This window comes from Hyperolius riggenbachi, chromosome 10, assembly GCF_040937935.1.
Source record: "Hyperolius riggenbachi isolate aHypRig1 chromosome 10, aHypRig1.pri, whole genome shotgun sequence".
NCBI lineage: Eukaryota > Metazoa > Chordata > Amphibia > Anura > Hyperoliidae > Hyperolius > Hyperolius riggenbachi.
Genome location: NC_090655.1, coordinates 36,233,357 through 36,377,535, shown reverse-complemented (window position 1 = coordinate 36,377,535; position 144,179 = coordinate 36,233,357). Strand labels below are relative to the sequence as shown.

The window sequence follows — 144,179 nt, the reverse complement described above, 5'->3', positions numbered from 1 at the left end:
TTCTTACCCCGCTGCCGGCAGAGATCGCTGAACCCAAACGCAGCTGGCCAGGCGGCGGAAACCCTGCAACATGGCCCGGCACACAGCACAGGAGGAGGAGGAGCCAGAGAGCCCCTCCTCCTGTCACCTCAGCCTGACCCTTAGGGCCCGCCCCCCGCACCAAGCCGCTCTTCTGCGCACTGGGCATGCCTGGAGCTGCGCGCTGTTCCGCTATAGGACGGGATGGACGCGTCGCTCTCCCGGGCAGAGCCAGGCCCCTGATATGCGGTGGGGCCTGGCCGTATAGCGCCCGTACTTCAGTCAACAGGAAGTGTGACCGCCGGGAAGTGTCTGATTACGGAGCTGCGCGCTGCGGGGGATATGTGGGGGCCGGGGATGGGGTTACCTTCGTTTATTAAAGGTGCCCATACATCAAACGATGTATGGGCAGATCGACAAAGAGACGGAACTCTGGTCAAAATCTGATCCGGGAGAGATCTGTTGCCTGCCCATACACCACAGGGTGATTACAGATCAACGGCATGCTGAAATCGGTCCGGACAGTGGCATAGCTATGGAGCTCGGGCCCCGGGGTGAGTTTCACATTGGGCCCCCTCCCAAGAACTCATCAAAACCTGCTGAGGTCATCCACCGTATTAGAGGTGCAAGAAGGGGATGGGGAACCGTTTGTTAATGATTACCACTATTCAAAGCATCTATAAAAGTGATTATTACCAGCACAGGACCAATAGAGAGCTAATATTGTAGTTGAGGGAGGGCCCCAATGTGGTCGCTACCTCTTCAACCCCTATTGCTACGTCCCTGGGCCGGAATAGGCCTTGTGATGCCATATGCGCCTCGAGTCCCGCCCCCCTTCCCAGTGCACTATACATGTGTATGGATGGAGAATGGCACCCAGAACCAGCGACGGATGCGGACAGGTAGTTGGGGGGGGGGGGGGGGGGGGGCGAGTTGCAGTTTGAACATTAGAGGGGCAGCATTGGGGGTTTCGTCGTTCATCCTAATATTGCTCACCATTGCCGCTGTGCACCCAATTGACCATGACGGCCAGACATCTTGCAACATGTCCGATCATCATGATCGGCCTATAAATGGTCACATTGTCGATTGGGCATGCTCTTGGCAGCACCTTTTTTCATCGAATTCGATAATAATTATTGAATCGGATGGTCGGTCGCCACCAAGTCGCTAGATGTATGGGAGTACCTTAAGGCAGGGATCCCCAACCTGTGGTCCGCGGCCCACTGGTGGTCCGCAGGATGTTTCCAGTTGGGCCGCGGGACTGTCCTCTTGTCTGCCCGCCCCGCCCCCTCCGCGGCCGCCGCTCCGTTACCTCTGGCGGCCGCGTGGTCTCTTATATTCTCCCTTCTCTCTCTTCCCAGTGTGTGTCACAACAGCGCGCCCTGCGGCTGCTGTGATAGAGAGGGAGGAAAACAGGAGAGAAAGAGCGGCTTCCTGTAGCGGCGCGCCGTTACTATGGGAACCGCTCTCACCTTCCTGCTTCCTCCCTCTCTATCACAGCAGCCGTAGGGCGCGCTGTTACTCACACTCTGGGAAGAGAGAGAGAGAGGGGAATAAGAGAGACCGCTGGCCAAGGTAACTGCAGCGGCGGCCGCGGGGGGGGGGGGGGGGGGGGGGGGAGGAGGTGTGTGCTGCTATACTGGGGCACTATACTTGCTATACTGGGGCACTATACTTGCTATACTGGGGCACTATACTTGCTATACTGGGGCACTATACTTGCTATACTGGGGCACTATACTAGCTATACTGGGCACTATACTAGCTATACTGGGGCACTATACTAGCTATACTGGGGCACTATACTAGCTATACTGGGGCACTATACTAGCTATACTGGGGCACTATACTAGCTATACTGGGGCACTATACTTGCTATACTGGGCACTATACTAGGCGTAGTGGGCACTATACTGGCTGTACTGGGGCATACTAGCTATACTGAGGCACTATACTTGCTATACTGGGCACTATACTGGCTGTACTGGGGCTTTACTAGCTATACTGGGCACTATACTGGCTGTACTGGGGCTTTACTAGCTATACTGGGGCACTATACTAGCTATACTGGGGCACTATACTAGCTATACTGGGGCTTTACTAGCTATACTGGGGCATACTAGCTATACTGAGGCACTATACTAGCTATACTGGGGCATACTAACTATACTGGGGCATACTAACTATACTGGGGCATACTAGCTATACTGGGGCACTACCTACCCATACTGGGCACTATACTAGCTACACTGGGCACTCTATTAGCTTTACTGGGCACTATACTAGCTTTACTGGGCACTCTACTAGCTATACTGGGGCAACTGTACTAGCCATACTGGGGCAACCAAACTCCCTATACTGAGGCAACTATGCTAGCTATGAGACCCCCCCCCCCCCCCCCCCCCCCCCGGTAACCCGCTGTGCACGACACTGTCCACTAGGACGCTACACCCCCCCTGCGCGGGCCCCGGAGAAAAATTTGGTCAGAAAGTGGTCCCCGGGCCGGAAAAGGTTGGGGACCCCTGCCTTAAGGGACCGTTTCCATTACCCGTACTATAATAACCAATGCACGGCAATGGAACAGTTTCCATTATGTGCTGGTTTTGCAGAGCGATCAGAGAATCTGCAGAATGCTGCAGATACTTGCATGGCCGCATCCATGTCCCATCTCCAATAACTTCTGCACCAGGAGATGCGGAAGTGATGTGGATGGGAGCGGAAGTGATGTGGATGGGAGCGGAAGTGATGCGTAGCTGCATCGGCTCCCATTCGGAAATGGAAACGGTCCCTGAAGCCCCATCTACACCACACAATTTTTTTGTCCGATTCAATACGATTCAACATATCCGATTAGGATTTGATTCGATTCAATTTGCCATTGTTTTGCAATGGCAAATTGAATCGAATCACGATCAGACATGTCGGATTAAATCAAATCATTGAATCGAATCGGACAAAAAATTGAATGGTGTAGATGGAGCTTTAGAGATACAGATTGCCCAGAAAGCTCATGGTGAACCAGAAATCTTAGGACTGTGTAAGAGCTACAAGGGACCTCTTAGGCCTCATTCACACTGAAGAATTTTACTAGTGATTTCAGCTTTTGCAATCACTAGCATTTTGAAAAACGCTACAGTAATGTGTATGGCGGTGTTCAGACTTAGCGATTGCTTGCGATTTGCTGAAAGCACAAAAGTGCTGCATGCAGCATTTTTGGTGATTTTGGAGCGATTGCATTTTAGTGTAAAGTTGCAAAATACAATCACCCAAAATTACTTTCCTCTACAGTGGAAAATGATTTTGCAAAACGCTTATTTGCTAGCGTTTTGCGATTCCCAGTGTGAAGGAGGCCTTCTATGCTATGCAAAACTGAAATTTGACTTCTTTGAAACAGAAGTTATTTGTGATTATTCAGGTTGGAATGAGTATATGAGGCATCCCACATTGCAATACTCGATGCAATACACAATGCAATGGTGTTGTTTATTTAGGAGGGAGATGAGTAGACTCTGGTAGTCTGGAGTCTCACTCTAATATGTACCCCATTATTTAGAGCTAATAATATGCCAGCCCTCTCTCCATCTTCTATAACATATATGTCAAACTATTTGGCCCCAAGTGCTTTCCCCATTTTGCATTACATTTGGCCCTCTCTAGACCACCAGGGAAACAAAGTGAGAGAAAGAGGAGGACAGGGCTAGACACCAGGGAACTATATGGGGAGGGGATTACCAGACACCAAGGAATTGTTTAGGGGTGTGAGAAGGGACCAATAGACATCAGAGAACTGTTTGAGAGTGGCCACTAGACACCAGGGAACTGTATAGGGGAAGGAGAGGCCACTACTAGACACCAGGGAACTAGTCTACTCTAGGAGACCCAGCAGGAAACCACAGGTAAATTAAGCTAACGTGTTTGGGTGGTTGACTCCCTCTCAAACTGCTAGGTTTCCAATAGGTTGTAGTAAACTACGCCCACATTATTTAGCCAATTGTAGCACATTGTGCTGTAGAGGGTGCTGTGATTGGAGAACTATTTCCTATGAGGTTTCCTGCTGGGTCTCCTAAAGTAGAATAGCGCAGGGATCATTATTTGACCCCTAGGGTGACTGCAGTGCTGATGCTGTACACACACTTATTTCAAGATTCTTGGCTGAGGTGGTCTTTATTGTCATCTCTTGCCAAGTTCAAACCATATGTACGTAGCTTTAAATGATACCTTAGTGCTTTGAAAAATGTAAAAACGGGGGGAGCAAGCATGTGTAGGAAGCTCTACTCATGCCTACCGATCCCGTTCTCTGTACTCTTCCGTTACGTTTTAATGGCCTCCTGAAGCTACTTCCGGGTCGGTGAGCAGTGCACAGGCGCCGCCCAGTGGCTGGGAGTGCTCTACGAATGCACATTACATCATAACCTTGTGCACATGCACTTGTGGGCGCACAAGCAAGGACGTGCGTTGCTGGCAGCGCCTGCGCACTGCTCAACAACCCTCCCGATCCTGAAGTAGCCTTGGGGGCCATTAAAACATAACAGAGGAGAATGGGGGGAGCGGTGGGCATGAAGAGAGCTTCCTACACATGCCTGTTCCTCCCGTTTTTACATTTGTCGCAGCGCTAATCAGATTGACTTACCTGGGGCTTCTTCCAGCCCCTAGAATCCTATGTGTCTCTCGCGGCAGCTTCGCTCTCAGCCAGTCTCCTCCGGTCTTCTCAATTCGCGGCTTCAGTGCGGGTTGGGAGTGTTCTGCGCAGGCACAGAAGCTACGGTGGGGACCCCAGGAGACTGCCTGAGAGCAGAGCTGCTTAGAGGGACACGAAGGCTTCTAGGGGCTGGAGGAAGCCCAAGGTAAGTCAATCTGATTTTTTTTTTATTTGCCTGATGTATCCTTTAACCTCCTTGGCGGTTATTCCAAGTCAGGCTCGGGGTGGAAAAGACAAGCCATGAGCGGTTATCCCAAGCCTTACTCATGGTAGCCACTGGGAGGACTGAGCATTGCGTGCAGCAGACGTTTTAAAGAGAAACTCCGACCAAGAATTGAACTTTATCACAATCAGTAGATGATACCCCCTTTTACATGAGAAATCTATTCCTTTTCACAAACAGACCATCAGGGGGCTCTGTATGGCTGATATTGTGGTGAAACCCCTCCCACAAGGACCGTGGTACTCCTGGCAGTTTCCTGTCTGTGAACCTTGTTGCATTGTGGGAAATATCTGTTTCCAACTGCCAAAAAAACATGCAGCAGCTACATCACCTGCCAACAGTAAAAATGTCACCATGTAATGTCATAATGTAAATCAGGGAGAGGAAAGATTTTACAATGGGCAAACACTGACTAAATCATTTATACATAATTATTGTAATAATAAAGCACTTTTTTATTTTACATTATTTTCACTGAAGTTCCTCTTTAACTCACCTCCCCTGGAATCCAGACGCCTGCAGCCATTCTCCTTTCTGTCCTCGGAGGCTCTGCATCCCTCAGGTGAGATCGCGGTTTGTTGTCATGACTACAGGTGGCGATCTCACTACAGGGCTACAGCGCCACCCAGAGGATGGAGGGAGAACTGCAGCGCTAGATCCCAGAGAGGTGAGTAACCTGCAAGGGCTGCTCTCTAGCAGCATGATTTTTCCCCCCTGGTTTTAGGGTCTTAAAGCCTGCAAAACAATTTCACCGCTTTTTGACCCTAAAATCCAGAAAGAATCATACCGCAGGAGGGGGGGGGGGGGTAAATGCATTTTATTGATAAGGTGTGAAAATATAATTTAAGAGAAAACTTAAAGTGAACATCCGGACTAAAAATCGACTCAGCAGCACTGAAAAGGCCTGGTGTTTCTTTAACAGTTTCACAGCATCAGAACTTTGTTTCTCTTATACAAGCCTCATTTTTAGCTGCACAGAAGAAAACTGCCCGGGCATTTTTCCCCTGATGCTGTGCAAAGCATGATGGGATTTCTGATGTTGTTGTTCTCGTTCTGCTGTTTTGGTGCAAATTTTTTTTTTTTACATTTTGAATTTGACATTTGAAGCCTAGTGTGTGCAGCTGGGAGGGGTTATCAGGACACAGGACAGTTGGAACTGTGTCTCCTGCTCCTTGTCACCTCCTTTCAACCAAAAAGATGGCTGCCCCCATGACAAAGTTGGCAGCCCCCATGAATCACAAACATTTGCATTTTCTTTTAAAACAGGGTGGGTAAGAGATTATATTACCTATCTATTCTAATTAACATAACTAATGTGACTTGATGACAGTATGTTTGTTTAGGCTGAAGTTCCCCTTTAAGAAATAAGGGTGAATTGAATAAGGGCTATAGGGTCAGGGCCTGCCAGGTCTTTTCTTCTCAGGCTATTTCCACGCTGAAACATTGGGGTGCATTGCATAACAGAATATCATTGCATAGCAAACATGATGCGATTATATTGTAATGTGCCGTTCACATCAGCATGTGAACAGTGCGGTGTAATTCCTTGTAATAATGCAAGGTATGCTGTGTTGTGCTGGACAATGTGCGTTTAAAAAATGTGTTTTTGCCTGAATCCCAATCGCTGCCCCGTCGTCATTTTTGGTGCTATCGCGCCTTGTTTCCTGACGGGTTCATGCCGCAATCACAGCAAGTGGAAAATATTTTGTGATCGCAAGGCACCACGATTGCATTTGCAATCACACTTCTTAGTGGAAAAGGGCCATTAGGCTTCATATACACTTGCTGTGTTTTGCGCTGCATTGACGTTTTGAAAAACGCATTCACTTGAATGAGAATCATGGCAAAAATTATGCAATTTTGATAAAATTGCTGCAATTGAGTTTGATGTGATTGTTAAAAAAATTGCTGTGTTTTTGTTGCAATTCTCAATCAAGTAATTGAGAATGCGTTGATTGGAATGCGTTTTGCAAAACGCAAACACAGCCAGTGTGTATCAGGCCTTAGTAATCATCCATGCACGATCTCTCCCCAGTCGAACAAGACATGCTGTATAGCATATGACACATCACTCTCAGTGAATTACCGTAAAGAATCTATAATGAAACAAAAGATTAAAAAACTTACATAAGAAGTGGTATGCCAATATGCATAGCATACATTTACGAACGTTTTGTATTTCCTGAAGGATCCCACTCCACAGTATGCAGCAGCGTGATGTCAGTGTCCTGACCAGCATGACCTGTTCTGTGAGTTTAACATCCTCAGGCTCGTGTCATTTTCTGTAACGTAAGGCCCTCGCATCTTCCTGTACTCTACCGGGCGTTATTGAATCTGTAATATGTGAAATCAGTGCTTGGCAACGTGAGGTTGTAGCGCATTCCCGTAAAAGGTCGTCAGCACCTCCGTCTTCACGGTTTGTTTTCTCGTTGCATGTTCCCAAAACGTTTCCAGTTACTCCATCTCTTCAGCAATTGAGGGAACAAGGAAGAGTGCGCTTAGGGAAATAAAGGTGCTGGAACAGGATAGAGGAGAGTGTGTCTGGGCGGTGGGGAGCACTTTGGCATATTTGCCTTGGGTGTTGCAGAGTTTTGTTCTCACTCTGCAGGTAGACAGTTAAACCACCAATTTAGGTGCACAGTGTCATCCCTACAGTCATCATTTCATGTACTCTGTACTGTGCTCCTCTAGCCTGATACAGAGTAGTCTGCAGTGGAAGCGTCAACTTACCTGCTCCGGGAACCTTCACGTAATGAGTGACATCTTTTCTCCTTCACGTCTTCCTCTAGATCGGGTCATTAGTTACATGTGAGTGACAGGCACTAGGGTAGGCCGTGAGGGAGAGAAGAGGATGCTGGCTGCATGGAGGCACTTGGAACAGGTGAGCTGCCGGTTCTGGCTGTGGAGTACTCTGCACTTGGCTGGGGGCGCACAGGAGGGTCAGGGAGACACAATGAGGACAGGTACACAGTGGGGACACAAAAGGTATAAGGGGGACACATTAATTGGGAGGGTTTGGGGGAGAAGATCCACAAGATGCCCCTGCACCATGGACACATCTGGTTTGGTATATTTTTTTGGTCCTCTAAACCTAGATGCATTTTATGCAGGGCTATGTAGTTGGAGGTTTCATAAACTGAGGAGTCAGATTTGAATTCATGGGGGCCCCCAGCGAAACTGATTCCCCCAATGTTCACACCCTTCCCTTGCCTCCCCTTGGTGCCCTTCATGGCCTTGGGGCCCATCTCAAAAGGGTTAGAAGACAATTGTGGTCATCATGATCTCACACCCATAACAAGTGTGTCCACAAAAGCCAATAATTACTCTTACCGGTAATTGGATTTCCACGTAGCCTCCACGACAGGTCCAGCAGGAGATCACCCTGCCTATCCCTGGACAGGAAGAGCAGATCATATTTAAAAGCCACCTCCTACTTCCTACCTTTTAGTGTTTTGAATATCACCTTGCATCAGTAGAAGACTTACGTTTGGTTTTGGGTGGGTTCCATCTACCTGTCGTGAAGGCTACGTGGATATCCAATTACCGGTAAGATTAATTATTGGCTTCCTCTATATCCAGGAGAAATAAAATATTACCTCCCTCAGGGTAGGACCACGGTAGTTTACATCCTAGACCCAAGTTTGATTGGTACTTGGTAGATCCAAGCGATAATACTTTATGAATGTATCATAAGAGGTCCATGAGGCATCCTTGCAGATATGAAGCACGGAGGCAAAGTTCCTTTCTGCCCAGGAAGAGGAGACAGCCCTAGTGGAATGCGCTTTCACACTCAGGAACTGACTTCCCTGCAATTTCATATGCTTTGTTAAAGCATACTTTTAATCAATTAGGCTTTGTTCACATCTAAAATCGAAATCCCTGACAGCAGCAATTTTCAAATTTTTGCGCATTTTTTCTCTCCTCCCGGCGCTTACCGGCGCACTTTGGTTTTCAAAGCTCTTTTGCAAAGCAATTTGTTTCCTCACTTCCTGACGCAAGTTAACTTTCTTCCTCCATGCAGAAGTTATGTTTACATCCAATGAGCTGAATTATTTCCACTTTTATTACAATAACGGGAGCTAGGTCTTTCCCTTCACAACCCAAGCTCCCCTCCCGCCCGTCACCGCATGGGTCAGTGCACATGCATGGCCACGATGCAAGCATGCGCACTGCGACCGCACCCCTGGCCCCATCCTACTACTGTCCCAACGTCCACCTGCGTGTCATGCATGCGCGGTAAGCCAAAAGCACGGACACAAAGACAAAGGAGGACACAGGGATTATTGAGGATTAGAACAGAAGGAACTAATGAAGATTTCCTGCTCCTTGTGGAAATCGGACATGACTTTCTGAGAAAAATTAGGAAATATTCTATCCTCCAGGTTTAATGTTTAAGGACTGTATTTCTCCAATACACCTGGCCACAGTTATCGCCACCACTCTATATTTTAAGGATTAGGTCCTTAATGGAAATTGTATGCAAAGGTTCAAGGAATGAAACTGAATAATTAAGTCTTGAACTAAATTCAGATACCAAGGTGGTACAGTAGGTCTCTGCACCACCAACTTTCTTTTTCAGGTGATCTTACGAATACCGGTATTATAAATATTATTATAAATGTAAATGTTTGGATGTTTGTTACTCAATCACGCAGCAATGGTGTGTGATTGAGTAGTTGATTACTGGGATAAATATTCAGAAAAGTGGGTGGAGGCTACAAAAGCCAATCAAAATTCACCTATTGATTTTCAAGGGGAATATTTCATTGCTGCCATTCTTGCACTGTTAATGGAACAAACCTCAAACCTGGTACAGTTGGTCATTGGGTGACTGGGGTTCAAATTCAAAAAAGGGGGTTGAGCCACAGACAATCAGATTTGTTTCATTTCAATGCAAATTATTGATGCCAAAGACTGCAAAACTCACAAACTTGGTCATTGAGTACTGTATATCGCACATCAGAAAGTCTGCATGTGTAACATTTCTTGAAGGTCTTCTAAGCTGTGGCAATTAAATAGATTGTTTAGAAAGACTATTACACAGATTCAGGGCAAGCCGAGGCAGTTTAAAAAAAAAAATACACATCTAAAGGGAATTTGGGGCTGCCTCTTTTATTGTAACTCTGTCTCTGCACAGAGAGATGTAACAACTCCGCCAGCTTCTCCTGTTACCGCAAGCCTTCGTTTGGGAAAATACCGAACTTCTATCGCAACTGTAAACATTTTTATGAATGAGCACACAGAAGTCTAAAATACCGAATGCTGTATTTTCCCGCCCAGATTTTTTTACCGAACACACTTTTATGAATGATAGCCATACTCTACCAGCGACCACAACAGTTTTAACAATGCATCCGTGACTGTAACAGAAGTCACGGACGCACAAATGTAACCGTATATTTGCAGATAATTCCTAAAGGTGGCCATACATCAGGCGACCTGGGGGCCAATCGACCATCCGATTCAATTATTATAATCGAATCAGATGAAAATCGGTGCCTGCCAAGTGCATGCCTGATCAACGAAGCAACCAATTCGGGGCCAAATTGGCGCATGATTTGGTCAGAAATGCTGCAAGGTGTAGGGCCGGCTTCCTCGATCGGGTGCGCGGCGGTAACATGCAGCGATGAAACCCCCGGAGCTGTTTCCCCAGTGTATAAATGTAAATGTGTGCGTTTATACTTTACCTGTCCTGTGTCTCAGTGCCAGTCCATTGTCCGAATCCGCTGCTTTTCCATTAGACCCATACACTCTGTAGGGCCAACTTGCTCGATCAGGTGCGCAGCAGGAACAGCGAGCGAAATTGGGACAAGTGACAAACACAATGAAAACCCGGCCCTGTTTCCCCAGTGCATGAATGTGTGTGTGCAAATGTCAGGAACCCCTGATATGCCGTATGCTTGTTTAGAGTCTATGGCTAGTATTATTAGAGGCAGAGGATCAGTAGGATAACCAAGAAACTGGTATTGTTTAAAAGGAAATAGGTCAGCCTCCATATTCCTCACTACAGTTGTCCTTTAAGCTGTGCTGGTGGCGATTCTTGCTGTGCTAAACTGGCTGACACAAGCCCAGTCCTAATGTGTGTAATACTCTGTAAGCACAGCACAGCATTCAGAAGCTTGGGCTCTATTCACAAAGCATTACCGCATTCGATAATGCTCAAAACAGCTGATTTTACCAATCACCTTCCCAAGTTACAATTCACTGAACCCATCACCGCACAGAAAATCACCGTTCCCAACTAGTGAGGTAAATTACCTCAGGAAATGTCAATTCACAAAGATTTCCACATCTTATTTACTGGCCAAAAGTGTTTGGTATTTTTCACCAGCTCACAGGCAGCCAATAGGGAGAGCCACACAGCCTGCTTCTCCCTGTGATTGGATGCGACAGGGATGTCGGTGGGTCTTTCAGTGTATCAAAGCATAGACAAGCTACAACTCTGCCAGCATCCCTGCATCCCTTTTAGGCCTCTTTCACAGTGGGACATTGCGTTTGATGTGACAATAAAGTCGCACAACGTGCCCCTAACGCAGCGTATGTAGGTTATGAAATTGGACGTTATTTTGCACTGCGTTGTGTCTTTTGGTGCGCCGTTTTCGCCGCATACTGATGGAACGAAAACGGTGCATGCGTTACATTTAAAAAAAACATTACTGAGCATGTGCAACACACATTATGTTAAAATACTTTAACGCAGAGTAACGCACAGCAATAGTAAGTCTGTGCAAAATTCACGGTGCACACGTTGCGTTAGTGTGTAACGTGTAGCGTTATTAAAAAGTGCTGCATGCTGTGCGTTTAGCAATGTAACGCAGCAGATACATTACCTCAGGAAATGAGATGCACGGTCTGGAAAACCTCTGAGTCACACACACAGCTCCCTGCCTGCCGCCCTGCTAGAAGGCTGGTAAATGAAACTTACCGAGCAGGACTTAGTAAATTGAGGCAGTTTGTTTGGGTAAATTACCAAACTTCTGCCTCATAGGAGAAAACTTCTGTGAATTTGGGAAAAAAAAGTGTAAAATACCGCATGAGGTATTTTACCTCCAAAAATGTTTTACTGAACTGCTTATATTGTGAATAGAGCCCTTTGTCTGTTTAATAAGATTCACTGGAACCCCATATCATCTGTGTTGCTGTGCATAGATCTGCCCTCTTGCAGAACATGGCCCTGGCCTTTTCTATACCAGATTTACAGAATTCTTTATTCGCCAAGTGCGACAGGCGCCGCACCTGGAATTATTTGTGGACACAGGCAATAGGCTAAGATGGCATGGTGCAGATAACAATTAACACATGGTGCAAATAACACAACAACATATAGCAAATTAAAATACAAATATTGTAACAACATGGTGCGAAAAACACAGAAAACAATACATAGTGAGAGTAGCTACATTCTATACAGCCGCATCCTTGCACCGCAACGCTTAGTACTGGTGGCAACTGTCATTGTGCCAAGAATGAGCATATGGGGATCAGTCATTGGGCATGCGCTCGTGCTCTGGGGTTTTAGCCAAAGTAGAGGCCTTTTTCTGCAAGGTGGTGGGGCTACATGTTGAAACCAAGCATATATGGGGCTCTGGTAAATCTTATTATACAGACAACATACTGGGGCATTCACGTTAGCAGGCCATGATGTCTGACCGGGTAAAGTGTCAGCTTCCTGGCCAGGAGCTTTTCGTTCCCAAATGCAAATGCCATCTTAATATAGCTTTTAAAAACAACTCAAGTGAGAAAAATGTGGAGGTTGCCATATTTATTTCCTTTTAAACAAAACCAGTTGCCTGGCAGCCCTGCAGATCTGTTTGGCTGTAGTAGTGTCTGAATCGCACCAGAAACAAGCATGCAGCTAATCTTGTCAGATGTGACAATAATGTCAGAATCACCTGATCTGCATATGCTTATTAAGGGTATTAGATGCAGAGGATTAACAGGATAGCCAGGTAACTGGTATTGTTTAAAAGGGAATAAACATGGCAGCCTATTCCACCAGGCATACCTTTCCCCATTGAGCTTATCCAAAATAAGCCCTATGTCGAACAATGGATGCTTTAAATGTAAATTTGTTAATGCCAACTTTATACACTGTACATGGTCCTGTCCAATGGTCAATCAATACTGGAAGTCAATAATACTTTTTATGAGATACTCCTTAACCACTTAACGACCGCCTAACGCCGATAGGCGTCGGCGGGTCGTTAGTGGTTTCCCATGGAAACGGCCGCTCGATCGAGCGGCCTTTCCATGCTAGTTCACGGAGGCTGTCTCCGTGAACAGCGTGCGAGCCGCCGATCGCGGCTCGCACACGTAATGTAAACACGCGGGGAAGAAATCCACGCTGTTTACATCAATACGGTGACGGAGATCGGCGATCCCCGGCCTCTGATTGGCCGGGGATCGCCGTCATTTGATAGGCTGAAGCCTATCCTATCCGGCGCAGGACGGATATCCGTCCTGCGCCTGACACAGGGGAAGAGAGAGGGAGGTAAGGGGAGGGAGCGCACAATATCGCTGCAGAGGGGGGCTTTGAGGAGCCCCCCCCCCCCCGCAAATCACAGGCAGCCGGCGGCGATCAGACCCCCCCTGCATGACATCCCCCTAGTGGGGAAAAAAGGGGGGGGGGGAAGTCTGATCTCCCTGCCTTTTACCTGATCGGTGCTGCGGGCTGGAGAGCCCGCGCAGCACCAATCATTAAAAATCCACGTGGTCCTTAAGTGGTTAAATTTACCAGTTGCTCTTGTCTTAAAACTATGTTTATTAGGTATTACAGGAGATATTTCCTGTAGCAAACACCAACTGTCCTTAATTCGCATCATACTATACTACGCCAGAAAATTAATCATTCTTAATTGGAAACTCCCCACCACTCCCTCTCTAACCAATTGGAAAAAAAACTGATTAATGATGCCCTACCCTTATATAAACTTACATATCAATCACGAAACCAATTCCAACAATTTGATAAAGTATGGAACAAATGGGTAAAGGCTACAAATACCACTATACTGAATCTTGATATTACTGCCTCAATACAGGACCTTATACAAACATGATCACTATAATACATACTGTATATACTCGCATATAAGCCTAATTTTTCAGCACAAAAAATGAGCTGAATAGTTACCCCCTCAGCTTATATGCGGGTTAGTGGAGCAGAGCAGATAGTGGAGCAGGTGTTGTTACTGGCAGAGGAGTGTAAGGATCGTGCACTAGTGATCCTGCTTTTGTCAGCTGGCTCCCTGTTGTGTCCGTGCCCCCCCCCCCATCCCCTGCAACATGTGTGCAGAATGTGCTGCTCAGGACTACCTGTGTCCCCTGGCTTGTGGAGTGGAACATGCAAGCAACGTGTTATCAGTGCAATGATTGGGGATTCTTCCTTTGTGGCAATCACTGTGTCTCATATCTATGATGCCATCTAGTGGTGTCTTGAGTCACAGCTGTATCATCCTTGGGGTACATCTGTCTATGGGAGAGGGGCTGACTTGCACTGGGGGCATATCAGGTTACTGTGGAGGGGGCTATACTGGGTTGGGGGCTTATACGCGAGTCAATCACTTTTCCTGGTTTCAGTGGGAAAAGGGGGTACCTCGGCTTATATGCGAGTATATACGGTATATTAAGGTTGTATCAAATACTAATCCATGATATATATACCCTTGACCTATGTATAATTCTTGTATTTCACTTCTTTAACTGATTGATGTATCTATACTGATCTGCTTCTGCTCTGAGCCGCGTCACTGTAACAACACTGATTCTTGTAATTCAGCTGAATTGTTGATTATTCTCTTATGTTTTATTATTTGTTGAAAAATTCAATCAAAATTCTCTTTTAAATAAAAAAAAAACATGGCAGTCTCCATATCCCTCTCACTTCAGTTTTCCTTTGAAATTCCAAAGCATTGGCAGTGAGGAGATGCGTTTTATGCCATACATTTTCAATCAACAAGATACTAATATGCAAATTAGAGTCAGTAGAATCCTAAATTGAGGAGTCGGATGACTTTTCTACGGACTCCACAGCCCTGGTATTGCGATGCCCATCCGTCATCCGAATCCGCCTCTTTTCCATTAGCCCCATACACGGCACCGGAGCATGTGTGATGTCACATGAGCTCCATGCCGGCAGCGTGTATGCGGCTAATGGTAGAGCAGCCGATTCGGAAGATGGGTGGGCACCGTGACACAGTGTAATGTATAAACGCACACATCTACATTTATACACTAGGAAACAGAGTCGAGATGGCGCATGCGGAGGATTCCTGAGCAATTTCATGCTGAAATTGATTAGAAATCAGCCTAAGGCGTATGGGCAGCTGACCGATCTCTCTTCCATCAGAGAGATATTGGCTATCATTAATAAAGCATTCCCGCATGCGGAAATGCTGAAAACAGCTGAATTTACCGAGCACTTAGCAAAGTGTCTATTCATAAAAGCTGTTTCCGCATGAAAAGCTACAATTACCGAGCAGTGCGATAAAATACCGCCTTGTGCAGTGATTACGTTAACACATGTCACCATATGTCAATTCATAAAGATTAGAGCAAGCGGAGAATACCACTTCCTTGACAGAGCCGATAAGCATGTGGAGAACAGCTAAGCTAATGGAGACAGACCTCCCTGGCAGCAGCAGCAAGAGAAGAGCAAAAAAAAAGGCATTGTTTTTTTAACCCCTTGGATACCTGTTTTCAGATTTATTTCACATCAGAAAGCCTGCATGTGTAACATTTCTTGAAGTTCTTTTAAGCTGCGGCAATTGAATAGATTGTTTAGAAAGACTAATAGACAGATTCAGGGCAAGGAGAGGCAGTTTAAAAAAGAATGCACATGTAAAGGGAAGGTGGGGATGCCTCTTTTATAGTAACGCTGTCTCTGGAGGAGAAAATGCAACAACTCTGCAGCTTCTAGTGTTTCCTCAAGCCTGCCTAGAGCCAGCCTAGTTCGGGAAATCACTGCACTGCTATCGCAACTGTAAACCTGCCCTGGAGCCGGGTAACGTAAATATTGCAAGTGATCAGTCATCAGATGTCGGCTGTGGTTTCGGGGGGTGAGAGCTGCCACCGGGGGATAGAGGAGAATGGGAAAGCCTTGTTGTGATCCAGAGGCTTCCCCCTTCCGAGGTAAATACCCCTAGGGGACGCTTTTAAGTTTACGGTGTTTCTTTAAAGAGACACTAAAGCGAAAAAAAAATGATGATATTATGATTTGTATGTGTAGTACAGCTAAGAAAAAAAACATTAAGATCAGATACATCAGTCTAATTGTTTCCAGTGCAGGAAGAGTTGAGAAACTCCAGTTGTTATCTCTATGCAAAAAAGCTATTAAGCTCTCCGACCAACTTGGTCGTGGAGAGGGCTGTTATCTGACTTTTATTATCTGAACTGTAATTGAACTGTTTACTTTTCCTCTAGCAGAGAAGAGTTTATTACTTGACAGACTGCTCTGAAAGACTCATTTTGAATGCTGAGTGTTGTGTAATCTGGACATATTATAGAGTGATGCAATGTTAGAAAAAACACTATATACCTGAAAATAAAAATATGAGAATATTTTCTTTGCTGCTAATCTTCTAGTAATTATTCATAGTACACAACCAATTCATTATATCATATATTTTTTTCCCTTCAGTGTCTCTTTAAAGTTTCACCTACCTGGGGCTTCTGCCAGCCAATGTCCACTGCACCTGCGTGGCACTGGCTACGCGCATCCTCATTTGCATTGCTGGGAGCTTCCTGCGCAGGCACAGTATGAGGAAATCTCCCAGAGGCAAAAGCGCAAACAAGGACGTGCACGGCCAGGACTGTGCAGGCACAGTGGGCCGTAACTAACGAAAGTGAAATTGAGCAGTGGGGGCCCGGAGGATTATTCCAGGTATGCACGGGCACAGGATGGCTGCAGAGGGCTGGCAGAAGCCCCAGGTAAGTAAATTTTTTTATAAAGGTATCTTCAGGTCCGCTTTAAGTATACAGAGGGTTGGCAAAACTGTCTGTGTGATCTCCCTGCTGCAGCCTCTCCATTGGCTGCCAGTGAATTGTGAGCTGCAGCAAAGAGACACAGCAGAAGATTTCTCACCCCAGCAGCAGTCAGGAGCGGTGTGCCTGGTAAGGGCATTCACAGCAATGCACAGTAGCTGGGGAAGCCCTGTATAGACAGTGCTCTGTAAGCAGAGCACACCATTCAGAGCATTGTCTATACCAGCGTTTTTCAACCAGTGTGTGCCGCGGAACGTTGCCTGGTGTGCCGTCCTCTTATCCCCCCTCCCGCACGTCCCCGCGGCCGCCGCTGCTATTACCTTAGCAGCGGCCGCTCTCCCCTCTCCAGCGCATGTGTTTATTCTAGCAGCGTATCTCCCGGCTGCTCTGTGTGTGATGCGCAGGAGGCAGGGCTCGGTTTCCATAGTAACGGCGATACATATCGCCGTTACAGGAAGCCGCTGCCCTGCTTCCTTCCGCATCACACACAGAGCAGCCGGAGATACGCTGCTTGAAATATACACGCGCCGGAGAGGGGAGGGGCGGCAGCTGTTAAGGTAATAATAACGGCGGGGACGGGCGGGGGGGAACTATCCTGGGGCACTATACTGGGGCACTATTCTGGCTATACTGGGGCACTATACTAGCTATACTGGGGGGCTATACTGGGGCACAATACTGGCTGTACTGGGGCACTATTCTGGGGCACTATACTGGGGCACTATACTAGCTATACTGGGGCACTATACTGGCTATTCTGGGGCACTATACTAGCTATACTGGGGCACTATTCTGGCTATACTGGGGCACTATACTAGCTATACTGGGGGGCTATACTGGGGCACTATACTGTCTATACTGGGGCACTATACTATCTATACTGGGGCACTATACTAGCTATACTGGGGCACTATACTAGCTATACTGGGGCACTATACTAGCTACAGTGAGGCAACTAAACTCCCTACACTGGGGCAACTATGCTAGCTATGCAGCTGCACCCCAGCCCCCCCCCCCCCCATTTGGTCAGCCAGTGTTCCCTGGGCCGGAAAAGGTTGGGAACCACTGGTCTATACGGGCAACTATCCACACCAGCTACTATACATTGCTGGGAATGCCCTTTCCTTCCCTGTAGTCAGACAGCCACTCACATAAGGATAGTGATGTCTCCACACACACACCTCCTTCCTTCCTTCTCTCTCTTGCTGCTTGCAGGAGATTGCTGAATTGGGGGCAGGGCCTAAATGCAAGGAAAAAGAAACTGGGGACATCATTGGCCAAGGGTTGGGACAGAGGCTGAGGCTGGGATACCGTGACTGGCTGAGATGGGGGAACTCATATTCACAGGCACTGAAGTGATTCACAAGGAAGTCAGTGACACAAAAAATAACACTTTATTTATGGAAAATCTGCAAATGAATGGAGGCTTGGCAAATGTTGTGGGCGGAGCTTAACGCTTTCATCATCAGTGATGCTCAAATCCGGATCCGGGAGACACCCGGAGAGTTGCTATCCAAATATCTCCCAGTAAACCTGGGCAGGGGGGGGGGGGGGGGGTCAATCCCACGATGCGGTCCACGCGCATCACGTGACTACAAACACTTCCATCTTCCGGGTTGAAGGAGGAAGTGTTTGTAGTCACGTGATGCACGTGGACCGCATCGTGGGAGGTGCCAGGGATGGACGAATAAGATGTCAGACAGGTAAGATTGACTCCCCCGCACAGGTTTACTGGGAGATATCTGGATAGCAATTATCCGGGTGTCTCCCGGATCCGGATTTGAGCATCACTATTCATCATCCACTAGCTGAGCCTGCAGTTATCCCTATGGGCTGGAGCTGAGGCTGAGCCTGTCACAACAATCCCCTCCGCCCCCCTGGCCAATCACTGACAGGAGGCGTGAATTTGATGTGAAAAGGTGGGAGGTTGGAAAGGGCTCCATCTCCTGAACTTGTTTCAGCTGTCTGTAGTGTGGAGCCTCACAGCTGACTTCCTCCCCTCTGCCTGTCATCTTATGCTTCCTCCAGCAGGAGAAGCCAGCCTCATGCTCACAGTAAGTAGCTGAGCTCACTCACTAACTGGAAGAGACACAGACTGTGCATACAGCAGCAGCCCATCACACAGGGAGACAGGGAGAGTGCAGCGGAGCAGTGCTTTTCGGCGCTGCTAGATTTGGGCGCTGCTAGATTTGGGCGCAGCCAGCGCCGCCATAGACTATAAGGGGAATTGGTCTATAGCATCGCTTAGTGAGTAACGTTGGCGCCAGCCCCGTTTCTTGCCCCGTGCGGAGCGTGCCGCCGCCCGGGGCGCTGTTGGGAGGGGGCGCTATAATGGAGGGGGGAGCCGGAGCCGCGGGGAGGGCAGCCCGACCTCTCCCTCCCTCTCCTCTCCCGGGCGCCCTCCGTGCTCCCCCCTCAGATGCAGAGTTCGTGAGCAGCAGGGAAGCGCTGTTTACAACTCACCGGCTGCCTGGCTCCAAGCGCTGCTCTCTCGCCGCTGGTCTCCTCTCTCTCTCTGTATACGTACTGATACACACGCTGCTTCCTGTAGCCGGAAGCAGCGTGTATCAGTATGTATACAGAGAGAGGAGACCAGCGGCGAGAGAGCAGCGCTTGGAGCCAGGCAGCCGGTGAGTTGTAAACAGCGCTTCCCTGCTGCTCACGGACTCTGCATCTGAGGGGGGAGCACGGAGGGCGCCCGGGAGAGGAGAGGGAGGGAGAGGTCGGGCTGCCCTCCCTGCGGCTCCCCCCTCCATTATTGGGGGCATCTACCTATCTAACCTATTCTGGGGGCACCTACCTAATCTAACCTACGCTGGGGGGCAGCTGCTAATCTAACCTACGCTGGGGGGCAGCTGCTAATCTAACCTACGCTGGGGGGCACCTACCTATCTAACCTACACTGGGGGGCACCTACCTAATCTAACCTACACTGGGGGGCAGCTACCTATCTAACCTATACTGGGGGCAGCTACCTAATCTAACCTACGCTGGGGGGCAGCTACCTATCTAACCTATACTGGGGGCAGCTACCTAATCTAACCTATGCTGGGGGGCAGCTACCTATCTAACCTACACTGGGGGGCACCTACCTAATCTTACCTACGCTGGGGGGCAGCTACCTATCTAACCTACGCTGGGGGGCAGCTACCTATCTAACCTACACTGGGGGGCAGCTACCTATCTAACCTACACTGGGGGGCAGCTACCTAATATAACCAACACTAGGGGGGCAGCTACCTATCTAACCTACACTGGGGGGCAGCTACCTAATCTAACCTATACTGGGGGGCAGCTACCTATCTAACCTATACTGGGGGGCACCTACCTAACCTATACTGGGGGGCACCTACCTAACCTATACTGGGGGGGCAGCTACCTTATCTAACCTATACTGAGGGGCAGCTACCTAATCTAACCTATTCTGGGGGGCACCTGTCTAACCTAGCCTATACTAGGGGGCACCTACCTAATCTAACCTATACTGAGAGGCACCTACCTATCTAACCTAGGGGGGGGGGGCGCAATTTTTACACCCTCGCCCTGGGTGCATTTTAGCCTAGAAACTGCACTGGTTGGCGCTGTCAGAAGACGGAGCCGAAGTTGCTTAAAGGGACTCCGAGCTCTAAATAAAAACGTAATGGCACTCACCTGGGCCTTTCTGCAGCCCACCGTAGATCGGGAGGTCCCACGGCATCCATCTGTCTCTTTTCCCAGGGCCTGGCCAGAAATGGCTTCCCGGCGACACTGGGCCTGAGTGTCGGGCTCCTTCTTCCTGAGACGACACGTCTGTCGTCACCACTCCGGCCGCCTTGCGTCATCACGGCGGTCGGCATGACAGTACTGCGTATGCGCGGTTTGACGACAGACGTGACGTTTCCAGCAGAAGGAGCCCGACACTCGGGTCCAGTGTCGCCGGGAGACGCCGGGGAGCCATTACTGGCCAGGCCCTGAGAGAAGAGCCAGATGGACGCCGTGGGACCTACCGACCTACGGTGGGCTGCAGAAATCCCCAGGTGAGTGCCAATTTCGTTTTCATTTAGAGCTCGGAGTCCCTTTAAAAAAACACAATAATTCGGCCTCCAGCAATCGCTGGAAGCCGAATTATATCATTCCCTCACTATCCATGGCGGCCTGGAGGGGGAATAGTAATTAACGCGGCCCGGACTTGTGCAGAAGCAGGATCAGCCATATATCAAGCAAAAAACCCCACTATATAGTAGAATTTACATGAGGAAGTATATGTGCCTGAATGATTATAATGCAACTTTCACCACTCTTTTTTTCTAAACAGGTTAATACTGCCACCTAGTGGACTCATGCAATATTATTACTAGGTTATAGTGACATTACTGCAATGTTGAATATATTTGCAGTGGTTACAAGATGACTGCCTATTCGAATGGTTATGGCAATTAATATGACGATTTCAGGTCAATAATGTATATGCGTATCTCTAACTGAATATTATGCAGCTACTTTTATACCCCTGCATTTACAAAATGGGTTTTGGCTGGGGTTTTTTTTTTTTTCTCTGTTATACTCATTACCTAAGTGTTTGGGGAGGCACCTTTTGTTTTTGCTTCTAATATAAACAACTAAATTTCTCTCATGCGTTAAGTACTGCAACTAGGTCGGACATGGTGACCGAAGTTAGTCCCCTTTGTTAGTTAGTTATCAAGTTTTGGGGAGTAAGACTCTGTAAGTTTCTAAACTGGGAGTAGGGTGGGAAAGGCCTGATGGGGTTTCTTAAAGTGGAATATAACCCTGCATTTCAACTTTGCTCTAACACATTATTTACAGCATATTATATGCAACCAGCATTTTTTTTTTACTAGACCAGCATTGGAAGGGTTAAACACAGAGGTTTAAAGTTCGGTGGAGAGATATGCAGAAGTTCAGATAGATACATTTAACTAAATAGAATGTAACAAGTGATAAATGTTACACACTCTTTGGCTGTCCTCCAGCTCCTTCTCAGTCAGAGAGAGTGAGTCTCATTCCACACTTAGATACATTTATGTAAACAAAATGTATCTATGTCAGCTTCGGATGCGTCTGCAGAAATCTCCAGGAACTTTAAAGCTCTGTGTAACCCTTCCAATGCTGGTCTAGTAAAAAAAATATGCTGGTTGCATATAATATACTGTAAATAATGTTTTAGAGCAAAGTTGAAATGCAGGGTTATATTCCTCTTTAAGTTTTATACATGTTGTTGTCGTTGTCTTTTTAATTTTATTTTTCAGCGTACTGTCCGGAAAGATGACCACACCGTTGCAGACCTTGACCAGAGGAATAGTGAGCAGGTCGGGTTATACAGCCGTGTAAAATTAGTCCTAACATGACTATAATTAAACTTTTGTCCTGAAACGTTCGGGGAATGAACAGTGCGATCAAGCGAAAACTAGTGTTTGAATACGTACGTAAGGTTTCACCGCAAATCATATGTCTACAAGAAACGCATCTGCTGGGAGCTAGAGGGCTAACCTTAAAGAAACCCTGGATTGCGAATTATTATCTTGCTCACTATTCCTCGTACTCTAGAGGTACTGCAATCTTAATTGCTAAGTCATTCAAAGGTACAATCACTGATGTCAGGGTAGACAGTAAAGGGAACTATGTTATGATGCGTTGTCAGATGGATGGAAACCCACTAATAGTTGTATCTGTTTATATTCCACCTCCCTTCAACGTAAATATAGTGACAGATCTCATGAAAAAGTTACATCCACTGTTGGATGAACCCCTTATAATAATGGGAGATTTTAATGCCATCCTTGATCCAACAATGGATAGACTTAAAGTGGGAGGGGAAACCTGTCCAACTTTTCTTGGGTGGAAAGATGCATATGCCCTGCATGACATATGGAGATGGAAGTTTCCTACTACAAAAATGTTCTCATGCTTTTCTGATTCCCATAGGACAAGCATGGGCAAACTCGGCCCTCCAGCTGTTACGGAACTACAAGTCCCACAATGCATTTGCCTTTATGAGTCATGACTGTGGCTGTCAGACTCCTGCAATGCATTGTGGGACTTGTAGTTCCTTAACAGCTGGAGGGCCAAGTTTGCCCATGCCTGCGCATAGGACAATGTCCAGAATAGATATGTGTTTTGGGTTTGTTGATTTGCTACCCCAAGTAGAATCCATTGAATATCTCTCACATGGAATTTCTGATCACGCCCCATTGATATGCCAACTACAATTTCGCAGAGTCACTTCATCAATAGTGTATGAATCCATGCTGGCTGGAGGATGAGACGGTTCTAAGGGAATGCCAGAAAGGAGTGGCAGAATATTGGTCAATAAATGAGGGTACTGTGGGGCGACACGTGTGCTGGGATGCAGGTAAGGCAGTCGCAAGGGGCTCTTTTAGGGCAGCTATTTCCATTAGAAGACAAAAGTACCTTGAGAAAGAAACTGCTGAGGCACAAGCTCAATTACTTTTAAACCCCTCTGGCGAGCAATATGCCATTTGGCAAACGGCACGCCGTAAACTAGAGCTTAAAACTCTGGAAAGAATGAAAAGGAAAGATATTATTCAGTCCCAGAGATTTTTTGAATTCGGCAATAAATGCAGTAAACTACTCACCTACCTGCTAAATTCCTCCGATGGCTCCTCTGCTATTTCACGCATTGTGTCGCCTTCTGGTATTGTCTGTCACACCTCGCCTGAAATAGCCTCTGCCTTTACAGAATTCTACACAGAGCTATATACTACTAAAATAGGCCCAGTAGATGATAAAATCATGGATTTCCTCAAGGACCTGGATCTGCCAGTGCTGTCACCAGAGGCAGTCACTGAATAAGACGCTCCTATTAACGCCCTTGAAATAATCAATGCGATAAATACCTAAACGTAACAAAGCCCCGGGCCCTGACGGGATACCCATAGAGTGGTACATAAAAAATAAATCACTAATAGTTCCCCACCTGACTACTCTTTTTAACCATATATTTGAAACAAAAACGCTCCCAGATTCTATGTATGAAGCCCTCGTAACCCTCATATTGAAACCAAATAAAGATCCTTCCTCTTGTGACTCATATCGGCCCATATCTCTCATCAATACAGACGCCAAAATACTTACTAAAATTCTTGCCTCCAGACTTAACGAACATATCACCTCTATAATACATCCTGATCAGACCGGCTTCATTCCTGGACGATCCACCAGGCTTAATGTCAGAAGATTATACCTAAATCTGCAATATTTACATAAAAATGCTGGCTCAAGAATCATATTATCATTAGATGCGAACAAGGCATTTGACTCAATTGAATGGCCTTATGTAGCAACAGTTTTGAAATACTTTGGCTTCGGGGACTCTTTTCAGCGTTGTTTCCAAACTTCCAAACTTAGAATTAATGCCATAATTTCATCAATCTTTACAGTCACAAGGGGAACAGGACAGGGGTGCCCTCTCTCACCCCTGCTGTTCTCCATAGCAATTGAGCCCTTGGCTCAGGCCATCCGATCAGACCCGAATATACAGGGACTTAAAATAAACAACACAGAAGAGCGTATATCATTATACGCAGATGACATGCTGATTTTTCTGGCAGATCCGGGTCCTTCACTAACAAGAGTACTGGAAATCTATGACACCTTTCATAAAATATCGGGACTATCTATAAATTGGACCAAATCGGTCCTCCTCCCATTAGACTCCTTTGATCACCAACTCATAGCGAAACAATCCAAACTGCAAATTGTTGAGAACTTGAAGTATTTGGGAGTAAAGATAACTCAACCCACGACATCCTTCATAGATAGCAATGTTATCCCAACCATTGAAGCAATAGAACTAAAATTAAAGAAATGGATAGCCCTCCCCCTTAATGTTTGCGTCAGAGTATGCATCATAAAAATGATAATTGCTCCCAAGCTGTTATATGTACTGCAGATGTCTCCAGACTGGATTCCTCGCTCCATATTCAGACATATAGACTGAATGCTGATTTCATTCATTTGGTCAGGTTCTGTACCACGCATCGCGCTCTCTACACTTCAACTCCCTACAAGCTTTGGTGGTCTTGCGGTTCCACACTTTTAATAAATACTTTTTGGCGTCACAGCTAATACCCATATGAAGATGGTTGAGTGGGGACAGAGAGGACTCCAGTCTGGCGGCAGAAGCAGATATCGCAGGATCTTATGAATCCCTCTGTGGGGCTATATACAGGTATAGGGTATCTAATGACCCAGCAAACACTAATGTCACTCAAACCACTATTAACATATATAAGAAAACTCGTAAGCTGCTTGGGGAGCCAATACGTTATGTCTCACAGAATTCACCATTATGGGGCAACCCCAATCTCTCAGAGTTACAATCCATCCCAGATAAAAGCTTTTGGCACACTCATGAAGTGAAATACCTCTCCCAACTATTTGTAAATGGCTAATTTAAAGATTTCCAGACAATAAGATCTGAATTTAATCTACCTAGACATGCCCTATTTAGGCATTTCCAACTGAAACATGCCATTAGGGCACAACTAGGGACATCTGATGTCTCACTGGCTCCCTCACAGTTAGAGAAACAATTATTGAGCCAGGACAAATCCAAACAGATAACCACCATGTACACATTCCTTATGACAGAGGGCAACGGCCAAAAAGTACAAAAAATTAGACAAAAATGGCAGCAAATTGACCCGTCTTTAACGCAGGAGAACTGGAATGAAATAGTGGAAATTTTCCCTAGGATTGTAATAGCAGCCAATGACAGGCTTATCATTGTAAAATGGTTCCACCAAGCCTACCTTTCACCGGCTAGATTAGTTAAAATGGGCCCCCGTGCACGACGGGAGATGCTTTAAATGTAAGGCCTTAAACGCAGATTTTATACACTGTGGGTGGATGTGCCCAATGGTATAAAAGTTTTGGAGATCGGTAATACACTTTATCTCTACCAGTTGAATTGGACCTTAAGTTGTGCATGTTGGGGGTAGTGGAAGACTGGGCATGTTCCAGAAACCATTTAATTTTGTTCAGACTATTATTTATTGTTTTATGCCAGAAAAGTGATTGTATTGAGGTGGAAACGACCTTCCCCTTCACTAATTAGGGAATGGAAGCAAATGATTAACCGAGCTCTGCCATTATTCAAACTAACGTGCCAAGTACGAAACCAATTCAAAAAATGTGATAAAATATGGAAAAAATGGGTGGATGCCTCGGACTCCACGGTCCCCAACCTGGACATAAATATATCTGTGCAAGATTATCAATAAACGGAATTGAAATCTCTGAATGATGTATAGAGGGTTCATATGTTATAATACCCTGATCTGCCATCACTACATATGTATTTATCAGTATTTTGCAATGCTCAATGGTCTTTACATTAATCTAATGTCTGTGTATACTGGCTCATGGTTACTAACCGGACGGTCGCTGATGTTTTTGCTTTTGCTTTTATTTCAGTTACATTTTTACTGACATTTTTTTGTTATTCTTTTGCGTAAAACTTGAATAAAAATTCTCTTTAAAAAAAACAAAACAAAAACTAGCTACCTATACTGGGGGCACCTACACCAGGCTAACTATACTAGGCGGCACCTATACCTGGCTACCTATACTGGGAGGCACCAATACCTGGCTACCTACACTGGGGGCACCTATACCAGGTTACCTATACCGGGGGCACATATACTTAGTTACCTATATTGGGGGCACCTATACCTGGCTACCTATACTGGGAGCTATTCAGCCTAAAAACCGCCCTGGAGAAAAATCATGAGTTAAGTCATTTAAGGAGAGATACATTGTGTTAATAAGTAGGATGAGATAATTCCACAAAAAAAGCTTAGTGAATCAGCCCCTATGTCACATCAGGTGAAAATGAAATACACACATTTAAAGTCATACAGAAATTTAATAAGGTCAACAACCAATAGGATGTATCAAATATGAAGGTAAACCATATAAAAAAGGGGGCAATACAAAGTCAAACTTTTTGGCACTTCATCTTATTATGACAGTAGGCATAGTACATGGAAGAAGGCAATACTTGCTAGCACAGGGGTGTATTGTCAACTCTATCACTACTCCAGAAAATGTTGTTGGTATCGGATGCATCATGAGCAGTTTTTCCTAAAGTAGCGACTCATGAACCTGTCTTGTGTCTGCACCCCACACACATCAGTGATGGGCTGGTCCAGGCAACAACGAAAACTTGAATTTCATGTGTGGAAAGGGGAGGAGCTTACCACAAATATTATCTCAGGTCTTGGACCACTGCAAAATAGTCTTCTAAGCTATGTACACATACTAGATGTTTGTTATCTGAAGTGATCAGTAACCTGGTGGCAAACTAGCAAACGTAGCTACACCTCTGGGATCTGCCGAGCCAGATATTAATTTGACCACTATTGTATTTCCTACTTTGATCGACTGCTACTCCACCTGTCAGAATGGGTTGATATGCAGAGCTGCAAATCTGTACACTGATCACACCTGGGTCTTCTTCCAGCCCCCTTCAGCTTGATCGCTCCCCCTCTGCGCTGTCCTCCACCTCATGCATCTTCCGTAAGGGCTTCCGGTAACTTTCACCAGTCAGTGTATGCGCAGTGCAGGCCCGTGCACTGCCCCGACTTGCTCCCACGGCCAGGAGAGTTCTGCGCCTGCGCACTAGTAATGCCCAGATGCAGAAAGCTCCCGGCGGCGGGCCGCGCATGCGCAGCAAGCCCCGACTGACCAAAGTTACTGGGTGCCCTTACAGAAGATCCAGGAAGTGGAGGATGGCGCAGAGGGAGCGATCAAGCCGAAGGAAGATCCAGGTATGTATGAATTTTTTGTTTCGTTTCATCTCAGGTTCCCCTTTAAGTCTGCACCTCCATTTTCCTCCATTGTTGTTGGGCCGGTGCTATGACACTTGTGGGATGGATCTTCAAACTAAATACTTTTCCTTGTATTGTCACTTAGGGCACTTTTCCACTGTCCGCATTTCAATCCATTTTTCGTATCGCAATCGATTTGCCAATCGCATCGTAATAAACAGTTATTGGGGTGCTAATTTTACCCGAAATGCAAACAGATGCATTTTTTTCTGCCTTTGCATTAAAGAGGAATAAAATTGCTTATTTCTTACAATATTCATTTATACATTATAAAAGAAAACATTCTGATCGCATCCACAGTGCGTTTGCAATGTTCATTGTAAAAGGACCCTTAATAGGGCCAACAGTAAGGGAACAGCATTGCTTTTATTTAAGTTTTAAGCATCTAATTCATTAGAAGCCTTTTCCTCTTCCTCCTGACTGTCAAATCGTTTGGCCACAGCAGTGATGAGTGCAGCTCCCTTCCCACTCCCGTCCTCAGACAGCAGGAATGTCACATCACAGTTTGGGGACAGTTTCTTCACAGTGTCCTCCAAGATCCTGGAGAAACTAAATGGAGACAAGAACTGGTTACACATTTGGAAGCATTTACTTGCTTGCTATAACTGTAGCATAACTTACTAAATCTACTTACTGCATAGCTCCCAACTGTTCCTCTATTGGAGGGACAGTCCCTCTTTGGGAACCCTGTCCCTCTGTCCTCCTCATTTGTCCCTCTTTCAGAACGGATGTATAGATCTAGGTAAATATATCTATTTTTCTACTGAAACCGGTGTTTAATTGACTCTAAGTGTTATCCTCATCCTTTAAATTGATATATTTCTTATTTTCAAATGTTAATATGAAGGCTAATGAACCAGGATAGAAAGGACCGGTGTGGTTTAAATTATAAAATGGAATATTTTTTGTATGAAAAATTTATGGTATGTGTGACTAGGGGTGTGTCTGGGGCGTGGTTAGGGGTGTGGCAGAGGCATTGCTTAACCGTCACTCTTTTTTATCTTAAAAAGTTGGGAGGTATGCTTACTGTATATGATCGAGCCTCCTTTTTACTCTATAGAAAAGCCAAAAATGGTTGAGTCGGCTATGAGACAAAAGAGACTTTGCTCCCATTGTCACTCAACCAACTATCGTGTTTCTCCATCTGTGCATTGCCAGAGTAATCCCTGTCACTAGTTTCTCTGTCATTAGTGCCGCTGCAGAGTGCACAGCTAATTAGTCACCTCCCTTCCTTTACGGTTTGTCATTTGAGCTCTGTGCTAGGTAATATGCCGCAGTTGCAGCACCCAGTGTTTAATTTGGGCACCAGACATAGCTAAAGCCCGATCTTCTCTGGTCTGTCCCGTTGTCTCAGGCAACTTCGGCAACTCCAAACCTGTACTGGGTAGGGGGGCATAATCAAATACTCACTGTGCCTCCAATTCCCCTCCGTCCCCCGTTGCTCTTCTCTGGTCCGTTCCATTGTCCTGGGCGACTTCAGCGACTCCAAGCCCGGACATACTGCGCCGTGCATGCGGAGTATGTCCATTCTGCTCTCCTGTGGCTGCGCTGAGTGACGTCACAGGACAGTAGTGTGCTCGCTCCCCTCGCATCTCCAATCAGCTCTCACGCCCGGTCACAGGAACAAGCACGCTCCTGTCCTGTGATGTCACTATGCGGACACAGGGGAGCGGAACAGACATACTGCGCATGCGCAGCGTAGTATTCCGAGTTTGGAGTCGCTGAAGTCGCCCAGGACAACAGAACGGACCAGAGAAGAGCGGTGGGGGATGGAGGGGACTGGGAGGCATGGTGAGTATTTGATTATGCCCCCCTACCCAGTACAGGTTTAGTTTTTACCAGATGCTTTTGCATCTGGTATTCTTTAAGAATTTACAGCAAGAAGGGATGGGCAGTGTTAGGCGTGGGGTTTACAGTAGGGCTTGATTTAGGAAGTTACGACAAGAAAGGAAGAATATCATTAGACGTAGTGCTTACAGTAGGGCTTGATTTAGGAAGTTACGACAAGAAAGGAAGAATATCATTAGACGTAGTGCTTACAGTAGGGCTTGATTTAGGAAGTTACGACAAGAAAGGAAGAATATCGTTAGACGTAGTGCTTACAGTAGGGCTTGATTTAGGTAGTTACGACAAGAAAGGAAGAATATCGTTAGACGTAGTGCTTACAGTAGGGCTTGATTTAGGAAGTTACGACAAGAAAGGAAGGATATCATTAGACGTAGTGCTTACAGTAGGGCTTGATTTAGGAAGTTACGACAAGAAAGGAAGAATATCATTAGACGTAGTGCTTACAGTAGGGCTTGATTTAGGAAGTTACGACAAGAAAGGAAGAATATCGTTAGACGTAGTGCTTACAGTAGGGCTTGATTTAGGTAGTTACGACAAGAAAGGAAGAATATCGTTAGACGTAGTGCTTACAGCAGCGCTAGATTTAGGAAGTTACGCTAAAGGAAGAATATCGTTAGACGTAGTGCTTACAGTAGGGCTAGATTTAGGAATTTATGACAAGAAGAGACAAGTAGTATCAGGTGTAGGGTAACAATAGGGCTAGATTTAGGAATCCACATTGAGTGGTCAAAAAATTAGAGACAATCTCTAATAACAAGTTGGCCCACCTTCATCTCTGATCACATCCAATATTCTTCTTGGCATGGACTCAACAAGATGCTGATATTGTTGCTAAGGAAAGTTGGACCATACTGACACAATGGAAGCTCTTAGTTGGGTCAGATTGGAATGTGGTGTTTCCAAGCTTTGATATGATCTTTCGATGCTCAATAGGATTGGGTTCAGTGGACTGAGATGACCATGGAAGCAGTTTAACCTCTGATTGATGTTCCTCAAACCAATTTTAGACTGATGGAGGTGGCAAGGGCCCACAACAGGCATCTTTTGGCCAACTTGGTTAATCGGGTGCGCAATGGAAACGGGGTGCGATATCGAGACGCATGAGAAATGCAATGCAACCCCTGACTGCTGTCCTCCAACTGTAAATGTGCCCCCCCCCCCCCCCCCCCGATGCCGTGCATTAAAATCTCCCACTTGTCTGGCTGCTCTGAGTGAAAGTTTTGCTGGCGGCCCTATGATATATCGTTATGTCCTGGAAAGCAATGCAGGACACACCATGGCTCATAGCAGCACAAAGGAGAATAGAAAAGCTAGGAATATATAAATCCGTTATGTGGATCAGCTCATTTGGGTGCTGGGATTGGCAGGCACCTAAAAAACATCAATGTACATTATCTGTATTGGCCAGGCGGTTAGTTGGGTGCCCAATGCCGATTCTAAAAGCCAATCAGCTAAAGTAGCAGCCAATCGACTACTATGTGGGGTTGAGTTACACTAGCTGATCCTCTATTTGTAGAAAACTAGTACTTACAAAAGCAGATCAGCTACTAATTAGGGTTGTTTGATCACCGTGGGGTTAGTGTTAGGCAGTAGGAGAGATGGTTAGTGTGAGACTAGGGTGCCGGGTCAGTCCTTGGAGAAAACGTGAGAGGAAAAAAATGAATTGAATTTAGGGTCAATGAAATGTAAGAGTTAGACGCATTTTTTGGTGACTTCACGCGTGACAGTAATGTCAATAACTTACTGTGGATGCAGCTTGTAGAGGGTCCCATCAACACCAACAGTAGTTTTGAGGTGATCCAGGCCCCGGTTTTCTCTTATTTTATCTACAACGGCTGCCAGACCGGCTCCACATAACTTTGCTGCTCTCGTTGATACGACACCACAGACTTCCTTCACAATGATACTGTCATCACAAGTGCTGTCCAACCCCAGCTGCTGCAGGATCTTCCTCACCTGCAAGAGGGCCAACCTATCACTGGATAGAGAAAACAGATATGCTGTGTCAGGTGAGCTGGGCATGCACAGAGATATATCCAGGGAAAATGAAAACACGCTTTATGAAAGTACCACACTGAAAACCAAACTATACTAAGCAAAAATTTACAACTGTGACCACTGTACAATAGGGATGGGTCACAAGTAGAGATGTCGCGAACGGTTCCCGAACCGTTCGCCGGCGAACATCTCTGTCTCTATGTGGCCTGTACTACTTCCAGGTCGCTATGACCCGGAGAAGTACGCCTGTGCTGGCCCGGCGGTGCGGGTCCTAAATTGCGCTCCTGTTGCCGGGCACTTTCTGCGCATGTGTGTGACGCCATGAGTGATGTCACGCTCATGCGCAGAAAGTGCCCGGCAACAGGAGCGTGATCTAGTACGCGCACCGCCGGGCCAGCGCAGGTGTACTTCTCCGAGTCATAGCGACCCGGAAGTAGTACAGGCCACATAGAGATTCGCCCGGCGAACGGTTCGGGCCATCTCTAGTCACGAGTAATCAGGAGTCCTTAAGACTTGAATTTGTAATTGAAATGAGCCTTAATTGCAGCAGCCGGAAGGAGGAAGTGCGCCGTGGTGAGGCTTGCAACGCGCCCAATAGGACGCGTGCAAGCTATTTGGAGTGCATGCAGGATGGCGGAATTGTGGGTAAATAACCCCTAGTCATCCAGCCGCACAGCTGCGGCGATTAAGGCTCATTTTAATTATGAATTCAGTACTGTACTGATAGCCTATCCCTACTGTACACGTGTCATGTAGTTGTGGCTGGTTTAGGGCTCTACCTCTGGCACAGGAGACCTGGGTTCGAATCTCGGCTCTTCATGTTCACTAAGCCCGCACCTGTGCTGTGAGAAGACCTTGGGCAAGACTCCCAAACACTGCTACCGCCAATACAGCGCGCCCCAGTTAGCTGCAGCTCTGGCGCTTTAAGTCCACCAGGAGAAAAAGCGCAATATAATAATTGCAGTATTTGTATAGCGCCTTTCTCCTGTCGACTCAAAGCGCTTGCGAGGCAGCCACTAGAGCGCACTCAGTAGGCAGTAGCAGTGTTAAAGGGAAGGTCCAAGCAAAATAAAAAAATGAGTTTCACTTACCTGGGGCTTCTCCCAGCCCCCTGCAGCCATCCTGTGCCCTCGTAGTCACTCACTGCTGCTCCAGTCCCCCGCTGGCAGCTTGCCGACCTCGGAGGTCAGCAGGCCGCATTGTGTACATTTTTACGCATTCCCGCTAGTGCAGGAACATTAACACATACATTTTTACGCGTTACTAGTTCAATGCGTAAATTTTTACGCATTGAACCACTAATGCGTAAAAATGTATGTGTTAATGTTCCTGCACCAGCGGGAATGCGTAAAAATGTACACAATGCGGCCTGCTGACCTCCGAGGTCGGCAAGCTGGCAGCGGGAGACTGGAGCAGCAGTGAGTGACTACGAGGGCACAGGATGGCTGCATGGGGCTGGTAGAAGCCACAGGTAAGTGAAACTCATTTTTTTATTTTGCTTGGACCTTCCCTTTAAGGAGACTTGCCCAAGAAACTCCTTACTGAATAGGTACAGGCTTACTGAACAGGCAGAGTTGAGATTTGAACCCAGGTCTCCTGTGTCAGAGGCAGAGCCCTTAACCATTACACCATCCAGCCACTGAATGTTCTGTGTCTTGTCATGTACTGCTAACCAACTGATAACAATAACATTTCTATAGTGCTTTTCTCCCATAGGACTCAAAGCGCTTAGGCTCTTTCAGATTCAGTAAAGTAGAAGCAGTAAAGTGTTGTACCGTGTTAGCCATGAGTAAAAGCAAGATGTTTTGAATCAGGATGATACCATTTATTGGCTAACTTAGAGATGGATAAACAGTGAGCTTTCGACTTATAAAAAGCCTTCGTCGGACTGGTTCCTGACCAAAACTGAAAAACACAGCTTATATACACTGACATACAGAGGAGAAACATTCTTTAGCAATTCAGTAACTGGTAGTAGGATAAATTATTAACAGCAAAAATTATATTTCTGTGAATGCCAAACTGAACAGGTGGGTTTTCAGTCTGGATTTAAACACGTCCATTGATGGAGCTGTCCTTCTTGCAAAAACATAAAAATTCAGTTACAGTCAAAGTTAAGGCACAGCTTCTATACAATAGAACTTCATTTGTAATTAACTATGATTAAAAAGGCTTACTAAAAAAAAGTTGCACTGTTTGGCATTGTTTGTCTCCTCCTTGGCAATCTTTAAATGCCTGCTCTTACCCCCTCACCCCCACTTCCCAAAACCAAATGATCGTACTACAGACTCCTCAGACATCAGACCTGTACCATTTACTTTTAAATTATATATTTATGACAGCTCTTTAAAACAAAGTTAAGGGATACCTGATCTAAGGCAAAGCTACCGTGGGTAAGCACAGAGGTATGATGGTGTAATGGTTAAGGGCTCTGCCTCTGACACAGGAGACCAGGGTTCGAATCTCGGCTCTGCCTGTTCAGTAAGCCAGCACTAATTCAGTAGGAGCGCCCTAGTGGCTGCTGCTCTGCTCTGGCGCTTTGAGTCCGCAAGGAGAAAAGTGCAATATAAATGTTATTTGTAAAGACAGGAAATGTCCGGCACTATGGTTCATGGTTTATTCATGCAGCAAAACAAAGGAGACGTGCTGTGGCAGTGACAACATAAAGTGCGGTAACATGTGAGATGCTTGACATCACAAGGCATGAACGTCACTAAACCGTCTATGCTGTACCTGGATGTGTTGGAGGTGGCTGGTGTGGGCGCCAGAGGGTGCACGGTCCCTACGACCGTTTCGCAAGGCGGTTGCCGAGCTTCTTCTGAGGTGTGCACTAAGTGTGTGGAACAAAGGCGGAACTAGATATACGTCTGTGCAGGACGTACTTCCGTGCCGCTAAAAGGATCCGCCCTCTCTCATTTGATTGGTCCAATGCTCCAGCTCCAATAGAGATGGAGCTCCAGCTCTCTATTGGAGCTGGAGCATTGGACCAATCAAATGAGAGAGGGCGGATCCTTTTAGCGGCACGGAAGTACGTCCTGCACAGACGTATATCTAGTTCCGCCTTTGTTCCACACACTTAGTGCACACCTCAGAAGAAGCTCGGCAACCGCCTTGCGAAACGGTCGTAGGGACCGTGCACCCTCTGGCGCCCACACCAGCCACCTCCAACACATCCAGGTACAGCATAGACGGTTTAGTGACGTTCATGCCTTGTGATGTCAAGCATCTCACATGTTACCGCACTTTATGTTGTCACTGCCACAGCACGTCTCCTTTGTTTTGCTGCATGAATAAACCATGAACCATAGTGCCGGACATTTCCTGTCTTTTCAAGTTTTGTATATCTTATACCTGCTGTCCTGAGCACATAGTTCCACTGGATGTATATTTTTTGTCTGTCAGTAATTCGCAGCTGTCCCCGAGTGCCTGCCTACTCTCCCACAAATAAATGTTATTTGTCTTGTCTTGTATTTGTCTTATATTCATGCTGGATCCCCAAGTCAGATTTTCAGACAGGAAGAGGGAGGCTTGCTGCAGTCTGAAAGTGTTGGGCTGCAGGACTTTAAATATTACAGGCTTATTGGATGAAGATTGACAATTAGATTTGCAGCTCTATTCCTTGAAAGGAACTGTGGACTGACAACTGCAACAGCTGCTTTGGAATGGAAAATGTAGCGGCACACAGCCTGGTGATGCATTGCAGCGCTACATAGACGAAACAGCGCTCTGCTGGACCGGGTAACTATGGTTTGGCCATAGGGCATAAATATCTCTTGCACTGGTGCCAACGCTATTGCCAATCTCTAGCAGCCTCGCCACATGAGATCTTCAACTTTGCCAGGCTCTGAGATGACGAGCTTCGAGATGCTGCTCAGATGATGCCGATCTTCAGCTTCAGTCTTGTGCTGCTCTGAGATACTGACCATTTTCAAATACATCTAATTTTGGCTACAATATGCACCATCATTTCTTAGTGCTATTTTTACACGTATGCAGCCAAGATAACCAAAATGTTTTTTGGGGAGGTTTTTTTTTGAAGATCCTCCAGAAATCAGGATTTGGAGTATAATTCATATTTGCAAGAATTCATCTTTAAGTGAGCAAGTATGGTTTCCCATGATGCACCACTCTCAAATGTGCAAATCTTCTCTTTAAGCCAGGCACACATTCAAAGCCACTTGTGTATAGTGAGCCTATAGCTTATACATTTTACAGAGCCACATCAATCCAACATGCATACAGCCTGTTTCTGTCTTTTTGTTCCTCATCAGTGCATTGCATGGATTGACAGCTCATGGTGAACAGTTCTAGGAGAGTATAGTGGACTAAAATGCACTAAAAAGCCCTGTAACTAAAAAGCAGCAGTCTAACTAAAAAGCAATGCTAACTATAATTTTTTCTTCTAAACACAGAATGGAATAAGGGCTGGTTCAGACGGACGCTTGCAGAGCGTTTACCTCCAGCATTCGGGGCTTGACGTTAAACGCTCCCATTCAAGTGAATGGGAGCGTTTGTACCAAGCTTTTACGCGCGTTTGCACGAACGCGGCGCTGGGTCCCGATTTTCCCTGGCGTTCAAGGAGCGGTTAACCGCCACGGGTAATGTCCCCCTAGGGGAAGAAAAACCGCAAACGCAACGCGAACGCTGCTGAAAGCCCGAACGCATTGCCGCCGCGATGCCAACCAACGTCCGTCTGAACCAGCCCTAATTCAGCTTTAAGTGAGCAAGTATGGTTCCCCAGGATGCATCATTCCAGAATTGTCCCTAAGAACTAGTCTATTAGCATATCATGGATTCCCATCTGCAGGTCATGAAGGCAACACCTCAGAACAGACTTTTGCGCATCCTGTAACTGCAATTTTTGGCTCCCACCTTACTTGTATTACATGCATTATATGAATGTGGTGTTTTTTATGATTGTTGTCATGTTTATATCACAGTTTATGTTGAAGTATTTATGTTGACCTTATTCTTCTGCAGTCTGTCAATCTACTTATTTAAGATTCCGCTTTTAAGTCTACCTTTCATGGGCCGCGATTCCCATATTTGGGATCGGGGATTTTCCATTCGTTTAACTTATTTTTTTTTCTTGATATAACATCACTCAATTATATGTTATTATAGCAATTAATAAAAATGGGTAAAACGCAAATAAAAAAACCTTTCAATCTGAGACAGAAATTTTGTTTCAAATATCCCTTTTGTCCTCAGCCTTTCAGATATTTGTCCACGAAATAAGAGGCCTCGTTTGGTTAGGTCAATCAAAATCTGTCTCACAATTTCTCCGAGGTACATGCCACTGGTCATCTTCTCATATCTAAAAAAACAAGACAAAACAAAAAACACAAACGTATTTATATTGCATCAGGAACTGTGTTTGGCAATGCAGCTATAGCAGAGGAAGAACTACCATATTTGGTCCTACACTGGCTGAACTTGGGATTCTGAAATGAGTAGTCCAGAGGCCTATTTACTTCTATTCTAATTTTAGATAGACGCTTGATAAATAAGTAGCATACTTTTTCACCATGACATTTAAAGGACAACTGAAGTGAGAATATGGAGGCTGCCATATTTATTTCCTTTTTCTGTTTTCAAAGTTTTTATTGAAATGTTCATGTTAAGGTTACAAAACATGGGGTTTTAACAACTTTTCATGAAAAGACAAGACAACGAGGTAACACTGTATTGAAATAATACTCTCAACAATCAGAAGAACCTGAACTAAGTATATAATGCAATGGAGAAGAGGAAGGTATTCAATGTTCCAAATTTATGTAGGATATAGGAATCCAAGGTTCATGCAACAGTTACCATGCACAGTTGTGAACATCAGAGATGGGATAAAGAAAATAAAACCCAGTGTAAGGACGGGAGGGAGAGGAGATGTCAAATGATAAGCTCAAGTATACAATACAATACAATACAATACAATAACATTTGTAAAGCGCTTTTCTCCCATAGGACTCAAAGCGCATAGCTGTGTCTCAGATTAATACAGGGTTTCAGGCTGGGTTGTGTTACAGAGGAGATAGTCAGATGTTCATGAATGCCAGACTGAAAAGGTAGGTTTTCAGTTTAGACTTAAATGCTTCCAGGGATGGGGCTGTCCTGATTGGGTGTGGCAGGGAGTTCCAAAGTGTAGGGGCAGCATGACAAAAGGCTCTGTCTCCAAAGGTTTTGAGGTGGACTCTGGGGGTGACCAAGGTGTTACGTCCTTTTGATCTAAGATTGTGGGGGGGGGGGGGGTGATGTAGTTGCAACAAGTCCTTCAGGTATCCAGGGCCCAGATTGTGCAAGGATTTGAATGTCAGTAAGCCAATCTTAAACAGAATTCTCCATTTTATCGGTAGCCAGTGGAGTGAGCTCAGGGTTGGTGTTATGTGGCAATGGCGGGGTTGGCTCGTTAACAGCCTTGCGGCGGTATTCTGTACTAATTGCAGGCGGCGTAAGTCTTTCTTATGCAGGCCTGTGTAGAGGACGTTGCAGTAGTCTAACCTTGATGTGACGAAGGCATGAACTAGGGTTGGAAGATCCTCTGAAGGAATTAGGTGTTTAATCCTTGCAATATTCCTTAGGTGAAAGAAGGAATGTTTCACAACAGCTGAGATTTGATTCCTGAAGCTTAATTTCCCATCAATCAGTACTCCCAGGCTGCGCACACAGTCTGAGTTGTTCAGGTCTGAGCTCCCTATCCTTAGCGGTGTTGGTTGAGACTGGAGCTGCTTTGCTGTTGAGCCCTGGCCCTCGATAACAAGAACCTCAGTTTTGTCAGCATTAAGTTTTAGCCAATTATTATTCATCCACTCCTGAAGCTCAGCTAAGCATGCGTTTATTTGTGGAGTAGGGTCTGTGACATCAGGTTTGAATGACAAATATAGCTGGGTGTCATCAGCATAGCAATGATTTTGTATGATTTCTCCAAGTGGCAGCATGTATATGGTGAACAGTAAAGGGGATAATATTGCGCCCTGAGGTACACCGTATTTTAGTGGTACAGGGTTGGAGAGGAAGGGCCCTAAGGCTACCCTTTGTGTTCTGCCAGCCAGGAAGGAGTTGAACCACCGGAGAACAATGCCATCTATGCCACAGTACTCTTGTAGCCTGTTGAGTAAGATTTCATGATCGACTGTGTCAAAAGCCGCTGAGAGGTCGAGCAAAATCAGGATGGAACATTGACCCTTGTCTCTTGCAATGAGCAGATCATTGCAAATCTGGGTGAGGGCTGTTTCACAGCTGTGATATTTCCTGAAACCAGATTGAAGAGGGTCAAGCAGGCACGTGCAGAGGGGGGTGCTCTGGGTGCCCAGGCACCCCCCTTTTTAAAATCAGCAAAAAAGGCCCCTCTGATCGCGCAAAATAAGCCCCGCCCCCTACCGCGGTAAGCCCCGCCCACCCGCGAGAAGCTCCGCCTGAGGCACTTTCAGGTGAAGAGGCCTGGATAGGAATCCTAGTGTGGCATACTGACCTCACCCTCCACCTAGGACCCATACTGACCACTACCTCCCCAAGCACTCATAGTGACTTCTCCCTCACCCACAGGGGCCTCACCATCCACCTAGCACCCACAGTGACTTCTCCCTCCCCAGCACCCACAGTGACCTCTCCCTCCACCTAGCACCCACAGTGACCTCTCCCTTCCCAGCACCCACAGTGACCTCTCCCTCCACCTAGCACCCACAGTGACCAATCCCTCCACCTACCACCCACAGTGACCTCTCCCTCCACCTAGCACCCACAGTGACCTCTCCCTGCACCTAGCACCCATAGTGACCTCTCCCTCCACCTAGCACCCACAGTGACCTCTCCCTCCACCTAGCACCCACAGTGACCTCTCCCTCCACCTAGCACCCACAGTGACCTCTCCCTGCACCTAGCACCCACAGTGACCTCTCCCTCCACCTAGCACCCACAGTGACCTCTCCCTCCCACAGTGACCTCTCCCTCCACCTAGCACCCACAGTGACCTTTCCCTGCACCTAGCACCCACAGTGACATCTCCTTTCCCAGCACCCACAGTGACCTCTCCCTCCCCCAGCACCCACAGTGACCTCTCCCTCCCCCAGCACCCACAGTGACCTCTCCCTCCACCTAGCACCCACAGTGACCTCTCCCTGCACCTAGCACCCACAGTGACATCTCCTTCCCCAGCACCCACAGTGACCTCTCCCTTACTCAGCACCCACAGTGACCTCTCCCTCCACCTAGCACCCACAGTGACCTCTCCCTCCACCTAGCACCCACAGTGACCTCTCCCTCCCCCAGCACCCACAGTGACCTCTCTCTCCACCTAGCACCCACAGTGACCTCTCCCTGCACCTAGCACCCACAGTGACATCTCCTTCCCCAGCACCCACAGTGACCTCTCCCTCCACCTAGCACCCACAGTGACATCTCCTTCCCCAGCACCCACAGTGACCTCTCCCTTACTCAGCACCCACAGTGACCTCTCCCTCCACCTAGCACCCACAGTGACCTCTCCCTCCACCTAGCACCCACAGTGACCTCTCCCTCCAACTAGCACCCACAGTGACATCTCCTTCCCCAGCACCCACAGTGACCTCTTCCTCCACCTAGCACCCACAGTGACCTCTCCCTCCACCTAGCACCCACAGTGACATCTCCTTCCCCAGCACCCACAGTGACCTCTCCCTCCCACAGTGACCTCTCCCTTCACCTACCACCCAAAATCACCTCTCCTTCCCCAAATCTAGCAGTGATCCTGCCTACCCCAGCACCCACACTGACCTATCCTTCCCCCAGCACCCACAGGGACCTCTCCCTCCAATTAGCACCCACAGTGACCTCTCCCTCCCCAGCACCCACAGTGACCTCTCCCTCCACCTAGCACCCACAGTGACCTCTCCCTGCACCTAGCACCCACAGTGACCTCTCCCTCCACCTAGCACCCACAGTGACCTCTCCCTGCACCTAGCACCCACAGTGACATCTCCTTCCCCAGCACCCACAGTGACCTCTCCCTCCACCTAGCACCCACAGTGACCTCCCCCTGCACCTAGCACCCACAGTGACCTCTCCCTCCACCTAGCACCCACAGTGACCTCTCCCTCCACCTAGCACCCACAGTGACCTCTCCCTCCACCTAGCACCCACAGTGACCTCTCCCTGCACCTAGCACCCACAGTGACATCTCCTTCCCCAGCACCCACAGTGACCTCTCCCTCCACCTAGCACCCACAGTGACCTCTCCCTCCCCCAGCACCCACAGTGACCTCTCTCTCCACCTAGCACCCACAGTGACCTCTCCCTGCACCTAGCACCCACAGTGACATCTCCTTCCCCAGCACCCACAGTGACCTCTCCCTCCACCTAGCACCCACAGTGACATCTCCTTCCCCAGCACCCACAGTGACCTCTTCCTTTACTTAGCACCCACAGTGACCTCTCCCTCCACCTAGCACCCACAGTGACCTCTCCCTCCACCTAGCACCCACAGTGACCTCTCCCTCCACCTAGCACCCACAGTGACATCTCCTTCCCCAGCACCCACAGTGACCTCTCCCTCCACCTAGCACCCACAGTGACCTCTCCCTCCACCTAGCACCCACAGTGACATCTCCTTCCCCAGCACCCACAGTGACCTCTCCCTCCCACAGTGACCTCTCCCTTCACCTACCACCCACAATCACCTCTCCTTCCCCAAATCTAGCAGTGATCCTGCCTACCCCAGCACCCACACTGACCTATCCTTCCCCCAGCACCCACAGGGACCTCTCCCTCCAATTAGCACCCACAGTGACCTCTCCCTCCCCAGCACCCACAGTGACCTCTCCCTCCACCTAGCACCCACAGTGACCTCTCCCTCCACCAGCACCCACAGTGACCTCTCCCTCCACCTAGCACCCACAATGACCTCTCCCTCCACCTAGCACCCACAGTGACCTCTCCCTCCACCAGCACCCACAGTGACCTCTCCCTCCACCAGCACCCACAGTGACCTCTCCCTCCACCTAGCACCCACAATGACCTCTCCCTCCACCTAGCACCCACAGTGACCTCTCCCTCCACCAGCACCCACAGTGACCTCTCCCTCCACCTAGCACCCACAATGACCTCTCCCTCCACCTAGCACCCACAGTGACCTCTCCCTCCACCAGCACCCACAGTGACCTCTCCCTCCACCTAGCACCCACAATGACCTCTCCCTCCACCTAGCACCCACAGTGACCTCTCCCTCCACCAGCACCCACAGTGACCTCTCCCTCCCACAGTGACCTCTCCCTCCCACAGTGACCTCTCCCTCCACCTAGCACCCACAGTGACATCTCCTTCCCCAGCACCCACAGTGACCTCTCCCTTCACCAGCACCCACAGTGACCTCTCCCTCCACCAGCACCCACAGTGACCTCTCCCTCCACCTAGCACCCACAGTGACCTCTCCCTCCACCTAGCACCCACAGTGACCTCTCCCTCCACCAGCACCCACAGTGACCTCTCCCTGCACCTAGCACCCACAGTGACCTCTATCTCCCACAGTGACCTCTCCCTCCCACAGTGACCTCTCCCTCCCACAGTGACCTCTCCCTCCACCTAGCACCCACAATGACCTCTCCCTCCACCTAGCACCCACAGTGACCTCTCCCTCCACCAGCACCCACAGTGACCTCTCCCTCCACCTAGCACCCACAGTGACCTCTCCCTCCACCTAGCACCCACAGTGACCTCTCCCTGCACCTAGCACCCACAGTGACCTCTCCCTCCACCTAGCACCCACAGTGACCTCTCCCTCCCACAGTGACCTCTCCCTCCCACAGTGACCTCTCCCTCCCACAGTGACCTCTCCCTCCACCTAGCACCCACAGTGACCTCTCCCTCCACCAGCACCCACAGTGACCTCTCCCTGCACCTAGCACCCACAGTGACCTCTCCCTCCCACAGTGACCTCTCCCTCCCACAGTGACCTCTCCCTCCCACAGTGACCTCTCCCTCCACCTAGCACCCACAATGACCTCTCCCTCCACCTAGCACCCACAGTGACCTCTCCCTCCACCAGCTTCCACAGTGACCTCTCCCTCCACCTAGCACCCACAATGACCTTTCCCTCCACCTAGCACCCACAGTGACCTCTCCCTCCACCAGCACCCACAGTGACCTCTCCCTCCCACAGTGACCTCTCCCTCCCACAGTGACCTCTCCCTCCACCTAGCACCCACAGTGACATCTCCTTCCCCAGCACCCACAGTGACCTCTCCCTCCACCAGCACCCACAGTGACCTCTCCCTCCACCAGCACCCACAGTGACCTCTCCCTCCACCTAGCACCCACAGTGACCTCTCCCTCCACCTAGCACCCACAGTGACCTCTCCCACAGTGACCTCTCCCTTCACCTACCACCCACAATCACCTCTCCTTCTCCAAATCTAGCAGTGATCCTGCCTACCCCAGCACCCACACTGACCTATCCTTCCCCCAGCACCCACAGTGATCTTTCCCTCCCCCAGAGGCTACCCTCCTGTCCCCTGCAGCACTTACAGGGACCTCCAATCCCAAAAGCAGCGCCCACACTGATCTCTCCCAACACACAGCATCCACAACTACTCCCTCCTCCAATAACTACAATGACCTCTCCCAGCACCCACAGTGACCTCCCCTTCCTCCAGCACTCATACTGACCTCTTCCTTCCACAGAACCCACAGTGACCTACCCTTCCCCCAGCACCCACACTGACCTCTACCTCCCCCAGCACCCACACTGACCTCTACCTCCCCCAGCAGCAACTATGCTATTCATAGCAGTACCCACAGTGACCTCCCACTCCCTGCACCCACAGCAATCCCACCAATATTCAGCGACCACATTACACTCAACCAGTAACCCCCACTATAGCAAGCACCCAGCACTTGCACCAAGCAACTTTCACCCAATACTTATATCCGACCTCTATATGGCACTTAGTACTTGCATCATTCACCCTATAGCTGGCACCCAGTACTCACACCCACTTGGCACAGTACTTGCACATTATCTGAACTCACATAAACCAGTACTAGCACCCAAAGTACCTGCACTCAGAATCCACATGACACACAATGCCCACCCATAGCTAGCACCTAGTGCAGGCAATGCACCAAGTAGTCGCACCAATGTACCTGCACCCAACACCCACATGTTTCATCTGCAGTAGTTCCAGTTGCACTAAGCCACCACTTGGTGCCCAGTACAAACACCAAACACTCACATATGACATCCAGTACTTGCACCCAGAACTCACAAGGGCTTGAGTAACTGCAATCAACACCTACATGATGCTTGACACCAACCCATACAGCCAGAATCCACATGACACCCTGTGTCAGCACCCAGAACCCACATGGCACCCAGCATCTGCATTTAGCACTCACATGACAACAAATACCCCACTAGCCAGCACCCATTACCCAGATGTTACCATGTACTCGCTCCCAGTACCCACTTGGCACTCAGTATTTGCACCTAAGACCCACATGACACCCTATAACCCCCATAATCAACACCCACATGGCATAGTACTCACACAGCACAAAGTTCCAAAGCCATTATATGCACCTAGTACCCATCCATGGCCAGCACTCAAATAGCAACCAGTACCCACCCTTGGTCTGAACCCATATGAGACTCAGCTCTCTCCCATGGCACACATCCAGACCACACATGGCACTCCCTGCTCACTCATGTCCAACACTCACATGGCTCCCTGTACCAATTAGCACTCACATGGCACCCACTATTGTTTATCGCCTTCTGCTACTCATTCAGCACCCAATATAGCATAGCATCCACTGCAAATAAACACACAATACAAACTGGACCTTGGTACCCACAGCAGCTTGACACGGACTGTACTTTGGCAAATTCGGCACCCACTGCAAATTAGCACAAACTGGACCTTTGCGTCTTACCACCCACTGCATCTGTGCACCCACTCCACCTTGGCACTTACTGCAGTTTTGCATCTACTAATGCTTAGCAACCACTGCATATTGGCAACCACTGCTTCTTTGCCTGAAAAGAAGCTTGGGTGCTGATCTAGAGGGACAGAGGTCCCAGTAATGAAAGGTGAATCCATGCCTACATCAGGCTCCACTGTGCCCACTCTAATAGTGCGCACCTATGACTGCTGATTTGAGGGTGGTGGCACCAAAGAAGTTGGTTGGAAGAAGACACAAACGCTGCCTGATACTTCTATAAAGGTGTGTGTGTGTGTGGTGGGGGGTTAAGACTGCCTAGTGCTTTCTGGAGAAGGGGTATGACATACACAATTTAGCACGATTTATCGATTAGGGCCCCTTTTTCAAATTTGAGCACCCCCCCCCCTTAAGAATCCTCTGCACGGCCCTGGGGTCAAGGATGTTGTTTCTGGAGAGCCTGGCTTCAAGTTGGAGGTAGACAGCCTTTTCAATAACTTTTCCCAGAAAGGGGAGGTTTGAGACAGGTCTGTAGCTGTTTAGAGCATCTGGGTCTAAGGATGGTTTCTTGAGTAGAGGCCTGACGATTGCTTCTTTCAGAGTAGAGGGAAACCACCCTTCTTGTAAGGAGCCGTTGACTATTTTGTGGAATGCCGGTGTAAATAGTTCAGGGCATTTCAACATGAACTTAGTGGGGCCAGGGTCCAGATCGCAGGTAGTCTGGCGAAGGTTTGAGAGGATATCCAAGATGTCTTTTTCAGTGATTACCTTAAAATCAGACCATGGTGGTAGGCTATTTTTGCACCTGTTATATGGCTCTGCATGGGTTTCTGGGGCTGTGAATTGAATGGCAGATCGTATGGAGGAGACTTTGTCTGAGAAGAAGTGGGCAAATTTCTCGCACAGTTCCTGTGAAGGTCTGATGCTGGATTTCCTGCAAGATGGATTGCAGAGACTGTCAACCGTGCGGAAGAGTTGGGCAGGTCTGTTGGCTGCATTTGCAATTTCGTGAGACAGGAATAAGGACTTCTTTTTGTTAATCATCGTTTGATATTTTTCCAGGTGAGCAATTAGGGAAAGTTTGTCATCAGGAGACTGATGTTTGCGCCACCTTCGTTCCAGTCTGCGTCCCGGTTTCTTTAGTTCCTTTATAGAGTTGTCAAACCAGCGAGCGTGATGTAATGGTGCGGAACGTTTAATCTTTAAGGGAGCTATGGCGTCAAAAGCGGCTGAGACATCGTGGTTATATTTAAGGACCATGGATTCAAGGCCTAAGTTGTGATCTGTCAGTCCACCTAGATTGAGGCTGTTCTGAAGGTGTTGTGGTGTCAAACCTTTCAAGGAACGATATTTTATTAGTTCTTTCACTTGGTGTTTTGTAGCCGGTGCTGTAAAGGAGAAGTGGACAGTGTGGTGGTCTGACCAAACTACTGGATCAATTTCCACATTGGATATTAGGAGTTCTGAATGGAAAATGAGGTCCAAAGTGTGTCCTTTTTTGTGGGTAGGGAGGTTGACGGCTTGAGAGAAGCCCAGTTCATTCACGGAGAGAAGTAGCTTAGTTCCAAATTGGGAAGAGTGTGTATCGACCCGTGCGTTAAAGTCTCCAAGAATTATCCACCTAGGGTGTTTCAGTGTTATGCAAGATACAAGTTCTGCTATTTCCTTGAGAAAAGCTGAGCCAGCGTCAGGGGGTCGGTAGACAAGCAGTATGTTTATTTTTTTTCCAGCTGAGAGCTGGGCTGCTAGACATTCAAAAGAGTGGGTGGGGGCTACAGCAAGGGGTTTAATATTCAAACTGGATTTGAAGCACAGAGCTAATCCTCCGCCCTTGCGGTTTTGCCTTTCACAGTGTAAAACTGAGTAATTGTCTTGTACCACAGCTGCGAGAGTGGGTCCTGAGTTCTGATCCAACCATGTCTCTGTAATTAAAGCTAGATCTGAAGCCTCTATTAGATCATGAATAACTGCTGTTTTGTTGTTTATGGACCTGGCATTGCAGAGTACTGCTTTAATGTTGTTTCCCTTAACTTTGAGGTCTGTGTTCCTAGCTCCTGGCTGGGGGTTGTAATCAGGAGTGTGGAAGCTGTCTCTGTTATCTGGGTCCTTTACTGATACAGCTGATTTATAGATATGTGATGATTGCTTTGGCTTTGATTTATGGGTGCCTGCACCTCCTCCCCTCTTCCCCCGCCTTGTTTTCTTGAGAATCCCAAAGGATTTTAGAGGGGTAATCAAAGCAGAATCTATTTGTAAGAGTTTCTTGGGAACAGAGGTTGCAATATAGATAAGCATCTCAGCTGAGTATTTTAATGGTGGCATTTGGACAGCTGATAGACACCCTGCTGAGATCAAAGGGAAGGAGTCTTTTGCAAGCTGTACTTCTCAGAAAAAAAAGGAGATGCTCCAGATTAAAACAAATTAAGACAGTTCCTTGTTTCAATTTAAAAAGTTTGGAATAAATGTAGAAATAGGATAGTCATAACATAGAAAGCTCACAAGGTGTTTTTTGCCATTTCCGTTACTTACAGAAGGATCAGGAGCTGAGGGTTGAAGAAAGTTGAAGAATTTCAAAGTTTGAGGTCAGCTCCTAGCAGGCTAGGCATTTTCAGTCCAAGTCCAATTTTAATCCAGTTTAAATCTCAGCCATCCAAAGTATGATCCAGAGGTATAAAACCAGCTATCTGGAGCACACTTTATGTAGGGTGGGGGGTAGAGGAGGGTTTGGCCAGGGTATTGATAGTTGGCCAGGATTGATGTCTTGAGGGTCCGCACTACAAGGCGTGCGGAACCCCTGCCAATGCAATAAAAGTGAAGGGCGAGGAAGGAAGAAAAGAAAAGAAGATTTAGGAGATGTAGGGAAATGAGAGTTAGAAGAAGTAGTAGAAGAGAGAGAGAGAGAGAGAGAGAGAGAGAGAAGAGAGAGAGAGAGAGGCGGGATCCATCTCATAACCTGGTAATTAAAGTGTCCTCCATAGTGGGGTGTTCTTGCTGGATCCAAGGCTCCCATATTCTTTCAAATTTTTTTGTGGGTATCATGCAGGATACTAGTTTTTCATTTACCATATAGTTGTTCATTCTTGTCTTAACTTCCTCTAAGTTTACTGAGTTTTTTTTTTCCAGTTTTTTGCGATGGTCATGGTAGCTGCAGAAATGACTAAGGAAGCCAACTTATTTTGGTGAGTAGCGAGAGTGTTAATTTTCTTGTGTAAAAGAGCCTGCCAGGGATTTTTGGGGATTGGTTTGTGGAACAGGACAGTCAATAGCCTATAAACCTGGTTCCAAAATCTAATAAGGCGAGGGCAGGACCACCAGGTGTGGAGCATATCTCCTGTAACTCTGCAACCCCCGAAAAAAAAGGGGTTAGCTGAGGGGAAGACCTTAGTTATCCTGGCTGGGACCAGGTACCATTTGGTCATAAGTTTGTAGGCTGCTTCAATTGTATGCAAATTATTGGAGCAGCAGGATATTCTGCTCCAGATATCTGACCAGTCTTCCCTGTCTTTGGTTCCTTCTAGGTCAGATTCCCATCTAGTGGCATAGGCATGTTGGATTGGTTGTTTTGGGATGTGTAAGGAAGGAATGGATTGTGGAGATTAGACGGGGTGCGGTCCAGGGGGGGGGGGGGGGGGGGGAAGTTTCATCTTTGAGGAGGATGTTAATCCTGTGTCTAATCTGGAGAAAGCGGTAAGACCTTTGCGACCCCAGATAAAGGACATTATCCTGTTTTGAAAAATATGCGAATAATGGTCAAATCAAATCTTGCACAAAAAAAAAAAAAATCCAGGTAACCATAAGCGGTGGCAAAAAACTGCCTAGGGCCCCGTTTCATTTCAATCCGTTTCCGACCTCCATATCCCCCTCACTTCAGTCAGCCTTTAAGTGGCCTTTACCCTTCCTTATAATAACCTGCTGTCTCACACAACACAGCCTTCACCGTTGCGGTGACATGTGGCATACTGTCCTATCGCCTTAAAAGGATGAGGAGTGTGTGGTCAATTAAATTCTGGTGACAAACCTCAGGAATCAGGAGAAAGCAAAAGAAACATAAAAAAAACAGGATTGCCAGATAGTGTAGCATTTCCTGGCAATGAAAGAATGTGGAAAACAAATACTACTTACAAACCTGGGTTGCTATTAAGCAACCACAGTATTAGGCAGGTGAAAAATTCCACCTCCACGTAGATTGGGGACAGGTTGGGTTGAACTTCAGAAAAAGGTCCACTTGATAATTATCACAGGGGACACCCCCCGGGGAGGCACCCCAGAGTGCTATGCAATGGGTAATTTTGGGTGACGAAACAAGCTTAATTTAGGATGGAGTTTTAAAGATAATTTTATTGGATATGCATTTCCTGCGATCTGCTCACCTCCTCTGGTCAAGCTAAAGGTCCTCCCAGTTCCTGCTTTTTAGGGAAGCAGTAAGACTTAAATATTGTGTGCTAAAATATTGGGCATGATTGTCTCTATTCCTCTGTATCCTGATAATCCCTTTATATGACTGCAGAGTGTGTGTATTATCTGGTTTCACAATAGATGTCCTTTAATAGCATACTAATCCCAAGAATCGCACACCAACATCCAGTAGAGGTGCAGGGTGCAGGACCAAGTAGCCAAAGTCCATACAAGTATCTAAAGATTATCCGCACACCACTTTAATCTCCTTGGCGGTAATCCCGAGCTGCGTTTGGGCTATGCCGCCGCGGAGGATTGCTCAGGCCCTGGTGGGGCGATTTGCATAATTTTTTCAAACTTTGCTAGCTGCGTGTTTGTTCCGATCACCGCCGCGAAAGAGCCCCCCCCCCCGCAGGCTGCGCTATGGGGTGGATCGGGACTCCCCCTGACGTCACGACGTTAATGACATCGATGATGTCATCGCGATCATCGCCATGGCGACGGGGGAAGCCCATACAGGAAATCCTGTTCAGAACGGGATTTCCTGTTGGGGTTATGCGCCGGCGGCGATCGGAGGGGCTGGGCGGATGCCGCAGGGAGGGGGGAAGCATGTAACTAGCGCTAGGCTAGCTACATGTTAAAAAAAAATTAGGCAAAAAAAAACCCTCCCGCGGCCGTGCGCCACAAATAATCATAACGCCAGGGAGGTTAACAGGAACTTTTTATTGCCCCATTACCATATACAAATTGATTGTAAAGCAGTCAATCAGTTCGGGGCCACACAGGGTCCCCTTTGTCGAGGGACAGATACAATTCCTCAATGAAGGGGACCCTGTGCGGTCCTGAAACAATTGTTTGGCTTTTACGATCGATTGTGTCTATATCGTGATGAAGCCATAAAAGGTTCCTGTTAAAGTGGTATGCGGACCTTCTATGGATACCTTTTAATAGCACAGGACTTTTATGTTCTCCAATAGACTCCAGTTCAGGACAACCTCAGTAAACCTGCCCAATATCTCCCATATGCTCAGGTGTTACCTCTGCTTTCCAGGATTCAGTGACTTTTCATCCACATGTTTGTCATATTCGGTCTGAATATCAGACAGGCAGCCGTTGTCTCCAAATCCTCCCCATTCTGTGTTTATACACATCTTCCCTTCTTCCCCCTCCACAAACTCGATGTTCTTCATTTCTTCCATGTAGCACACATTGCTTCCAGTACCTGGTGTAGAAGCAACCCTTTCCCATTCAGCATTAGTAGATACATATAAATCTGTGCGTATATGTTATATTCTAGCCTTTACCTTTGTTTATATTGTAATAGGGCGGGGTATAGGAGACCATAAACACAGTAAAAAAAAGCCCTAGTGAAATGGCTGTGATATATACAGTAATCTCTAGCTTAGATTACTCCAGGTATAAATATTAACCACTTCAGCCCGAGAGCAATTTTCACATACAGGCGCTGCTTCCATTCATTGGCCAATAACTTTATTACTACTTATCACACCTAAATGATCTATACATTGATTTTTTCAGGTCAAATTAGGCTTTCAGTGTGTGGTAATTTTGTTTAGTAATCACCTTATTTTCTATACATTTTAAAGGGAAAATAAGGGAAAAAATAGAAAAAACAAACTATTTCTCCAATTACATCCATTATAGCTTTACATTAAACAGTGCTGACTATAAGTTAAAACCACTAATTTTATTTGCTCATCCATCCTGGTTATTGCAACATTTAGAATATGTTCCTAGCACAATGTATGGTGACAATATTGTATTTGGAAATAAAGGGGTCTTTTCTGTTTTTTTTGTTTTTTGCTTTCTCATTGTACCTTATTTTCAAAAATAATAGTAATATACCCTCATGGCATACACATTTAAAAAGCCAGGTTCCTAAAGTAACAATATATGTTTTTTTCTTTTATATTCTGTCACTTTGTTTTCATTTTACAAGTCTTTTATTTTGGTACAGAATATGCGAACTTTAATTTCTTTTGATTCAGTTTGTGACTAAAAAGAATACAGGAGGCATGGGCCTCAACCCTAAAACTCTTTAAACTGTATTCTATTACCTATCACGGTTAAAATGATACCACATATGTCTCTTGTAGCGTTGCTAAAACTTTCCCAAGTTTGATTATAATTCTGAAAATTACTTTTTATGTTTGATTGAGTTTGTCCCTACCTATTTTTCATGTGAGGTGGGTCACAGCTTTTAGACACACCAAAATTAATTCTACAACTTGTCCCTGTTAAAATGATACCACATGTGCCTCATTTAGTAACAAACTAGAGGTGCACTCTCCACAAATACACTGGACAAATATATTCGTCCAGTTGTCTTTAAGTGGTTAAAGGAGTTAAGGGAGTCTTCAAGTTACAAACATCCGAGCTACAGATGACTCGTGCTTACAAGAACACAGAGGAGGCGTACACAGAGGAGGCGCAAACAGAGAAGACGCACACAGAGGTTGCAGACAGAGGAAGCACACACAGAGGAAGCGCACACAAAGGAGTAGAAAACGGAGAAGGCGCACACAGAGTAGGCGCACAGAGAGGAGGCACACACAAAGGAGGCGCATACAGAGGAGGTGCACACATAGGCTGCACACAGAGAAGGTATACATAGTGTTGGGCGAACAGTGTTCGCCACTGTTCGGGTTCTGCAGAACATCACCCTGTTCGGGTGATGTTCGAGTTCGGCCGAACACCTGACGGTGCTCGGCCAAACCGTTCGGCCACATGGCCGAACTAAGAGCGCATGGCCGAACGTTCCCCGAACGTTCGGCTAGCGCTGTGATTGGCCGAACGGGTCACGTGGTTCGGGCCCGAACGCGCTCTGATTGGCCGAACGGTCACGTGGTTCGGGTAAATAAATACCCGAACCACGTCATATCTCCGCCATTTGTCTGTGGGTTTAGCTTTGGGTAGGCAGGCAGGGTAATTCGCTCTCCAGCCACGCTAGCCAGGGTCCCCCCCAGTCATTGTGTGTCGCTGCTGGGAACAGTAGTACACCGCTCGCTCAGCCACACTATATATATAGCATTGTTTACTGCCACTGTGTACCTCACTCAGCCACGCTATATATAGCATTGTGTTTTCTGACACTCTGTGTACACAGCTCAGCCAGACTACATAGCATTGTGTGTACTGCCACTGTGCACCTCGCTCAGCCACGCTATATATAGCATTGTGTTTACTGCCACTCTGTGTACACAGCTCAGCCAGACTACATAGCATTGTGTGTACTGCCACTGTGCACCTCGCTCAGCCACGCTATATATAGCATTGTGTTTACTGCCACTCTGTGTACACAGCTCAGCCAGACTACATAGCATTGTGTGTACTGCCACTGTGCACCTCGCTCAGCCACGCTATATATAGCATTGTGTTTTCTGACACTCTGTGTACACGGCTTAGCCTGACTATATAGCATTGTGTGTACTGCCACTGTGCACCTCGCTCAGCCACGCTATATATAGCATTGTGTTTACTGCCACTCTGTGTTCACCGCTCAGCCAGACTATATACCATTGTTTACTGACACTCTGTGTACACGGCTCAGCCTGACTTTATAGCATTGTGTGTACTGCCACTGTGCACCTCGCTCAGCCACGCTATATATAGCATTGTGTTTTCTGACACTCTGTGTACACGGCTTAGCCTGACTATATAGCATTGTGTGTACTGCCACTGTGCACCTCGCTCAGCCACGCTATATATAGCATTGTGTTTACTGCCACTCTGTGTACACCGCTCAGCCAGACTATATACCATTGTTTACTGACACTCTGTGTACACCGCTCAGCCAGACTATATACCATTGTTTACTGCCACTCTGTGTACACGGCTCAGCCTGACTATATAGCATTGTGTGTACTGCCACTGTGCACCTCGCTCAGCCACGCTATATATAGCATTGTGTTTTCTGACACTCTGTGTACACCGCTCAGCCAGACTATATACCATTGTTCACTGACACTCTGTGTACACGGCTTAGCCTGACTATATAGCATTGTGTGTACTGCCACTGTGCACCTCGCTCAGCCACGCTATATATAGCATTGTGTTTACTGCCACTCTGTGTACACCGCTCAGCCAGACTATATACCATTGTTCACTGACACTCTGTGTACACGGCTCAGCCTGACTATATAGCATTGTGTGTACTGCCACTGTGCACCTCGCTCAGCCACGCTATATATAGCATTGTGTTTTCTGACACTCTGTGTACACGGCTTAGCCTGACTATATAGCATTGTGTGTACTGCCACTGTGCACCTCGCTCAGCCACGCTATATATAGCATTGTGTTTACTGCCACTCTGTGTACACCGCTCAGCCAGACTATATACCATTGTTCACTGACACTCTGTGTACACGGCTCAGCCAGACTATATAGCATTGTGTGTACTGCCACTCTGTGTACACGGCTCAGCCAGACTATATATCATTGTGTGTACTGCCACTCTGTGTACACGGCTCAGCCAGACTATATATCATTGTGTGTACTGCCACTCTGTGTACACCGCTCAGCCAGACTATATAGCATTGTGTGTACTGCCACTCTGTGTACACCGCTCAGCCAGACTATATAGCATTGTGTGTACTGCCACTCTGTGTACACCGCTCAGCCAGACTATATAGCATTGTGTGTACTGCCACTCTGTGTACACCGCTCAGCCAGACTATATAGCATTGTGTGTACTGCCACTCTGTGTACACCGCTCAGCCAGACTATATACCATTGTTTACTGCCACTCTGTGTACACCGCTCAGCCAGACTATATACCATTGTTTACTGACACTCTGTGTACACCGCTCAGCCAGACTATATACCATTGTTTACTGACACTGTGTGTACACCGCTCAGCCAGACTATATAGCATTGTGTGTACTGCCACTGTGTACCTCGCTCAGCCACGCTATATATAGCATTGTTTACTGACACTCTGTGTACACGGCTCAGCCAGACTATATAGCATTGTGTGTACTGCCACTCTGTGTACACGGCTCAGCCAGACTATATATCATTGTGTGTACTGCCACTCTGTGTACACCGCTCAGCCAGACTATATAGCATTGTGTGTACTGCCACTCTGTGTACACCGCTCAGCCAGACTATATACCATTGTTTACTGCCACTCTGTGTACACCGCTCAGCCAGACTATATACCATTGTTTACTGACACTCTGTGTACACCGCTCAGCCAGACTATATACCATTGTTTACTGACACTGTGTGTACACCGCTCAGCCAGACTATATAGCATTGTGTGTACTGCCACTGTGTACCTCGCTCAGCCACGCTATATATAGCATTGTTTACTGACACTGTGTACACGGCTCAGCCAGACTATATAGCATTGTGTGTACTGCCACTCTGTGTACACCGCTCAGCCAGACTTTATAGCATTGTGTGTACTGCCACTCTGTGTACACCGCTCAGCCAGACTATATAGCATTGTGTTTACTTCCACTCTGTGTCTGCTGGGCCTGGGAACAGTAGTACACCGCTCACCTGCCACTGTATAGCATTGTGCTCTGTGTCGCTGCTGGGAATAGTGGTACTGTATAGCATTTCTGTACTGCCACTGTACTGCTGCCAGTCAGCGTGTACTGTAAGGATAAGTGAAATTAGGAAGAAATCCGGTGAAAGAGGAAGGGGCAAGGGAAGAGGTGTTTCCCCTGACGGTTCACGTACAGGCCACAGGGGAGCACCCAAGAAAACCCACTCAATACCGCCCATGTTGTCCAGGACAACAACCCTCACAGATCCAAAAGAACAGGACCAGATAATTACTTGGATGACCTCTCAAGCGTCCAGCAGTGGGTTAAGCAGCACCAGCACATCACGCACGAGGTCCGAGTCCTCAGCCAGTTACAAGGAGCCAGTGGGCACAAAGCTGACACAACCGGCAGCGACACCACGCACACAACTGCCAGATAACCAGCCCGATGAATTACCTCAGGACACAATGGGGTATTCGCAGGAGCTATTCCCAGCCCAACAAACTTCCACCTTTCAAAGGTCAATGGAGGAACAGCCAGAAATGTTGTGCCCGGATTCACAACCATTAACTGTGGGAAATGCACCGCGCACTGAAATACAAGGCGAGTCCGAGGAGGACTCGGAAACCCAAATCCCAGAGCAAGTTGGGCAGGAGGGGTTGCAATTGCAGGAGGTCGGCCGACAAGATCTGGAAGACGACGTTGGAGTGAGCTGCGCAGAGGTTGTTCTGGGGAGCTCTACTCCACGGCGGCGGCCCCCCACAATGACATATGACGAGTTTGAGGAGATGGAAGAGGAGGGTATGGACAATGTGGACAGAGACCCAGATTTTATTTGTGAACGAGAACATCGCCGTCGTAGCAGCAGCACAGATGAGTCTGTTGAAGAACCCACTGCTGCACGAGTTCGCCTTGTGCCACAAGGTAGGCGGCGCGCAATTTCAGGCACCACAAGTGTGGAAGTTAGAGTGAGAGGCAAAAGAGGAGGAAACAGAAATCGCCAGCAAGGAGGCAGGTGCTCCAAAGTCTGGGCTTTCTTTGAAGACTGCACTGAGGATGTTACCATGGCGATTTGCAAGGTGTGCAAGACTCGCCTGAGCAGGGGGAAAAGTATTAACAACCTCTCCACCACCAGCATGAGCCGCCACATGCTATCCAAACATCCCACTCTGTGGGCAAACGCGGCAGGACAGGGTACCAGCAACACTGCCTCCCTTGGGTTCACCAGACTCACCACCAGACCCGCCTCAGCAGCAGCAGTAGCCCAGCCATTGCGTGGTTCACAACATTCACAAACATCAGACGACGCTGACACTGTCACTTTCCGGAGTAGTGCTCTTGAGGTCTCCCAGTGTTCATCAAACACAACAACCAACAGCCCTTCCGTGTGCAGCGCTACGGTTCAGTTGTCTGTGTCGGAGATGTTTGAGCGCAAGAGGAAATTGCCAGCAAATGAACCCCGGGCCGTGGCAGTAACAGCCAGCATAGCCAAGCTTCTGGCCTGCGAAATGCTGCCATATCGAGTGGTGGAGACAAACAGCTTCAAGGGCATGATGTCAGTGGCCATCCCACGTTACGTGGTTCCCAGCCGCTACCACTTTGCGCGCTCTGCAGTGCCTGAGTTGCATGAGCACGTGGTCAGCAAAATAACCCGAAGCTTGAAGAATGCCGTTGCCTGCAAGGTTCACCTCACCACTGACACTTGGACGAGTGCGTTCGGACAGGGTCGATACATCTCCCTTACCGCGCACTGGGTGAACCTTGTGGAGCCTGGCAGCGAATCCTCACCTGCTACGGCGCGGGTGTTGCCCACGCCGCAAACAGCTGCACCGCCGTCCCACTGGATAACAACAGCAGCACCTACCTCTCTGACTCCTTCTCCTCCAACGCATCTCAAAGCTGTACCTCATCCGGAAACGCTAACCCAGCAGCAGTAGGATCGTGGAAGCAGTGCAGCACAGCTGTTGGCATGCGTCAGCAAGCGTTGCTGAAGCTGATCTGCCTTGGGGATAAGCAGCACACAGGGGAGGAAATTTGGAAGGGAATAAAGGAACAGACGGATTTGTGGCTGGCTCCGCTGGACTTGAAACCGGGCATGGTTGTGTGTGATAATGGGAGTAATCTCATTCGCGCTTTAAGGTTGGCTAAGCTGACACACATCCCTTGCCTGGCGCACGTGATGAACCTAGTAGTTCAGCGGTTCCTGAGGACATACCCAGGCGTGGCCGATCTTCTGTTGAAGGTGCGTCGAGTGGCCAAACATTGTAGAAATTCCAGTACTGCTTCGGGGGCACTCGCCAAGATGCAGGAGCGCTTCAATCTCCCCCACCATCGCTTGCTGTGTGATGTCCCTACGCGCTGGAATTCTACGCTGCACATGCTAGCACGCTTTTGTGAGCAGAAGAGTGCAGTGGTCCAGTACATGACGGCGCAGTACCGAGGCGCATCCGGACAGCTGCCAAGCTTCTGTGGATCCGATTGGGCCAACATGTTGGACCTCTGCCAAGTCCTCCAAAATTTTGAGCAATCCACGTTGCTTGTGAGCAGTGACAACTCTTCAGTCAGCATTACCATACCACTGCTGTGTTTACTGAAGAGGTCAATGTTGAAAATCAAGGAAACAGCTGTCATGATGCAACTGGGCAGTGCTGGGCCGAAATTACGCATTAGCGTAATTACGCATCGTAATTCACTACAAATGCACCGTAAGCGTTACGTGTAAGGTTGGGTTACGTTTTACGCGTAACAAATTACGCGTAAGACAGTAAACTCCCATTGAAATTACACAGTCTGCCGTAATCGCGTTATATTACGCTCCCGTATAATATAAAAAAGCCGCCGACTTTAAGGGTTAATAGCAAAGCCCCCTTAAGTGCTAAGAGCCTCAAATTTGGAGAATATATTAAGGAGATCAGAAGGAATAAGAGGAAAAAATTTTTTCTCAAAAAGACCTTATAGTTTTTGAGAAAATCGATGTTAAAGTTTCAAAGGAAAAATATATACATTTAAAAACCCGCCGACTTTAACGGTTAATAGCAAAGCCTGCTTAAAATTTAGGAACACCAAATTCACAGGGTATATTAAGGGGATCAGTGGGAATAAGAGGAAAAAAAATTTTTTCAAAAAGACCTTATAGTTTTTGAGAAAATCGATTTTTAAGTTTCAAGGGCGAAAATGTCTTTTAAATGCGGAAAATGTCAGTTTTTTTTGCACAGGTAACAATAGTGTTTTATTTTCATAGATTCCCCCAAGTGGGAAGAGTTTTACTTACTTCGTTCTGAGTGTGGGAAATATAAAAAAAAAACGACGTGGGGTCCCCCCTCCCAGACCTCTTTAACCCCTTGTCCCCCATGCAGACTGGGATAGCCAGAATGCGGAGCACCGGCCGCGTGGGGCTCCGCACCCTGACTATACCAGCCCGCATGGTCCATGGATTGGGGGGTCTCGGAAGGGGAGGGGCAGCCAAGCTTTCCCCTCCCCCTCCGAGCCCTTGTCCAATCCAAGGACAAGGGGCTCTTCTCCACCTCCGATGGGCGGTGGAGGTGGAGGCCGCGATTTCCTGGGGAGGGGTTCATGGTGGCATCTGGGAGCGCTGCACGGACCGACAGAGCTCTGAGCTATAGCTCAGAGCTCTCTAAGCATCTTTGTATTTGGGCTCCAAGGAGCCCCATTGGTCCTTAGCAGACCAATGGGGTTCCTTCTGATTTGAAGGAACCCCATTGGTCTGCTAAGGACCAATGGGGCTCCTTGGAGCCCAAATACAAAGATGCTTTCGAGAGCTCTGAGCTAATATAGCTCAGAGCTCTGTCGGGTGAAGGGACGCTAAGTCCCCGCCGGCTCCGCTGCCCTCCCCGCCTCTCCCACATGTCACCTATATACATGCTGGCACCCATGGGTGCCAGCATGTATATGAGTGACAGGTGTGGGCGGAGTGGACGGCGGGAGCCGGCGGGGACTAGCGTGTATGCGGCGGCCGGCGGGTGAGCAGCGAGTGACGTCGGGTGCGGTGGTGTTACAAAGTAACAAAGTTGTTACATTGTAATAACTTTGTTACATTGTAACTGATTAGTATATTTCCGAGGATATTGCGTGGGAACTGGCTTTTAAAGGGACAGGTAAGTATTAATGGTTAATTAAGAATATTAAAGGACTTTTTTCGTGGTTATGTTTTTTGTTCAATTAAAATACTTTTTCTATGTGTTTGTGTGTTTATTTACTTTTAACTCTTAAAGGAAATGGGTAAGGGGTACTACAAGTACCTCTATACTCATTTCTCCTGGGAGGGGGGTGGGCATCTGGGGGACCCCTTTTTAAAGGGGACTCCCAGATGCCACCATGAACCCCTCCCCAGGAAATCGCGGCCTCCACCTCCACCGCCCATCGGAGGTGGAGAAGAGCCCCTTGTCCTTGGATTGGACAAGGGCTCGGAGGGGGAGGGGAAAGCTTGGCTGCCCCTCCCCTTCCGAGACCCCCCAATCCATGGACCATGCGGGCTGGTATAGTCAGGGTGCGGAGCCCCACGCGGCCGGTGCTCCGCATTCTGGCTATCCCAGTCTGCATGGGGGACAAGGGGTTAAAGAGGTCTGGGAGGGGGGACCCCACGTCGTTTTTTTTTTTATATTTCCCACACTCAGAACGAAGTAAGTAAAACTCTTCCCACTTGGGGGAATCTATGAAAATAAAACACTATTGTTACCTGTGCAAAAAAAACTGACATTTTCCGCATTTAAAAGACATTTTCGCCCTTGAAACTTAAAAATCGATTTTCTCAAAAACTATAAGGTCTTTTTGAAAAAAAAATTTTTCCTCTTATTCCCACTGATCCCCTTAATATACCCTGTGAATTTGGTGTTCCTAAATTTTAAGCAGGCTTTGCTATTAACCGTTAAAGTCGGCGGGTTTTTAAATGTATATATTTTTCCTTTGAAACTTTAACATCGATTTTCTCAAAAACTATAAGGTCTTTTTGAAAAAAACTTTTTTCGTCTTATTCCTTCTGATCTCCTTAATATATTCTCCAAATTTGAGGCTCTTAGCACTTAAGGGGGCTTTGCTATTAACCCTTAAAGTCGGCGGCTACCTAACATTGATCCATGCGTCAACTTTTCCGCTTGGCAGCATGACCTTACGCATTAATTGCTAGTAGGATTTTACGCGTAAACCTATAACGTAATAACCCGAATTACGGTATACTTACGCGTAATTGCGTAAGTGCTATGCGTAATTATAGACATGTACCGAAATTGACTGTCTATGCCGTAAGCGTAATTTCGTAATGCGTAATAGCGTAAAATTACGCGTAATGATCCGTAAGCGTAGCTTTCTCCATTACGACCAGCACTGCAACTGGGGGAATCTGAAGGAGAAAACGATCAGCGTGATGGTACCAACATCAGGCCATCCGCCTCAGGGAACGCTGGCCCCAGCAGCTATGACGAAGAAGAGGAGGAGGAACAGCTGGAGTTGGAGCAGGAATTTCATGCCACCACTGACGAGGGCCAGAGCGGTGCACGTTGGACTTCCACAATTCAGCGCGAATGGTCAGCAGAAGCAGACCAGGAGGAAGGTGACGACTATGATGCATCACAACAACTATCACAACGCTCACAAGAGGATGATGAGGATTCTGGTAGGACTCTTGCACACATGGCTCAATTCATGCTAGACTGCATTGAACGCGACCCACGCATTGTGCGCATTCTGGACAACACCAATTACTGGGTTTATACCCTTCTGGATCCACGGTACAAACACAATGTTCCAAAACTGCTTGAAGAAAGAGTCAGACAGGTCAAAATGGAAGAATACCAGCAGGCCCTTGTGGAGACTTTAGAGAGGAGATTGACATCCTCCCCCTCCTCTAGCCAGTTGTACGCCGACAGACTGACTTCCGCAAACCCAGGACGACCAGGAGGGCAGCAAACAACGCAAGCCGCAGCTAGTGCCCAAAAGGGAATGGTATCGGCAGTGTCCTTGGAGTGGGAAAATTTTCTGACACCCATGCAGCAGCAGCCCACTGAACAGGAAGCGTGCAGATCCACCTCCAACACCGATCGCCTGGAGAAGATGGTCAAGGACTACATGTCAGATGACGTAGCTGTGTCGAACAATCCATCTGCACCCTTCAACTATTGGGTATCGAAGCTAGACACCTGGCACGAACTGGCAATGTACGCAATAGAGGTGCTGGCTTGCCCGGCAGCCAGCGTTATGTCGGAACGCTGTTTCAGTGCTGCCGGAGGCATCGTCACAGATCGGCGTATCCGCCTCTCCACAGAAAATGCAGACCGTCTGACTCAAAGTAAAATGAATCAATCCTGGATTGGAAATGACTACGCAACACTCCAGGACCCCAACCAAGTAACATGACCAATGAACATCTGGGATGGTGTAGCGTTTCCGGTCCCTGTTTATTGAACCTCTCATCTGTATTACATTTATGACTGCATGGCGGCAAAAAGCATTGCTGCTATATCCGCACGCTTTTTGTCCTCATGCAAGGCCTGGGTTGTTGTGTCTCAAAAAGCATGGCCTTCTCCTCCTGCGCCTGCTCCTGTTCCATCACGTGTGCTGCTGCTGCTGCTGGGTTAGCGTTGCCGGTCCCTGTTTATGGAACCTCTTATCTTTATTACATTTATGACTGCATGGCGGTACAAAGCATGCTATCCGCACGCTTCTTGTCCTCATGCAAGGCCTGGGTTGTTGTGTCTCACAAAGCGTGGCCTTCTCCTCCTGCGCCTCCTCCTGTTCCATCACGTCTGCTGCTGCTGGGTTAGCGTTGCCGCGTGGTCCCTGTTTATTGAACCACTTATCTTTATTACATTTATGACTGCATGGCGGTACAAAGCATGCTATCCGCACGCTTCTTGTCCTCATGCAAGGCCTGGGTTGTTGTGTCTCACAAAGCGTGGCCTTCTCCTCCTGCGCCTCCTCCTGTTCCATCACGTCTGCTGCTGCTGGGTTAGCGTTGCCGCGTGGTCCCTGTTTATTGAACCACTTATCTTTATTACATTTATGACTGCATGGCGGTACCTCATGCAAGGCCTGGGTTGTTGTGTCTCACAAAGCGTGGCCTTCTCCTCCTGCTCCATCACGTCTGCTGCTGCTGGGTTAGCGTTGCCGCATGGTCCCTGTTTATGGAACCTCTTATCTTTATTACATTTATGACTGCATGGCGGTACAAAGCATGCTATCCGCACGCTTCTTGTCCTCATGCAAGGCCTGGGTTGTTGTGTCTCACAAAGCGTGGCCTTCTCCTCCTGCGCCTCCTCCTGTTCCATCACGTCTGCTGCTGCTGGGTTAGCGTTGCCGCGTGGTCCCTGTTTATTGAACCACTTATCTTTATTACATTTATGACTGCATGGCGGTACCTCATGCAAGGCCTGGGTTGTTGTGTCTCACAAAGCGTGGCCTTCTCCTCCTGCGCCTCCTCCTGTTCCATCACGTCTGCTGCTGCTGGGTTAGCGTTGCCGCGTGGTCCCTGTTTATTGAACCACTTATCTTTATTACATTTATGACTGCATGGCGGTACCTCATGCAAGGCCTGGGTTGTTGTGTCTCACAAAGCGTGGCCTTCTCCTCCTGCGCCTCCTCCTGTTCCATCACGTCTGCTGCTGCTGGGTTAGCGTTGCCGCGTGGTCCCTGTTTATTGAACCACTTATCTTTATTACATTTATGACTGCATGGCGGTACCTCATGCAAGGCCTGGGTTGTTGTGTCTCACAAAGCGTGGCCTTCTCCTCCTGCGCCTGCTCCTGTTCCATCACGTGTGCTGCTGCTGCTGCTGGGTTAGCGTTGCCGGTCCCTGTTTATGGAACCTCTTATCTTTATTACATTTATGACTGCATGGCGGTACAAAGCATGCTATCCGCACGCTTCTTGTCCTCATGCAAGGCCTGGGTTGTTGTGTCTCACAAAGCGTGGCCTTCTCCTCCTGCGCCACCCTCCTCCTGTTCCATCACGTGTGCTGCTGCTGGGTTAGCGTTACCGGTCCCTTTTCCTGGAACCTCTTATATGTATTACATTTATGACTGCATGCCGACAAAAAGCATGTTACCTGTGCAAAGAAAACAGACATTTCCCGCATTTAAAAGACAGTTTTCCCTTTGAAACTTTAAAATCGATTTTCTCAAAAACTATAACCTCTTTTTGCTAAAATTTTTTTCCTCTTGTACCCACTCCCAAGGTGCACATACCCTGTAAATTTGGGGTATGTAGCATGTAAGGAGGCTTTACAAAGCACAAAAGTTCGGGTCCCCATTGACTTCCATTATGTTCGGAGTTCGGGTCGAACACCCGAACATCGCGGCCATGTTCGGCCTGTTCGGCCCGAACCCGAACATCTAGATGTTCGCCCAACACTAGGTGTACACAGAGGAGACACACACAGAGGTTGCAGACAGAGGAAGCACACACAGAGGAGGCGCACACAAAGAAGTAGCAAACGGAGAAGCCGCGCACACAGAGTAGGCGCACAGAGAGGAGGTACACACAAAGGAGGCGCATACAGAGGAGGTGCACACAGAGAAGGTGTCACAGACCGCTAGGCCGGTCTGCGGATGGGGTAAATCGATCAGCGTCAGAAATCCTCTTACACGGTCATTTGTTCATCACGAAGGGTAACCCGCGTTCGCAATTTGATGAACTGACTCGCGAAGGGAGCGTTCTGATACCAACCGAATCACTCCACACACATACACAATTCAAAGATCTGCCACCAAGCGAGTTACACAGCCCGCTACTGTAATTTTACTAGGACTTCGAGAACGCTCTATTAACCCTTAGCAGTATGCAAGAATCTGGGTCAGATCGTTATGTCTGGGCCGGGTTCTCGCATACGGGTTATAAAGGTGTATACTTCTATTAAACACAGGGTAGCGAGTTCAGGAGAATAGGTACGATTGTGTATGTTCAGCAACAGGTCATAACCGCTAAACGATTTTTAAACGTTTAATAACACAAATGCATTACATACAGTTATATACACCTATTAACATATAAAACACAGAGCTTAAAAATAAAAAGGAATAAAATCAGAAAGTTCTTACTTAGTTAGCTGAGCAGTCCATTTGAAGGATGAAGAAAATAGTCCAGTTTAAAGTAGGCATTCAGGTTAAAGTCTTTGTACACAACATGCGCCCGGTTCTCCTTGAGCACATGCCTAGACCTTCCTGGTAGATGGGAATTGAAGAACTGGGTGGAGTTCCTTGCAAACGCTTTTTACTGACCAGAGTTTTGGGGCGGTCACTACCTGGAAAGTAGGTGTGTTTGAGGCAGGGTTACCTCCTGAAAGTCAGGATGCCACCCACAGACTTGGAGCAAGGAATGTACCAATTATTAATAATTTGTGTAATTCCGCCCCAGATGGGTGCATCGCAAATGCGCGACCATATTCATAAGCAGCATGCGACTCTGTATTAAATGAGTCTATACACGCCTAGTCTGTCGAATTTGCTCTACGCAGGCCGGATAAAGTGGTTTCTATATGGATCCCTGATAGCTAGAAACGTGCATTTTAGGTGAACGATAGAACTGTTTCCTAGGTATCAGAAAATGTAATTTTGGTCTTGCTGTGCCAAACCTATTTTGAATTATTAATAAAGTAAATGTTCCCATTGTGTGAAGCTATGAGTTTTTGGAGGGAAATTTGAATCTCAACCAGTTTGAGGAGGTTTTCCTTTTGGGGAAAGATGAGCTGTAGCCAAATGGCTTCTCCCCAGGGAAGCTAGCCACGTGTGACATTTTTTCCCTGACCTGAACAGGATGTGGGGGAGGGCTGCCCTCTCTCAGTAAGAGAGAGGGAAATTGACATCTATTGTGCATTTGTTATTCTACCCAGGGCTGACAGTAACTGTGTGGGGCCATACGAAAATCGTTGGCGTTTACGCGCACGACTTTCCGTAATGTTCGTCACATCTCCCCCCTACCAGTCGGACGCACAGAGTGGGTCTGCATGACCCGCTCTACGCGCCGCTTAGCTACTGAACGGGTTCTCGACTTCTTATCTGACTGCCCTTTAGACAACTCACCAGAAGCATAAGGCCTCATGGTCCGGTGTGTCCCAGTGTCCGCTTTGCGGATGGTGCAATGCACACCCACAGGCTTACCTCTAAAGGCCTGGCTGGGTTTGCGTAGCGCTTCCTGTAAGGGAGAGAGTCGTTGGCTGACATCCGGGTCACTTCCTGACTCTCGGGTGTCAGCCTGCGAATCTGGAAGCAGCGTGGCATACCCCTGCTCTAACTGACTACACCTTGGCACAACATTTTGGTCAGCACAACCTAGGTGGACATTAGAGCACATTTTAAAAAACGAATCAGCCTTTACCGGGGTGGCGAGGCTTGCCCCTTCTCCAGGAAGGATAGAGGGTGGACCTCTGGGCAGTTTTGCACTGGGTTGCTTCTGCAAGGGGAAAACATGCAAGGGTGAGACAGGGAAGGTGCGGCCTGTCTCCACCAGCTGTTTGTTAACAGCAGGCAATGGTGGAGCACTCTGGCTGTCATAGCAGGAGGGGAGGTCTAGGCCCCCTGCTGCCTGCTCTGACACCTGGCCTGCTTCCACTGCCAAGCACGGATATGACCCAGGCAACACAAGACTGTTACCTCTTAGGTTAGAGGCAATCACACTTAAACATAAATCATTTTTAGTAATAGGAGATTCAGCATGAAATCTATTAGCAACATCTGGTACAACATTAACATCACAGTTACGTTCATTTTTCACATCATGTACACAGGTATCTGGAACAACAGTGACAGGTTTAGAATCAGACAAACCGTGATTAGACAGCTGTCCATTAGAAGCAGGTACCGCTTCCTGGCCTCCTTCCCTAGGAGGGCTAGGTACCATTACCCTTGCTGCCTCCCTCTGTCCCACCCCAAGCTTGTACAGTACCTGAGTGGGTCCAGACTGGCAATCCGGGGTGTTGATCACAGGTTCATAAAAGGATCGTAGGGTGCCAAGATCGGTGCCCAACAGCACAGGCACTGGGATGTCATCTGTCACCCCCACAACTTTTGACTGGCGGCCCCTTCCCCAATCGAGAACAACACGAGCTTTGGCGATGCGTGCGTGTGCGCCACCAACTCCCAAAAGTGTGACACGCTCATTAGGCAGGAAATTCTCCCTGGCTACAAGATGAGAGCGAACCAAGGTAAGCTCTGCGCCTGTGTCACGGAAACCAACAGCGATCTGGTCGTTAACTTCCACGACTTGATGATTTCCGGAAAGTCGAGGATTTGCTGCTCCCATGATGAGGTAGGCGTGTGCAGTAGAGGATGCGCTAGCCACTTCTGCGCTAGGCTCTGGAGACGGCGTCCTCACCTCGGGGCAGGCAGACTTGAGGTGTCCTCGCTGTCCACAGTGGTAACACTTCGGAACATATGTGGCATCAGGCGGATGAGTAGCAGGTGCAGCATCCGGCCTCTGTGGCTGTGGGACCCGATTCCCACGGTTAGCAGGGGGAGGAGAGCTGGGTTGCATAGGTCTCCCCCCTCTCCAGCTCGGGACTGGAGGTTTGCGGCTGTCCGGCACACGGGTGGCCACAAAAGTGTCTGCAAGTTCTGCGGCAGCTTTGGCGGATTCAGGCTTCCGCTCCAAGACAAACTGCCGGACATCTGGAGTGCAGCAGTTCAGCAACTGCTCCTGCACGATGAGGTCCTCCAGACCTTGGTGAGAGTCTTTTTTGAGGCCCCGTGACCACTGCCTGAACACAGTCAGCAGGCGACTCTCCAGGTCGGTGTAAGAGTCGGTGTGGCCTTTCTGCAGGGAGCGAAACTTTTTGCGATAGACCTCTGGGGTCAGCTGGTATTTGGCGATAATTGCAGCTTTTATCGCAGCATAGTCATTGTCCTTGTCAGCGGGTAAGTCCACAAACGCCTCAAGCGCTTTGTCCCGCAAGTTGGGTGTCAGATATCTCGCCCACTGCTCCTGGGGCAAATGATGCTGACGACAAGTCTTTTCAAAGGAGTGTAAATAAGTGTCCGGGTCGGTTCCCTTCTCCATTTCTGGGAATTTAAACTTTGGAGTCCCAAACGGGCCTGCTGTGGGCCGTGGTTCCGGAGCACTTTGCGAGGGATTTTGGCCTTGCGCTCGCAGGTTGGCCATTTCAAGGTCATGTCTGCGTGCGGCTGCTCTCTCCTCTCTTTCCGCTTCTCTCTCAGCAAACCACCGGCGCTCGGAGGCTTCCCGTTCCGCCTGCTCCCGGCGTTCTGAGGCTTCCATTTCCGCCTGGCGCTGGCGTTCTGCACGGTCAGCATTTTCTCTGACAATCTGCATGTACAGCTCAGGATTTGTCTCCAACAGCCTTTGTAATCCAGGTTGCATTCCAGCATCAGGAACACAGAACAGGTTGGCATGGGCGGGCTCCTGCCGGCCACCATGCTCCTCAGCAGTTACAGTGACCGGTTCAGACGCAGTACCGTTTTCCTCTGGGTCTGGAAGTGGGTTTCTTTGCTCCAACCGCTCACTTTCCTCTGCCCCAGTTACAGCACCGTCTGAACCAGGAGTGTGCTCTCCCAGCATCTGCTCCGGCTGGGTAGTCAGTCGCAACAAGTCCTCGATCAATTGGGATTTCTTTTTTCTATACGTCATAATGCCTTTTTCCTCACACAAGTTTGCTAGGTCTGCCACTGACATTTTCTTGTATCTTGCTGCAGCCATTTTTGCCAAATAAAAGATAGGATAGCAAAAGAGATTGGGGGGGGGAACTCTGTGCTACACGTTTAGTCTATATAAATGGTAATGCACCGGTTATCGACCACAGATTTTTGATCTGTTCTGGCAGGTTAATCAAATAACGTTGCCGTTAATGTTCTGAACATACACAAATCCCAGTAAGCTGCCAAACAAATGTCACAGACCGCTAGGCCGGTCTGCGGATGGGGTAAATCGATCAGCGTCAGAAATCCTCTTACACGGTCATTTGTTCATCACGAAGGGTAACCCGCGTTCGCAATTTGATGAACTGACTCGCGAAGGGAGCGTTCTGATACCAACCGAATCACTCCACACACATACACAATTCAAAGATCTGCCACCAAGCGAGTTACACAGCCCGCTACTGTCATTTTACTAGGACTTCGAGAACGCTCTATTAACCCTTAGCAGTATGCAAGAATCTGGGTCAGATCGTTATGTCTGGGCCGGGTTCTCGCATACGGGTTATAAAGGTGTATACTTCTATTAAACACAGGGTAGCGAGTTCAGGAGAATAGGTACGATTGTGTATGTTCAGCAACAGGTCATAACCGCTAAACGATTTTTAAACGTTTAATAACACAAATGCATTACATACAGTTATATACACCTATTAACATATAAAACACAGAGCTTAAAAATAAAAAGGAATAAAGTCAGAAAGTTCTTACTTAGTTAGCTGAGCAGTCCATTTGAAGGATGAAGAAAATAGTCCAGTTTAAAGTAGGCATTCAGGTTAAAGTCTTTGTACACAACATGCGCCCGGTTCTCCTTGAGCACATGCCTAGACCTTCCTGGTAGATGGGAATTGAAGAACTGGGTGGAGTTCCTTGCAAACGCTTTTTACTGACCAGAGTTTTGGGGCGGTCACTACCTGGAAAGTAGGTGTGTTTGAGGCAGGGTTACCTCCTGAAAGTCAGGATGCCACCCACAGACTTGGAGCAAGGAATGTACCAATTATTAATAATTTGTGTAATTCCGCCCCAGATGGGTGCATCGCAAATGCGCGACCATATTCATAAGCAGCATGCGACTCTGTATTAAATGAGTCTATACACGCCTAGTCTGTCGAATTTGCTCTACGCAGGCCGGATAAAGTGGTTTCTATATGGATCCCTGATAGCTAGAAACGTGCACTTTAGGTGAACGATAGAACTGTTTCCTAGGTATCAGAAAATGTAATTTTGGTCTTGCTGTGCCAAACCTTTTTTGAATTATTAATAAAGTAAATGTTCCCATTGTGTGAAGCTATGAGTTTTTGGAGGGAAATTTGAATCTCAACCAGTTTGAGGAGGTTTTCCTTTTGGGGAAAGATGAGCTGTAGCCAAATGGCTTCTCCCCAGGGAAGCTAGCCACGTGTGACATTTTTTCCCTGACCTGAACAGGATGTGGGGGAGGGCTGCCCTCTCTCAGTAAGAGAGAGGGAAATTGACATCTATTGTGCATTTGTTATTCTACCCAGGGCTGACAGTAACTGTGTGGGGCCATACGAAAATCGTTGGCGTTTACGCGCACGACTTTCCGTAATGTTCGTCACAGAAGGTGTACACAAAAGAGGCAAAAACAGAAAATGTGTACACAGGAGAGGCGCACACAGAAGGAGGCGTGCACAGTGGTAGTGCACACAGCGGAGGCACACACAGAGGAGGCGCACACACAAAGGCAGAATGGGCTCATTGTAGAGGAGCCAGTAGTGCTCATGTTTAACACAAGACCAGTATTTTTATAAATCCTGCTGTATGTAAATTAGGTACGTGTTTTAAGACCAATATTGCGTTAAACATAATCAACGAGATTAAACTGATTAGAGGGCGCTGCCTAAAAAATTGTGGTATACACTGATTTATAACACGGAATTGTTACTGTGCAATACTGTCCCCTGCTGCAACCTACTCGGGTGGGGTTAACCCCCATTCCCTACCATACAGGAGAAAATGGATATAAGAATATATTGAGAGGTGCGCTAGACATAACAAATTCCACTCTGTTTGGTTATACTTTAAAAATTTATTATGTTCTTATATGGTTAAAATATATCTAATTAAGAACCTTTAAACAACAATAAGTCACCTTATACTTCATACACACACCCACATATGCATACACACCTCCACACCAGGGCGTACTGGTTCCCTTTAAAAGGCATTACCTATAAAAATCAAAAAAGCAAAAAATATAAAAATATAAAAAAGATAAAAATATGTGTTGTAAATGAGTAATCTGTATTGCAAAAAACCTCAGGGAGGGAGTTTACGATACTTAGACAAGATTATTCCAATTACTTGAATTCCAATATTAGCATATGCGGGAGTTCTGGAAGCAGATCTTCAACTTAATCACAATATGGCTAAATCCCCGTTCCATGGGTACTATACATCTCCATGTGGATAGTCCCTGTGCAAAATCCGGAGCGACTAAAGGTACTTCAAGTATTTGTATAGCCACCTCACCTTCTGTGATGTTCCCCGGCGGGGTGGTTGCAACGTCCCAGCTCCAAACGGGGCAACTCCCGGGCTGGCCACTTCAGAGGGTAGGTTCCGGTAAGCATGCGTTGGAGTCAGCAGTGGCAAACCGTCTCTCGCCGCCGGCTCTCACTTCGGCATCAACTTCCGGTTCTCAACTCCTTAGTGATGACGTCACTTCCTCCAGTGCGTCTCACTCATGCTGCTTAGGCCACTTCCTTGCGTTCCACCTAGGCTGATGCTCCGTCTATACGTTCTCCTCAGGCAGACAGGCAGACAGGCAGAGGAAGTGTGCTGCCTAGTAGATAAGATGGGGCGCCCCTCCACTTCTACTGCAGTATGCTTTTGATTGACATGTTTCGACGGTAACGACCGTCTTCATCAGAATCTTTGGAGCTACTGAACCTGTTGCCATTTTATAGCAGCTGACATCCAAATCGCAGCTCCTCCCCTTCTTCTCCATTAAAGGAGAACTGTAGTGAGAGGGATATGGAGGCTGCCATATTTATTTCCTTTTAAGCAATACCAGTTGCCTGGCTATTCAGCTAATCCTCTGCCTCTAATACTTTCAGCCATAGGCCCTAAACAAGCATGCAGCAGATCAGGTGTTTCTGACAAATTTAGAAAGATATGACAAGATTAGCTGCATGCTTGTTTCTGGTGTGATTCAGACACTTCTTTAGGCAAATAGACCATCAGGGCTGCCAGGCAACTGGTATTGCTTAAAAGGAAATAAATATGGCATCCCTCTCACTACAGTTATCCTTTAACCAGCTGAGCGGTCTGGACGAGCTCAGCTCGTCCAACACCGCCAGCGGCTGCCGCTCAGGCCCTGCTGGGCCGATTTTAATGAAATAAAAAGCAGCACACGCAGCCGGCACTTTGCCAGCCGCGTGTGCTGCCTGATCGCCGCCGCTCTGCGGCGATTCGCCGCGAGCAGCGGCGAAAGAGGGTCCCCCCAGCCGCCTGAGCCCAGCGTAGCCGGAACAAAAAGTTCCGGCCAGCGCTAAGGGCTGGATCGGAGGCGGCTGACGTCAGGACGTCGGCTGACGTCGATGACGTCACTCCGCTCGTCGCTATGGCGACGATATAAGCAAAACAAGGAAGGCCGCTCATTGCGGCCTTCCTTGTTTATTCTGGGCGCCGGAGGCGATCGGAAGATCGCCTCCGGAGCGCCCTCTAGTGGGCTTTCATGCAGCCAACTTTCAGTTGGCTGCATGAAATAGTTTTTTTTTTATTTAAAAAAAACCCTCCCGCAGCCACCCTGGCGATTTAATCAGAACGCCAGGGTGGTTAAAGGGATATCTCCACTCGTAAACCTCACATTTTCCAAAACTTAAAGGACATATAAATTGATGTGTCCTGAGGTCTACTTATAAGATCTATGCCACCAAGGTGTATATACATTAAGAGTTCCTCGCGATGGGTCCGTCTATGCTACAGATATCTCATATCTTATCAATTAAAATAAGTATCATTACTAATCCCAAGATCCTCAAAAAAACCAGTCGCCCACAGGGAACCAGAATTCTCCCTCATACAGCACTCCACATCTACTTCATAAATCCAAACAACTCCAACTCCTCATTCAATCCCTTTGGCGCAAGGGTATCTAAATTAAAGATCCACCTACTTTCCTGCCTTGACATTTTGGCAAGATAATCACCACCCCTCACATTCTTACGTACCACCTCTAATCCAAAGTAAACCACCTCCCTTACACAACGATTGTGGTAGTTTTCAAAATGTTTGGAGAGTGGGTGTCCTTGCCACCCCTTTCCAATGTTGTTTAAGTGTTCGCCAATCCTACTCGATAGGGATCTCTTGGTACGTCCCACATATATCTTACCACAAGGGCATGTCAAGCAATAAATTACACCCTTAGTATCGCATGTGATGAGTTCCCTAATTTTAAAGGTCTCTTTACCCCCCCCCCCCCCCCCCCCTAACCTCAGTGATTTTCCTATAGCCTCTAGTAACCAGTACGCCCTGGTGTGGAGGTGTGTATGCATATGTGGGTGTGTGTATGAAGTATAAGGTGACTTATTGTTGTTTAAAGGTTTTTAATTAGATATGATATTTTAACCATATAAGAACATAATAAATTTTCAAAGTATAATCAAACAGAGTGGAATTTGTTATGTCTAGCGCACCTCTCAATATATTCTAATAATCTACGAGATTGTACAATGCTTGTGTTCATGTCAGGTTTACTTGCTGGTATTTACCTGCAATGAGCCCGATCTCACAATTTCGGTCTTCATATCCGCAGGTCATCATTGTCCCAACAGTGTCATTGACAATAGCCACAATGTCCAAGTCAAATTCCTTAAAAGAAATGTTGAAATAACTGTATACAAAAACATAACTCAGCCAACATACCACGTTGCACAACATTAGGGCTGGCACCCACTAGGGGTACTTTGTGGCATTCATAAAGTGCCTGTGATTTGCTAAATCGTGGAAGTGCCACGATTTCACACAGATTCCTGGAGTGATCACAATTTGGCTACTGTAGCCACTGATGCCATTGCTCCTGGATCATTCACAAAATGCTGCAAGCAGTGTTTTGTGATCACTCTGCAATCACAACGCTGCTAGTGCGACCACCCCAATAGAGATCCACTGACATAGCACTTTGCTGATCACAGCAATCGTCAAGCGATGCCAATCGTTCCTAGTGGGCCCTTACAAATTATGATGTTTCTTAGATCCTTGGTTACAAATTTGAGATGCACATACTGCACATACTAAGCCTCCGCGGAAGCGCATTTTCGTGTGAAACGGCCGTCAGGCAGCTGTGCCCTGCACCCACCACCCACTGACTGCCCACCGGGACCGGTATGTGCACTTCATGTTTCTTGTTGCACTAGACAGCACTTTGTTATGTCACTGGTTGCTATTTTTATTTAATAATTATTTGATGTATTGCATGTGCTTTGGACGTTGATCACACACACATTGGTAAAAATTTTCTTTAAAACAACAGGAAGCATCAAAAATGTGGAAATCTCTTACATTTCTCCTCTTGATGGCATCTCGTAACATGTCGACCACGTCCTCTCCTTCACAGTCAGTGGCCTTAAAACCTTTAGTCCATCCAACCAATGTTCCCTACAAATGCAAAGGGATAAGATAACAGAATGATATGCACAGTGTATGGTTATAATTATAAATTTATATAGTGCTAATAAAGGAAGGGAAGCAATGCCTGCCCCCCCCCCCCCCCCTCTCCAGTGTTCACACCCCTTTCACCATCTCCAGCTAATGACCCTTACGGATGGGGATGCATCTACTAGGTGTCATAAAACTAAAACTAGTTTCCTTTAAGCATCAAAACTGGCTTGTTTCAGGTTTGGTAACCCTTCTTCAGGCCTGTACATCTGAATGACACATCATCAGTAGACAAAAATTAAATAGAAAGGGTACATCTGGACAAAATTAAGCCAGGGAAGACCACCTCTGGTGGAAAACAACAACTGGATCAGATATGAAGCAACATAACCAGGCAGAGGATCCATCTATTACAAGTATGGCCACAACAACACATGGCTTAAAGAGGAACTCCAGTGAAAATAATGTAATAAAAAAGTGCTTCATTTTTACAATAATTATGTATAAATGATTTTGTCAGTGTTTGCCCATTGTAAAATATTTTAAATCCCTGATTTATATTCTGACATTTATCACATGGTAAAATGTTTACTGCTGGCAAGCGATGTAGCTGCTGCTTGCTGTTTTGGCAGTTGGAAACAGCTGTAAACAGCTACAGTGGTGTGAAAAACTATTTGCCCCCTTCCTGATTTCTTATTCTTTTGCATGTTTGTAACACTTAAATGTTTCTGCTCATCAAAAACCGTTAACTATTAGTCTAATATAACCTAATTGAACACAAAATGCAGTTTTAAATGATGATTTTTATTATTTAGTGAGAAAAAAAAACTCCAAATCTACATGGCCCTGTGTGAAAAAGTGATTGCCCCCCTTGTTAAAAAATAACTTAAAGGTGGTTTATTACACCTGAGTTCAATTTCTGTAGTCATCCCCAGGCCTGATTACTGCCACACCTGTTTCAATCAAGAAATCACTTAAATAGGAGCTATCTGACACAGAGAAGTAGACCAAAAGCACCTCAAAAGCTAGACATCATGCCAAGATCCAAATAAATTCAGGAACAAATGAGAACAAAAGTACTGTAATTGAAATCTATCAGTCTGGTAAAGGATATAAAGCCATTTCTAAAGCTTTGGGACTCCAGCGAACCACAGTGAGGGCTATTATCCACAAATGGCAAAAACATGGAACAGTGATGAACCTTCCCAGGAGTGGCTGGCTGACCAAAATTACCCCAAGAGCGCAGAGAAAACTCATCCGAGAGGCCACAAAAGACCCCAGGACAACATCTAAAGAACTGCAGGCCTCACTTGCCTCAATTAAGGTCAGTGTTCACGAATCCACCATAAGAAAGAGACTGGGCAAAAACGGCCTGCATGGCAGATATCCAAGGCGCAAACCACTTTTAGGCTGCTTACACACCAAGACGTTACAGGCGCACGTTAGTGCGCCTGTAACGCTCCCCCAACGCACAGCAATGTAACACAAGTGGGCTGTTCACACAGCCCACGTTGCGTTACTTATAACGCTGCACGTTCTCCGCAAAGTGCAGCATGCTACGGCTAGACTGTTTGCACATGCGCAGTGGGGGGCGGAGAGGAGGCGGGGAGAGCCAGCTACAGTAGCCGCGCACATGGCTACTTAATATTCACTGCACTGGCGGGCGCTGATTGGCCGGCGGGACCACGTGATGCGGAGTGTCTCGCTCCGCATCACGTGGTCCCGCTGGCCAATCAGCGCCACTCTGGGAGACATTATAGGAATCGAGCCGCCTAACGCGGCTCACTCTACCGTCGGCTCTTGCAGCACCATACGTTGTGTTAGGTGCACGTTATGCGACCTTAACGTGGCACCTAACGCAACGTCTTGGTGTGCAAGAAGCCTTAAGCAAAAAGAACATTAAGGCTCGTCTCAATTTTGCTAAAAAAAATCTCAATGATTCCTAGACTTTTGGGAAAATACCTTGTGGACGACGAGACAAAAGTTGAACTTTTTGGAAGGTGCGTGTCCCGTTACATCTGGTGTAGAAGTAACACAGCATTTCAGCAGAAGAACATCATACCAACAGTAAAATATGGTGGTGGTAGTGTGATGGTCTGGGGTTGTTTTGCTGCTTCAGGACCTGGAAGGCATGCTGTGATAGATGGAACCATGAATTCTACTGTCTGCCAAAAAATCCTGAAGGAGAATGTCCGGGCATCTGTTCGTCAACTCAAGCTGAAGCGATCTTGGGTGCTGCAGCAGGACAATGACCCAAAACACACCAGCAAATCCACCTCTGAATGGCTGAAGAAAAACAAAATGAAGACTTTGGAGTGGCCTAGTCAAATTCCTGACCTGAATCCTATCGAGATGTTGTGGCATGACCTTAAAAAGGCGGTTCATGCTAGAAAACCCTCAAATAAAGCTGAATTACAACAATTCTGCAAAGATGAGTGGGCCAAAATTCCTCCAGAGCACTGTAAAAGTCTCGTTGCAAGTTATCGCAAACGCTTGATTGCAGTTATTGCTGCTAAGGGTGGCCCAACCAGTTATTAGGTTCAGGGGGCAATTTCTTTTTCACACAGGGCCATGTAGGTTTTGAGGTTTTTTTCTCACTAAATAATAAAAAAACATCATTTAAAACTGCATTTTGTGTTCAATTATGTTATCTTTGACTAATAGTTAACGGTTTTTGATGAGCAGAAACATTTAAGTGTGACAAACATGCAAAAGAATAAGAAATCAGGTAGGGGGCAAATAGTTTTTCACACCACTGTATTTCCCACAATGCAAAAGGGTTCACAGACATGAAACTGCCAAGAGTACATACTCAGAATTTTTTTGTGGGAGGGGTTTCACCCTAATATCAGCCATACAGCGCCCCCTGATGGTCTGTTTGTGAAAACGAATAGATTTCTCATGTACAAGGGGGTATCAGCTACTGATTGGGATAAAGTTCAATTCTTGGTCGGAGTTTCTCTTTAAAAGACAGAACCTTTTTATTAGAGGGGGCAAGTAGTTGGGGGCCCCCCTCAGTTGTGGGTCCACTTCAGTTGCAAGGCCTGCTTCCCACATAGTTACACCCTTCTTACAGAGAGCATCAAGCCATTTATATCCCTAAGGCTTCGTTCACATCATGCGCGTATAATGTGCAACAAGCAAGAACGGCAGAAGCGCATAGACATCACTTCTACCTTTCTCACTACAATGCGCTATCGTATTGCTGCACGCCTTTCTCCGGAAGCACAGTGCTGCCCCATTCACTGTAGTGAATGGTATCAGCAGCACATAGCTTAAAGAAGTGAATGAGGCCTAACTATCCCACAGCAAGGTCACAATCTTGAGTCCCTATATCATTATAGGGCCAATTAATTTTTAGGGGAGCCATTTAACGTACTATTGTGTTTTTAGGGTGTGGAAGGAAATGCAACCTAGCAGAGTAAAATGATGCATAAACCCTTTAATGGGGCGTACGTATGTATGCGTTGCCGGTGAGTTGGGCGCTGGGCCGTATGACCGCCCTGCTGCTGCAAAACTCCCCGGCGGCGTTAAATACTATTCCCCCTCCGAGCTGTCGCAGCTCGAACGGAGATGTAATTTGGGATCCGGCAACCACCGGAGCCCTGAATTGCCCTTATGCCCCCGTGCAGCATTACATTGCTGCTAAGGGGCGTCTGGTTTCAGCACCCGACGGTGAGCTGAGTGCGGCGAAAGCACCTGCTTCGTTAATCAGCACTTTTATTAACAATTGTATCTCTGTGGTCTGTTTTGGTAAGAAAAAGAAATACTGTACTTTGTACAATGGTGCTCATCCAGCCAAACTTTAACTGCTTGCCGACCGCGTCGTGCCGATGGGCGTGGCCGCTTTGGCAGCCCCAGGACCGCCTAACGCCAATCGGCGTAAGGTCCTTAGGGGCTCGCAGTGCAGGAGATCGCGCGCAGGCTGCATGCGCATCTCCTGTTGGTGGGCGGAGCTGAGCTCCGTTTTCAGTCTATGAGCAGCGATCGCCGCTCGGGAGACTGTTAGACGGCGAAACTGCTGTCTAATTACATTCTACAGCGCTGCGATCTGCAGCAGCGCTGTACTGGGGACAGGCGTGTGACATGGCTGTCCCCCTGGGTTACTAGAGAGTGATCGGCTCTCATATATGACCGCCGATCACCATGATTGGCCGGCTGCGGGAAGGGAGGTAGGGAGGGAGGTTAAAAGAAATAATTAAAAAAAATGACTATATTTATTAAAAAAGAAATAAGAAAAATATTTCCCCCCCCCCCAAAAAATAAACACAGGGGGAGTGATCAGACCCCACCAACAGAGAGCTCTGTTGGTGGGGAGAAAAGGGGGAGCGGAATCACTTGTGTGTTGTGTTGTTCAGCCCTGCAGCTTAGCCTTAAAGAGAACCTGAACTGAAAATAAAAAGTCAAAATAACCATACACAGGTCATACTTACCTCCTGTGTAGTCTACTACTCAATCTTTCTCCTCTCCTGCGTCCCATTTGTCCACTGTGATCAATGGAATTCTCCATCCTCCATTTTAAAAATGGCCATTACCCCATAACAGCTTCCTGGTCAGCACACTGTTAAACTGTAATATCTCCCACTTGAGCCAAGGGGAAACATGGGCCTTGCCTTGCACATTCAGTTGTAACGGACAGCTGCTGATAAATAACTGACAGCAACTGGTATATTTCAATTCTGACAAAATATTGTCAGAACTGGAAGGGATCACTGTAAGAAGAAAATGGTGAGCCTCTGAGAGGAACTGACGGTGAGGTTAGTATGGAATATTCATTTGCAGCTACGTCATGTGTTTATTTTAAATAATTTTCCTAACTTCAGGTTCCCTTTAAAGCTGCAGTGGCCTATTTAAAAAAAAATGGCCTGGTCACTAGGGGGGGTTTAACACCGCTGTCCTCAAGAGGTTAAACTGATTACAAGAGTTTCCCAAACCACTCTCTCGCGGGTGGCATCATGTGACCCTGGGTGGCATCATGTCACACTGGGGCCAATCTGGTTTCCTGGCTCATGCATAGTAATCTTACCTTGTCAATTCGCTCTTGTTTACAAGGGAAAGAGAATGTGAAACCCAGTGGTAATGGGGCTCCTTTTATTCCCATGTAATCTAGAAACTCTGCAATGCATTCCACAATATGATCAAACAGCTGTAGAGTAAACAAAAGACACAATATTATCATGTTGGCACAAGATTAAAATACCATATTATAAACAATTTGCCACCAAAAGGGATTCAGATCCAACCTTGCTATCTGGTTTAGAGCCTTAACCTCCCTGGTTATGCACAATTTTTGTACTTTTTTAAAGTGTTTCTTTATATTGTAAGCATTTTTTGCAGACCGATTGCAAGTTGCAGTCTTGCAAGCTTTCCGCTACACATAGCTTTTTTTTTTGACACTTAGAATTTTTTATATTGGATCCAATACAGATGTTTGTATTGCAATGCAATGTCAAGTCGTGATGTCATGACGCTGCATACTCCCGACACCATGGGGCACACACAGCGTCATCACAGGCACACGCCAGGGGACATGTGATCGCCGAGGGACAGGAAGCAATGAGGGAGGAAGAACGGAGACTGCTGCCGGGGATCGCCGAGAAGATTTCGGTAATGCGCTTTGAGTGAAGCCACAAGGTGCCAGCGAGGGATCCCGCATGCCAGCGACGCCGCAGGTGAGTAAATGTAATTGTTGGATGAGCCTGACTCGTCCTTACCATTTCTAGCTAGTTTTTCTATGGATGAGTCGGCTGAGGCGGTCGTTGATAATCAGGCTCACAACTCCTGACCCCAACCTGCAAGCGATCTGCCAAGCAGGTCAACTCACCCCCAGTCACAGCTGATCCCACTGTTCACGCCGCTCCCAGGCCCGCCCCATGATGTCACGCACATGCCGCTCCATCCATCAACCCCTCTGACGAAAGGTTATTCCGAAACAACATGCGGTCAGAGTATATTTTTTCTATGGAGTCTCGGTTCTAACATACTGTTTATGTGCATGCCTTGCTATGTTACCCACTGCTTGTGTACATTGTATGCTTACTGCTATGCATGGTTCTGTGACGCTTTGCATTGACTCCATATAAGTACCTATGCTATTGTCACTTTCTTGATGTCTGCTGATGTGCCACTCATGTTTTGTTAACATTGGAGCATATTTTACTGCAACCTTTATTAGTCTCACTACAAACTTTAGCATTTACTCAATTTGCTGGTGTGCGAGTTATTTGTATACATTGGATGTAGGATTTACCACCTTATAGAGAGTAGCAGTTGTGAGCCTGCAGCTTGTGCTGTATAAGTACCTCTTCTCCGGTCCCTTGCATTATCTCCAGAGGAATGGCATAGATCTTGTTGTACATTCTAACGTAGCGCCTCCTCCCACTGTGGATCTTCACCAGTAACACTCTGAAGTTTGTTCCACCGAGATCCAAAGCCAGAAACTTTCCTTTCTCTGCAACACATTTTCATTTTTTAATGCCCAGACACAGTGACATGCTTATATTTGTAAAGTGCCTGTTTTTTGACGCAGGACTCAAAGTGTAAGGCCAAGTTTTACATGGGGCTAAAAGCAATCTATTGATTATGGAGCACCCAAACCTTTCAAGGACAGCTGCAGTGGCAGAGAGGTGTAATCAGTGTAAGGGAATAGTTTGTTAAGGATTACCACTATGCACTGTACATATAGAGGTGTTCATGAGCAGCATAGCACCAATGAAAAGCTAATGGATGAAGGAGGGCCGCTCTGGTCCAGGGGCCCTGGTGCGGTCACAACCTCTGCATCCCCTATTGCTATGCCACTAGTCTTGCCCAAGTACTCCATATGCTGGTTAAGTACTGGTTCAAGCCAGGATATGAACCTTGGACACTAGTACACCATCCAGCGTCTTTACACTATGGGTTAATGCATGTGTCAACCCAGTAACGCTTGTGGCACTAAGGGTTAACGGGCAGTAGTAACGGTAAAATTGCTGTGCACTGCCTGCATATGCCAACTTTACCGTTCTTTAGTGCATCAGGCCTAGAGACAGTAATGTACACATACTCACTCATTAGCCTGGGCCTCGTAAGGTTTTTCTCCTTCCGCTGGATCAACTAAGACAAATTACTAAGATATGTGAGAGTTCAGGATGGTGGCGGTTTTTTTTTTTCCCCTGGTTTAACTTGATGGACGGATGTCTTTTTTCAACCAAACTAACTATGTAACTATTACAATATACAGTATATATGGACACCAGTGGCGGATCCTAAAAACAGGTTTTTAACAGTTACATCCATTGTCTTCAATCTTTTTTGCTCACTCAGAACCATAAAGATGTGTTATCTTTGCCCACTACTACATAAAACGTCCTTATAACAACTATTATAGAGTACACTTTAAACAGAAGCACATATACAGCACATAACAGAGTTTTATCCATGACTAGCAGTGGAAATTTACCTGTCCCATCAGGTGTCCCATAAACATATGTTGGTAACATTTTCACTGTTGCTTTGTCATGGGTTTCCTTCTTAAGTCCGTATTTTAGCTCATTCGTCATTCTTTGCTTGACATCTGCGAGTTTCTCATCGCTCACTTGAAACAGCTCTAGAACCTCATCGATTTGCTTGCGTCTGCTTTGTAGTCTACAAGCCACTGCAGTAACCATGGCTGCACCTTTCCCAGAGCCACTTTCTGATAGGACAAAGCGCACATCGCAGTTGGGCACCAGCCTCCTCACCACCCTGTGTAATCGTTTGGCATATCTGGACAATAAAGTTATTGAAGGAGTAGGTTATAGAAATATCAGTTATAGACAGACAAACACATTCTAGTTGGAAATGTGAGAACTTCCCATGGAAATGTTTAACTTTTTAACATGGTCTTCACTTCAACAATATTGATACCTAAAGGTGGTACTATTCAACCAATATAATGCACCACTACATTTATTTAATCTTAAATAATGCATATTGCCTGGCTTTCCTTCTCGTCCTCTGCCCCCAATACTTTTTGTCATAGACCCTGAACAAGCCTGCAGATCAGATGTTCCTGACAAAAATATGACAACATTAGCTGCATGCTTATTTCAGGTGTGTGATTCAGTCTCACCAAAAAGATCAGCAGGACAGCCAGGCAACCGGTATTGTTTAAAAGGAAATAAATATGGCTGTCTCCATATCACACCCACTTCAAGTTTGCTTTAAAAAAAGATCATTAAACAATTGGATATAGTAAATATTCCACCATCTGGAAGATCATCTACAAGTGCAAAAAGATTTCAAACAACTAGAACAACAGAACATTTGTAAAGGTTGGTTCACTCTTGGCGATTCTTAAGCGATTTGCTGATTGCCGGCGTTCAACAAATCGCTGCTACAATGAATCCCTATGGATACATTCACACTGCAGCGGTTGCGATTTCGACCAATCGCAAACACGATGCATGCAGCGTTTCGGGGGCGATTACGCTCTGATTTCCATTCTATTGAACAGGAATCACAAAAGCATATGGCGGCAAATCGCAAGATTTTGGCGGCAAATCACAATCTCTGAGCCAAACGAGATAATGGGCTTGTGGCGCTCTAAGCGCTGAGTGTGAAATAGCCCTAAAACATTTTTTTACCATAGGACCCAAAACGCATAAGCTTGTCTCAGATCATTACGCAGTGATGTGTCGCAGGGCAAATAGTTATGTGATCATAAATGCCAGACTAAACAGATGGCTTTTCAGTTTTGATTTAATTGTGTCCAGGGTTGGAGCGGTCTTCATTGGGTGTGGCAAAGCATTCCAAAGAGTATGGACAACTGCCAACTTGCCCATGCCAGGGCATTCCAGGAAACTGAGACAAAGAAAAGAATTCAAATTCTGATGAATTGATGAAAAAAGTCTCAGAGAACTTGAGAATTTCAACGTGATCTGCAGATAGCCCTCGTCACCATTTACGTCGAAGTGTGCACTATTGCAAAAGGATCTGCACGAATTATGTCCGGGTTTCAGTTGGTCCAGTGGGAAACCCCGGCTGTCTAATAAGAACCTTACTTTAAATGGCCTCCTCACCTCCTAGGCCAAGACCAGGACTTCTGGAACAATGTGTTTTGGAAGACCGGGCAAAGATAAAAATATTTGCTCACAGTACAAAAAGACATGTTAGGCAAAAAAAAAAACCCAAACACCATTTCAACAATAGAATTTAATAACTGTAAACTGTTGTGGCAGTCAGATATAGTTTAGTTTGGGGCTGCTTTTCTGCATCAGAGCTTGGGCAGCTCACCATCAGACAATCCATTTTGATTTCTTTATAGTACTAGAGGGTGGTAGATGATACTGTGAGACTGTTTCCCACAAAATTGAAGCTCAACCAAATGTGGGCCTATCCAATAATGACTGTGAACATTTTAGTAACTCCAATAAGAAATGGAAGGACTTTTTTGGCTGCAATTATGTATCTGTAATATGAAATTTATTCTTGTTGATGTATGGCTGAAACATGATAAATGCATGAGTAAAATTGAAGCGTGAAAAAAGTTAGAAAATTACCTATGGAGAGGGAAGGCTCTGGATCCTATAGAAAATTCCCTGTCCCTTCTCGGTGTCCTGGTTCCAGCACTGTCAAGCCCATTGCATGCATTCCACCCAGGGCCGGATTACCGACCAGGCAACAAAAGCAGTCGCTTGGGGCCCCCCATTCAGAATCAAAGGGGCCCCATCGTCATCCTGTCAGCGGACGCTGGATGGTATAATGGTTAAAGGGACTCTGAGCAGTGCAGTAACTATGGAAAGATGCATATCATTTTAAAGCTCTCTTTCTCCTCTTTCCAATGATATATAAACCGCCACCCTATGCCTTTTAGTTTTCGAAATTTTCGCGGCCACAGCAATTTCGATTGCGAAAATAGCAAAAACTAAAAGGCGTAGGGTGGCAGTTTATCTATCATTGGAAAGAGGAGAAAGAGAGCTTCATGATGCTGCATGATATGCATCTTTCTATAGTTACATTGTATTTCACAGGACGACTTTTCTCCAAAGTCAGCAGCTCGATTCAGCACAATGCAATGAAATATAAGGAACCCAGGGGGATATAATTACAAACATCATGCTGGTAGGTGTGAGGATGTAATTAATTAGTTGTGGGTATGCTTAAAGGCATACCCACAGGCACTGCTCGGAGTCCCTTTAAGGGCTCTGCCTCTGACACAGGAGACCAGGGTTCAAATCTCGTCTCTGCCTGTTCAGTAAGCTAGCACCTATTCAGTAGGAGATCTTGGGCAAGTCTCTCTAACACTGCTACTGCCTAAAGGGCGCGTCCTAGTGGCTGCAGCTCTGTTGCTTTGAGTCCGCCAGGAGAAAAGCGAGATATAAATGTTATTTGTCTTGTCTTGTCTTGTCAAATGATGCCGTGCGCTGCTGATTGTCTTCAGAGCCAGGCTCTCCTCCTAGGTCCCCCTCCTGCTACTGTGCGCTCTGCCGCTGCCACGCCTCCCTCCCTTCCCACAGAGAACCACAGCTGCAGCAAGAATGATAGCAGCAGATGGCAAACGCTCACTCACCTATCCATGACCCAAGCAATAGAGATCCCGTCATCTGAAACCCATCTGTCTCTTCTACAGTGCAGCCGCTCGCTCTGAACTTCCTAATTCTCAGATCAGACAGGAAGTAGGAAGTAGTAATAGTAGTAACAGAGCGGCAGCACTCTAGAGGAGACAGATGGGCTCCGGATGACGGGACCTCTATTGCTTGGATCGCAATAGGTGAATGTGAGTCATCTGGTGCTGTCATTCTCCCCCGCTGCGGCTGCCTTCTCTGCTGGACTATCGTATTCACTGGGATCTAGTTTGGGAGGAAATCGGTTGTTCGGGTGGTTATGTAATTCTGTCTGGGGAACGGCTTCCGGTTTGGCAGTGTCCAGAGCTTTCTGCTATTGCCAGGCTGGAGATGCAGGGGGAAAGTGCTGCTGCTGTGAGATCTAGCACCCTCTTCACAGGGGTGCCCCAGCCCCTGAGTGCAAATGTCCCAGACATTTATCTCTCACTCTGCATTTTGCCGCTGCTATTCCCTACATTGTGCACCCACAGAGGAAAGCGGGCTGTTGCCCATAGCAACCAGTAGCTCGGCTACCCCGGTGTGTGCGGCATGTTGCTGTACAGCTGCATCTTCTGATTCTATTATGACATGATGGGGGGGCCCAAATCAGTTACTTTGCTTAGGGCCCCATTTAGCCTTAATCCGGCTCGGATTCCACCAATTGGTCAATGAAGCCTTCGAGAGCACTCATGTCCCTGAGTTCTCCTAAGGACAAGCTCGCACAGTATGGAGCTGCCCGTCTTCTGGACACAACGCTTTTCAAGGGCTCTCAGAGGTGGCATATTTACATGGAGGACAATGATGGAAAGAGGACACCAAGAGGGGACAGGGAAGGCTCTATAGGATCCAGAGCCTTCCCTTTCCTTACGCAAGTATTTGACTTTTTCATTTTCCTCACGACAGATTTGCTTAAACACACTGTCACACGCCCCCTAGTGGCCTGACCGCACAATGCCTTCCAATCGGTTCCAGCACACAGACCATCCAATCTCGTGGACGCAATCAATGAGCTGAAACCGCTGGAATTTTGGCAGCAGACAGACCAGAGGGAGGAGTGCGATCTGTTAAACACAAATGATTAGGCTGCCACCATCTCTGTTGAACTGGGACAGAGAAGCCCACTGACTGACTCTAAGACCTGCAGGAAGACTGTTAAAACACAACCTGTTCTGACTAATAACAATTCTCATTAGCGATCTTCAGAGGCTAGGATTCGGTTTGTGTTGCTGAATAGTAGGTGTAGCTGAGCAAGCAGGGAGGCTGGGCGATGAACTCTGGCTGGCCTGTTGAACCTTGGCCATGTTCAGTTCATTCTGTCGTTGGTGCTCCCGTTCTGTAGCAACAGCTTGGCTCTCCTCATGCCGGTTAGATTTGCTTAGTCATTGCAGTGATCAGAATGACATTTTTTCTTCTCCTGAAGTATGTTTGTTGACCAGTGAAGCCATGTTTGTTTAAATGAACTTGATCAAAAGAAGTAAATGGTACTAGGAGAAGAAACACAGAGAGAACGGGAGCCCAAATTGTGCAGTATGTCACAGATGAATGGGTAGGTATAGGTGTTCAAAAAAAGGAATACTCACAAAAGGTGGGTTGCACACGGGGCAACCGACCACTCAAAGCAGGTGGAGTGTCTTATACCTGACTCCACTCAGGTATGCCAGCAATCCTGGAGACGGTCGCTCTCTTGTTGAAAAACCTCATGCACTCTAAAACTGTGAGGTGGTGTGGGTTCCACCTCAGGTTAGGTGTATGGGACTCATTCACAGGTAACTGTGAGGAGGTTAATTACCTGGCCAGAGTTGTGACAGGTACGTGTGAGCTGTCTTCTGGGCTCCATGCATTCTAAAGTAGGCTAGGCCACATGGTATCCTTTTCAAAGAGCATGTTCACACTTGGTTGTCACTGCCCATGAAGGAACTTCTTTTGATCAAGGAAGGGGTAAAGAAGGTAAAGGTACCTTGGATTTTCTTGGTGATCTTCGGGGGCTTTTGGAGCTGGGACAGAACATGGGCGTTATTACTAAGAGTATGTCAGAATTTTTATGCCCATTACATCCCGTTGTCCCTGTTTTTCATCATCTCCCGAAGATACACAAGCCGGGCGCTCCCCCCCCGGGGCCGACCTATTGTGGCAGGCATCGGCTCCGTGGGCGAGCGCCTGGGTGAGTGGGTGGATTCTCATCTGCAGCCCCTAGTTCTGAGGTTGCCAGGCTATTTGCAGGATACTCGACATGTTTTGTCCAGTTTTGCAGATTTTGTGTGGGAGGAACATTTTCATTGGGTGACTTTGGATGTTGCCTCTTTGTATTCTTCCATCCCACACAGACTCGCGTTGAAGGCTCTAGATTTTTACCTTGATAAATATTCGACCTTTGATGCTTCCCTGCAATCTTACCATATGAGGGCCGTGGAGTACCTCCTCACACACAATTATTTTATGTTTGACTCGGGGTTCTACCTCCAGAGATGCGGAGCTTCTATGGGGGCCAAATTTTCCCCCTCCCAAGCCAACTTATTTATGGATTGGTGGGAGGAGCTCCGCATCTTTGGGGATGAGAACCCCTTTGCCTCCCATATCGTTTGGTATGGCAGGTTTATAGACGATTTGCTTTTGGTGTGTGTGTGTGGGGGGGGGGGGGGTTCCTCCCGGCCTTCTAGAGGATTTTCTGGTTTATGTCAACAGTAATGAACTAAACTTGACATTTACCATGAGTCACCACAACACACATATAGACTACCTGGACTTGACTTTGACTGGGGACACTTCACTTCATCGAGTTTCCACCAAAACCTATCGTAAGCCTACAGCAGGCAATTCCATACTCCTTGCAAGTTCCTGTCACCCAAGACACGCCATCAATGCTATCCCCACAGGGGAATTTACTCGGGCAGCTCGCAACTGCTCTAACCCTGTAGAATTGGAACAGGAATGCATTTTGGTCGAAGGTAGACTAAGACGAAGAGGCTACACAAAAAAACAGTTAACTTGGGGACGACTAAGAGGTACCAGGAAACCACAAAGTGAACTTTTACAAACTAGAGGCCAAAGTGGGGACCGAGACGACAGGGTGACGTTTGTTACGGAGTACAGCCTTGAGTATAGCAAAATCACGAGTATTGTGAGAAAATATCTCCCAGTGCTGCACTCCGATTCCAAATTTAAATCCATCTTAAAGAAGGGGTGCCGCTTCTCTGCCAGAAGGGCAAGTACCCTTGGGTCTATTCTTTCTCCTAGTTGCTTCCAGTCCACCCCCCTGTCTCGCCCCCCTACCTGGCTTGCAACAGTGGGATCATATCCTTGTGGGTTCACAACTTGTCATTATTGCCATTGCCATAAAAAGGGATCGTCCATTGTCTCCTTTGCCACTGGTAGCAGTCTCCCCATCAAACAGTATGTGAATTGCGACACTAAGTACGTCATTTATGTTATTTCTTGTACCTTGTGTCACTTACAATATGTGGGGTGTACCACCCGCAATTTGAGAGCCCGCATTGCTGAACATTATTGTGGTACGAATTGGAACACCTTCAAAAAGTCGGTGGTTTCCAAACATTTTCAAAATGTCCACAAGGGTGATCTTTCCTCCTTTGTTTTCCAAGGGGTGGAGCAGGTGGTGAGTCCCAAGAGAGGTGGTGACACTTACAAATTGCTTTTGAGGCGAGAGGCATATGGGATCCACAAGATGGACACCCGTATTCCAAAGGGTCTTAACACACGTTGGGATCTGAGTTTAGTCTATGATTACTAAATTTGCTTTCTCCCCTTCTTCACCCCTCATGGGACCCAGGTTTTCTCTCCCCTCTTATCTTTAGTATGTTGTGAGTAATTTGAGGCACTAATGTTCCTTCCAGCGGTGATTTTTTACATAAATGACTTTTTAATCTATTTGATAATCTCAATATCTTCTTATGTATTCATGCATAATGTATTTTTGTAATGTCTCCTTTAAGGTAAGGGCTGGTTGAGGTATGGGGTGGAGCATGTCCTTCTCCCACCTACATAAAGCCCTCCCCTTGCAGGTTCACCTTTAACTATGACTAAGGGCAGATTGTAAGCCCGACACGCGTCAGTTGAACCTTGTGGTTTTATTGCTATTGCCATGTGGAATTTTTGAATAAAGAATATCAGCGTTTTTCTACCAGTACCTGGTCTGCGGATCCTTCTGTGTATACTTGTGGACTGGCTTGGCTTTCCTGATCCTGCCCCTACCGGTTTGAACTGCGGGGGTTGAGCGTTTTGAACTTTTCAATTGCTCAGTTTTGAATAGGCCCCCTACTGTGGGTTTTCCTGACTATCCCTGTGTATGCTGTCATTCACAGGTAACTGTGAGGAGGTTAATTACCTGGCCAGAGTTGTGACAGGTACGTGTGAACTGTCTTCTGGGCTCCATGCATTCTAAAGTAGGCTAGGCCACATGGTATCCTTTTCAAAGGGCATGTTCACACTTGGGTGTCACTGCCCATGAAGGAACTTCTTTTGATTAAGTTCATTTAAACAAACATGCCTTCACTGGTCAACAAACATACTTCAGGAGAAGAAAAAATGTAATTCTGATCGCTGCAATGACTGCACAAATCTAACCGGGAAGCAATCAGAAAATCGACTGTGCGAATTTTCCCGATTCACCTGCGTTTCGCACGGCTGTTCCATGACACACAACGATGAGGAGACAGCCCAATTAATTGGTTAGCAGTACCAGCCAAGAGCTCCAAGGAACACAGCCCGGCAATGGACCGTACATAAAGCTTATATTTGCTGAGGTTTACTGCATACGTTGGACTGAGCAATACAACCAAGTGAGAAATAACAGCTACAATTACTCAAATGTATGCAATTTTTCTGCTATATACACAGTGAAGCCCTCAGATTTTTCTTTTTACCTTCAAAATACTGAATACATGATATGTTACTCACTGTGGATGAGTTCTATAAACTGTACCATCCATTCCAACAGTTGTCCTCATTCTGTCTAACTTCTTGTTCTCCCGAAGTCGGGTCAGTATGGCAGCCAGGGCAGCCGCACACAGATTGGCTGATCGGAAGGAGACTATGGTAGCAACATGCTGTACGGCAATACAGTCATCTTCTGATGGCTCTAGGCCAAGGTCCAGTAATACCTGCTGGGTGTTATATAAACCCTCATTGTATCTGTAAAAGGAAGTTGTAGATTATGCATCACTATGCTAAACATTGTTTTATTACTACAATTACATATGAAATGGGAAGTCAATTATCATTACAGTAGAAAGAAAACCAAGCAACACCGAGAGGAAACCCACACAAACATGGGGAATGCATGCAAACTCCATGCAGACACTAGGCTGAATCTTTAATCCTGCAAGGCGAGGAGAGTGGTAGCCTTATACCACGCCTACCACAATTTTTTTCTGTTTCCTGTGACCACCAGAGAGACAAATGTTACCCACTATAAGGCACAGTTGGATGATAAAAACAGTAAACCATCAGTTCTAGAAGCAACTGATGCAGAAAACACGTTTTTATGCGTAACTAAAAACCCGCACCAGGGAAAAAATCAGGCTCTCGGAAACGCCTTATCCTTAACCCTGCCCCCTGCACAAAAGATGTACCCGACACCTAACCTTTAAACCTCCCATACAGTCTGTCTGCTAGGACTCTCTGCAGCTTCCTAGAACACTGTGGCCAGTAGCCCTGGTGATCCCTAATGTAGAATGGACGGTGGCTCAGACAGCAGTTCTCCATGTGCCAGTGATGTCACAACATGTTTCGGCATTCCAAGCTTTCCTCAGGTACCTGTCAAGCATTTACATATGTAATTCTAGCAAGTGCAATTTTTAATGCAGGTACCTTCTAACCATAATAATACACTATTCGAACACTCTTCAGTTCTTTTCTGGTTACGCTTTCCAAGCTACCTCACACCTGGGTTGGAGGAGCTACACATAGAGTGTCTGATCATCCCCAAGTGCCTACTTCATCAGCGCAGGGTTTTTTCTACATTTCCACTCTGATGCAGAAACACACCTGCTGGTATCAGCCAAGCCTGCATCTTTATCCAATATCTCCGCACCAATGCCTCTAGACATATAGTGCATCTGAGGAACAATGCTGTCTGGCAGGAAACCACTAGCAATAGCAAATGCTAAGCATTTACAACTGTGATTTTGTTCAACTTTCACCAAGTGATTTTTCCTGATGATTTTTGTAACGGTTGGGTGTCGTAGCTCAGATGTCTGATTATGTGGTGATCTGCAGAATCACCAATAATACAGACGCTATACCCGATTATGTGTGATCTGCAGAATCACCAATAATACTAGTATAGCAGACAAAGAGCAGGGTGTGTAGTGATTTGGTGCAACCGTAACTTTAATGGTACAATGAGACCTCACCAGAGGGGCCGGTGAGGTAATGATAGTACACTGACCGTGCACTAACGTACAACCTCCAGCAAGCTGGAGGAACAATACTGAAGAGGCTGAACTTAGGCCTAGCAGAACTGCTTCACCAGCGGAGCTGGTGAAGTTAACTCCTCACCAGTGGCGAGGGCCCACTGGTGAGTAGAATGGTCAGGCAGGCAAGGTTCGGCAACAGAGAGGTAAGTATCAGTACAGGATCGTGAGACAAGAGAGTAATCGGTAATCAGGCAGAGGTTCAGCAACAGGAAGGTACGTATCGGTGCAGAATCGTGAGACAAGAGAGTAATCGGTATTCAGGCAGAGGTTCAGCAACAGGTAAGCAGATAAGCGAAAGTACAGGATCGGAAAGCATGATCAGAGTCAGGGTATCGCAAAGAGCCATACACAGGAGATCAATACAGTAGCAATAACCTAGTCTGGGTGTGAAATCCTTAGCATCAACACCAGGGAACTAGTCTAAACAAATAACAATCACAAGATAGCAATATCCTAGTCTTGGTGTGAAATCCGTAGCATCAACACCAGGGAACTAGCCTAAGGTCTAAGCGCTAACACGCAAGTATTCATGACAACAGACAAAGCTTGAATGAAGCCCGGAGGCTTAAGAAGCAGAGGAGACCCCACTGGCACGCCCCCTACCAGCAGCCAATCCTGGGCGCCGTGGGGCTCCTCTGACGTCAGCCAACCAGCAGGTCAGCTGACGCCTCTCCTCCCTGAAAAAAGGTCCTGTCTGTGCGCGCGCCCGCGCAAGACAGCGACCCTGTGAGCGGGAGAAAGCCCCGTCCTCGGCGTGCTACATGCCGAGAAGACTGGCAGGGGCACAGAGACGGCTACGGAGGCGGAAGCGTTCGCCATAGCCGACGTCCCCCAGACCACCTCCGCCGGAGGTACGAGCAATGCCCTGGAGGCAGCTGCAGCGACGGTGCCGCTCACCGCAGCTGCCATTACAATTTTAAAGGAATTTGAGATTTGGCAACATTCCTTCATTTGAAATCATGCCGAAAATGCTACATAGGGTTCAATTGTCCTAGAGCTTTGCCAATCACAGCAATCAGCAAGTACACTGAAAGCACTGCTAGTGGGCCCCAGCCCCCAGAAATTGTTTTTCCAGGTTGAGTCTGCACAGTTAAATGATGTATATGTAACAACTAAAGCCAGTAGTTGGCCGAAGTAAAAGATGGCTGGGCATTTCTCAAAATAGCCAATTTAGTTGTAACATCACTGGACAAAGTCCAACATTGGCCAGCCAAAGTACAAAATGGCTTTAGTGTCATTTCACTATTTGCCTGGTGTCGTGTCATGTTCTTGTACATGACAGAATCTGGAGAGGTGGGAAGGTTAGGGTTAGGCAGAGGAGAGGGGGAGGTTAGAGGTAGGCACAAAAGAGAGGCATAGGAGATGGAAGGTTAGTTTTGGGCAGAGGAGAGTGGAGATTAGTTAGGCACAGGCCTGCAGCTCATTCGCAAGAAAACTTTTTTTGTCACCTCACCAGCCAAGATCACATCTGATCTTGGTCACTTCCCATATTGGCCAGCCAATTTGGGAACTGGCCAAAGTTCTGGATTTGACCATAACATATACATTGGCACCACACTTTAGACTAAAGATGTAAATAATTCATGTACTTACTTCTCCATGGAAGCCACATGACTTGTCTCTATTTTGCCTTTGGTACGAAGAGCGGTTGAGATCTTCCCACCGAAAAGAAGGCCTCTCTTAGCCATCTTCAATAGAATTAGTCTGACCAGTTCTCCCATGTACAAACCACTAATCATCTTCTCGAATCTGCCAATCCAACAGAAAACAACTGATCAGAACTTACACCACTCCATACATTTTTAATGACACTAAATTCGCTGGCAGTGAAAAGGATCCTTTTAGATTAGTAAAAGTTTTCAAGGAACCTGGAAGACATTTATTTTATTAAAATTTTACAGTTTTCATGGTTTACAAGAATTACAAGCAGAGTGGAAAATGTTATAGGTTACCTACTTAAAGAGATATTCACCTAAGAAAAGGAAATGCTCTGGGTCCTATAGAGCCCTCTTGGTCTCCTCACGGTTCCCATGTTCAACCACACGCTCCACTGTTAGCACTCTACGACCCATGGGGTCTGGATCTGACACATACTGAACATGTGCAGTAGTTATGCGCAGGCACAGTATGCGCCAGATGACTTGGACGCACAGGCAGATGCAGAAGAGGCGACCCACCAGCAGGTCGCTGATGATTACGGCCGACGCGGGACACTGAGGAGGCTGGTGAGTCCGACAATAACGTCACCTGATTCAATTGCATTTAACCCTAGGCAGGGTGTTAAAAAAAAATTTGCCTGGGCGATCTTATCTCCCAGCACGTTTTTTACATCCTATCTTATTGCATTTTTTATGCTGTGGGGAAGCATTGCTTTCCGTCAGACATGAGCGTTAGCTTAGTTTTTAAAAAGCAGGTCTAGACACGCTAACGTATGTCTTCAGTCTCTGCCTCCGGGAGTCTCCCTCACTAAGGAGACCTCTGGAGCTTCCTATTGGTCTGCCCCCACAGTGCCAAACTTCCCCCACAGCTGTGCCAGGCACCCCCAGCCCTGAGAAACTCAACTCACAGTGCCGCTGAAAATCTGCCGTGACTCCCATTGTTGTAAGTGACCATGAGCACCGGCAAAGCATCTTTAAAGTTCCCCCTGGGGCTCTCCAGTGGTCCACAGTCTGAACCAATGAGAAAGATACTTTTCCGGGGCTCATATTCATTTATGGCAATGGGAGTTGCGGCGAGGGGCAGCAGATGTTCGGCGATGATGCGGGGACAAGCACCGATGGAGTGCAGGAATCAGCGGGCAAGCAAGTGGTAGGAAGGACCCTTCAATTTAAAATTTAAAGAGGAAAAAGAAAGAAGAAGGGAGAAAGAAATAAAAGAAGGAGAAAGAAGAAAGATGGAAAAGAAGAAAGACGTGGCAAATAATAAAATAAAAAAAAAAACACAAAAATGAAGATTTTTTTTTTTATCCTAATAAAGACTATGGACCAATGAGAATCAGAATGATTGTAATTGGGCCACCTAGTGGACAAATGGGGAGCCCCAGCGGGACATTCTAAGATGCTTTTGCTGGGGCTCAAAGTACACAGGAGAGGATGGTGGCGGTGGTCACGGCGGGTCCCACGGGCAGCGACAAACGCTGTTAAGTACTGGGAGCCTCCTGGCTCTCACAACGGGGGCGAGCGCATCTCCCAGGAGAATGAGGCAGCAGTGCCGTAAGGCTGAAGGACAGCACCACAGCGCTAAACCGTGCTTCCCATCGCGTGGTATATGGGAGCATCGCTCAGGCTTTCGCTTCAAGTGAAACCGGCAATAGGTTTTGTTGGTAAACCTTGTGCGGTGGCCAAATGATAAGTAGCTCGCCCGTGCAAGTTATTTATCACCTTAATTAGCACCGTGCCCATAATGTTCTAACTTGCTTCAGAATGTATTTGGAGGTATTAACAAATAAACCACTTACAGTTGTTTTCCAGGGTGGAGAGATCCTAAATCCATTTCTTTATCAAACTCAGTTCTAATATCCTCCAAAGATCCGTCATCTCCAAATGCTCCCCATTCCGTGTTAATGCACATCCTGCCCTCATCACCTTCAACAAGGTCAATGTTACTTAGGTTCTCCATGTAGCAAGCATTGGTACCACTTCCTGCACAAAACAGAGGAGACAGTTAATATTTGTATGTATGCAACATCAGTCTATCTATCTATTGTATCTATCCTCCGACCCCTAAAAATTATCTTTTTCATGCTTAAACACTTACAAAGAAAATTTAATGTTTTACTGTGTCTGCTCAATAGCAGTCTATTAAGTGTCCCAGGGCTAAAATATATGAGCTATTGACCTTTTTTTATCTATCCCCTGTACTTAGAGGTTTTTCTCTGCAGGAAAACGTTTTACGGCTGTAATTCCTTATCAGTGAGGGTTACATGATAATCCGACAAGGTTCCGACAAGAGAGAAACTGTCACTTGCATGCCTGAAGGTTATCAGGCATGCAAAAGGTTATCAGGCAGAAAAGGAAAAAAATAAATAAACATAGCCTAGTTATTAATATGTTTGGCACTGTACATACACATGTGTATCTCATCAGGTCCCATATCACTTCATCCGGTACACTTAACCACTTAAAAGGACCACAGGCTTTCTGTTGGTGGCCTCTGATCGCTCCCACAATGTTTGTTTATTTTTTTTATATATTTATGTATTTTTATTAATAAATTTACCTATTCCCTCCCCTCCCTCCCCAAGCCAGCCAATGACAGACATCCGCCGTCATAGGCATCAGCCTATGAGAGCCGATGGCTCTTATACCTCCCCAGGGGACAGCCGAGTGACACGGCTGTCCCCAGTACAGTGCTGCTGTAGATCGTACAGTGTAAATAGATGGCAGTTTCGCAGTCTAACAGTCTCCCAGCCAGGGCCGGCCCGCCCATGAGGCGGGGTGAAACTTTTGCCTCAGGCGCCACTTCTGGGGGGGCGGCACCCGCCCGTCCGTGGGTGTGGGGGGCCGCCAGAGATTTCTTTAAAGCTTGCCTCAGGCAGCAAAAAGTCTAAGGCCGGGCCTGCTCCCAGCGGAGCTCTGTCAATCAAGCGGAGATGCGCGATCCCCTGCAAAACCCCGCCCCAGGACTTCACGCCAATTGGCATTTGGCGGTCCTGGGGCTGCCACCACATTCATGCCAATTGGCGTGACGCGGTCGTTACGAGGTTAAGATAAAATACAATAATTTCAAAATGAACCTACTTGTAATTCCTTCCACTCTGTCTTCTAAGTTCACAGGTCATGGGACTTGGCTACTACCGAAGTCTTATAAAGATGTTCAATACAGAATTAACCTCCCTGGCGGTCTATTAAGATCGCCAGGACGGCTGCGGGAGGGTTTTTTTTTAATTAAAAAAAAAACTGTTTCATGCAGCCAACTTTCAGTTGGCTGCATGAAAGCCCACTAGAGGGCGCTCCGGAGGCGTTCTTCCGATCGCCTCCGGCGACCAGAATAAACAAGGAAGGCTGCAATGAGCAGCCTTCCTTGTTTTGCTTACATCGTCGCCATAGCGACGAGCGGAGTGACGTCATGGACGTCAGCCGACGTCCTGACGTCAGCCGCCTCCGATCCAGCCCTTAGCGCTGGCCGGAACTTTTGTTCCGGCTGCGCAGGGCTCGGGCGGCTGGGGGGACCCTCTTTCGCCGCTGCTCGCGGCGGATCGCCGCAGAGCGGCGGCGATCAGGCAGCACACGCGGCTGGCAAAGTGCCGGCTGCGTGTGCTGCTATTTATTTCGCTCAAATCGGCCCAGCAGGGCCTGAGCGGCGACCTCCGGCGGTGAGGGACGTGTATAATCGTCCATACCGCTGAGGAGCAAGGAGATGTGCTACTTACAAAACTTGCCAGTAAAATCAGTAGGTGAAGTTTAAAGGACCTCTATAGCAAAAAAAAAAAGTAAGAACCATTAAAAATTTGACAGAACAGATAGGTTTTGGACTAGTCCATCTCCTCATGGGGGATTCTCAGGGTTTTCTTTGTTTTCAAAAGCATTTCCTAAATGGCAGTTAAGTCTAACTGCCGTTAGGGAGGCTGGCTGGTATCTTACTATTTTGGCAGTTAGGTTTAGCAACTGCATTCAGGAAATGCTTTTAAGAACAAAGAAAACCCAGAGATGGACTAGTCCGAAACCTGTCGGTTCTGTCAGATTTTAACTGATTACTTTTTTCGCTGGTCCTTTAATTAAATAATGTAACATTTAATTTCTCCTTTATTAAAAATGTAAGTTGTATTTTATCTAAAAGCAAATAAAATATATCTAGAATATTGCCTTTTCTGAAGCCTTATTTCAAGATAAACATAGATTTTTATTACCAACAATGACTCCAACTTCACACAGATGATCATCATACCCACAGGTCATCATTGTGCCCACCGTGTCACTGACAAGAGCCAGGACTTCCACATTGGTGCACTAAAACAAAAGAAGTAGTACAGTTAGAGTTCGGGAGAGAAGTCAGGGGCTACATTTAATGGTAACCTATATCTAGACTTTACTTCTGTGTGGATGTGCTTAGCATTTACAATCTGTCGCAGAATGTCTGTATTATCAATAACACTTGGCCAGGGCCGGATTTAGGCCAAGGCCGCATAGGCCATGGCCTAGGGCACCGCAGGAGGAAGGGCACCAAAGCAGCAGGCTAAACTGGTGCAGCATTTTCAAGCTTGCAAATACTGCAATGCAGGGAGATCAGGCAAGCGCCAGACCGCGGTACTCTGCTGCTAGCTGCCTGTGCAGCAGCCACCTTGCTCTCTGTGCACGTTTGCATTGTGGCCGGCAGCTATGGACTTGGACAGCCTTGGAGACGGAAAGGAAGAGAAAGCTTTTGCAGTGGAGACGAGCGGAGAAATGAGTGACACAGATGGCTGCTGCGGTGTGACGGCGAGCTGGCTACCTATACTGAAAGGTGGTGGGTGGGAAAAGGAGGGATTAAGGGAGTTATCTGGCTACCTATACTGGAGGGAAAGGGGATGAGTCATCTGCCTACATATACTAGAGCGAAGGGGGAGGGGTCATCTGGCTACCTATACTGGTGGGGTCATCAGGCTACGTATACTAGATGGAAGGGGGGAGCGGTCATCTCGCTACCTATACTGAAAGGGGGCGGCAGGTGACAGTGGCCTAGGGCAGTAAGGAGTACAACTCCAGCCCTGCACTTGGTGTGAAATACTGTTGGCAAAAATTTGAAAAGTCTAGTTTTTGTAATTTTTGTGTATGTTTCCGTAGTAAAAAAGCAAATGCTTCTGTAAATTGAAATGTGCCTCGTCTCAAGTAATGCTTGGGCTAAGAGACAGTGGAAAGTTGGTATCCTCCAATATTCTGACAGTAGCAGGTCATAGCCATTTTTATAGGACTGTTCAGGGTGCCCTCAAACAACATTTTTTTAAAACCTCTGTGTTTAACCCTTCCAATGCTGGTCTAGTAAAAAAAAAATGCTGGTTGCATATAATATGCTGTAAATAATGTTTTAGAGCAAAGTTGAAATGCAGGGTTATATTCCGCTTTAAGTCAAACTTTCAGACAGGAAGAGGCAGGCTTGTAGCAATATTCCCTCCTCCCATCACCCTCCAATTCCCTCCTCTTCCCCACCTCTAAAGGGGGAGTAAATAGGGCATGGAAGAGGAGGGAATACGTGGGTTTTAGGAGGGAACATCAAAAAGCCTGCCTCTTCCTGTCTGAAAACTTGACTTTAGCTGAAGGTCACATTGTTCAAGGAGTGATTACAGGGAACAGGGGGAATGAGGAAAGGAACAGACAATGTACAGAGGTATAGAGATCCAGCATCAACATACCTCTGACCATGGCCAGATTTCAGGCAAGGCCACATAGGTCATGGCCTAGGGCACCAGGAAAGCAAGGGGCGGGCTGTGGGCAGCAGGAGGCAGTAGCAGTTAGCCTGCTGAACATTCTGCTACACAGAGTTTGCACATATTGCTAGGCAGTCAGATCTGGCAGTCAGGGGATGAAATGGCACTTACAGTGATTTATGAGCTGCCTGTCACTCACTGAATGTGCCACTCGCCAAGGTGCTTACAATCGAATCCCTGCCATCATGTCACTAACTGTCCTCATAGGAGCTTATAGTTTTATCCCTGCCATCATCACTTCACTAACTGTCCTCAGAGGAGCCTACAAATTAATCCCTATCGTGTTTGGGGGAATTTTAGCATGCTGTCAGTCCGGGGGCGGCTGTTGATAGTGGGCCTTGGGCAGTAAAAAGTACAAATCCGGCCCTGCCTCTGACCTGATCTTAAGTAAGTTTGCTTTAGGTCAGGTGTCCTTTAAGGTGCGAAAAAAAAAAGAGTTAAATTATCAGAAGGAAAAAAACACAAAGAAGGATATTATTAAACGGTTATGTACAATATCTGCTGATAGCAAGCAATGCAGACTGCCTTGAGGGGCATAACTTAAGGAGTCCCCCCAGTCTTCACCAGAGTACCCTGCAAAGGATGATGGACTGGTATGTATAGTAGTTACAGGAGCCTAAATGGAGGGGCGGGACTTTCAAGAAGACAAAACAGTTTAGGTAGCAAAGGCATGCGCATAAAAGAACTATTTAATTAAAGATGACACGCCATATGTCATAAAGGCATACAAAGAACAATTAGGAATGATACTTTCTTATACAATTCAATGGTTCAGACCATGTGCAAAAAAAGGGGTGCTATTTTGCCGCAGTGACAATCCAGTAAGCTACAAAATGTGTTTTGTTACAGTGCCAATTAATCAGCAGACTGCTATGCTACTTATGCAGCCAGACTTATATTAGGTACATACCAGGGCTGTGAAACCAGTACAAAAATCATCTGATTCCAACTATGACTCAGTTTATGAAACCACCGACTCAAACTCCGACCCAACGTACCCAGAATTGCTCCGACTCTGCGACTCAGAAACTCTGGCACATTGATACATCATAATTTCTCTTTCAGTTTCTCAGGACAGGGAAAAGAAACTTCACCCCCCACGGGGCCACCTGTGGCTTCTGGGTCCCTCTGTGGCTGCATCCCTTGCAGAGATCTATTATTACACCCCTGGTTGTGATTCATCAATGTTCACATTTAGGCCTTTCTATGTACAGGTTACTTTTTGGGATGTTGGTGATTTATTATTTTATTAAAAATCAACTTAGTTGGCACCACACGGGCCTTGAAATTAAATAAGTTACACATACACATACATACATGAACAGCAATACAACACACAACAAGAAATACACCCTCTTATGGAGCATTTCAAGTATACAGCATGGTATTGCACTGCAGATATTTTAGGTACCTTGGGTAGGCTAAGAATAGTGACATCTGAGTTCTGATAATTTTTGGCTGCAGAAGAGGTTTGAATCTGACATGCATCTTTGTCTGAGACCAGTTCCATGCAGGGAGATGGTTTTTTTTTTCCCCTGAGGGAATTTTTTTTTTTTGGGGGGGTACTTTCAATCTTAGTATTGTTATGCTACGTTGCCTTGAGGTGGAGGTGTTTTTTTCTGGTGCTCGGGGTGACTTTCTATATAACTGGCTTGAGTAGTTGTGTGTCTCCAAATGCAGTTTTTGTTGTACCGTGCTGCTCATGGAACAAATAAAATGGTTTTTTTTTTAAAAAGCGTACAAGCATGTGCACACCAACAGCCAGTCGCTTGCCAGCAAGCAACATTACATGCTTGTCTGGGAGCATTAGAGTCCACAGAGGCAGGCACCACCTTTTATTGAATGATATTTTAATGATTTTTGATTAAAGAGCTATTTTTACTACAGCTGTTGCCTGCCTCTGTGGACTGCTGACTGGCCACTTGGTACTGTGGCTCTAGGCATTGGCACACCAAAGGACCTTTGTTCATGTGTGCTCCCTCCTTTGATCTTGACTGAGAGCAGACAGCATGGGGTGAGTTTGACCTGATGATTTAATGTACAGGGTGGGCCATTTATATGGATACACCTTAATAAAATGGGAATGGTTGGTGATATTAACTTCCTGTTTGTGGTCAGACCACTTTAAATCAATGTCCAGTTTAGATATGTGTTTGGGGACAAAAGACATATTGCTCCTAGTTTAAGAAGTAAAATAAATAAATAAAATAAAAAAATGGGATTTCCAATCACTCTCCTATGCTGTGTAAACTGCGTTTTCTGGGCCCTGCATGTAATCAAATATGGAGAATGGGTCCGTGGTGGCTGGAGGATCAAACGATACACTTTGCATGTAATGAGGTATTATTGCGATGAAAACTTGGGATCTACGGATTTGGGTATCTGTTGGGTTGCGGGCAAGGCAGTGTTACGAGGTGCATTTCCTGCCTCTATGGCCATTATTAGGCAGAATGACAGAGCTTCGCTTGACTTATCAGAATCTAAGGTTACTGAAAGTAAAATACACCTAATGACGAATCCAAGCCAAGAGTCATATGGGGAATGGGCTAAGGCTAGACGTGCTCATGAGCTAAAGCTTATCCAGCGTACTAAACGGAAAGCATTCATCTTTGAACAAAAGGAATTTGAATTTGGCAACAAGTGCAGTAAAATTCGAGCTTATTTGTTGTGTTCTAACGACGCTTCCACTGCCATACCTAGGATTTTATCTCGGTCTAGTAGGGAATGTACAACATCTATTGAAATTGCCCAGGCCTTCTACGAATTTCACTCTGATTTATATACTAGTCGATTAGGCCCATGTCAAGACTCTGCCAGATCCTTTTTAGAAAGTTTAGAGCTGCCATGTTTGGATGAACAAGTGAGGTTGGCTCTGGATGCGCCCATCTCGGTTCAGGAGATTGACTCCGCAATATCCTCTTTCAAAAAAGGCAAAACACCAGGGCCTGGTGGGCTTCCCATCGAATGTTACCTTAAAAGTAAATGCCTATCTAGTTCTTTACTGGACAAAGTTTTTGCTCACTCCTTTGAGAGGGGAGCACTGCCAGAGTAAATGTACGAAACCCTGATAATCCTATAACCTAAACCAAATAAAAACCTAGAATTGTGTGAGTCATATAGGCCTATTTCATTGATAAATTCTGACACCAAAATCCTCGCAAAAGTTTTGGCAAACAAGTTGGTTACACACATTACAACACTGGTGCATGGGGATCAGACGGGCTTCATGCCTGGTAGGTCATCTAAATTAAATGTTAGGAGGCTTCTCACAAACATTCAATATCCCCATTCAAATGCAGGTACCCGGGTCATCTTATCCCTAGACACACACAAGGCTTTTGATTCGGTAGAGTGGTCATTTCTATTAGCAGTAACAATAACAATAACAATAATATTTATATAGCGCTTTTCTCCCTGGGGACTCAAAGCGCTGCGACCCTGCATTATGCAGTCTCAAAGGCTCGGAAAAGAGGTGAGTTTTTAGCCTTTTTTTAAAGCTGTCCAGAGAAGTAGCCTCTCGTACTGATTGTGGAAGTGAGTTCCATAGAGTAGGGGCTGCGTAGGAAAAGGCCTGAGCACCAAATGTTAAGTGTATCCTGGGAATAACCAGCTTCATCTTGTTGGCAGAGCGGAGGGTGCGTGAAGGGGCATAAAGTTCCAATAGATCCGCTATGTATTTGGGTCCCATGTGGTGTAGAGCCTTGAATGTCAGCAGGCAGATCTTAAAATTGATTCTCCATTTTACTGGCAACCAGTGAAGAGTTTGCAGTACTGGGGTGATGTGTGAGCTGCGGGGGGCATTGGCTAGGAGTCTGGCTGCAGCATTCTGTACTAGCTGTAAGGGGCGCAGAGCCTTATCTGTAGATCCGATGAACAGGGCGTTGCAGTAGTCTAGGCGGGAGGATACAAATGCATGAACCAGGGCAGGTAGGTCTTCAGCTGGGATAAGGTGTTTGATTTTCGCTATATTTCTTAGATGGAAGAAGGAAGACTTGACAGCTGATACCTGCTGTCTGAGTTTTAGATTTCCATCCAGGATCACCCCAAGGTTTTGCACAGAGTCTTTATACTGTACAGTATCTCCCCCAATTGCTAGTTTGAGGTGGTGAGCGTTTTGAACTTTATCCATCATGTGTGGACCACCTACCATCAACACCTCTGTTTTGTCAGAGTTCAGCCTCAGCCAGCTGGTGTTCATCCAATTTTGTAAATCCACTAGACACGCATTTATGGATGCTGATGGGTCTTGGGTGCCAGGCTTGAAGGACAGATACAGTTGTGTGTCATCTGCATAACAATGGTATCCTAGGCCATAGTTCTGGATTATTTTGCCCAGTGGGAGCATGTAGGCTGCAAAGAGTAATGGTGATAGTACAGAACCCTGTGGAACTCCATAGGCAAGTGGCACTGGATTAGAGTAGTGTGTGCCCCAGAGCAGACATACTTGCTGTGTCCTGCCAGATAGGAAGGTCTGAAACCATCTAAGAACAGTACCCCTTAGGCCACAGTAATTCTTCAGTCGCTGGATAAGAATTTCATGATCCACAGTATCAAATGCTGCTGACAAGTCAAGAAGAATCAGAACTGAGCAATCACCCTTGTCCCTTGCAGTAAGTAGATCATTCATTACTCGGACTAATGCTGTTTCAGTGCTGTGCCTTTTCCTGAATCCTGACTGAAAAGTATCAATGATGTTATCTGTAAGCCTGGCTTCTAGCTGGTTGGCGACTGCTTTCTCGATAACTTTTGATAGGAATGGTAAGTTCGCCACAGGTCTGTAGTTGGTTACAGAATCAGGATCTAGTGATGGTTTCTTCAGGAGGGGTTTTATGATTGCTTTCTTTAGTTCTTCTGGGAAAAGACCACTTTGCAAGGAGCACTGAGTGATTTTGTGAAGTGCTGGCCTGATCAGCTCTGGGCACTGCATTAAGGATCCAGTTGGGCCAGGATCCAGGTCGCAGGTAGTGGGGCGGAGACTTTGAATGAGAATTCCAAAATCGTCTACACTCAGAGTGTCAAAGACTTGCCATGGTGGTACGGTAGTAGGCATATGCAACGTCCAGTGGTCAATTGATGTAGTTGGTGTAATGCTGGCACGGATGGTAGACACCTTGTTTGTGAAGAAGGCAGAGAATTCTTCACACCTTTCCCTGGAGTATGTGGTTGGGGCTTTTAGGCAGGAAGGATTGCAGAGTGATTCCACTGTGTGGAAGAGTTGAGCAGCTCTGTTGTTGGCTGTAGATATTTTGTGCGAGATAAAGTCTGATTTTTTCTTGGTTATTGCTTGTTGGTATTGTCTGAGGTGTAAGTACGGTCTAAGATGGGTTTTGGGGATCATATTAAAAAGTGGTTTCAAATCCTATATGCTAATCCTAGGGCCCGAATTCGTGTTATTCATGTATATTTGTTCCCCATTATTTGTTTGTACTATGTACAGCGCTACGGAAGATGTTGGCGCTATATAAATAAAATAATAATAATAATAATAAGAAGAAGAAGAATAATAATGTTTCAGACTCATTTGTTATCCAGAGAGGAACAAGGCAGGGCTGTCTTCTCTCTCCCTTATTGTTCTCCCTGGCCATGGAACCACTGGCAGAACTTATCAGGTCTTCTCATATTCTTCACGAGTTAAAAGTTAGATGTATGGAGGAACACATCTCATTATACGCTGATGACATTTTACTTTACCTAGCTGATCCGGGCCCATCCTTGAAAGAGGTGTTCAAAATTTATGAAGCTTTCAGTAGGGTCTCTTTAAAGGTGAATTCGACTAAAAGTCTGCTTTGTTCCCTCTGGATGATGACGCTAGGCACCTTATTCATCCATCCTCAAAATTAGAAATCGTAGAGTCATTTAAATACCTTGGGGTTACTATCACAAGAGATAATAGAGACTATGGCCTCAATTCACTAAGCAGTTTAGACTAGTCTACAGATGGTTTTTAGTTTACTGATGGTTTGGCCAGTTGCATCAAAGGGGAATTCACTATTATCAAATGTTTTAGATGTGTTTTTAGACCTGGGCTAAACCATTTGGTAATTAGGTCGGTAAAGCAGGGGAAATAATCAAAAGATGCAATTCACAAACAAATAGCTATGACTGACATCCTTCTCCTCTGATGAGCTCTCTTCTGCATACAAATAAACTCCTGCATAATTAATTCAAAAGGTTCCATCCTCACATCTAAAATGCCTCACAGAATTACTTTACCAACAGAAATTAGCAGGTCTAATCTCTGTCAGAAAAAGTGGGCGTGGTTACTCCTTGTTTTGCCATTGTGAGTTGTGTAATTACTGAATGTTAGACCAGGTCTAAAAACAGGTCTAAAACATTACACCAAACCATCAGTAGACTGAAAACCATCTGTAGACTAGTCCAAACTGCTTAGTGAATTGAGGCCTATATGTCTAAAAACCTTACACCCTTATTAGATGGATTGGAGACACGTTTAAAACTATGGAGTAAGCTCCCAATCAACGTAGTGGGCAAGGTCACAGCTATTAAAATGATCTTTGCTCCTAAACTTCTATATCTGTTATAAATGGCCCCCGGCCTTATCCCTAGAAGTTTTTTTAGGCTTATAGACTCTCTGATATCTGGTTTTATTTGGGGGGGGGGGGGGGGGGTGTCTCAACCAAGACTGGCCCTTAAAACTTTAAAACTGCCCATTGCATTTGGTGGTCTTGCTTTACCAGATTTGTATCTTTATTATCTGCCATCACAACTTACCTATGTTTATAGATGGATGGCATCAGATAGATCAGATATTTCTCTAAACCTAGAAGCAGATATAGCGTCCTTGTTTGAAGCGTTGTGCAATGTCGTATACAGGGGCAAGACTCCTTATAAGGAGGGCTCGTCCTTAATTAATTCTTCTATGAGGATATATCAGAAAGCATCCAAATTGTTTCCACAGCCAATTGATTCTGTACCTCCTAGTGTTCCTCTATGGTCCAGGGGCGTAACAATAGGCCCTGCAGTGCCTGCGCCCGCGGGGGGCCCGGCCCCCCCCTGGGGCCTGCTCGGGGCTGTTTTTTGGGGGCTGGAGGGGTGGCAGCATGAGGGGAAAGCCTTGCCCACAGTCGGCGGGGAGAGGGGAAGTTCCCCCCTCTCCCTCACCTCGGGGCTCTCCCCTCTGCGCCCCCCTCCAGCTAGTGAATGTGTGTGGGCAGCAGCGGCGGCGGGATACATACCTTCTTCCTTGCGTTCCATCGCCGCCTTCTCGCTCTAGCGGCTGACGTCACTTCCGGAAGCGGAAGTGACGTCAGCCGCTAGAGCGAAAGGCGGCGATGGAACGCAAGGAAGAAGGTATGTATCCCGCCGCCGCTGCTGCCCGCTGCCCACACACATTCACTAGCTGGAGGGGGCGCAGAGGGGAGAGCCCCGAGGTGAGGGAGAGGGGGGAACTTCCCCTCTCCCCGCCGACTGTGGGCAAGGCTTTCCCCTCATGCTGCCACCCCTCCAGCCCCCAAAAAACGGCCACGAGCGGGCCCCGGGGGGGGGGGGGGGGGCCGCTCTGAAATTCTGCAGGGGGATTTTCAGGTGTCTGCTGCCCACATTACGATTTTCAGGTGTCTGCTGCCCACATTACGATTTTCAGGTGTCTGCTGCCCACATTACGATTTTCAGGTGCCTGCTGCCCACATTACGATTTTCAGGTGTCTGCTGCCCACATTATGATTTTCTGGTGTCTGCTGCCCACATTGCGATTTTCTGGTGTCTGCTGCCCACATTACGATTTTCTGGTGTCTGCTGCCCACATTGCGGTTTCAGGTGTCTGCTGCCCACATTACGATTTTCTGGTCACTGCTGCCCACATTGCGATTTTCAGGTGTCTGCTGCCCACATTACGATTTTCAGGTGTCTGCTGCCCACATTACGATTTTCAGGTGTCTGCTGCCCACATTACGATTTTCAGGTGTCTGCTGCCCACATTACGATTTTCAGGTGTCTGCTGCCCACATTACGATTTTCAGGTGTCTGCTGCCCACATTGTGATTTTCAGGTGTCTGCAGCCCACATTACGATTTTCAGGTGTCTGCTGCCCACATTGCGATTTTCAGGTGTCTGCTGCCCACATTGCGATTTTCTGGTGCCTGCTGCCCACATTGCGATTTTCTGGTCACTGCTGCCCACATTGCGATTTTCTGGTGACTGCTGCCCACATTAGGATTTTCTGGTGTTTGCTGCCCACATTACGATTTTCTGGTCACTGCTGCCCACATTGCGATTTTCTGGTGTCTGCTGCCCACATTACGATTTTCAGGTGTCTGCTGCCCACATTACGATTTTCAGGTGTCTGCTGCCCACATTACGATTTTCAGGTGTCTGCTGCCCACATTACGATTTTCAGGTGTCTGCTGCCCACATTGCGATTTTCTGGTGTCTGCTGCCCACATTACGATTTTCTGGTGTATGCTGCCCACATTAGGATTTTCTGGTGACTGCTGCCCACATTGCGATTTTCTGGTGACTGTTGCCCACATTGCGATTTTCTGGTGACTGCTGCCCACATTGCGATTTTCTGGTGACTGCTGCCCACATAAGGATTTTCTGGTGACTGCTGCCCACATTAGGATTTTCTGGTGTGTGCTGCCCACATTATGATATTCTGGTGACTGACTGCTGCCCACATTAGGATTTTCTGGTGACTGCTGCCCACATTACGATTTTCTGGTGACTGCTGCCCACATTAGGATTTTCTGGTGACTGATGCCCACATTGCGATTTTCAGGTGACTGCTGCCCACATGGCGATTTTCTGGTGACTGCTGCCCACATGGCGATTTTCTGGTGACTGCTGCCCACATTGCGATTTTCTGGTGAACTCTGCCCACATTACGATTTTCTGGTGAACTCTGCCCACATTACGATTTTCTGTCCCACATTACGATATTCTGGTGAACGCTGCCCACATTACGATTGTCTGGTGAATGCTGTCCACGTTACAATTTTCTGGTGACTGCTGCTCACGTTACGATTTTCTGGTGACTGGTGCCCACATTACGATTTTCTGGTGAACTCTGCCCACATTATGATTTTCTGGTGAACTCTGCCCACATTATGATTTTCTGGTGAACGCTGCCCACATTACGATTGTCTGGTGAATGCTGTCCACGTTACAATTTTCTGGTGACTGCTGCCCACATGGCGATTTTCTGGTGACTGCTGCCCACATGGCGATTTTCTGGTGACTGCTGCCCACATTGCGATTTTCTGGTGAACTCTGCCCACGTTACGATTTTCTGTCCCACATTACGATATTCTGGTGAACGCTGCCCACATTACGATTGTCTGGTGAATGCTGTCCACGTTACAATTTTCTGGTGACTGCTGCTCACGTTACGATTTTCTGGTGACTGGTGCCCACATTACGATTTTCTGGTGAACTCTGCCCACATTATGATTTTCTGGTGAACTCTGCCCACATTATGATTTTCTGGTGAACGCTGCCCACATTACGATTGTCTGGTGAATGCTGTCCACGTTACAATTTTCTGGTGACTGGTGCCCACATCACGATTTTCTGGTGAACTCTGCCCACATTATGATTTTCTAAAGGCCCACATTACGATTTTCTGGTGAACTCTGCCCACATTACGATTTTCTGGCCCACATTACGATTGTCTGGTAAAATGCTGCCCACTTTACAATTAATTTACAGTGAAACGCTGCCCCATTACGATTATTTGGCACCTATGGGGGGGGGGCCCATCCAAATATTCGCAGGGGGGCCCAGTGATTTCTAGTTACGCCCCTGGTCGAATCCCTGTTTGCCGGAGCTTTTAAAGATGGAGGATGCTCGGTTTTGGGTGGATCACGGGATTAAATATGTGAACCACATCTTTGTTGATGGTAATTTCTGTTTCAATATATTTATTAAAGTTTTGTCAAGAAAAAAGTTTTAATAAGCAAGATTGCAATTTCAATGCAATTCATCAAACAGAGAGATACAGAGGGTAATTACAAAAAAACAAGAATAATTTCAGTAAGGGTTCGGGTAGTTTTGCCTTAGGCTTCACACTCATTATTACGTAGTGGCAGCAGACGAACCCAGAAATAAGTACCACTAATATCTCAGGATTCCTAGTGGCTCTTGTTGGGCCAGAGCTTAGTTTATATGCGTGAAGAAGTAAGGTTAGCCCATAAATAAAGAAGAAGTTAAAGGGATAGAAAAGGAACGAAAAAAAAAAGAAAAAAAGGAGAAAGAGAAAAAGTCTGATCATCCATTGGGGTCAGCAGTCAGTCCTCAGCAGTTATCTGTTCAGGGCAGGCCAATAAACAATCTCCAGGGATCCCATATTTTAAAAAACGGTTTGACCTTATCTTCAAGTTGGCTAGCCATCTGTTCTTGAATCAAAAGTTGATGGTAATTTCAAGAGTTTTGCACATCTCCGTGAGGAATGTGGAATACCTAGACACTCATTATTTAGGTATTTTCAACTAAGAGACGCAGTCAGAGTTCAATGGGGCCTTACATGTATCCACATTAAACCATCTGAGCTGGAGTTGTTGATCTTGAATAAGGACAAAACCAAGGAACTCTCTACATTCTACGCTATCTTACTACAAAAAGTAGGATTTAGTTTAGATGACGAAAGCAAGCTAAAATGGCAAAGGTGTTCCTTAGAAATAGAACCCTCAGACTGGACGGATTTTGAATCTTCATTTATGTCTACTGTTATTAGTGCCAACGGCAAACTTATTCAAATAAAATGGTTTCACCAGGTATATTATACTCCTGTTAGAATGGCTAAAATGGGCAAGGGTGTAGGCCCTGAATGTTTTAAATGCGGATGTCTTGAGACTGATTTGTACCACTGCGCTTGGGATTGTCCTTCTATACAGGGCTCGAGTCCTGCGTGAACGCGGGGGGGGCGGCGTCCAACACTTTTTTTGGACAGTGGACGCCGTCCCCCCTAGCACCCTGGAGGGGAGCAGCGCAGCAGAGAGGAGCATTGTGCGCAGCGTGGGGAAGGGCGGCCGTTCCCCCCCCCCCCCCTCACTTCACTGATGCCGCTGCCAGTCACCGCCGCCGCATTCTTTATGGAGGGGAGAGCCACGGAGAGGAGCCCCAAAGTGAGGGGGGGGGGAAATGTCCGCCCTTCCCCACGCTGCGCACAATGCTCCTCTCTGCTGCGCTGCTCCCCTCCAGCTGGGGGGACACCTATACACCTGGCTACATATACTGGGCACATATACACCTGGCTACATATACTGGGCACATATACACCTGGCTACATATACTGGGCACATATACCCCTGGCTACATATACACTTGGCTACATATACTGGGCACATATACCCCTGGCTACATATACTGGGCACATATACCCCTGGCTACATATACTGGGCACATATACCCCTGGCTACATATACTGGGCACACCTATACACCTGGCTACATATACTGGGCACATATACCCCTGGCTACATATACTGGGCACATATACCCCTGGCTACATATACTGGGCACATATACCCCTGGCTACATATACTGGGCACATATACCCCTGGCTACATATACTGGGCACATATACACCTGGCTACATATACTGGGCACATATACACCTGGCTACATATACTGGGGCCACTATACACCTGGCTACATATACTGGGCACATATACACCTGGCTACATATACTGGGGGCACCTATACACCTGGCTACATATACTGGGGACACCTATACACCTGGCTACATATACTGGGCACATATACACCTGGCTACATATACTGGGCACATATACACCTGGCTACATATACTGGGGACACCTATACACCTGGCTATACTGGGGGCACCTATACACCTGGCTATACTGGGTACACCTGAACACCTGGTTACATATACTGGGGACACCTGTCTATACTGGGCACACCTATAGACCTGGCTACCTATTCTGGGGACATCTATACACTTGGCTACATATACTGGGCACATATACCCCTGGCTACATATACACCTGGCTACAATATTCTGGGAATATCTATACACCAGACCACCTATTCTAAGGACATCTATACACCTGGCTACCTATTCTGGTGACATCTCTACATCTGGCCACCTATTCTGGGGACAACTATACACATGGCTACTTATAGTGGGGACACCTATAGACCTGGCTAGCTATACTGGGGGTACTTATTTTGGGAGAACTGCTGTCAGATCTATATTTTTGGGGAACCCCTGATGCCAGATTATGTGTATTTTGGGGAACCGCTGCCAGATTGTGTATGTTGGGGGACCACTACTGCCAGATTACATGTATTTTGGGTGTTACGTGTATTTTGGATGATCCACTGCCAGGTTTCGCGTATTTTGGGGAACTGCTTCCAGATTATGTGTATGTTGGGGGAACTGCTGCTGCCAGATTGTCTATTTTGGGGGAACCACTGCCATATTATCTGTATTTTGGAGGAACCTCTGCCAGATTATGTGTATTTTTGGTGAAATGCTGTCAGATTACATCTACTTTTTGGGGATACACTACGACAGAGCTCAAACTTCCCCTGGCAGACCTTTTATACCACTGCTAAGGCCATGTATATTTGGCCCCACCCATGACCACGCTATGCTTAACCACGCCCATTTTTTGGCACGTTTTTAGGGTGAGTCCACTCACTTCTTTTTCCAGGACTAGACCCCTGCTATAAGACGCCCTTTTTCTCCCCCAAAAGAGAAGGGGGAAAAGTGCGTCTTATAGTCCGAATGTTCAACCCGAGGGCAGAGTCCGCAGCGGAAGCTTACCTATCCTGATGCGCGAACAAACCGTCTTAAGCTGCGATCATATTGCAGCATTGCACTCCATCTGCCTCCTTCTGACTGTTCGCCGGGGTCATCCACGACTTGGATGCGAGTCACTCTAATCATCCCAGTAGCAGTGAGCCGGTGAGAACAGCAGGGCATAGAGAGCACCTGTCTCCAGCCGCGATAGTATTACTTCCGTGTACTCCATCCTCCTCCCGGTTGAGCGGTGACAAGCAGGCAGAAATGATGGTGCACATGCCAGGCAGCGCTGCAAGAAAAACTCCATTAGCAGCGTGGACTTTCGGGTACACCGAGTTGGTGAGATCTCCACGCGGCTCCAACCGCTCCGATCCCCTGCCGGGACCTACCGTCAAACCTATTGCCGAGCTCATCCGCACTCCTTCCAGGATGTTAGCTGCCCGCACCAGCTCAAAGTTCCCCACTTCCGGCAGTGCGGAGACACAGGAGATATGCGGGAAAGAGGAAGAGGGAGGCCGGCGCTAATCCAGTCTTGCCCACACTTCGGATGCCGGCGTGGACTTTCAGGTGCTGTTGGCGAGATCTCCATGAGGCACATCAGCTCCGATCCCGCCTGGACCTACCGCCAAACCCACTGCGGAGCTCATCATTTTCCACCCGCACTCCTTCCGGGATGTCAGCTGCCCGCACCAGCTCAAAGTGCCACGTGCTGAGACGCAGGAAATGTGCGGTAAAGAGGAAGAGTGAGGCCGCGCTAATCCAGTCTTGCCCACACTGAGGATGCCAGCATAGCGCACCTGAGGAGATCGCTGTCATTCCCCACAGCCAGGATGATGATGACACTGCCCAGGCAGCCAGACACAGGTAGTGATAATTACCATTAACTTCAGTTGCTTTGTGCCCCACATAATGCCTGCAGCCAGAAACCAGGTTAAGGGGCACAGGATGACCCACCAAATAGAGCTGACCATACCGAAGGGGAAAGGTTAGTGTAATGTAGTAGAGGGGGCATTATAGTGTAGTGTTATGTAGTGTAGCTAGTGGGAATCAGGAGTTAGTCTAGTGTAGTGCAGTGTAACTGGGGGGAGGGGGCATCAGAGGTTAGTGAAGTGTAGGGGGGCTGGTGGGGCAGCATGGGTTAATAAAGTGTAGCGTAGTGAGATAAAGTTTTTGGGGAAAAGGTCCATAAGATGCCCCTGCAGCATAGATGCACCAGGTTTAACTTTTTCTTTTTTTTTCCTGAATTTTGCCCTCTAAACCTAGGTGCGTCTTATAGTCCGGAGCGTCTTATAGTCCGAAAAATACGGTAAGTTAATGTGATAGGCCTTGGGGAATCTTTGTGAGGGTGGTGGGTTCGGGATTGTTGGTTTGTTATTGTTGTATCATTGAAAATTTTCAATGAAAATTCACTTTAGAAAAGAAAAAACCTTCCTGTTTGTGGCACATTAGTATATGTGAGGGAGGAACCTTTTCAAGATGGGTGGTGACCATGGCGGTCATTTTGAAGTCGGCCATTTTGAATCCAACTTTTGTTTTTTCAAGTGGAAGAGGGTCATGTGACACATCAAACCTATTGGGAATTTCACACGAAAAACAATGGTGTGCTTGGTTTTAACGTAACTTTATCCATTGGCTGCTGAGTGGATCATGTGACTGTTCTAGAGCTATAGCAGGTAGCAAGTTTTCAATCACAATAATAAATTATTAGATAAACAAAGGCATAGATCACTATATTTATACAGTATAACTGTTCCTATTAGAGAGGTAAGAACATACATTTTTCTTCTTCAGGGTCTTGCGAAGTGTGCCCATTACATCTGGTTCCTGCACCCCTCGCACCTTATAGTCCTTTGTCCAATTAACCAAGACGCCCTGAAACAGAATAAACATGATAGTTAAGCAGCAGTATGGGAGATCAGAATTCAATACAAATATTATTATTACATTGGAATCTCCACCAGGGGTCAGACTATATCCTAAGGGTTAAATGACGTCTTTCCACAGTTATTCAAACACTAAGCACCTTTGTCTGCATTACAATGCATGCCACAGTAGCTGAATGACTGTCAATGAGAAAACACACACGGTGTGCAAAATTATGCTGCAGAGTTGTATGTTTTTCCTTCATGCAGTATTCGCATTTAAGTGTAAACAATCCCAATGAGGCTTCCTTTACACTACAAATTGCGATTCTGATTTTCACTTCCTATTTTCACTGGGCCAGTCACTGCACTAGATCAGTAGCAGTGCCCTATCAGATGTCACTTCTACTGATCAAGTGCAGTGACTGACCCAATGACGGTGTCATGGTCCCGCCCGCAAGACCATCGGCACCAGTTTGCAAAAGGAGCAGCGGGGGGCTGTGATTGGCCGATATGGGGTCAGCACCCTGCCTGATTGGTCGCGTGCCAAAGCTTCCCCTCTGACCTCTGGCCATGGTGATCTATCAACAGTGATGGGGTTTCACAGTTGCATGCCTCGATAAGAGGCATATATCAACACTTCACCTGCTTATGATGTCATAGGGAAGGGCGGCAGGTGCCACCAGTCGAATGAGAACAAGGATTCGGGGATGTGTGGATGAGGAGGTTTATATGTGCCAGGAAGGTAGGCGGGAGAGCAGAGGCAAGGCGCCAGGTGGCCCTGTTTTTCCACATGCCGCCTCCTACATTTTGCCGCCCATGTTCCTGTTCATGTACGAGTACAGAAGCACAAAGCCGCTGGTGCACAGAGGAAAAAGCTGTGCACAAGTGGCTGCATGCTACTGCGCAGGCATGGAACGTACTTGCACCTGCGCAATGCGGCCACGAGTGGTAGGGTGGTCACAAGAAGATATTTGACAAGGCTTGTCAAATATGTTCAGAGGGTCCCAGTGCTGACACAGCGAGGTCAAGGAGGATGGGGGAAGTTTAGAAAATATGCAGATGGTTCCAATACTGAAGTTGGTACAGTATTCATTTTTTTAGGTAGGTCGACCCATAACCCCAATATTTGATATCAGTAAATGTATATTTGTCTATATAAATTGTCTCCTTCATCAGATGATCTCTTTTGCATATATTTTACCTCGTCCAGTTTGGTCTGCTTGCATGGAAAAGAGAAGGTGAAGCCGAGAGGGAGTTTTTCAGTTATCTGTCTCTTCTTCATGAAGTCTCCCAAGCAGTCAACAACGAAGTCAAAAAGCTGTAATCACATGACATGTACCAATCCAATTAGTTTAGTGACCTGTTTTATACATCAGTGATACCTACTGAGCTACTTGACTGATTATTAAAGAGATGGATTCAGACAGTTGTCAATGGCTCACCTAATCCATTGGAGCCCGCAGTGATTAGAGACCTCTCCTATCTATCACTGCTCCCCTAGTGCCAGGTTGTGCTGATCACATCAGCAGCAAAAGCCGGCACTAGTTGAGCAGGGAAGAAGAGGAGAGATCTCTGATCGCAATGGGCTCCAATAAGTTAGGTGAGCTGTGCTGCCGCTGCTTTCGTTTATTCAAGGGGAGCGGAGGAGACATGGGAGACAGAAGGGGGACACATGGGAGACAGAAGGGGGACACATGGGAGACAGAAGGGGGACACATGGGAGACAGAAGGGGGACACATGGGAGACAGAAGGGGACACATGGGAGACAGAAGGAGGACACATTGGGGACACATGAGGTACAAGGGGGACAGAATAATTAGGGGAGAACATCTACCAGACGCTCCTGGACCATGAATGCACCAAGATTAGTATTTTTTCCCATTTTTCTGCCCTCTAAACCTAGGTGCGTTTTATGGTCCGGAGCATCTTATATGCCGAAAAATAAATGGGTAGGCTGGTTGGGACGGACAGTCCAGCCCGCATATGTTATTCTCTGTGCTCCCTCAGTGGTATCCAACCCAGCTCTGTGCATGTACCATAGAGAGCTGAATGGCTCATGTTTCCGCTGGACATTAAAATGTGGTTGTAGATATGTGTGTGTTAACAGGATTGTTATGATTGTTCCAAAATGTTCCCTCTCACCTGGTTAACACCTACAGTAGATTACTATTGAGAATGCTTGGGTCATCTATGTTCAGGTCCAGGGATGAGAGGATGAAAATCACAGTGGGTGTTTAGCAACGTATATTGGGTACAACCCAGATGTCTTGCTGATTCACAGATGCTCTGACCCAGTCATCTGGTTATCTTAGCTTGGGTGTTGTCAAACTTGCTCAGGTTCTTCTACTTCAGGATTATGCAAATATGCAAACCAATCAAATCCTGCTGAGTTTAATTTCTATTGGTCCACTTTCAAGCTGCAAAAATTTGCATACAAACTTTGCATAATCCTGCAACTCAAAATTTGTCTGCATCCATAGCCGGCCTTTGACCTGAGCGACCGGAGCAGTCGCTTAGGGCGCCGGCTTCCAAGGGGGCGCCTATAGCTGCTTGCCTATACTGAGGGCACCTACACCTGATTTCCTATACTGGGGGCACCTATAGCTGGCTACCTTTACTTAGGGCACTAAAACCTGGCTACCTACACTGGAGGCACCTACGCCTGGCTACCTATGGGGGGGATGGAGAACTTCAACTGAATTCCTATACTGGAGGCACCTATGCTTGGCAACCTATATTGAGGGCTACCTACACATGAGATCCTATACTGGGGGCACCTATACCTGGCTACCTACCTATACTGAGTCTGAGGGCGTTTTTTTGGGAGGGCACATTGCGGCTATAACGCGTGGTTCAAATTGTCAGTGCTCTGCTATCATTCTAAATGGGGGGGGGGGGGGGGGCTAAATGTCCCAGTGATTATTTTTAATAAAATTCCTAAAAGGTTCTAGCTTTTATTTTTAAGTGTTCAGGATAATGCACCCTTTCACTCCATTCGTGGTCATTAATAGTATTTTTTTCTATTATACATATGTGACGTGTCACGGAGATCTGAGCATTTGTGTCACAACGTCAAAAAGGTTGGGAACCGCTGCCCTAGGAGATCTCTCAGGAGAAAAGGTGAATTGCATATGGGCCTGTGCATGTGTGTGAGTGTGCGTGTGTGTGCGCGCATGCGTGAAGAGGATGAAGGGGGGAGGGGCACAAAAATCAGGTTTCGCTCAGGGCGCTGTGAAACCTAAGACCAGCCCTGTCTGCATCTCATTGACTATCCCTACTTATACTTACCTGCACTGCCTTTGTCAAACACATTTCCTTTAAGAACAGACTGTTTACTTGCTGCTTACCTTACCCCACCATTTGACAGGTGTCATGGCAGGTTAAATTGTGTGCTTGCGAGGCATGTCGGCCCCCCCATCTGCTGGCCACCGAGCACCTCCCAGCTGAAAATTAATGCAAATGAATGGCAGCATTTATATTACCATGCCTGACAGTGTTTGATATGCAGTGCGGGTACCTGCCAGAAACGTGTGTGTTAGTGAGCAGGGACGGTTCTAGACTTTTTGTTGCCTGATGCAAACGTGATATGAATATCAATGGCTTTCACAGCATCTGTTGATGGCTAAGCTTGTGGCTGATTTATATATGCAATAAAAAGATGCTTGTAAGCAGAACGAACTCTGGTGGCCCAACTTACTTCTGTTTTACTTCCAGTAATGATTTCGCTGGGCGTTGGGTAGAACTGACTGTCCATTTTCACATTCTGTGTCCCATCTTCAGACACTTTGACCCTCAAGACTCTAAACTTGGATCCACCTAGATCAAGGGCAAGGAAGTCTCCCTTTTCTGCAATACACATCACAGCGATCAATGAAACGAAGATCATTAATAAACACCATAATGTTGAATCTATCTGCAAAAACAGTAAGGTAAAATTGGGATATGAAAAAGTTCGGTTGACAGGTTTTGCAGGCTACAACTGCAACTGACAACTCCAAATGTAGATTCAGTGAGGATGCCTGCAGCACACCATGGTAAAATAAAATCCAGAAACTTTTACGGTTATGACCTGTTCCTGAACATACACAATCGTACTTACTCCTCTAAAAGCGTTACCTTGTGTCCTATAGTATTTTGTATCTACAACCCGTATTCTTGAATCGGGCACAGAGACAGATCTGGCGCCGATCCCTGCATACAGCTAAGGGTTAAAGAGACTCTGTAACAAAATTTTCAGCCTTATTTCTTCTATCCTATAAGTTCCTATACCTGTTCTAATGTGGTCTGGATTACTGCTGCCTTTTTTCTAGTTGCACTGTCTCTAATATATCTAATCTTCTTTTCTTTGTCAAACTTTGTCGACCCAGGGAGGAAGTGGCTGCCTCTGCTGTGATAGGAACAAGTTACTGTACAGTCTTACTGCAGCCTTTCCTAGCTGCACAGTGGCTGTATTATCTCTGTTATATAATCTAATCTTCTTTCCTTTGTCAGCTCAGGCAGGATTGTGCTGCTCTGCTGTGATAGGTAGAAGTTATACACACCCTCTCCACGCCCCCTGCATGCTCTGTATGAGTCACAGACTGAGCTTCTCTCAGCCTATCACATGCTGGTTTGCAGCCATGTTTTTTGTTTGTAAATACTGCCTAAAACTGGCAATTACAAGCCAGGATTGCAGCAGGGAGTGGCAGAAGCAGCAAAGAGGGGCGCAGAAGAACATAATGAATAGAATGGTATGCTTTTCATTGTAAGAATTTTAGAGTACAGATTCTCTTTAAGTTACAGTGTTCTCAGTGTGTTAAAATAGTTACAGTCGTGCGCTGACTCGCACGTGGTGGCAAGCATTTGAATTGCATGTGTGTGGTGAATTCTTTGGAGACAGAACGCTCCTCTCAGCTAGTCGGTTCATAGATTGCGAATCCACATATGGGCATCTATGTGCAAAGCGACAGCGAGACCGAGTTTCTGACTCTGTGCGATTGACCCAATCAAGGATCGGCCCTTGCGGTTCTTTTATTTAGCATATCCAACAGACAGAAAGGAAGCTGACGCATCTCAGACACACATGTCCTTAGTCATACTGCTGCCATAAAACATCCCCGACTACCAAGAAAAAAAAGTCATAAATTTAGGGTTAGATAAGAATGTCATTCACAGCACTGGAGTTGATCTGACAAGTGGAGTGGAGGGGGAAAGGAAACTAAAACTCACCGAACATAAATAAATTCTGTCTGCTCTCTAATGTAAACCCCTGCCACTTCTCACAGCAGCTTGCATATCCATCATACAGAGGACGTGATCCTCAGGCAACAGCAGAGCACTGTAGCAAGGGAGTAAGGGAAATGCAATAGTCGGTAACTTTGGAATTCAGGCTTCAGAGCAAAGCAGGGCGGCTGCGCTGTGGACCAGCCAGGAGAGATGATTTACTTTGACATGTGACCTTTTATCTCTCCAAGTCCTGCTGCCCTTCTGAGTTCATCTGATTTTAGTGCCCAAGGCCATGGACTTTGTGGCCTTCCCAGAAATCTGGCCCTGTGGAGGGCTTGCCAGGCACCACCGGTAAAGCTAGGTTTGGAGCGATCTCCCTGCTTGTTCCTTCAAATTTAGACTGCCAAATTAAATAGACTAACACATTACGCACGGATTAAAACTTGGAGTAAAAAGAGCCATCTGCCTAAAATATATTTGTGACTTGAGTAACTGCAGGTAGAATTACTATGCAGTTTCCCAACTCCATGGAGACTCACGTTTCGTGTTGTATTTCTCATAGTGAAACATATATAAAAATACCAACAGGGAACATGAGATTCCATTGCAATGACTATGGCAGGTTTAAATGAAAAAGGTAATTTTAGTGCAAGATCTCAGTTTGGAACAGGTATTATACTGTTGCATTGGCACAAGTATCATTATTGGTGCACTAATAACAATGGTTAGGGTTACTGAAGTCAGTGCCTGTAATTAAAGGACATCCGAGGTGAAAATAAGCTGATAAGATAAACAATTGTATCGATCCTCCCCCTCCAAAAAATACTTTTTAGGATATCCCAGAGTTTTATTTTATATTTAAATCTACCTTTTGCATTTCTACTTTTTTATTGTCTCTACTCAATGATACACGGAATGAACTATGCCAGAGCTCAAATCTATGAACTAATGACCCTTTTTATCTCTTTCCTGCTCTCAGAAGCAATTTACCGACAGGAAAGTGTTTTATGGCTATAATTTCTTATCAGTGAGGGTTACACTATAGTCCAACCCAGTCCCGACCTGAACAAAAACTGTCACTTGTATAGCTGATTATTAAATCTTTCAGGCAGGGAATAAAAAAGGAACACAGCATAGTTATTAATAAGCTTGGCACTGTACATACACATGTCTATCTCATCGTGTCACATGTCACCTCGGTTGTCCTTTAAGGATAGGTTTGGGCATCAATATGGAGGGGTCAGAGGCATTAGGGAAAGGGGTGGTTAGGCTTCAATGAAGGGATACGATGACTGACATGTTTATTTCCTTTTAAATAATGCATGTTGCCTGGCTGTCCTGCTGATCCTTTGCCTCTATTACTTAAAACCATAGACCCTAAACAAGCATGCAGATCAGATGTCTACTGCACATGCGCAAGTACACCTGTGCAGTAAGAAGAACCGCTTATTCTTGAGCAGGTTTGTGTTATTGTGGTAGCCTCTGGACAATCTGGAGTCTACCCTTTTCTTAGGTTAAGTATCTGTTTTTTCTTTCACTTTTGGTTTGTAACTTGCACTTGACATTCAACACTAATATATAAATGTTACTTGAGTTGTTACTACAGGGGAGCAGCCACTGCAAATGCAGGGGTCCCAGCAGGGCCGGGCCGAGGCATAGGCTGGAGAGGCTCCAGCCTCAGTGCGCAGTGTAGGAGGGGGCGCACAATTCATTCAGCTGTCATTCTTAATTGTGTTTGAAGCAGAAAGAAATCAGAAAAGGGGATAAATGGCAGTGACTGCAAGCCAGATAACTACATATTAAGGTGTTGGGGAGGTTGTGGGCCCTGTGGCGCCTTTTAGTCTAATAGCAATCAGTGTGTGATGGCTGGGGCGGCAGGGATGGAGGGGCGCACTTTGGTGTCTCAGCCTTGGGTGCTGGAGGACCTTGTCCCGCCTCTGGGTCCCAGAGCTGTAAGGGGGGCCCCCAACTACTACTTTACTTTCTCTGAAAAATGGGCCTATCCTTCATATCGGTTGTTTTTGTGACTACTCTTGTTATGGGTGTGAAGATTACGATGTCCACACTTGTTTCATGGCTCTTGCAAGATGGGCCTGTGTTTCATAAATACAAGAGATAAGAAAACCACCTACCGGATCCATCAGGAGTTGACCGGACATAGGTTGGCAACATCTTCACTGCTGCAGTTGGGTTTGTATCTCTCTTCAGGCCTTTCTCCATCTCAGCACTGAAGCGAGCCATGATGTCCAGTAAAGTTTCATCTGGCAGACGCATGTGGTACAGAAACCGATCAACCTGCAAAAAGCACAAGAAAAAGTTGCTGTACATGGATATTACACGTGAAAGAGAGGGCTGCACATGAAATGGGAGAGGGGCTGCTGTACATGGATATTATACATGGAAGAGAGGGCTGCACATGGAATGGGAGAGGGGCTGCTGTACATGGATATTATACATGGAAGAGTGGGCTGCACATGGAATGGGAGGAGCGCTGCAGTACATGGATGATACACATGGGAGAGGGGGCTGCACATGGAATGGGAGAGGGGCTGCTGTACATGGATGATACACATGGAAGAGAGTGCTGCACATGGAATGGGAGGGGCTGCTGTACATGGATATTGCACATGGAACAGAGGGCTGCACATGGAATGGGAGAGGGGCTGCTGTACATGGATATTATACATGGAACAGAGGGCTGCACATGGAATGGGAAAAGGGGTGCTGTACATGGATATTGTACATGGAACAGAGGGCTGCACATGGAATGGGAGGGGGCTGCTGTACATTGATATTACATACGGAAGAGAGGGCTGCCCATGGAATGGGAGAGGGGCTGCTGTACATGGATATTTTACGCAAAAGAGAGTGCTGCACATGGAACGGGATGAGGGCTGTTGTACATGGATATTACACAGGAGAGAGGGCTGCACATGGAATGGGAGAGGGGCTGCTGTACATGGATATTACACATGGAAGAGAGAGCTGCACATGGAATGGGAGAGGGGCTGCTGTACATGGATATTATACATGGAAGAGAGTGCTGCACATGGAATGGGAGAGGGGCTGCTGTACATAGACATTTTACGCGAAAGAGAGTGCTGCACATGGAACGGGATGAGGGCTGTTGTACATGAATATTGCACAGGAGCGAGGGCTGCACATGGAATGGGAGAGGGGCTGCTGTACATGGATATTATACATGGAAGAGAGGGCTGCACATGGAATGGGAGAGGGGCTGCTGTACATGGATATTATACATGGAAGAGAGGGCTGCACATGGAATGGGAGAGGGGCTGCTGTACATGGATATTACACAGGAGAGAGGGCTGCCCATGGAATGGGAGAGGGGCTGCTGTACATGGATATTTTACGCAAAAGAGAGTGCTGCGCATGGAACGGGATGAGGGCTGTTGTACATGGATATTACACAGGAGAGAGGGCTGCACATGGAATGGGAGAGGGGCTGCTGTACATGGATATTATACATGGAAGAGAGAGCTGCACATGGAATGGGAGAGGGGCTGCTGTACATGGATATTACACAGGAGAGAGGGCTGCACATGGAATGGGAGAGGGCCTACAATACATGGATGTTACACATGGAAGAGAGGGCTGCACATGGAACGGGATGAGGGCTGTTGTACCTGGATATTACACAGGAGAGAGGGCTGCACATGCAGTGGGAGGGAATTTGTGATACATAGATGTATGACCAATGGCCCTATGTATTACCATTGCCTGCAATGCCTTCGGTTAAAATGGCCCTGAGGAAGAGCATTTTATTGGCTCATTTCAAAGCTGCAGACAGTCTCCATAAAAATTACATACAATCCAAAACTATGACCTCTGACTGTGAGAGCTGGTTAGGGAACATGGGGTGCTGCTAAGGTTTTCGTGGCCTCAAGCAGCACATTATTTGTAGCTTTCCTTCCAGTCAGCAGCAACTTCTCTTGTAATAATAGATAGCCAAAGGTGCCCCCCACCCCTTCAAAAAAAAAAAAAGAAAAAAGAAAAGAAAAAAAAAGAAAAAAAAAAGAAAAAGATGAAGCCTAACAGTTTAGGTATACCTTCAGTATAGGTAGCAAAGGTGTCACCCCTATTATAGGTAGCCAAGTTGTATCCTCAGTATAGTTAGTCACCCCAGGACAGGTTGCCAAAGGCATACCTCAACCCCTGCTGCATCCTCCCCCCCCCCCCCCCACACACCATATATGGGGCATTCGTATCAGTGGGGATATGTAGCTCCCTGCTGCCTCCCCCCCCCATAGGGCATTCGTGTAAGTGGGAATATGTAGCCTCTCCCTCCCCCCCCCCCCCCACACACACACCATATGTAGGGCATTCATGTCAGTGGGGATATGTAGCTTCCTGCTGCCTCTCCCCTCCCCCCCAACAGTCATAGACCTGAAGATCAGCAGCGGCTTGCAGAGAACAGAGCAGCGCACAGTAACCATGTGACACATTTCACATGTAGGAAGTGAGCAATGACCTCACTTCTGTATCTGAAGTGTACCCCATGGTCACTGTGCCGCTCTCCCCTCTGTTCGCATTGCCGTTAATCTGAGGTCTGTGTGAATGAGGGGGTGACAGTTACAGCCATACGTGTCACAGACAGGGCGGCCTTGGCAGCATGAGCGGCCCCTGCCATGGGTGAGGCCCCAAGCGGGTGCTTGGTTCACCTGGTTCTTGTAGCACCCATTAGGGAAAAGCACTGCGTCTAGCCCCTCGGTTAGCTAGGCCAAGACCAGTGATGTGCCAGGCTTAGAACATGGTTTCCTGTGAACAATGGTAGACTTGTCTCAGCCAGGCATGAAGTGTCATGCAGGCTTGTTCTCCACGGATTAATCACAAGTAACCACGGTGGTTACTCTTGATTCAAATTAGCTCTAATTGACGCAGCTGAGCAGCTAGATGCGGTGGGGTTAATTACCCAGAATGCCGCTCTCTGCCCAGCGTTTCAACGAGGTGCAAGCGTTCGAATGGACGCCTTGCAAGCCTCGCTATGGAGCACTTCATCCTTCAAGCCGGAAGGAGGAAGTGCTCCATAGCGAGGCTTGCAACGTGTCCATTCAGACGCTTGCACCTCGTTGAAATGCTGGGCGGAGAGCAGCGTTCTGGGCAATTAACCCCGCCGCATCTAGCCGCTCAGCTGCGGCAATTAGAGCTAATTTGAATCACGAGTAACCACCGTGGTTACTCGTGAATAATCTGTGGAGAGCAAGCCTGGTGTCATGATCCAAACTCTTTAAAGAGACTCTGAAGCGAGAATAAATCTCGCTTCAGAGCTCATAGTTAGCAGGGGCACGTGCCGCTAAACGGGGGTCCCTTCACCCCCAAACCCCCCACTGCGACACTTGGTCGCAGGCTTGGTCGCTCCTGGAGGCAGGGCTAACGGCTGCAGCCCTGCCTCCATTCGCGTCTATCAGCCGCGCATCGCCGCCTCTCCCCCGCCCCTCTCAGTGAAGGAAGACTGAGAGGGGCGGGGGAGAGGCGGAGATACGCGCTGACAGACACGCGTGGGGCAGGGCTGCGGCGGTTAGCCCTGCCCCAACCAGGAAGCGCTCCCCCGCATTACGGAGGGAATTTGGGGGGACAGGGACCCTCGTTAAGCCGCGGGATAGCGGCGGTTTAGCGTCTGCTATATATGAGTTCTGAAGCGAGATTTATTCTCGCTTCAGACTCTCTTTAAAGAGAGTCTGAAGCCTCCCCAAAACACTGTTTTTACTTTACAATCTTGTTAAGCATTAATGCCCTACCTGAAACGCCGTATCCCCGCGGCTGAACTCCCAATTAATCCCCCCGAAATCTCCTGGGGAAGATTCGGGGCTCCTTCCGTGTAGAGGCAGAGCTTTGGTCAGTAGCTCTGCCTCCAGTCCAATAAATCTGCGTGGATCTCCGCCCCTCAGTCTTCTTTCAATGAAAGGGGCGGGGAGAGGCGGCGATCAGCGCAGATTGATTGGACTGGAGGCAGAGCTACAGCCCAAAGCTTTGCCTCCCCCAGGTATCAAAATACACGACCTGGAAAGTCGTGGATTTTTGCCCCGGGATTTTAGGGGGGATTTATTGAGTGTTCAGCCGCGGGGATACGGCGTTTCAGGTAGGGCATTAATGCTTAACAGGATTGTAAAGTAAAAACAGTGTTTTGTGGAGGCTTCAGATTCTCTTTAAGGCAGATAAAAATACTATGTTTACCTTTATTAAATTATTGTCTAACAGAGCTCATTCTCATTGTCCAAATGCAACAATCTGTGCTCTGAAAACAGAAAAGGCAGCCAATATATTGATTGGAACTGGAACTTGCTATTCCAGTTTTCTTATTCTGAGGTTTACAAGCTCTTCATGCTATTATTCCAGGCTGCGGCCCTATCCTGGAACTTTCAGTATATACAGCCCGGTAGCCATAAAATGACAGATAATTGTCTGACCAGACACACACACACAGACAAAGGATATGACACAGCAACTATGTACATAGTTAATTAAATTATACACAGGTATGAAGCATGTCACCGGCAGAGATCGGGACTTGAATCATCTGGTAACATTGTAGGGCCAAGGCTGTAGAGGCGTGTCGCCAGAGATGGATTCTGGTGAAATGGAGCTATAGGCAAGTAACAACTTTGTGCCCACCATTCATGACCACCTGGCTTCTTTTGGTAAGATTTGGTGGAGGCTACCAATCACTTCACCCCTGGTCTTTCTCCAGGCCCTTGGCAACTTTTCTCCTGGGAGAAAACTTAGGAAAAATGTTGTCATACTTTTTGGCACTATAAGATGCAAGGGGAAAAACCAGGGGGAAAATATAGTAAACCTGGTGCGTCCATGGTCCAGGAGCATCTTGTAGATGTTCTCCTACAATTATTGTGTTCCCCTTATACCGCATGTGTCCCCTTCTCTCCCCCTTGTTTCCCCTACTCCCTTGTGTATAATTACACCTCCTCCATCAGCTCCAGTGGTGATCAGAGACCTCTCCCTCACTGCTCCCCTAGTGTCGGCTGAGGCTGATCGCATCATCAGCAGAAGCCGGCACTATGAAAGAGAGGAGAGGTCTCTGTTACTGGATGAGGTGAGCCGTGCTGCCGCTGCTTACAATGATACACGGGGAAGCGGAGGAGAACATGGGAGGAGCGGGGGACAGAAGGACACACATGGCTATTAGTGTGACCTGGGGAACCAGAGTAGTGCAACCGTTGCTGCGGTAATGAGCGTTACTAACGGTAACGCTCGTTTGTTACTCACATTACCCTAACAACGGTCTTGCTGCTCGAGTACTGAGGGTCATGCTAATAGCATAACTCACTACACTTGCTGCCGGAAGTAAGTTTGCACTGTCTGTGTAAAGCAATATTACCGCAAGTTAGTGCATCAGGCCAATTGTGTGATGTAAATGGTGTTCTTCAGGCCTATGGGAGTGGCCACGCAGTATGCATGTACCACACATTCATCATCACTGTGCCACTAATAACAGAGGGGAAACGCAGCAAATCGCCCCTTGTGGAAACAGGCTCAAACATCAAGTGACCAAGTTACATCCCTCTGATATTCTGCCCCTCATCTGCGCATTTCCTTGCTAGTGTTTGGTTAGTAACCAAGACATAACCTATATTTTATAGGAGGGAAGGGTGAAAATCCACTTTAAAGTGAATGGGAACCGCATTTAAAAAAAAAAATGAAGCAAACACTTACCTAAGGAGAGGGAAGGCTCTGGGTCATATAGAGCCTTCCGTCTCCTCTCTCGGTGCCCTCTATCCTGTGCTGGCTCCCCCCTCACCTGTTTCAATCCCCCACCGAAAGGGTATTTGGAAGTCTTCAGGAGCCGTGTCCTCCCGAAGACGTGTGGCTTCATACTGCACAGGCGTGAGCGTGCAAGAGAGCATGCTTGCGCAGGCGCAGTACAGGGCCGCCCTTCTTCAGGAGCACTCGGGCTCCCTGAAGACTTCTGAAGCCTCCTTCAGCCGGGTAAAGCAGTATTTCACTAATTTAGTCAAATACTGCTACCGGGCGAGCCAGCACTGGAACGAGGGGACCAGGAGAGGAGCCGGAAGGCTCTATAGGACCCAGAGCCTTCCCTCTCCTTGGGTAAGTATCTCTCTCATTTTATTAAAAGCGGTTCCCATTCACTTTAAGACCTTTTACCAAAATTCATGTTAAAATTAAAAACATATTTCACTTTTATATGGAAAAGAAGGATATTTAAAATGAGGGATATGGGTTTAGGAATTACGTTTTCAACTCCTGGTTGAACTTTTTTTTTTTAGTTTCAAACATTTTTATTAAAATATAGAAGCAGTAAAATATTGTACAGCTTTAAAGTGTTGCCCCTAAGGGGGCTACAGCTAGAGAAAACAGAACATATTGTGAACAGAGATGTTGGTACTACATATACAGTAGGCGTACGGTACATTTGTACATAGTAAATAAGGTAACCAGAGCAGAACTGGAAATAGTAAATGATTTGCGAGTTTAAATTGTGAATGCACAGGAACGGAGGCCCAACAGAGTGGAAGCGTTCATCCATGGCTGCCAAGTTTTCATAAAAGTGTCAAAGGTGTCATTGGTAATAGCAAGTAAACGCTCGGAGATTAAAATGTCCAGCAAGATTTTATCTACCATTTGCACTGAGAGTATTGGTTGCTGCCATTGGCGGGCAATATGTGATCTGGCTGCTTTAGCAATATGCTGCGCCAGTCTATGTGAGGGGTGTTTCCATTTCGGGGGCTTGTCCCCAAACAGTAGAAGGGCTGGGTCAGGGCTTAAGGATGTTTGTAACGCAGTGCTAATTATTGAGGTAATTTTGGCCCAGAATTTCTGGACCTTTCGGCAGAACCACCATATGTGCGCCACGTCTCCAACTCTTCCGCAATTTCGGTAGCAGAGATTTGTTTTAGAGGGATCAATTCCATGCAATCTGGAAGGGGTGATGTATGCTCGGTGGAGGAGTTTATAGTTTGTTTCAATGTGAGAATAATAATTGCTTCCCTTGGACAAAGTAGTACAGCATTTAGACCATCTTTCTGGAGTAAGGGTGATTCCCAGGTCTAATTCCCAAGCTATCATAGGTTTAAGCTTCTGGGGTTGGGGGGGCTGTGAGAGAATGGAATATAGTAGAGATATAAGGCCTCCTTCTAAGGGTCTAAGGTCACACCATGCCTCATATGGCGAGCGTTGGGGAACAGAGGACCCCTTTAGTCCCATGGATAGTAGAAAGTGGTATAGCTGCATAGCAGCGAAGTGCTCAGACGGAGGCGGTTCAAGTTTGGACTTGAATTGTTCCCATGAGGGAATCCTATCATTTACAACAAGGTGCTTTAGGTGAGTGATTTGTTTCGCTTTCCACCACCCAAAGGCTTTAGGGTCTAGTCCTGGTAAAAACATAGGATTGCCAAACAGTGGGAGAGATAAGGGGATCTTTGTTTGTAGTTCTTTTTTATATCTAGCAGATCGCCATATGGACAGGGAGTGAGCTGATAAGGGAGAATTGTGCTTTATTGAGGTAGGTAGGGGCGTCAGGGACCATTGTAGTGCTGGTAGTGTGAATGGTTCTAAGAGGTCAGTTTCGATTTGTGCCCAAAGTGGTGCGTTAAATTTAGAGTGGATCTGCGCAAGTTGTGCTATCTGGGCAGCCCTATAGTATACTACAAGGTTAGGGACACCAAGCCCACCCTTTGTCCTATTGAGATACATTAGGGTTTGATTTATGCGACTTCTCTTATTATTGTTAATGAATTTGAAAATAGCATTTTGTAGGGCCCTGAGCTTTTGTTGGGTAACTAGGATTGGAAGAGTGCGAAATAGATATAATAGGCGGGGAAGGAGGTTCATGCGAACTGCTTGTATTCTACCTGTCCAAGAGATATTCGGAAGGTTCCATTTTAATAAGTCTCTAAGTAGCTGTGAAATCATAGGCTTATAGTTCAGGTCATATAGGTCATTTGGGTCTGCAGAGATCTTAATGCCTAGGTATGTGATATATTTGCGTTGTAGGGTGAGGCCTAGTGAGGATGTCAAGCGTTCTGCCTGGGTGTGTGGAAGATTGGCAAAGAGGATTTCTGTTTTGGCTACATTAAGTTGGAGACCAGATATGGTTCCAAAATGTTTTACTAAGGTCAATAAGTTGGGGATTGATGTGTGTGGCGAGGTGAGTGTGAGAAGCAGGTCGTCTGCAAAGAGGCTTGCTTTGTAGGTTTTATTAGCTATTTTTATTCCTTGTATGTCAGGAGATTGTCTGATTTCTTCTGCCAGGGGCTCAATCACCAACGCGAACAGCGCCGGTGAGAGCGGGCATCCCTGTCTCGTGCCTCTTCTAATTGGGATGTTAATGGGAGAGGTAGATGGTAGTTTCAGGTGGGCCGTGGGATAGGAATATAACCCCTGAATTGCCTGTAGGAAGTTTCCGCCAATACCCGCCCTCTGTAAGGTCTGCAGCATGTAGTCCCAGTCTATGGTGTCGAAGGCCTTCTCCATGTCCAGTGCAGCTAGTGCTACAGGCTCTTTTCGCTTTTTAGCGACATGGAGAAGGCCCACCACTTTTCTCACATTATCCGGCGCTTGTCTCAAGGGGATGAACCCCACCTGGTCCTTGTGTATTAGCGGGGATAGGAATTTGTTTAATCTGGTGACAAGGATGGACGTAAAAAGTTTGTAATCTAAATTGAGAAGTGAGATGGGGCGGTAATTCTTCACATCTAGAGGGTCTCTATTGGGTTTAGGGATTACCGCAATCATTGATTGGAGGAATTCAGTTGGGGGGGTGTTGCCCTGAAGGATAGAGTTAAAAAATTTGAGGAGGTGTGGGATGAGATGATTTTTAAATTTCTTATAGTATATGGCAGAGTAGCCATCTGGCCCAGGGGCCTTGCCATTTTTAAGGCGTTTAATTGCGTTTCTTAACTCATCTTCATTAATAGGGAGACTGAGTTCTTGTGCTTTTTCAGGTCTAAGGCGAGGTAGTGGTAGCTGCTGTAGGTAGGAAGCTGGTGGGGCATGAGGCAAGGCGGGAGGTTTTTGGGCGTATAGGCTAGTGTAATATTCAGCAAATTGTTGATGGATTTTTAGGGGGTCTGAAGAGACGTTGCCTTGTTTAGTTCGAATTTGCAGGACTTTGTTAAGGTATTGAGTTTCTCTAAGTTTTTTGGCCAGCCAAGAGTTAGGTTTATTGTATTGGGCGTAGAGTTTAGATCTCGTCCACCTAAGTGCCCTTTCCGTCCGTGAAGATAGGTTAATATTTAATTGGGCTAAAGTCGATTCAATTTGTCTTTGAAGGTATATAGTTGGGGTTTGGGCATGAGCTATTTTTAGTTTGGAGAGCTTGAATTCTAAATTTGACTGCTGTTCGAGTTTATGTCTTTTGTGCTGTGCAGCTAGCCTTATTAATTGTCCTCTAATTGTGGCTTTATGTGCAAACCACACTGTTGAGGGCTTAACTGATGGTAAGTCATTGGTTCTAAAATAGTCTGATATTTTTTCTTCAATGTCTAGCTCGTTTTCAGGGGAGGTTAGTAGACTTTCATTCAGTCTCCATGGTGGTCGTGTCAAGGGCACAGAGGGGGAGGTGCATGCTGTCACCACCATATCGTGATCTGACCATGAGCTTATATGCGTTCTAGAGTATATCAGGTTAGGTATGAGGGATGATGACATGTAAATTACATCTATGCGCGAGTAGGTTTTGTGGGGGTGCGAAAAGAAGGTGTAGGATCTAGATTGGGGGTTGTATTCTCTCCAGGTGTCAACTAAATGGAGCGAGGCCATAAGAGTTTGGAGAGTTTTTGATTGTTGGGTTTGTCTGTGGCTAGAGGAGGAGGTTGACCTGTCTAACACGGGGTTGGGGGCTATGTTGAAGTCTCCTGCCCATATTATTTGAGCTTTAGGATATTCTTCAAGTTTTTTGAGGATTGTTTTAATAGTGGTGAGAGGTGATTCAGGTGGAGAATATGAGTTAATTATGCAGATTTCGTTATTTTGGATGTAGCCATAAAGGATCATATAGGTCCCATCATCGTCAGTTATTGTTTTGTCTACCCTGAAGGGCAAGGCGTTATGTAAAAGGGTTATAACGCCTCTATGCTTGCTAGAGGCCGATGAGGCAAAACAGCGCTGGAAATGATTGTGGAAGTATCTAGGGTGTGAAGTTTTAGTAAAGTGGGTCTCTTGCAGACAGATAATGTCTGGAGAGCATTTTTGATAATCTATAAATGCTTTCCTCCGTTTTATTGGCGAGTTGAGCCCTTTCACATTGTGTGATAGTATTTTAAAGGAGGACATTGGGTTTAGGGTAATATAGTCTTTTTGGTAGCGCTATTGTACCTCCTCCGCCCCGGCATGTTTGCAAAAGGTATATTAGTGGTGTAAGGCTTGAAAGGTTACCACAGTACATCTGCGTGTCAGTATTATAGGATGTAGTACCATACATATAACAACAACAAAAAAGAAAATTAACTAAATAATAACAAAGCGAGAACGCTTGGTTCTCGGATTTAGGCAAAACGCCTTCAGGTATGGGTTGCATAGACAGAGTTAATAAGGCTCTGAGTGTGCATTCCATCGAGTGGGGGACAGCACTTTGGGTATTTCAGGCCACCACTCTAATCTATTTACTTATCGTAAGCTCTATGTAAATAACTGTTAATATAACATGTGAAGTGCAACGGCACCACCTAGTGGGCAAAATAACCAATTCTTATAACAGAAGGAAACTACTAATGCAATTAGCTGTTAGGCATATGACATAAAAGTTCTGCACTACAGATTAGTTAGTATTATATAGCTATGAGGAAGTTAGAGAGTTAGGGGACACCCCTAGCTCAAGTTAGAGGGCATGAGGCCAATTGGGATTATATGCATTTGGGTGTGATGCATGCAAGCCTCCGCGTGCTTGGTAGAAGTGGGAGAAACCGTTCGCCCTGGTCTTTTCCTCAAAGGGAGGTCCATTCGGTCTCTGTTGGCAAATGTTCCAGGGGATATGGTGCTGCTCAGCTTTAAATATGTGAAATCCAGTATGTGTTCTGTTGGGGTGTAAGAGATTGTGGGGTAAAGTTATAAGCAATAGGCTGAGCCGCAAAGATAATAGTGGCCTGTTGGTTTTATCTAGTAGTGCAGAGTGTTCCAGGTGTTATGTGTCATACTCACGCCAGTATGGCACCGGCAACAGCAAGCGTGTAGTCTCCGTTGTAATCAAGCGTCCGAAGTGGAGGCTTGTGATGTTCGCTTTCTCGAGCTGTGAGTGGACCAGACACGAGCGGGTCGCGGGGCCCTTTGCGTAAGTGGTTCTTGAGGGATCGGCTCTATCGGGATCCCAGCAGATTCTAGGTGCCTGCGGGCTTCCTCTAGGTTTCGGGCGGAGTAAAGCTTCTCCCTGTGGGTAAAGCTGAGCGAGAATGGGAATCCCCACCGGTATTTGATGGAGGCCTTCTGGAGCGATGCGGTGATTGGTCTGAGTGCCCTTCGTCGTTGTATGGTAGCGGAGGCCAGGTCCGCATACAGCTGAACCGAGCCGGGGACACCCGGCAAGGCGGTGAGGTTGCGGGCTGCTTCCAGGACTATGTCTCGCACTTCCTCGTATTGAAACTTTAGTATGACATCGCGGGGAAGATCTTTGTTACGCGGTCTAGCCAGCGCTCTATGTATCCTCACCATGCGGAAGGATGATGGATCCATTTGTGGGAGGAGAGCTCCGAAGAGATTCAGGGCAGTTGGCTTCAGGTCCTCTATGGATTCTGGTAGGCCGCGGATTCTTATGTTTGCCCGTCTGCTCCTATTTTCCATATCTTCGAGTTTTAGCTCAAGAGTTTCAATTTTAGATGATTGGTCATCTATGATGTTCTTGTCCTCCTCAAGGGCATCTGAAATGGCGTCTGTTTGTTTCTCGAGATCTGCCACACGTCCTCCCAGCTCTCTAATTTGTATGGTGAAGTCTCGGACAGCCTCTTTCAGCTCCGCTCTAAAGACCCGTGTTATGTCTGCCAGCAAGGTGTCTGTGGAGGGGGTCTGAGCAGGACCCGAGCCGCTTGCCGCCATGGTAGCAGGAGATTGTGGAAGGGCGGCTGTCTTAGGCGAGGATTGCTTAGGAGATGCCGGGGAACCGTCGGCCATGTTGGTTTTTGTGGCGCGCGGCGCCGTCGCCTTTGTTTTAGGTGTGGCTGCCGAATGAGAGAGATTTTCTTGCTCCTTCTTCGCCTTTCCTCTCCGCGACATACCAGTGAAGCTCTATGCCAGTTTTGGGGTGTCCAGTCGCTGATTAAATGCTGCTATTAGCTGAAGAGTGGCAGCCTGAAAGCGGAGCTACAGGAACTACTTCATGCTCCGTTCGCGCCGCGCATGCGCCCCCGAACTTTTTTTTTTTAATGAAAATCGGCATTAAAGGGAATCTGAAGAGAGGAGTATACGGAGGCTGGCATATTTATTTCCTTTTAAACAATATCAGTTCCCTGGCAGCCCTGCTGATCTATCTGGCTGCAGTAGTGTCTGGATCACACCAGAAACAAGCACGCAGCTAATCTTGTCAGATCTGACAATAATGTCAGAAACACCTGATCTGCTGCATGCGTGTTCAGGGTCTATGGCTACAGGTATTAGAGGCAGAGGATCAGTAAGGCAGCCAGGCAACTGGTATTGCCTAAAATGAAATAATATGGCAGCCTCCATATCTTTCTCGCTTCAGGTGTCCTTTAAGGGCATAGTCACAGTGGGATGTTGCGTTGTAATGCGATGTTAAAGTCGCAATGCAGCATTACAATGCAACACCAAAAAAAAAAAAGCACATAATGTGTTGCATTCAGATCATTATATATTTCACGCTGTATGCATTAAAGAAAACCCCCACAAGCCTGAATTAGGGCTCAAGGCCTCTTTTAGAAAACACAATTCAGCCTCTGGTCTCCTGGGCAACTATCTGATTAGATGTAAAAGGACTTCCTGAACGGCAGTTGCTAAGCCTAACTGCAAAAATAGTGTGCAAGTGAGTAGGGAGGCTGTTTAGCAGTTTAACTTAGCAACTGCCATTCCGAAAATGCTTTTGAAAACAAAGAAATCCTTGAGATTTCCCATGAGAAGGACTAGTCCAAAACCTGTAGATTCTGTCAGATTTTAACTACTTACTTTTGTCACTATAGTGGTCCTTTAACCTCCCTAGCGTTCTGGAAGAGCTGTGCTCGTCCGGAGACGCTAGAGGGCACCGCTCAGGCCCCGCTGGGCCGATTTGAATAATTTTTTTTTAAAACACGCAGCAAGCACTTTGCTTGCTGCGTGTCCTACCTGATCGCCGCCAATCCGCCGCTTCCCGTCGCGAAAGAGGGCCCCCCCCCCCTCCGCGCGCAGCTTGGCCAATCGCCGCCAGCCTGCACTTTGGGGTGGATCGGGAGTCCCTGTGACGTCACTCCGTTCGCCGCCATGGCGACGGGGGGAAGCCCTCAAGGAAATCCCGTTCAGAACGGGATTTCCTTATGGGCGTGATCGCCGGCGGCGATCAGAAGGGTGGGAGGGAAGGAGCTGGATGGGGAGAATCATGTAGCTAGCGCTAGGCTAGCTACTTGACATTAAAAAGACTTGATATTAAAAAAAAAAAATCGGGAGAAATCAGAACGCCCAGCAGGTTAATGCAAGTGAATGGAAGCACTTGTGACCGCAGATGACCCACAGTACACAGAGTAAGGGCTTGTTTCCACTAGGAGCGGTGCGATTCGGCTACATATCCGCATCGCACCGCAGGTGTGCTGAAACACATGCACGCCAGTGGAGCAGTTTCCACTGCGTGCATGGTGTGCGGAGCCATGTCCCATCTCCTCAATAGACTTCCGCATCGAAGATGCGGAAGTGATGCGGCCGGCGGCGGAAGTGATGCAATGCGGCTGCATAGCCTTACTCGCATCACTTCGCAAATGGAAACCCGCCCTAACTGAGCAGCAGGAAACTGCCAAACCAAATACAGTATCCAACAGGCAGCTATGACTCACTTAGTTATAAATGCTGGTAACAGGCTCCAACCCCACTGCCAAGCACTTTTCAACTGTCTGCAAGCGCCCGGCACATGCACAGGAAATAATGACAGGCAAGGCATGCGTCACGGAAAATTCTGAAAATAGTTTCATCGTATATTTAACCACTTCAGGACCGCTGTGTTAAACCCCCCTAGTGACCAGGCCATTTTTACTTAATTGGGCCACTGCAGCTTTAAGGCAAAGCTGCAGGACCGCACAACACAGCACACAAGTGACTCCCCTCTCCTTTTCCCCCCACATGTTGGTGGGGTCTGGTCACCCCCACATTGATTTTGTTTTTTTTTTCTTTTAGCAATATTTATTATTTTACAATTTTTTTTCCCATTCCCGACCCTCCCACCAGCCAGCCAATCACGCGATCGGCTCTATGAGAGTTGATCGCTCTCTTGTGGGCCAGGGGGACAGCCGTGTCACACGGCTGTCCCCAGTACAGTGCTGCTGCAGATCGCAGCGCTGTACAAAGTAATTAGACGGCGAAACCGACGTCTGACAGTCTCCGAGACTGAAGGTGGGGCGGAGCTCCGCCCCCAAGCAGGAGATCGCGCGCAGCCTGCACGCGATCTCCTGCTAGCCACAAAGAAGACCGTCCACGCCAGTCGGTGTGGAGTGGTACTGGGGCTGCCGCACTGCTCACGCCAATTGGCGTAGAGCAGTCGGCAAGTAGTTAAAATGGTGAGCTTGACGATGTCACCATCACCTCCCAACCACATTGACAAAATAATACTGCAAATCCAGGGGCAAAGCAATAGGGGTTGCAGAGGTTGCGACCGCATCGGGGCCCAAAGGGCTCTCCCTTAACTACATTATTAGCTCTCTATTGGTCCTGTGCTCATAATAATCACTTCTATAGATACTTTGAATAGTGGTAATAATTAATAAACTGCTCCACATCCCCTACTTGCACCTCTGACACTGTAGTTGCCACTGGCAGGTTTTGGTGCGCTGTATTAATTGTTATGTATAGAGTGCTTGGAGGGCCCCATTGTAAAACTTGCACTGGGGCCCACAGCTCCTTAGCTACGCCACTGTGCAAACCACTCAAATTACTCCAGCAGGACTGCACCCTGATAGGAAATGCAGTTGCACAAAAGCTTAAAGGGGCACTACAGCGAAAAACTGTAAAATTTAAAATATGTGCACACATATACAAATAAAAAGTACATTTTTTTCCAGAGTAAAATGAGCCATAAATTATTTTTCTCCTACAATGCTGTCACTTACAGTAGGCAGTAGAAATCTGACAGAAGAGACAGGTTTTGGACTAGTCCATCTCTTCATCGGGGATTCTCAGCAAGGCTTGTATTCTTTAAAAAGACATTCCTGAAAAAGGATTTAAACAATGATGCTGGCCAGCTTCCCTGCTCGCTACACAGTTTTTTTGGCAGTTGGACAAACCAACTGCCATTCACTAAGTGCTTTTGAAAATAAATATATCCCTGAGAATCCCCTATAAAGAGATGGACTAGTCCAAAACCTGTCACTTCTGTCGGGTTTCTACTACCTACTGTAAGTGACAGCAATATAGGAGAAAAGTAATTTATGGCTCATTTTACTCTGGAAAAAATGTACTTCTTATTTGTATATGTTTGCACATATTTTAAATTTTACAGTTTTTCGCTGTAGTGCCCCTTTACAGTATTTACCCCAATGCATTGCAAGCATTCCAATATAATCATAAATGTGTCTGCTGTAATGAATCTTATCTAAGGGCTGGTGTACACTACAAGAGCTTTTCTGACCACTTTGTGATTTTAAAAGCTCTTGCTAATGTTGTTCTATGTGAGTGTTCTCACTGGAGCGATGTGATTTTGTAAAAAATTCCCCATAGCATTGCAATAGGAAGAGCTTTTGAAATCACTAGCGCTTAATAAGCTATTGTAATGTGCCCCAGTCCTCAGTCAGCCTGGCTCTATTCTGGTACATTGCTGGGGGGAGGGAAGCTTACTACTCCCCTCCCACATTCCTGCTCCTCACTGATTGGCTGAGGGCAGTTCAGTGTGACATGAGGATGAGAAGAGAAATGCACCTCAACCTTCTGGAGAAGCTGCAGAAATACAATCTATGCTGTGCTCACGTGTTTACAAAGCAAGCTAGATATGACAGCGCAGTTTCTAAGATAAAAAAAAAAAAGGACTAAGGGAGGAAATGCCATTGGTCTCAGGTAGAGGCAGTAACGATGGAGCATGCCTGGAACAGTTTTCTCCTTATTTACGCTTTATTTACTATATAAAATTCACTGAAATCAAAACATGGACAGTACAATACATATGTAAATAGAACAAGTATTTATCTACTTATATATGTGTTTTTATTCCTGAGATAGTATGGCTGTCCTTGCTACTTTAACATTTATTCCTATAGGATACCTAAAAATAAGTCTATCTACAGTATCCATACACCCACAAATATAGCGTACATAGAAAAGTGATGCATTATAAAGAAATACAATTGACATGCACTTATTCCATTAATAGTTTAAGGTCCCTCTCACACTTGAAATGTCCGTTGCGGTGCGATGCTTCTGCAACGGTCCCGGAAAGGTCACCCTGCACGTTACTGCATGTGTGGTGCGACCATACAGTGTATTGTAAAGTATACTTTACTTCTGGTTAACCATGTACAACACACTGCAGCTTTTGGGTCACTGTAACGGGACCTGCCGCTCCACGATCAATGTGATAGCCCCATACAGCTATCACTGCTTCTGCGACGGGATGCGGCGATTTTCCGCAACTCAGAACGTGTGAAAGGGTCCTTACTGATAATGACAGAATCTCACCTTTTTTAGTTGATCCTCTTTTAGCTTCGTGAACCAAAAAGATATCAGATGTACAGCAAACATTTCTGGAAATATGCCCCCTCGCCGCTCGCCAGTGAGAAAAGGAGAAAAAAAAAGGCGTTGTTACTAATGAGAGAGTAGAAGTGTTTATAAGCCGCTCATTCTGCTGGAGTGACAGAAATGGCGAGGCAAAGGCTGCAATGATTCACTATTGGTTCAATCATTAACATCTTTTCCTGGGTAGGGTTTATTGCCGGCACGTAGATATTGATTAAGCTGTGATACCTCATTTTCCCAACACTACATTATCCATCTGTAGTAATGTTAGTAAAATGAAACTGGTGGAGTATGTGGAGTAAATGGGCGTATAAAATGTTCTCAATGACTTATTTGTGACACTCCTTCCAGTGTCCAATCCAATGCTTTCCCTTCTTTCAAATGTCTTATTTAAAGCGGTCTGAAACTCAGCATTTTTCCTTTGCTCAGCCACACTATAAGCACTTTTCTGAGCACTTTGTGATTGACTAGCGCTTTCAGAGTGGTTTTTAAAAATCGCTCCCATTCACTTTCATTAAAATGGCGTCAAAATCGCGTCAAAATCGCCGTGATCGCAAACGCAAAAAATTGCAGTGATTTTTTTCCGAGATTAATGAACGCGAATGGAATGTAAACGCTTATAGTGTGGCTGAGCCCTTAAAGATTATTTACAGAATACAACCTATTACCACAAATTTTTTTTTTTTTAGAAGAACAGCATTCAAACAGTTAAACACAGCACTTTCTTGTTCAGTGGAAAGCTTGCTGCCGCATCTGAAGAGGTGATAACATTATCTTTTATTTACATTTCTTTGTCTGCTACAATTATTATAGATTCCTAGCTGTGCTGAAAATGAGCTCTTGCTGCTGTAGAAGCAGAGAGCTGAGAAGTGATGACTAGATAGATTTTAATATATAAATACAGTAACTATGCAATAAAATGCAATGACATCTTTCAGAGCAGATAAACTGTACTTTGGGAATTCGTCATTTGTAAACAGACAGTATTACTTGTACACAAAAGCAAATATGGTAACTGTATGGGTAATAAAAAAAAAAAAGTAGGAAAACACATTTTTATTGAATGTTACGTCAGAATTTTATCCCACTTTAACTAGCAATCAAATTATTACATATATATTTAAGAGAGAACCTGGGACTATCCCCATAACACTAGGGGCCTGATTCACTATTCGGTGCTAACCTAGTTAGAACGCCTTAAAGGGGAACTTCAGCCTAAACAAACATACTGTTATTAAGTTACGTTAGTTATGTTAATTAGAATAGATAGGTAATATAATATTTTACCCACCCTGTTTTAAAAGAACAGGCAAATGTTTGTGATTCATGGGGGCAGCCATAATTTTGGTTGGAAGGAGGTGACAAGGAGCAGGAGACACAGTTCCAACTGTCCTGTGTCCTGATTACCCCTCCCAGCTGCACACGCTAGGCTTCAAATGTCAAATTCAAAATGTAAAAAAAAAAAATTGCACCAAAACAGCAGAACGAGAACAATAACATCAGAAATCCCATCATGCTTTGCACAGCATCAGGAGAAAAAAGCCCGGGCAGTTTTCTTCTGTGCAGCTAAAAATGAGGCTTGTATAAGAGAAACAAAGTTCTGATGCTGTGAAACTGTTAAAGAAACACCAGGCCTTTTCAGTGCTGCTGAGTCGATTTTTAGTCCGGGGGTTCACTTTAAGGCTTTGGGCGTGCTAACTAGGGTGCTAAGTAGTTAGCATGCACCAAGCAGAATCAGAAAGCACGCAAAGGATGGTGTGCGCGAAACGTCACATCAGGTGAGACAAAAACTGCACACCATATGCGCCTATAAGGTCACATTGCATGTGCCCTAAACATCACACCCCTGCGACGTTTAGGGCGCATGCAATGCGACCTTATAGGTGCATATGGTGTGCCGTTTTCGTTGCACCCGATGCAACGTTTCGCGTGTACCGGCTTTTGCGCGCGAACAGGCTTTAGGCGTGATAAAGGGCTTTTCACAAGCGTGCTAACTGTTAGCACCGCTTTGTGAATCAAGCCCATTGTGCTTGATTTTAAATGCTTTCTTTTTTTTTACCTAAAGAGACACTGAAGCAAACTATTTTTGCTTAATTTTACCTTATGATTCGCTTCAGTGCTCTTATCACAAGTAATCCGCCGTGTCCCCGCCGCTAAACGAGGGCTGCAGAGTCCCCAAACCCCTCAACTTGGTCGTGGATTTTGCTGCGCTGAGGGGCAGAGCTTCCAGCTGCAGCTCTGCCCCTCCTGCCGTCAATCGCCGCCTCTCCCCGCCCCTCTCTGTGAAGGAAGAGTGAGAGGGGCGGGGAGAGGCGGCGATGCGCCGCGATTGACGTCAGGAGGGGCAGAGCTGAAGCTGAAAGCTCTGCCCCTTCCAGGAAATGCCTGCCGGATTGTCCCCGGGGATTTGGGGACTCTGCAGCCCTCGTTTAGCGGCGGGGACACGGCAGATTACTTGTGATAAGAGCACTGAAGCGAATCATAAGGTAAAATTGGCAAAAATAGTTCGCTTCAGTGTCTCTTTAAAGTAAGAAGTTTTTAATCTGGATGATACCATTTATTGGCTTGATTAAAAGAATTAGTAGTAAGCCTTGGGCTATTCAGCTGAATATTTTAGCTGAGTAGCCAAAAACTTACTCCCAATTCTTTTAACCACTTCAGCCCTGAGTGTATTTTCCCCTTATGGACCAGAGCAATTTTCACATTTCAGTGCTCCTCCCATTCATTTGCCAATAACTTCACCACTACTTATCTTAGAGTTTACATCTACTGAGACTACTGAAGCGAACTACGAGGTAAAAATAGCAATTTTTGTTCGCTTCAGAGTCCCTTTAAGGCCTCTTTCACAGTGGGATGTTGCGTTTGATGTGAGGTTAAGGTCGCATAACGTGCCCCTAATGCAACGCATTGAAAGACTATAACTTGGACGTTATAGTACATTCTTTAGCCCTGCGTTTGGTGCGCCATTTTCGTCGCACAGTGATGGAATGAAAACGGCGCATGCATTACACTAAAAAAAAAAACCCAAAACATTACTGAGCATGTGCAACACACAACGCAGCAGATTTATTGCTAAACGCACAGCATGCAGCACTTTCTAAATATTGCTACACGTTACACACAACGCAGCGTGTGCACTGTGAATGTCGCACAGACTTAGTATTTCTGTGCGTTAGTCCACGTTAAAACATTTTCTAACGTGCGACTTTAACGTCACACTGTGAAAGAGGCCTTACTGAGGGCTAACATGGTACAATACTCTACTGCTCATAATAGTAGTCGTTAGTCTGGGAACATAGCAACATAGTGTATAGCAAGCAATGGGTGGTTATATTTGCCAAATGGGAGTATTGGTGGAGGAAACCCATTCATAAACACATTGGCCTCATTTCTGGTAGCTATGTGAAGTAAATATGTTTTTCTCGGTAAAATACCCCTTCCAGTATTCTATAGCAATTCTGAAAGATTTTTCTGCATTTTTGAACATGAGGTAAAATATGAGGTAAATGCATAAAGTGAGGTAAAACGTGCGGTATTTCAGCGGTAAGCATGCAGTAAATAAATAACAGTAGTCTTTGTCTTCCATAATTGTATTTGATTATGTAGCAACGTATATTCATAGGCATCCCCTAAAAAAAAAACAAGTAAATATTTGGAGTTTTGTTTCTACTATTCATTTCTATTACACAGCCTGAATACGAACTCCACTAAAACAGCAATAGGAACTCCACTAAAACTGCAAAATGCATACAAATTGACTTTACCTCCAGGTACAGGCATGTCTTAAACTGATCATTAAATTATGTGCTAACATGCCCCCTAATTTCCATGAGAATAGCTATTTTCAGTAAAATTAATGCAAATTACCTCACAAATTACCTCATAATTTACCGCATGAGGTAAAACATGACTAAAACCTACCAGAATTGCTAAATGTCATTACCTCAAGAGGTAAATATCCGTACATGAGGTAATTTGTTTGAAAACATTACCAGAATTGAGACCATTACAGGATAACTTAAGGTGGCCCTACATCAGCAGACTTGGCAGCCGATCGACTATCTTATTCGATTATTATAATTGAATCGGATAAAAATTGTTTACGCCAAGAGTATGCCCGATCGACAATGCAAACGATTTCAGGCTGAAATTGGTCCCATGTATCGATCGGACATGCTGCAAGATGTAGGGTCAATATGCTTGATCCGGTGTATGGCGGTAGTGGCGTGTGCTATCAGCACAAGCGGCAAATGCAGCGGAACACCGGACGCTCTCCTCTAGTATAAAATGTGCCCTGCCTTGCCGACCCCAGCACTGTCCCCCCTAGTGTAAAGGTGCCCAGTGCATGAATACTTTACCTGTCGATGTCCGCCGCTGGTTCCATGTTCCGTCCACAATGTGCGCCCCTGTATACGCCGGCAACCATTTGGGGCACGTGTATGTGGACGGAGGACGCAGCATGGAGCCAGTGACGGACACCGACAGGTATTCACGCACGGGGCACCTTTTACACTAGGGGGGGCAGCGTCACAAGGCCGAGTCCCAAGAGATTTCACGCTGAAATTGATGTGGTGCAGTGTATGGGCAGCCGACAGATCTCTCACCGTTCACATTTGATCAAAGAGGTTGTCTCTTGGTCGAGCTGTACATGCATCGTCTGATGTGTGGCCACCAGGGCCGGCCTTAGGTTTCACAGTGCCCTGAGCGAAACCTGATTTTTTTGCCCCCCCCCCCCCCCTTCATCCTCTTTGGACGTGCGCACGCGCACACACACACGCCAATATGCCATTCACCTTTTCTCCTGAGTTACCTCCTAGGACAGTGGTTCCCCGCCTTTTTGAAGTCTTGACACACCACGCCAAATGCTCAGATCTCAGTTTTACATCACGCCAAATGCTCAGATCTCCGTGATACACCACATATGTATAATAGAAAATATACTATTAATAACCACGAAATGGATGGAAAGAGTGCATTATCCTGAATAAATAAATAACTTAGAAATGAAGGCTAGAACCTTTCAGAAATAGTAATAAAAACAATCAGTGGGACAGTTAACGCCCCCCCCCCCCCCCCCCAATTTCGGGATATCCTGATCAAAGATCGCCGGAGGCAATCGAAGCGGGCGGGGGGATGCCGCTGTACAGCGGCTATCTTGTAGCGAGCCCTAGGAAAAAGCCTGCCTCCCCCCCGGGCCCCCCCCCGCGATAGCATGGGCTGCAGGGCCTATTGTTACGCCACTGTTCTGGCGCCTCTGTACAGCTCTGTTTTATCCAGCTACTTTAGACTGGGGGAGGAACCTGCCTGCCCAACAGGATCTCTCCTCTCCATTGTCAGGACCAGGGACAGAGCTGCCTTTGTGTTCCTACTGAACTGTACAGCAATCCTGTCTGATGTCACCGTCTGACTTACAGGACAAAGTACAAGGCCAATATGTGTCTCAGCACACGTTCTAGAATAAGAGAATCATTCCACAAGAATGCCCTATATAGTAAAATAATGGCTGGGTGGGCTATAATCTTTTACTACCTACAATGCTTGTTTTCTAGAAAAGAGAGGGCAGTGTTGTGCAACAATACACTCATTCAAATAAGTAGTTTACATACACATCAGGACATACCCATGGCATTAGGATCATCAGGTTCTCACCAGATCCTGAAGTGACATAAATCAGTAATGAGTCACACAGGACAGACAGGCAAACTGGTAGCACAGAACTATGGGAGCGGTCTTTGCAGACTATTATTGCTTAAAGTGGAAATTTAACCCAGGATTGAACTTTATCCAAGACAGTAGCAGAAAAGACCGTTTCCACGAGAAATCGTAACCTTTTCTCCAATAGATCATCAGGAAAATCTACTTACCCGGAGCTTCCTCCAGCCCATCAGCTACCCTGTGCCCTCGCCGCAGCGTCACTTCCCACCGGTGGCATGGGGTCCCCTCCAGTGCAAGATGCCGACCTCGACAGGTCAGCATCTACTGCGCCTGCGCGAGAGTCGCTCGCGGTGGTGCGGATATCATCTGTAGTGTACTGCACAGGTGCAGTAGTTCTGCGCATACGCAGTAAATTCCAGATTATGTCAGTAGTTCTGCTCATACGCAGTACAATCCAGATGATGTAACTAGTTCTGCGCTTACGCAGTACAATCCAGATGTCAGTAGTTCTGCACCTATGCAGTACAATCCAGATGGTGTCAGTAGTTCTGCGCCTACGCAGTACAATCTTTCCTTTTGAGGTAGTAAAAATATTTTTTCCCCCTTTGTAATTATTGCACAAGTTAATCTTGTGCAATTTGGGAAATTGCCACAAGATGGCAGTGGGGCGCACGAAGTAGAAACTGATGCGTCTATTACGTCGCATCCTTGACGTCACCGATGCGACATTTGCGTTCCACGGCTCCGTGACCCCCCGGAAGTGATGTTCTCCTTTCACCCGGAAATACATTTCAAAGGGAGAAATAGCCAGCGATCACCCTGGTGTGTGTCTCAAACGCCGGATAACCTGATGCCGGTTAGGGATGGTCTCCACCCACCTTGATAGGTAAGAGGAACACATAAAAAGGTTATTTGTTGCAACTTGTCCTGATGACACGCCACACTGCATAGGCGTGAAACGGAGTGGGGGGGGGGGGGGGGGGGGGGTGGAGGAAGAAAATAGATAGGCGAGGAAATAAATTTGAATTCTGTAAAATTCCGCGGAATGAAAAAAATTTCAGCGGAATTCCGTTTTAAAGCTATAGCAATTCCGTTCCGACCGGCGGAATCGGGCCAATTCCGGCCGGAATCGCGGAATCCAGCGAGCATCCCTACTCCCCGATATTTATAGCTGCTTTCCAGCCTAGTCTAGAACTCTGCAGCAGCAGCAAAGTCCATGGGATGACATTGGCCTCTAGGTTAACGGTACAATCTCCCAAATGATCAACACTTTGACCCAGGCCTCCAGAAAATGGTTGTCCAAAATGATTGATCAGCTTAGTCTAGTGTCTGTATAAAACTTTAGTGTGTGTGAAATGGGGGGGGGGGGGGGGCAGAGGGGCAGTTTCATTGGTAGGGAACTTTGTCTCAGATGACCAGGGTTCATATCCTGGCAGGACCCAATTGCCTATTCAGTAAGGAGTCCTTGGGAAAGACTCCCCAATGCTCCAGGGTGGCCTACTGAGCATGCCCTTATTGGCTGCATCTCTCAAGCACTTTGAGTCTGACAGGAGAAAAGCATATGGGAAAGATAACACTAATAGTATATGGTGCTGGTGAACTTCCCCATTGGAGGAGCCAATACAATGGCTGAAGCTGTGCAGTAATCAATCTGCTGCCACCATAGACACAATAATCGGGACTGGTAATAACATCAAACAGAAAAATCAATGTGGGGCAAAATTGATGTGCATTCTCAATTTTGGCCACAAGATGGTGATATTTGAGTGAAGGCAGTGCTTGTTGAAAGCTCTGTTGGCTAGTGCAAGGGAATGATTACCATATTGTAGTGACTTCCTCTGCTACTTCCTGGCTGATGTCCTCATAGGTAAGGACTGGTGGCCTGAGCCTCTGCTGGGGGACACAGACAGGTAATCTCAGTGGCCTCTCCTTTGCGTAGATTTGTTTTTTGCCGCCAGATCACTTTGGCGCAGGGTGAGCCCATAGCCGGCCTTTGACCTGAGCGACCGGATCGGTCACTCAGGGCGCCGGCTTCTAAGGGGGCGCCTATAGCTGGTTGCCTATACTAAGGGCACCTACACCTGATTTCCTATACTGGGGGCACCTATAGCTGGCTACCTTAACTAAGGGCACTAAAACCTGGCTACTTATACTGGAGGCACCTACACTTGGCAACCTATGGGGGGATGGAGACCTTCAACTGAATTCCTATACTGGGGGCACCTGTGCTTGCCAACCTATATTGAGGGCACCTACACATGAGATCCTATACTGGGGGCACCTATACCTGGCTACCTACCTATACTGAGTCTGAGGGCGTTTTTTTGGGAGGGCGCACTGCGGCTATAACGCACGGTGCAAACTGTCAGTGCTGTGCTATCATTCTAAATGGGGGGGGGGGGGGGGGGGAGGGGGGCTAACTGTCCCACTGATTATTTTTAATAATATTCCTAGCTTTCATTTTTAAGTGTTCAGGATAATGCACTCTTTCCATCCATTCGTGGTCATTAATAGTATTTTTTCTATTATACATATGTGACGTGTCGCGAAAATCTGAGCATTTGTGTCACAACGTCAAAAAGGTAGGGAACCACTGTCCTAGGAGATATCTCAGGAGAAAAGGTGAATTGCATATGGGCCTGTGCATGTGTGTGAGTGTGTGTGCGCGCATGCGGGAAGAGGATGAAGGGGGGCACAAAAATCAGGTTTCGCTCAGGGCGCTGTGAAACCTAAGGCCAGCCCTGGGTGAGCCCTATATTTAGCAGCCGGCTGTGCGATTTACACGCTG

At 46.7% G+C, this 144,179-nt stretch overlaps 2 protein-coding genes across 3 annotated transcripts in view; both read right to left on the bottom strand.

The window, feature by feature from the left end:
- Positions 1-162, bottom strand: part of IDE (insulin degrading enzyme) — a 123,758-nt gene extending 123,596 nt beyond the window's left edge. Inside the window, exon 1 of the mRNA XM_068258893.1 lies at positions 1-162. This exon is cut by the window's left edge and continues 40 nt beyond it. The gene's annotated coding sequence lies outside the window, so the exon portion shown is untranslated.
- A 27,298-nt stretch (positions 163-27,460) lies between these two features.
- On the bottom strand, positions 27,461-135,785 carry LOC137536357 (hexokinase HKDC1-like). 2 transcript variants are annotated; one of them, XM_068258538.1, is made up of 18 exons: positions 135,680-135,785; positions 119,035-119,197; positions 115,395-115,543; positions 112,898-113,014; positions 111,608-111,703; positions 95,552-95,651; positions 93,161-93,344; positions 91,297-91,452; positions 88,184-88,417; positions 80,146-80,450; positions 79,010-79,158; positions 77,734-77,853; positions 72,612-72,707; positions 71,822-71,921; positions 49,961-50,144; positions 36,783-36,938; positions 31,368-31,601; positions 27,461-28,324 (listed from the first exon to the last, which is right to left on the bottom strand). In XM_068258538.1, exons 1-18 carry the CDS (start codon positions 135,740-135,742, stop codon positions 28,153-28,155), a joined length of 2,778 nt encoding a protein of 925 aa, XP_068114639.1. In that variant the 5' UTR covers positions 135,743-135,785; the 3' UTR covers positions 27,461-28,152. The 2 variants fall into 2 exon arrangements, with proteins under 2 accessions (XP_068114639.1, XP_068114640.1); XM_068258539.1 differs by lacking the exon at positions 135,680-135,785 and adding an exon at positions 134,122-134,181.
- Positions 135,786-144,179: the final 8,394 nt, after the last annotated feature.

Excerpts from the sequence above, each read along its gene's own strand:
- LOC137536357 (XM_068258538.1), bottom strand. The coding sequence starts at position 135,742 with ATGTTTGCTGTACATCTGATATCTTTTTGGTTCACGAAGCTAAAAGAG. Across the intron at positions 115,544-119,034 it reads GTCAACTCCTGATGGATCCG|AAAAGGGAGACTTCCTTGCC; the intron begins GTAGGTGGTTTT and ends TGTGTATTGCAG. Across the intron at positions 77,854-79,009 it reads TGCAAGGGACCGGAGAAGAG|CTGTTTGATCATATTGTGGA; the intron begins GTACTTATACAG and ends TTTACTCTACAG.